Source organism: Electrona antarctica (genome assembly GCF_951216825.1).
Source record: "Electrona antarctica genome assembly, chromosome: 20".
NCBI lineage: Eukaryota > Metazoa > Chordata > Actinopteri > Myctophiformes > Myctophidae > Electrona > Electrona antarctica.
Genome location: NC_136801.1, coordinates 33,253,429 through 33,397,607, shown reverse-complemented (window position 1 = coordinate 33,397,607; position 144,179 = coordinate 33,253,429). Strand labels below are relative to the sequence as shown.

At 42.8% G+C, this 144,179-nt stretch overlaps 10 protein-coding genes across 10 annotated transcripts in view; 3 read left to right on the top strand and 7 right to left on the bottom strand.

Annotated features, from left to right (window-relative positions):
• The window catches only part of LOC306913266 (extracellular calcium-sensing receptor-like), a gene marked incomplete at both ends in the record, with an annotated part of 16,757 nt that extends 13,831 nt beyond the window's left edge, over window positions 1–2,926 (bottom strand). Inside the window, one exon of the mRNA XM_079489857.1 lies at window positions 2,819–2,926. Within this exon, the coding sequence (XP_079345983.1) occupies window positions 2,819–2,926 (108 nt within the window). The remainder of the gene's footprint in view (window positions 1–2,818) is intronic.
• A 4,941-nt stretch (window positions 2,927–7,867) lies between these two features.
• LOC306913265 (extracellular calcium-sensing receptor-like) lies at window positions 7,868–24,748 on the bottom strand (the record flags this gene model as incomplete). Its single annotated transcript, XM_079489856.1, has 10 exons — window positions 7,868–8,781; window positions 8,867–8,990; window positions 9,080–9,307; window positions 9,719–9,994; window positions 10,278–10,484; window positions 11,566–11,835; window positions 12,084–12,170; window positions 13,091–13,385; window positions 17,681–17,751; window positions 24,500–24,748. The coding sequence occupies 10 exons, from the start codon at window positions 24,746–24,748 to the stop codon at window positions 7,868–7,870; spliced, it is 2,721 nt and encodes a 906-aa protein (XP_079345982.1).
• A 3,315-nt stretch (window positions 24,749–28,063) lies between these two features.
• Window positions 28,064–37,985, bottom strand: LOC306913264 (extracellular calcium-sensing receptor-like; the record flags this gene model as incomplete). Its single annotated transcript, XM_079489855.1, has 11 exons — window positions 28,064–28,977; window positions 29,063–29,186; window positions 29,276–29,503; window positions 29,910–30,185; window positions 30,478–30,684; window positions 31,599–31,868; window positions 32,109–32,195; window positions 33,619–33,913; window positions 34,041–34,171; window positions 36,692–36,757; window positions 37,977–37,985. 11 exons carry the CDS (start codon window positions 37,983–37,985, stop codon window positions 28,064–28,066), a joined length of 2,607 nt encoding a protein of 868 aa, XP_079345981.1.
• Window positions 37,986–39,158: 1,173 nt separating this feature from the next.
• On the bottom strand, window positions 39,159–45,879 carry LOC306913263 (extracellular calcium-sensing receptor-like; the record flags this gene model as incomplete). The annotated part of the gene is made up of 9 exons (XM_079489854.1): window positions 39,159–40,072; window positions 40,158–40,281; window positions 40,371–40,598; window positions 41,015–41,290; window positions 41,571–41,777; window positions 42,902–43,171; window positions 43,412–43,498; window positions 45,265–45,559; window positions 45,689–45,879. The coding sequence occupies 9 exons, from the start codon at window positions 45,877–45,879 to the stop codon at window positions 39,159–39,161; spliced, it is 2,592 nt and encodes an 863-aa protein (XP_079345980.1).
• A 14,316-nt stretch (window positions 45,880–60,195) lies between these two features.
• On the bottom strand, window positions 60,196–86,750 carry LOC306913262 (extracellular calcium-sensing receptor-like; the record flags this gene model as incomplete). Its single annotated transcript, XM_079489853.1, has 11 exons — window positions 60,196–61,109; window positions 61,195–61,318; window positions 61,408–61,635; window positions 62,046–62,321; window positions 62,613–62,819; window positions 66,011–66,280; window positions 66,524–66,610; window positions 81,400–81,694; window positions 81,824–81,954; window positions 85,649–85,714; window positions 86,742–86,750. The coding sequence occupies 11 exons, from the start codon at window positions 86,748–86,750 to the stop codon at window positions 60,196–60,198; spliced, it is 2,607 nt and encodes an 868-aa protein (XP_079345979.1).
• A 1,148-nt stretch (window positions 86,751–87,898) lies between these two features.
• LOC306913261 (extracellular calcium-sensing receptor-like) lies at window positions 87,899–96,674 on the bottom strand (the record flags this gene model as incomplete). The annotated part of the gene is made up of 9 exons (XM_079489852.1): window positions 87,899–88,812; window positions 88,898–89,021; window positions 89,111–89,338; window positions 89,754–90,029; window positions 90,322–90,528; window positions 91,029–91,298; window positions 91,542–91,628; window positions 93,016–93,310; window positions 96,520–96,674. 9 exons carry the CDS (start codon window positions 96,672–96,674, stop codon window positions 87,899–87,901), a joined length of 2,556 nt encoding a protein of 851 aa, XP_079345978.1.
• Window positions 96,675–98,636: 1,962 nt separating this feature from the next.
• Window positions 98,637–105,195, bottom strand: LOC306913260 (extracellular calcium-sensing receptor-like; the record flags this gene model as incomplete). Its single annotated transcript, XM_079489851.1, has 10 exons — window positions 98,637–99,550; window positions 99,641–99,764; window positions 99,861–100,088; window positions 100,621–100,896; window positions 101,316–101,522; window positions 102,040–102,309; window positions 102,824–102,910; window positions 103,240–103,534; window positions 103,662–103,792; window positions 105,190–105,195. The coding sequence occupies 10 exons, from the start codon at window positions 105,193–105,195 to the stop codon at window positions 98,637–98,639; spliced, it is 2,538 nt and encodes an 845-aa protein (XP_079345977.1).
• Window positions 105,196–111,469: 6,274 nt separating this feature from the next.
• On the top strand, window positions 111,470–117,209 carry LOC306913259 (extracellular calcium-sensing receptor-like; the record flags this gene model as incomplete). Its single annotated transcript, XM_079489850.1, has 9 exons — window positions 111,470–111,660; window positions 111,790–112,084; window positions 113,135–113,221; window positions 113,462–113,731; window positions 114,577–114,783; window positions 115,046–115,321; window positions 115,770–115,997; window positions 116,087–116,210; window positions 116,296–117,209. The coding sequence occupies 9 exons, from the start codon at window positions 111,470–111,472 to the stop codon at window positions 117,207–117,209; spliced, it is 2,592 nt and encodes an 863-aa protein (XP_079345976.1).
• A 3,885-nt stretch (window positions 117,210–121,094) lies between these two features.
• Window positions 121,095–128,945, top strand: LOC306913258 (extracellular calcium-sensing receptor-like; the record flags this gene model as incomplete). Its single annotated transcript, XM_079489849.1, has 9 exons — window positions 121,095–121,099; window positions 122,324–122,618; window positions 124,423–124,509; window positions 124,714–124,983; window positions 126,335–126,541; window positions 126,833–127,108; window positions 127,506–127,733; window positions 127,823–127,946; window positions 128,032–128,945. 9 exons carry the CDS (start codon window positions 121,095–121,097, stop codon window positions 128,943–128,945), a joined length of 2,406 nt encoding a protein of 801 aa, XP_079345975.1.
• Window positions 128,946–131,130: 2,185 nt separating this feature from the next.
• On the top strand, window positions 131,131–138,027 carry LOC306913257 (extracellular calcium-sensing receptor-like; the record flags this gene model as incomplete). Its single annotated transcript, XM_079489848.1, has 9 exons — window positions 131,131–131,168; window positions 131,548–131,842; window positions 134,299–134,385; window positions 134,629–134,898; window positions 135,719–135,925; window positions 136,185–136,460; window positions 136,588–136,815; window positions 136,905–137,028; window positions 137,114–138,027. 9 exons carry the CDS (start codon window positions 131,131–131,133, stop codon window positions 138,025–138,027), a joined length of 2,439 nt encoding a protein of 812 aa, XP_079345974.1.
• Window positions 138,028–144,179: the final 6,152 nt, after the last annotated feature.

Below are 144,179 nucleotides of genomic sequence, written 5' to 3'. Positions count from 1 at the left end.
ATCTTGCCAGTTGAGGCTAGGAGGCAATGGGTGCCTGTTGTTTGAGGCAAAAAGTTAGCTGGATGAGCCAAGCTCAGGCTATGGCTCCACCTCTTTTCCTGCCCGGTCTGGTGTAGACAGGTCTGTACAGATGGATTTTTGGAAGTTTACTGTGAGGACTACTTACGAGTATTGGACCCTATTCATCCACTGCACTTTGCAATTCAGAGAGCTGGCGCTGAGTCGTCCCTCTCGGGGTTCGATCGTGGCTCGTTCGTAGTTAAAACTACCAAATCCCTTGGGATCAGAGCAGACAGTCCATTCAAACACCACACGAGTGTATGGCTGCCGTGGCAGCCAGCTTCCGCGTTCAGGTTTAGTAGCGCACTATACGGCGTCTGGCTGACTGTGTCAGACGACGCGACCGTGGTGTAGTTCCGTCCGACACAGACAGGACGTGCTGAGTCTGCCAGGAGCAAGCCCTGAAATCACAGCCCTTTGCACACTACTGTATATACGGCGTATCGCTGACTGTGTCAGCTCACGCGTCCGTGATGTAGTTTCACCAATTTCGGTAACTCAGCGGAGTGTGCCGCGGCTGTCGGGTGGAGTACACTGTACGGTGTTTCACGGCAAGGCCGTTCACGCACCTATAGGTGTAAACTTGCATGGTATAATCCGGTTACCGGTTCGAAACCACAAAGTAAGCTCCTTCTCATCCCGAGAATGCACTATGGCTATCTAGGCGCAGCCAGTCAACACAGGCCTATCTTGTCACTGCTTCAGCACCGGCTTATATGAGGCGCTTATGTGACCATAAGGGCCCGGACCTTTAGGAGCTGCAGCTACTGGCTTCCAGGCTCCCCAGGCAGCAGCAGCGGGCAATGCTATTGATGCCCTTTGATGAGGCGCCATCTGTGGCGGCCCCAATCCAAACACAGAGATCGCATTTGTTAGCCAATGAATGTCACGTTGGGTCTGTCCTGCTCACAACACTAGTCAAGGAAGCAGCCTTACCTGCTATCGAGTTGCTCTGCTTCTCCTCCGTTCTTCACATGTAAATCCAGGCCAATGTTTTATAATCATTCAGACAGCGGTCACGTTTAGTGCGCAGTCTTGTCTTGACTGCGTAGTAGTAGGCCTACTAGTCATGTGGACGTAATATGGATTAAAAGTATACACTAGTCTGCGACTAGTTTGTCCAGAGGTAAACTAGGAGGAGAGTGGCGACACGCTTTGATCTCCAGTTCCAACATCGTTCCTATGGCTGGAACTATCCCGTTGAGATAGAATGAGCACTTCCGCATTCCATTGTTGCCACGGAAGTCGCCACTATTACTAGATTACTCTGAGTATTTCCGCATCGCGTCTGTCAGGCATGTTGCCACGTCTGGTCATTATAAGCGTCTTGGGCTTGTTTTATTTAAGTCACTTGCCGGGTAAACGTCGTTGTTAAACCCACGGTGCATTTGAAGCACCCTCAGTTTAATATGTTGTTAAAATTATTGACGTTGTTTGGACTGTTTTCATAAGGATTCAAGATTGTTTTTGTGGCTTGTTTTCGCGGACCTGGCTGCTTGTCTCTTCCAATATGGCAACACAAGTTCTCTGATCAGAATGAAATGTCCAATGCAGCGTCAGTCAGAAGTAAATGGAGTTGACCAGAGCAACTGAGGGAGTAGAGGTTGCTAGTTTGCATAGGCCCAAACTATTACCAGTTGTCAAAGCGCAGTTCAATATAAGTGGTCCGCAGCTAGAGGATTTTAAAAATGCCCAGAAAAGCACTTTGGCTTGGTTACGTTGGGGTCCTTCTTTTCAATTAATCAGATGCAGAAGTGCTCACGGATGGTTAAAAAATATATATATGCTCATGCTCATAATTGGAGAAACAAGTCTATGGTACGGACGCACGGGATATAGGCCTATGCGGGCGCTAAAGTTCTTATAACGACAGTGGGTGCCCCCCCCCCCCCCCCCTGCCCTGCCCCCAGTGCGGGAGCGCACTCGGCCATTTGTTTGCATTGCACAGTGCGCTCAGTGCGCTATTTCTGAACGCGTCCATTGTGTCAGTGGGTGCTTCAGCCCTCAAGCACCCCCGGACTTAACGCGCTGGGCCGCCTATGCAAGTATGCTTGGAGAAATTGGTGGCATAGGTTACAGCAGAGCCATCTAATAGAAGAGTTACGGTGAGGGGGTAGAAACCGAGCGCTGTTCATGCAGTCTGAAAGGCGGACAAGCAGAGTTTGAATACATTGTTTTCAACGAGGTTCAGCGGCGCAAATAAGAGCTATTTTTAGGCACGTGTGCAACATGACAACTGTTTTTAAAAGTATTATTCAGTGATGACTAAAGTCTCTAATGTGTTTGTCGTATGGTTACTACAAACAATCTAACATATAGGGATTTAAGATCACTAAAGCTGGGCTGTTGCATGGGTCCATGCATTTCTGCCTACTTCGGTCCTTCTACCCATTTGTAGAAGAGCCGCGCCATTCTTACCGTCTTACTCTATGGCTCTGTTTTTCAGGTAAGTGCATATGGCGCGCCAGGGAAGTGTTTAACATTAAAATAAACGTCTTTAAAGACAGGAATTGGCTCATTGCTAACATTTCTGCTATGCTTAGCCCAGAAACAGGTGTGGTGTTTCTCCTATGCTCAGCCCAGGAAAAGAGGTATGGTGTTACCGCGTTGCTAACACTGCTGCTAAATGATGATGATTTTAATTCTATTAGCGTTACGGCTTAGATGATACTACACTATGACTGAAGCTAACTTGCTTTTAACGTCAACTTTAGCTATATCCATGTCATTTTAAAGTGATATTCATTCATAGCCTGACCTCATACTGCTTCTGTTTTCCATTTCCTGAGCGACAGGCCTTTATGGTGATCATACTGATGGGATGAACCTTGGGTGCTGGGAAGGTCCTTCCTGTGGGTTGCCGCATACAGTCTTCATCGCAGCTGCGGCCATTACCGGATAGGCTCACATTGGCGGTATTCGTGGATTTGCTGCTACCGAAACCATGAGGCAGGTCATCAGTTAATCAATCTGCATCTTCACCTAGGCTGCATTTGTTCTCTTAGGTCTCAATTCCATATTCACACACAGTCGCTCAGCCACTTAAGTAATGTTTCGGCCGAAACATCTGTAACATTAGTTGTTGACATGGACGCAGCTCCTTTTACGGTTGGGGGAAGAGTACGAAGGGAGATGGGTTGCAGATAAATGGCTGAATTCAATATTTGCCGGCAGATGTAAGTCTTCTGTGCTATTGGAGCTACCTTATAAGCAGCGGTGGCTTGCTTTTGGTCGGATAAAACCTGGAATGGGAAACGGATCAGTCATAATGAATGAATCTGCAATCACCCATCAATAAGGACGCTCCTCTGTTCCATCTATCAACAGGCTACTCGGTGGTATAACGTGGACCTGTGTTATGGATTATTTCATTCTAAGACCTGTTTTTAATTCCAGGTTTGTCAACGTAGAGATGCTTGTCCTGTTTAATTTCATGTTCTAGCCCAGAGGCCATGCTGATGGGTTCGAAGTAGCCTGGTAACTTTCAATCAAACCATGCTAAACTATTCCTGCCTTCTCTTAAACAGCTGCAAGCTTCAGCCAAATCGGCTTAAAACCTATGACTCTGCAGGGTCCTATTCATCTTTCCAAGTTGCTTTCTGTGTATCCTATTTTGTAGTGCTTTAGTTAACTGTTTTAATCTCAAAGGCATTATAGCTAACGTTCAGCTTTACTCCAGATCATTCAGTGAGTAATCTACTGGCAATCCTATTACTCTTTCAATACTTTTCAACTGGTTCTCAAACTCCAAGGGTTTCAGTCTTACCTTACATAGATCTCATACAATCAGATGTCTCACTTCCTTCTATGGGTTTCTAAGATGTGGTGAATCCTATGCATGATATTTCCACTTCTGACTTTGCTTGGATGCCCACCATAAAATCACTCAAAACAACTAATTTCATTAAGGTATATCTGTGACAGCAACTAACACTGGTCTTTGTCCTTTCTCTTCCATGCCTCGTTTTCTGCCATGCTGTCCATCCGCAAATGTCATGAGCCCCTGTTCATGATGGATTCCGGGAAGCCATATCCGGTCCTTGGTTCTGCAAAAGCTGCATCTTCCGTGTCAAGGCCGTGGGCTGCCTCCTGATCGCTACACGTCACACTCTTCAGGATCGGCGCAGCTACCACAGAAGCACCAAAAGTTCCAAATGCTACACACATGCTACATATATTCATTATTTAGCTCCCTATGCTGCAGGGTATTATAAATACTCTTAAACTGCTTCTGCATGCTTGCTACATGCGCTGTGCCAGGTAGCATAGTTTACTTGCTGCCGCTTTTATGATCATGCCATATGCACTGTGCCAGGCGGCATAGTTACTGCTGCCGCTTTATGATCATGCTTATATGCACTATGCCAGGCGGCATAGTTACTGCTGCCGCTTTATGATCATGCTTATATGCACTATGCCAGGCGGCATAGTTACCGCTGCCGCTTTATGATCATGCTTATATGCACTGTGCCAGGCGGCATAGTTACTGCTGCCGCTTTATGATCATACTATATGCACTGTGCCAGGCGGCATAGTTACTGCTGCCGCTTTATGATCATGCTATATGCACTATGCCAGGCGGCATAGTTACTGCTGCCGCTTTATGATCATGCTTATATGCACTGTGCCAGGCGGCATAGTTTACTGCTGCCGCTTTATGATCATACTATATGCACTGTGCCAGGCGGCATAGTTACTGCTGCCGCTTTATGATCATGCTATATGCACTATGCCAGGCGGCATAGTTACTGCTGCCGCTTTATGATCATGCTTATATGCACTATGCCAGGCGGCATAGTTTACTGCTGCGCTTTATGATCATGCTTATATGCACTATGCCAGGCGGCATAGTTACTGCTGCCGCTTTATGATCATGCTTATATGCACTATGCCAGGCGGCATAGTTTACTGCTGCGCTTTATGATCATGCTTATATGCACTGTGCCAGGCGGCATAGTTTACTGCTGCGCTTTATGATCATGCTTATATGCACTGTGCCAGGCGGCATAGTTTACTGCTGCGCTTTATGATCATGCTTATATGCACTGTGCCAGGCGGCATAGTTTACTGCTGCGCTTTATGATCATGCTTATATGCACTGTGCCAGGCGGCATAGTTTACTGCTGCGCTTTATGATCATGCTTATATGCACTGTGCCAGGCGGCATAGTTTACTGCTGCGCTTTATGATCATGCTTATATGCACTATGCCAGGCGGCATAGTTTACTGCTGCTGCTTTATGATCATGCTTATATGCGCTGCGCTTTCTGCAAGGCTCGCTAACTCGCAGCTCCAGGTGGTAGGCTACTGGGTACTGATTTCAGATATTAATTATAATGATAGAATGTCCCTTTCGTTCCTGGTTGTCTGTGCAGTGGCAACCAGGACACCTGTTGATCCCTGAATTTCAGGGATCAACAGGCGCTCTGTTGAACACATTGACCTAGTCATCACATAATGTTAGCATGACCTATGTCTGATCCAAGCCCACACTTTTTCTGTCTGCGTGGAATGGATATCGGTATGGTCTTCCGGTTTCAGGAAACAACAGGTGCTCTGTTGTACACATGTATAGCTTAAGGTTGGTGTTGAATGATCTGCTTTTTGGGGGATTCGGATGTTTTGTGCTGTGTTTGGGGGATTCAGAGTCCCTATGGTCGGGACTGATGCGCTTGATCTAAGTACCTAAAAAGCAGATCCAATACATCGCCAAACCATAATAAATATACTGTATTGCTCATCTATATTCAATAAATATATATTACATCCTTCTTGAGTTGTCTGACTGAAATGAGCATTTGCGCCTGTCTTAGACATGCGCAGAGCAAGTTCAGTCAGGGAACCTCAGTACCGCCTCAGCATCACGCTCCCATTCACATGATTCACTCAGCCAATCACACACTCACTCCATCTTCATACCGGCTACTTTAACCGGAGGTTTGCATTCCTCCTTCTGCTTGCTTGCTCGCTGCTGCTACCGTATACCTGCGCGCTGCAGTATACAACTTGCTTGCTGCTACTGTATCAGCGTGCCGCTGTATACAAACCTTCTGCGCACCCACCTCCACCCCAGCTACCACCTGTCGTTTTGGATCTACTGTTTAGGTACGGGGGATTCAGAGTCCCTATGGTCGGACTGATGCGCTTGATCTAAGTACCTAAAAAGCAGATCCAATACATCACCAAACCATAATAAATATACTGTATTGCTCATCTATATTCAATAAATATATATTACATCCTTCTTGAGTTGTCTGACTGAACCGGCAGGGTATGGCTAAAATGTGCTCGGCGGGCTAAGCCCATCCCTCAGTTTTTTTTTATTTATTTAACCTTTATTTAACCAGTAAAATCACATTGAGACCAAAGTCTCTTTTACAAGTGCGCACTGGCCAAGAGAAGAGGCAAATAAATGTTACACAGCTCTGCCAGTAACAACAAATACAGGACATGACAAGACAAACATATGACATCCGTAATACCAAAAACCTACTACCAGGGAGACTCAGAGAGAGTCTAAATAGCTAACCACTAAACCAAGTACAGACTAAAAGAGACTAATAAGAACAATACATCAAGAAACTACTAAGCTAATATAAAACTAAGAAAACTGCAAATTGCTACTCATCAAGGCAGGAGCAATGGCTGGAGAGTATGCCAGAGGCAAGCCTCTTAAAAGTCACTAGGGGGATCAAGGAAGCCAATTTTAATCTGGTCTGTAGATCGTTCCAAGCCCAGGGCCCAAAAAACGCAATGTTTTTTTTCCCTTCCTCAGATTTTGTGTCCTGACAGTGGCCCCAGACCCCACCCGCTGTCTCTCGGGACAGAGGCTGTCCTGGAAGACAATTCAGGTGGACCCCTGGGTGGGTTCCACTATGTCTTCGGGGGGTTGTGTGCTGCTTACAGCACTCTCCTGACAGACACATTTTTGATGGTTCTGTTTTGACTGAGCGTCCTTATTTAGTTGTTTGCTGTTATAGGTTAGGCATCTTCAATTCATATATTTTTGTAACCTTTTTATTTGTTTTTTGTGTAAATAAATGGATATACAGTTTTAAGTCCTTTGTCCTGTTTGTTTATGTTGCGACCTTTACACCCCTAGAAATAAGGGTCGTGGCCCGGGCGGCTAGTGTAGCGGTCCGGGCACCTATAGGCTGCTAAGCCAGCCTGAAGGTGTGCCACGGGTTCGACTCCCAATCTCGACGACCTTTGCCGCGTGTCACCCCACCATCTCTCTCCCCATTTCCTATCACCATACTGTACACTATCCAATAAAGGCAGAAAAAGTCCAAAAATATATCTTTAAAAAAAAGAAATAAGGGTCGTAACAGTGGGGGGAAATACATATCGATGTAAACGTGCACATATTGGTCGGTAATTTCATGAAACCTTCATACAAATGAAATAATGAATGAAAGCATAGATTTTCAGGCATTTTGACCATGAATGAAATGTCACAAAGGGAAAGGGGCTTAGCAGTGCATGTTCGCCAACCTTAATGCATGTTCGGACTAACGGGACTTCGGATCTATGGGCAGTTCCCTTCACTAATTGAAACCATGCTTTCGTTAATAATGTTAGTGTGCGTTCGCTGATTTGAAATCTATATAGCTAATTTGCCTCTTACATACCTATAATACTTTGACCAACAGGTAATATTTCTAAGGTATATATTATACATAGGTCTAACATCAACAAACATATAGCCTTTGAGATAGATATAACTTTAGATAGATAATAGATGTGTTACTGGATTGCTTTTAGTTTAATCTGGTAGAAAAAGTGAAAATTCATTGAATTTGTGCTTCTACGTCTTGGTGTCACGTCGACCCATGATGGACTTCTTAGTGTTTCTCTCAGGTTTCAAAAGCATTATATAACACTTTGGTCCAAACAGTGACACCAAAATTCCAAAGCTAGATGCTAAAATAGCAAAAACCTCCACTACATCTGCATATTTGCCTGGAGAGCTGATATATGCTGGGATGAAGGCTATCCACACGGCACAGAAGATCAACATGCTGAAGGTGATTAATTTGGCTTCATTGAAGTTGTCTGGAAGATTCCTTGCCATGAATGCTAGGAGGAAGCTCAGGAGTGCAAGTAAACCAATATAACCTAATAGCACTGCAAATCCAACTGTTGATCCCACATCACACTCATAGACTATCTTATCACTGTGGTATTGTGTGTTTTTATGAGGAGCTGGTGAGGCAGACACAAGCCAGGCTATGCAGATTGCTGCCTGGATGGAAGTAAGAGCCAGAACTGTTCCTCTCTGCTGCATAGCACCAAACCACTTCATAATGTCTGTAGCCCCAGGCTTGGAGGCCTTGAATACAGCTAAAACCACCATAGTCTTTACCAGGATACACGAGACACACAGCACAAAGCTGATCCCAAATGCTGCATGCCTCAGCTGACAAGTCCAGAGACTGGGGCGGCCAATGAACAGAAGTGAGCACAAAAAACAAAGTATGAGTGAAAACAAGAGAAGGAAGCTAAGTTCAGAGTTATTGGCGCGCACCATGGGTGTGCTTCGATGATAGATGAAGATTCCCAGTACAATGGCACAGATAAGTGTTCCCAGCAATGAGATGATTGTCAAGGAGATACCAAGAGCCTCATGGTAGGAGAGGAACTCCAGGCTCTTAGGAACACAGTGGTCACGCTGGGGACTGGACCAGAAGTCCTCTGGACAACTGGTACACTCTGTAGAGTCTAACAAAGATGACAAGGTTAAAGGGACAGACAAGTACAGTATTGTCCTAAAGATACTGTACATTACTACATGGTGTAAACCAACCAGTCTCATTGCTGATCTCTCCCTCAGAACAAGCAATGCAGTCAAAGCAGCAGATAGGTTCCCCTTTAATTCTGGCCACACGGGTTCCGGGGGAACAGCTCTCACTGCACACTGACCGAGGTGGCTACAGAGGAAATTAAGAATGATATATTTTTGTACAAACTGAATTACATTCACACTAGCTCAGCATTAGCTATAGAAAGCTGAAGTGACCTTTTTAGATTCAAAGTTCCAGAAGATTCTGTCTTCATCCAGGATGAGTTCTTCACCTGCAGAGACTAACTTCTTGACCACGCCTACATTGTGAACTTTTGTACTTCCGTCAGGGAGCCACACCCAGTTCATGACATCATAGATTGGTAAAGCATCACCATTCTCATCAAACGATACATGATCACCAAATGGTGTAGAGAAGTTTATCATCTCCAGGTAATATACAAGCTAGACATGGTGATGAGCAGAATTATGAAGAGCAAGTGACTATAAAAGTGTGTTTTGAGCAGCTGCTCAAAATATTACTTGCACAATGTACATAGACAAGGGAAATAGATTTTGATGTACAATTTGTACTTGAAATTATTCAGACACCACTGCATATCAGGTTTAAGGGTAATAATAACAACTGTCCACTGTGTGGAATAAACAACTAAAACTAACAATTTAATGGCTACTGCATGCTCATAATTATTCCACCCCATCATGACAAGTGTCTTTAGTAATCTTTTGTGTACACCCTTTGGCCTTTTTGCTGTTATGAACTGATCCAAATTGTATAGTCAGATTGGCCCAGACACCAGCCAATTTGAACCCAACTAGAAACATATGTAACATGTGAAATGAGTGACATTACACCTGCCATGGCTGTATTGTCCGCAAACCGGCACAGCTGTGCCCAATAAAAGGCCCTTTTCCTGGCACACAATGCAACATGTCATGGATGGCATGGGCCAGAGCATACACAGCCTTGTACACATTGTACTCTGGCCTGAGGTCAGATACATCCAAAAGTGCAGTTTCTGCTGTTGCTAGGCCCTCTTGTCCTGTACACACCCTTCCACCAGCATCCACCCACTCTGACGGAAGGGGGGGGAAATTACACTGAAATGTGCGCTCCCAAAACCGCCTCATCTGAAGAAATACAGTGAAAAACTAAAGCATAAATTCTCTAAAGCACAAAGCTTGTGAATGAACACAAAATTGCAACTTAACCCATTTAGGACTGAGGCCGATTCTAAAAAGGCCTTCTAAATCCTGAGCTACGTTTTCATCAAATATTAATTAAAAATGACAAAAAATATATATGTTGCTATATACTGTACATAGCAACAACTAACCCAAAGGGGTTTCCCTGTACAGTTACAAAAGGGGATCCCGTACATAATGGGTTTAAAAAATGAAACAAAAGACTCACTATGTTATTTTCATGGCTGTTGTCAAGGTCAGTGTCAGGATGTATTTTTAACAAGAAGTCCTTTAGACCTGGTATCTCTCCACGACGGATGGCAATGCCCAGGGTGCCTCCCAGGTACGGCATGAAGTCTAGAGTCAGGAGCTTAGGATATGTTGTCCAGCCCTCACTGGCCATCCATTGCAGACCTGTCACATTCTGCTTTACCACCTATACGGTATATAAATCAATGCTATTGAACACCCTTCATGTCTGTGTGTTGATTCACAAAATATTGAACAAATTAAAATGAAAAGTATTAAAAAGTGCCTCTGACAAAACCAGCTAACTCCATTGGACCCTCAAACTGTCTGTCTGTCTGTCTGTCTGTCTGTCTGTCTGTCTCCACCACCACCACCTCTCATGTAAGTATCTGACAATATACAGTATAAATTCACAGTACCAACTTTGATGAGGCAGTATTGCTTTGTTTTAAAAAATATAATGTTTTCTTAATTTATTGAAAAATTATATATAATACACATATTTATTTATATATATATATATATATATATATATATATATATTATTAGTGTGGTTGCCCAAAGAGCAACCAGATTATTGTTATTGTGACACTTTTTTTTCCCTCCGGAGTAATCGAATAATCGAACTTCCGCTGTGATTGGCCGGGTTTTGCATACCGTTAATTGGCTGTTGTTGGTTACGTAACCAATCTATGTTTTACAATTGTTTATAACTATAGTCTGGTTGCCCTTTGGGCCCTTTGGGCAAACAGACTATTCCGGAGTAATCTAACTTCCGCTGTGATTGGCCGAGCTTTGCATAACGTTTTTAGTAGCTAATTGGCTGTTGTTGGTTACGTAACCAATCTATGTTTTACCATTGTTTATAAAGACATGAATTCCCTTGAGGGGCAGAAGACTTAGCACATAACTTACCCTGTAGGATTAATAAAGGTCTACATTACGTGGTAAATGCGTCGGCTTGGAGTTGTTATTGGTGACTCCTGTAGGACTACACCGTACAATGCAATCAGTGGCTTAGAATCAATAACCTTGTATGAAAAGGTATTAAATACACCTGTCCAAAATGTAATTTTAATGGCCCTTTTGTCCATAACAAAACGTGACATTGTAATTGGCTGACAATATTAGTGGGAGGGGCCTATGTAAGCGACTGCGGCAACCACACTTTTTCAATTTCAATTTTTAAAAATCTGCGACCTTAGTTATTATTATTATTATTATTATTTTAATTTATTTAGAAAGTGGTTAAATTGCTTTCCCACAACCTCCTCCATGAGATGAACCATATTGACCCCATGTTCAAATGCAATGACCACACGAGCTGTGGATGTCTTCATCACAGTGACAATCCTCTGAAGTTCAGCTGGGTCGTGGTCCCAGGGCAGAACCTCCACGTACGCCAGACAACCAAAACCAGACTGGGCCAGGTCAGACTGGAATGACTGGGCAGCATTTCGGCCATAGGCATCATTACTAAATAGCAGTCCTGCCCAGGTCCACCCAAAACGCTTCATAATTTGGAGCATAGCTTGGACCTGATGGATGAAGAATGGTGGGATAAGACCTGCTTAGTTTGATTATGCACATACTGTAGTGTAAAATCAGTGAATCTCCTGCGTATAACCCACATTCATTTTCTTTTGATGCTGACCCTAAACCTAACCCTTCAGCTCCAGCAGTACTGTATTATACACAAAGAAATGAGAGGCGATATGCAATATCAATAAAGGGAAGTGATGTGTACTACTTGATACCAACAGATGTTTTGTCTGTAGAAGTTCACCTGGAAGTCATCACTTGGGATTGTTCTAAAGAAAGATGGGAACTTATTCCGGTCACTCAGACAGGAGCACGTGGAATAGTAACTTACCTGAAAATACACAAAATATATATTCTGTAATATACCTATACGGTACTATAATTATTTATTACTCGGATAATGTCATGTTTGCATGATTGGATTTATAACAGAAATGAAATGATATACTTTATCAGTATTCCAATATTAGGGCCACATTAAGTGAAGATGGGGGCCGCATGTGGCCCCCGGGCCGCCAGTTGCCCATGTATGCCTTACATAATTTCCCCCTAACAAGCAGAGCACGTTAGTGGACCAGAGCAGGGTGAAACTCTACACTCACTTTCCCTGCTCAATCCCACGCTAAAATGCTCAACATCGCGCACCACCACTCAGCTTGATTTCCCTCCGCTCGGTTCACATTTTCAATCACAAAAAAAAAAGGGAAAAAGAAGGGACTGCATTGTGTGCATTGTGCCTTTGCAATGCATATTGCCACGCAGTGATATCACCATCGCTACACAAGGCTAAAACACACACACCATGCAAGGTTTGTTAAAACTTGCATGGTGTGTTGTTAACCCCTATCAATCACTAGGTTATACTCTGTTACGAAAAAACAAAAACATTATCCTTTTTCATAAGACAACGCAATAACATAATAATAATAATAATATATGATTTATATAGCGCTTCAAGGTATCCAAAGTCGCTTTACAGAACAGAAGTAAAAACAAATGTATTAGAAAACTAGTTAAAAGGTTAAAAGGTTACATTGTATAACAATATACAATGTGGCAATCTACTGCCCCTCATGCTCCATTCAAAGTCTGCCAGCTCCACTTACATGCTCTGTAACAAGTAAATATTGTTTTCTTTATCAGGCTGTAGAAAGGCTACACTGTTTATCATTATATTAGATTTGTAAATAAACTAAAATAGCCAAAAAGAATAGCCAATTAAAATGGTGATGGTGAAAGAAGAAAACTTACCAAGGACACTCTGTACAAACCTAATACACTAGAGATGGCAATTGAATGTGTTGAGGAAGAGCCACCCACTATTCCAAGCACTGGAGGGGAGCCAACACAGCTCTCATTCAGTTGAAATTGTTCTTCTCTCCCACTGATCAATGACAAAGCTGAACGGAATGCTACTCCAAGTGTGAAACAATTATCATAGAGACTGTATCCCAGAGTCACGTTGGGTAGCAGGCTGGGGTTTCTGTTGATCTCAGTAATGGCAAAAGCCATGGTCTGGGCCATTCTGAACCCGGGAATGTTTAATCTAACAGACAAAGTTCCACAGTAACCTTGACAATTTGTCTTTGTAAAACTACATCAAATAATCCTATGATGCTATAGGCCTATATTAAAACAATGTTCTCTTGCTTGCTTTTTTATGTGTGATACTCACCCATAGCAAATGGGATCCTGTTGCTTGGAGGTGAAAGACAGCTCAGGGAAGGCAGAGGAGGAATGGATTTTAAACAAGCCACCCAGAATAAAGTCCCCAGCCTTGTAAATTCTGTTGAATTTAAACTGTTCCTGTAACTCACAAGAAGAGGAAGGAGAGGAAGACAAAGGAGAGAATGAAGAGAACAACATCAAGCACAAGTACACATATGGAATCAGTTGTATAACTACAGAAGCGTTCATGACTGCACCTCCTCTCCTCCTCTGCACACTTTGTCCTGTTGCTCATTTTTATACACAGTGTTAGGCCATCCCCTGAGCCAACATATGCCATAACATAATCGATCACACCTTCAACACACATCAACACCCTAGCAAGGCAGAGGCCGAAGAAGAGGCAGGGCTTAACATACGTCAACAATGCTTTCATATCAAAGTCCTGTTATGTCAAATCAAATCAAATCAAATCAAAGCAGATCAAATGAATTCATATAGCACATTTAAAAACAATTCTCATTGTACCAAGTGCTTCAACATATCAAAAAGAGCAATAGGCTACAGTACAATACAACACAGTAAAATACAATGCAGAAATATAATATAAGACAGTCAATGAAACAACAGGCAATTAAAGCAAAAGAATATAAAATATAAAAGTGCAGGATCATGAGGGGGATTCAAAGGCTTGTGAATATAAAAAGGTTTTAAGTCGTGATTTAAAAGACTCAACGGAGGGAGCAGTCCTAACAGTAAGAGGAACAGATAAAGCAGACGTTAAGAAATGAAATTAAATGAAATTAAATGAAAAATTAAATGATTACTATATTTACCCAGGGTATCTGGGCTAAGCTCAGACCAGGGACATTAAAAAACTGTGCAGAAAGGCCGAACGTAAATGGAACAAAGATAAACTGGTGTCGTCCCATAATAACCTCAGAGAGCTGATGCAGAAATATAAATCAGCCGTTAAGACTGCGAGAAGTGAGCATTTCTCTAAACTAATTGCCTCTCACTCACATAACACCCGGATAATGTTGCAAGCCATTCAATCAGTCATTAACCCACCCCCCAGTCAATCCCTCCTCAGAAATGTGTAAAGCGTTCCTCCAACATTTTGTTGCCAAAATAGAGGGAATTAGACAGCAGTTGCCTGTGATACTGTCGGCCCCGTGCGCCTGTCCAGTACCACCCTCCCAACACACCTCTTTCAACCCTATCACTTTAGAAACTCTCACTAAAATTGTCTCTCACATGAAATCATCATCATGCACCCTAGATAAAATTCCCACCACCTTCTTGAAGGAGAACTTGCTGACGGTTGCCCCTAATATTATCTCCATTATCAACTGTTCTCTGTCCACCGGCATATTTCCATCCAACTTTAAAAAGGCCTTAGTCCAACCTCTTTTAAAGAAAACATCATTGGACCCCCTAGTTTTAAGCAATTTTAGGCCCATCTCTAAATTACCATTTTTATCGAAAATTTTAGAAAAAACTGTGTCCAATCAACTGATTACTTTTATGAATCTTAACTCCACCTTTGAGACATTCCAGTCTGGTTTTAGGGCTTTACACAGCACAGAAACTGCACTTTTAAAAGTCAATAATGATCTCCTTGTAAACGCAGATTCTGGTGACTGCTCAATTTTATTTCTTTTAGACCTCAGCTGTGCGTTTGACACAGTTGACCACAATATTTTAATTTAACGTCTCAGAAACCTGGTCGGCATAAACAACACTGCACTTGAGTGGTTCCGATCTTACTTAACAGATAGGAGTTTCTCCGTAGCAATTGGAGAGGCCTCCTCTTCTCAGGCCCTGTTTAAATGTGGCGTCCCACAGGGATCGATTCTGGGTCCTATACTTTTTACTATTTATATGTTGCCAATTGGCAACATCATTAGGAGTCATGGCATCCAATTCCATAGTTATGCCGACGATACGCAATTGTACATCCCACTAAAACCTGGTTGCGAACGCAGTGAGCATTTACTATGAGACCCAGCAGATCACGTCTGTGTGTCTGTGTGTCTGTGTGTACACACACAAAACTTAACTTAAAAAAAACTTAACTTAAAAAAAAAATTAACTTAAAAAAAAAAATTAAAAAGGAAAAACACGCACGCACACACACAAAACTTAACTTAAAAAAAACTTAACTTAAACAAAAACTTAACTTAAAAAAAAAAACTTAAAAAGGAAAAACACGCACGCACACACACAAAACTTAACTTAAAAAAAACTTCTTAAAAAGGAAAAACACGCACGCACACACACACACACAAAACTTAACTTAAAAAAACTTAACTTAAAAAAATAACTTTAAAAGGAAAAACTTTAAAAAAAACTTAACTTAAAAAAAACCTAACTTAAAAAAAATCTTAAACACAAAAAAAGAGAACTTAAAAAAAACCTTAAAAAAATTACGTAATTGATTCTAATTGTTGTTTTTGCAATTTACGAGCTGCGTTCGCTTCCCGCGTTCGCGCGTCTTACTTGTATTACCGGAAATGTACACCGGCTACTTACATGTCTCTCTGACATAAAAAATTGGATGTCGCAAAATTTCCTTATACTGAATGACTCTAAATCAGAAGTTATCATTTTCGGTCCTCCACACTCCACCCTCCCATTCCACTCTGAACTCGGCACTTTATCTGCAAACATTACACAATCAGCCCGCAACCTGGGTGTTTTCTTTGACCCTGACATCTCCTTTAACACCCAAGTTACCAAAGTTGTCCAGTCCTGCTACTACCAGATTAGGAACATTGCTAAAATTAAATCATTTTTGTCACATGCAGACCTAGAAACAGTTATACACTCCTTAATTTCTTCACGGCTAGATTATTGTAACTCTGTTTATTCCGGCATGAGCAAAAAAAACATAGCACGTCTCCAGATGGTGCAAAACTCTGCGGCACGCCAACTCACCAACACACGTAAACGTGAGCATATCACGCCAATCCTGGCTACCCTACATTGGCTCCCTGTGAGCTACAGAATCGATTTTAAGGTTTTATTGATCACTTTCAAAGCCCTACATGGAATAGCCCCCAGCTACATCACAGACTTGCTAAGACCCCACAGGCCGGTGCGCAGCCTCAGATCTGCAGATAGGGCCCTTCTAGTTCCACCTATAACCCATCTTGTCACCTGAGGTGACCGGTCTTTTGCGGCCCGTGCTCCATCGCTCTGGAATGCCCTCCCCTTGGCCCTTAGGCAAGCGGAGACAGTGCCCGCTTTTAAACAGCTTTTAAAAACACACCTGTATGTCAAGTGTTTTTCCTAATTTCAGTCTTATATGTATGTGTGTAGGTGTATGTAGACCTGTGCGTGTGTATGGGTGTATGTATGTAAGTATGTACATGTGTATATAGATGTACTGTAGGTGTGTATGTATGTATATGTATATGTGGAGATATGCATATATGGAGGTGTGTATGTATATTTTTCATTTATTTACCTTTCTTTCTTTCTGTGATTTGTTTTGATCTGATGTTATGCTTTATTAATTCTGATGTTCTTGATTGTTCTTTATGATTGTTGTTTTTTAATCCTGTCTGTAAAGCACTTTGTAACTTTTTGTTTGGAAAGGTGCTATATAAATAAAATGCATTCATTCATTCATTCATATGCCCTTTATGCTAATTGCAGCCACATCCTTTCAGATGCGGTGGGTGTGTCTTGCTTGATTTCCCTCATTGCAATAGAGCTTGCCCATATGCTGTTGTATATAATACGCTTACTTGATGTTTTGTACTCATACCTGACAAAGACCCGTAAGGGTCGAAACGTTGTACTAAATAAAAAAATCACACCCGTGTGAACTGAGTGGTGTAAGGTCTTAGCCTGTCTGACGTAATGAAATCATGTCTGACGTAATGAAATCACACCCGGGTGAACAGGGTGAACATAGCAACCATGCTCATTTTTTCTGCACAAACAAAGCCAGTTGTATGAAATCACACCCGGGTGAACAGGGTGAACATAGCAACCATGCTAATTTTTTCTGCACAACAAAGCCAGTTGTAGGAGTGGTTTACACCACTCAAAAATCCTGGGAGCAGAGACACAGTGTGCGGACAACCCTTCCTTTTCTAATCAGAAACCAGCCAATCAGAATCAAGTATTGGGACTAACCGCTTTAGAGAATGTATTCTATACCGGACCGGCAGCCAGTGCAGAGAGGACAGGTCTCCTCCTCCTGGTGCCGTCAGGGGACTGGCCGCCGCATTCTGCACCAGTTGGAGACGGGACAAGGATGACTGGCTAATCCCAGTGTAAAGGGCATTGCAATAATGTAACCGGGATGATTTTATACGTGAGGTGGGGGGCTCAGAGTGCGTCCACTAAGGAAAGTAGGCTTTCTAATAACACAACCCGCCTTTGTATTGGTTAGTAGGTAAAACGTTCTTTATATTTCCGCAACAGAGGAGAGGCTGGTCTGCATTTCATGCGAAGAAGGAAGACAACAGTCCCATAGCATTAATGCAATGGAAGCAAAGTGCATTAGGGCTATGGACCAGAGCTAGATGGTTGTCACAGTGTGTTGTCTGCCCTGTTGTATAACTGTTTACTGTTTTTGAGTGTTGCTCAAAAAAGCCTATGCGTTGCCCTTGGTGTCTGTGAGTTTGAGACCTCTGTGACAGAATAAACCCCTACTCAGGAGGAATTCTGCAGTGTCAATCAGTCAATCAATCAATCAATCAATCAATCAATCAAGCAATCAATCAATCAGATACACATGACTTCAAAGATTAATAAACATATTTGATCCAGACAGTTGATCAACTGTCCTCTGTTCTCTATCGTATCGAGACTATCTCTCCACCCAACATATTTCATATGTATGGGGAATGACCCCACCTCACTCGTGACGTGGATATCTCTTTAAGACACACCAGTTGTACTGGCACGCACGGGTATATAAGGCCCAGGTGTGCGTGATTACACTGATTTTTTTATCTCTACCGAGCAGTCCAAGACGTGGTCTCCTCGACAGAAGTGCAGAGCAAGTTATCAACAGTAACTGCATTTTTTAGACATTTTGAAAAGCAACTACTCACGAGTTCTGGCAGCCGGATTAAATCTACTGCAGGATGCAGGTTAGAGAGCTGGCGTGGTTCGCCCCTCTCGGGATTGCTGTCACACAGCTCGTTTGTAGGTATGTAGAACAAACAAATGAAGGAATCCGACGGCCATATAACACACTATACAGGGGTATTGCTGGCGGGGCGCCAGTTTACGCTCCTGTGGTGTAGCCTGTCTGTCGACCTGTGTGCAGGGACACAGACAGGACCAGTGGCCCGGTAACCCTTAAAGGCAGCGGAATAATAGCACTATACGGTTGTATCACTGGCGTGGCGTCAGTTAACGCATCCGTGCTGCATATTCCGTGGGCTGGAGTGGACCTGCGATTGGCGCAGCGAAACAACAGCCCTGCCAGGCTTAGCATTTAACACAGCACTCTATACACTGTATCCTATATTACAATTGAAAACATGTCCCCAAAAGCACGCACAGGAACAAAAGGCACCAGCTACTACGTCACTGACACGCTGCAACACGCTGCAACACACACTGCAACAACACACTAACACGACACAGTCTTACCCTCCGCGTCGATCCACGGCTATCTCCTCATGTCGCGCCGCACGCCCACAATCAACAACACCCGCGTAAAAACTGTCATTGCACTGCCACTACAGCCGCCTCCCGTCCACACTCACAAACAACATCAATATCAATAATAAACACAAACACGCCACAAGCACCGACACCCCCGCCTAATTTGTTGCCAGGTCTATGAAAACAAGCCCAGAAAAAATGCCATTCAACACGCTACTTACAACTCGCTTACAATTCGCGGACCTGGCAACACTGCTTCCTGTTTTCCCATTGGCTACGGTTGCTACAACACGCATTTGCACTGCATCTTGGGAGCAACACAGCTTAATGTAGGGGTCACCGATTGCTGTGCTACATCCCCCTCATGTTCTCACCACCCAGTTCGGCTACACCACACACACTCACCTACACAATTCTCCACATGCAACACAGGGCCCTTATTGGCTAGCCCCCTCACATGGCGATCCCCACGCAACAAAACACAGCCAGCCACACACACACACACCCACCCACACACACACACAACGCCCACGTTCGGAAATATCGCACTGAGCGCACTGTGCAAACCTGGCGTGGTACAAGCGGGACAAACCGACGCGCAAATATCGACACGAACAACAACAACAACACTACACGCACACGCGCGCGCTGCAACAACACACAGCTACGTACAGTGTGTGTGTGTGTGTGTGTGTGCGTGCGTGCGTGCGCGGGGGGGAATTTGGATCGCCTCGCGATGCAGCGAAAATGCCACTACACTACACAGGGCTCGACAGTGCGACTAGGTACTCGCATTTGCGCCTTACAACATCACCGTGCGAGTTGTAACATTCACTTTGTACCACCGGTGCGACTACACAATCCGAACTTTAAAGCTACAACTTGCGCAGTTTACATCCACAAGAATGTGTCACTCTCTCGGTTCTGCACCGCTGCTGGAGAAGTATAGCACTGTCGCAGGCAGCGCAACTAATCCCCCCCCCCCCCACACACACCCCAGAGACGGAGGAGAGAGAAGAGAGCGAGAGAGACAGAGAGCACACACGTGAGTCCTGCAAATTATATTGACCCAATATTAATTTGTACAACCTAGCAAAGCATAAGATATCATGCTTTGGAGAATAGGCTGGTCTCTCTTTTTACAAGACATAAGCCATTGCATACAGCTTCTCAACCTTTTACATTTCAAGGACCCCCATAACTCTGAGAGTAAAACCAAATGGACCCATAAGAGTCCCATTTGATTCCATTTGTACAGTATCACAGTTAAACGTTATAACAGAGTCCATTTGGTTCCATTTGTACACTCTCAGAGTTACAGACCTGTAGGGTCCACTTGGTTCCATTTGTACACTCTCAGAGTTACATACCTATAATGGGTCCATTTGGAACCCCCTCACGGAACCATGAGGGTCCCTGGATCACACCTTTGACAGCCACTGCTTTAAATCTATACATAACTAATATGGAGCATATTTGATCCATTTATTGTTATGGATAAGAACAACAACACTACACGCGCGCGCGCGCGCACGCGCTGCAACACAAAACAGCTGCACAAAACGCGTGTCACTGTGGACTTCTGTATCTGTGGACTTCTGTATCGCAACGCGGGGCAACGCTACTCTGGGATGAGCGGGCCGAAGGCCCGCGAAATTCTAGTAGTATACATAGGCGTATTGTCGCTGGGGCTACTTCCGCGTCTGTAGGGCTGTGTTTTTTGCTTCGCCTCGTGAGAGTGAGCTCCCTGGGGTGTATTGCGGCAAAAACCGTTCACGCACTCCGGTGTAGACTGCGTGGTAGAACCCGTGCGGACGGGGAAGCCACGGAGCAAGCTTACCCTCCGAATTGAGCAAAATAAAAAAGTCCACACTAACAGTGTGGATGACTGACACGCAGGGAATCCCGTGTGATGTCACGGAGCAAGCTGTCAGCGCACCGTACTGTCGTATTGCTGACGGGCGTCAGCTCACGCGACGGTGGTGGTTCTGTCATAGACAGGACGAGCTGAATGCCAACTAACGCATGCAGCGGAGTGCGCCGCGGCTGTCTCGCTGACACAGCGGGGCAGCCGCATACATTCATTCCACAACAAACAAAGTCTGGTCTCCAGTGCTGTGCAGGTAATCCAGTGGGTGACATCCCTGTGACATCACGGTGATATATCGTAGGCCGTAGGGTAATTGTTGCCTGGAAAGTGGACTCATAAATCCCCGTTCTAAGCATGGGCCAAACAGTGGAAATCTGCATACGTATATACACTATATAATGCAAAAAGTTTGGAGCAGAGTGTTGTCTCCAACTCAAACACTCTGTGCCTCAGCGCAGCTGTGGAGTTCAGGTGCGACCTCCTCCAGAGAAAGAGATAGAGAGAGATTATAGAAGCTCTGCTGGCTGTTGTTTATTTATTTGGTTATTCGGAAAGATCCCCATTAGCTGATGCCATGGCAGTCAGCTAGTCTTTTGGGATCCACACGAAACATGTTACAAATTGCAACAAAACAAAACAAAACAACAACACATGAATATCAATATGTGACTGAGAGACAGCAGTGTAAACTGTGACCCTCACTTCTCAAGCACATTACTATACTCCCCGTTTTTGAGCATGTCCAAACAGTTGAATGTGTATTTATTTAATATAATATATTAAAATAATAGTGTATATAGGTATTAAATGAAATGGAAACAGCAGGGGTTTCTCTTGGGCTGCGTGGGGCACATATGCCCACAGAGGTTGGCCATGACCAGTGGGTGACCTGTGGGGCCCCGGTCATGCCATAGCAGCTCACGAAGATCCCGCCTCCTGTATGAATTCTTCATCTTGCCAGTTGAGGCTAGGAGGCAATGGGTGCCTGTTGTTTGAGGCAAAAAGTTAGCTGTTTACACTTCAGGCCAACAGACTAAACGTCCCAGGGGGGCAGAGCTGGATGAGCCAAGCTCAGGCTATGGCTCCACCTCTTTTCCTGCCCGGTCTGGTGTAGACAGGTCTGTACAGATGGATTTTTGGAAGTTTACTGTGAGGACTACTTACGAGTATTGGACCCTATTCATCCACTGCACTTTTGCAGTTCAGAGAGCTGGCGCTGAGTCGTCCCTCTCGGGGTTCGATCGTGGCTCGTTCGTAGTTAAAACCAAATCCCTTGGGATCAGAGCAGACAGTCCATTCAAACACCACACGAGCGTATGGCTGCCGTGGCAGCCAGCTTCCGCGTTCAGGTTTAGTAGCGCACTATACGGCGTCTGGCTGACTGTGTCAGTCGACGCGACCGTGGTGTAGTTCTGTCTGTGGAACTTGGTTCAGTGACACAGACAGGACGTGCTGAGTCTGCCAGGAGCAAGCCCTGAAATCACAGCCCTTTGCACACTACTGTATATACGGCGTATCGCTGACTGTGTCAGCTCACGCGTCCGTGATGTAGTTTCGCCAATTTCGGTAACTCAGCGGAGTGTGCCGCGGCTGTCGGGTGGAGTACACTGTACGGTGTTTCACGGCAAGGCCGTTCACGCACCTATAGGTGTAAACTTGCATGGTATAATCCGGTTACCGGTTCGAAACCACAAAGTAAGCTCCTTCTCATCCCGAGAATGCACTATGGCTATCTAGGCGCAGCCAGTCAACACAGGCCTATCTTGTCACTGCTTCAGCACCGGCTTATATGCGGCGCTTATGTGACCATAAGGGCCCGGACCTTTAGGAGCTGCAGCTACTGGCTTCCAGGCTCCCCAGGCAGCAGCAGCGGGCAATGCTATTGCCCTTTGATGAGGCACCATCTGTGGCGGCCCCAATCCAAGCTGCGATAGGAGGACCAAGCTCCCCTAATGACGCTGCCTATTGAGCCGTCGGCCATGTTTGGCCAAAAGGCCAGTGCTTTGCTACAGCATCCTAAGGAGGCTGTGGAGGTGTACAGGATGTGCACCTCCACAAGCAGCCGTGAGCAGCTTGCCTCGGTTGCCCTCAGGCTGTGCAACCCCAGTCAGGTTTGGCAGTTCCAGGGACCTACGTGACCGGTTACAGGCCAACCGGTGGGGTATGGCTAAAATGTGCTCGGCGGGCTAAGCCCATCCCTCAGTTTTTTATTTTTATTTAACCTTTATTTAACCAGTAAAATCACATTGAGACCAAAGTCTCTTTTACAAGTACGCACTGGCCAAGAGAAGAGGCAAATAAATGTTACACAGCTCTGCCAGTAACAACAAATACAGGACATGACAAGACAAACATATGACATCCGTAATACCAAAAACCTAGAGAGAGTCTAAATAGCTAACCACTAAACCAAGTACAGACTAAAAGAGACTAATAAGAACAATACATCAAGAAACTACTAAGCTAATATAAAACTAAGAACACCGCAAATTGCTACTCATCAAAGCAGGAGCAATGGCTGGAGAGTATGCCAAAGGCAAGCCTCTTAAAAGTCACTAGGGGGATCAAGGAAGCCAATTTTAATCGGGTCTGTAGATCGTTCCAAGCCCAGGGCCCAAAACGCCTCAGATTTTGTGTCCTGACAGTTAAGGCACCAGACCCCACCCGCTGTCTCTCGGGACAGCGGCTGTCCTGAAAGACAATTCAGGTGGACCCCTGGGTGGGTTCCACTATGTCTTCGGGGGGTCGTGTGCTGCTTACAGCACTCTCCTGGCAAGGAAGGGCTGAGGGTCTGGCAAGCCATCCTCCAAGACGACTGGCTTGCCATGCTCGACCGGGGATGTTTATACTCAGATCCCGGGTCTGACACACTGACGCACTGACCGGCTTGTCTTAGACGACGGAACCTTTGAGTCCCGTATCCTCCCATTCGGCATATGTCTAGCCCCCCGATTGGACGCAGTCCTTGGCGGGAGGGCCTTTGCATCCTAAATTGGATAACTGAATGGTGTGTGCTCGCTCAGAGGTGCAGTGCCACAACAATGTGGCCAGGCACCTGCAGCACTTTGGGCACCTAGGCCGGCACCTCGACAAGAGGCCTTGCAGGCGTCAACTCTCACAGTCCGCAGTGCTCCTCGGCATGTGTTAGAGGGCAAAGCAGGGACTCGGTCCCTTGCTCTAGTGAGTCGGGCCACCCTCAGGCTGTGCCTCCGCCCCTTAGGGCCGAGGGCAGTCACGGTGCACTTTGTGTCTCCGGCTCTTCTGAACATGCGGCCAGTGCATTATCTGTCATTCACAGTCATGCACTACGCGGGCGTATCGTTGACAGCGTCAGTTTACACGTTCCACGTTGTTCCAGCGAATAATTCTGTCTGTTCACACAGCAGAATGTGACTGTCAGGGGTGAGCAGAACCACCATAAGGTTGTATTACGGCATGGCCGTTTAAACACCTGGGTGTAATTATGTGTGTTGGAGACTGGTTACCGAAGCCACGGAGTGAGCTCCCTCCTCATCCAGAGGTATTCGTGTGGCTAGGCCAGGGATCTGGAAACAGGGCGGGCCACCGTCCCACACAAGGGCGACAAAATAGTCACCCAGTCGGTCCTCATACCGTTCATCCCTCACACAATAGGCCAGCAGTCCCTCCTCGGGGGGTGGTACTGTCTGCCTTACGGCATGAGCCAATTCAGCCCGTGGAGACTTGGGCTGCAATGGCTTCTCACAGGACAGCATTCTTGCCGTTAGCGGCCACAAGAATGTCCCTGTCAGTGAGGGGTGCTGCCGCTTCCTACATGGCAATGCTTAGGTGTCGTCGGCACCAATCCCTGCATTTTGCCCTAGGGCCTGATCGGAGTGTGAGCCATCCAGTCTGATTGATTTTCACCCTTCCCACCCTCCTAAGCAGGGTGGTGAAGCAGGGCCTTCCTCAGTGTTCTTCTCAGGGCCTTAAATGGGCCTAACTGTCTTAGGCAGATAGTCTCCAAGACTGGACTTCACTCATTGGCTTGTGAAACAATCCAGCAGGCATATAGGTGGGCAGGCAGGCCAGCACCAACAGGAACAACATTCTCACTGTGTGTGTGCTTAGCTCCGCAGCATAAACGCGATGGGAACTATGCACAAAAACGAAGGCCATCCACTTTTTACTTGTAAAACTGTGATGCGACAATAAGGATCATTCTGGTTCTGAGAACAGGGCTTCAACAGTCAGCTGACCGAGTGTTCGGAAGGCTGACTTGAGCGGGAGTGCAGGCCCTGCAGACTGCAGTAACCTCGTTACAAAGAAAAGAAGAGCATTTCCTGAAGGGTGCCCTGAGGCTCAGAGGGGCTCAGGTTAGGGACCCAATCAGGCCCATCTGGGGTTAGCCCTGGAGGCTCTACGACCTTTAGTCAGTGAACCTGACATGCTCAAGACAGCAGCCTTGTCGGCGTCACATCTGCAAGGAGAAATGGGGGAGATGCGAGCTCTGTCAATCCATATTGAGCTCTGCAGGCCTATGCCGGATGATGGTATAGTCTTATGCCCCAAACCGGCCTTTCTCCCCAATGTTTTCAAAAGGGCACGTCTCAATCAGGTGGTTGAGCTCTGCCCTACCGTCGTCATACAGACAGTCGACGTACAGAGATGGAGTCGGTCCCCACTCTGCCCTATTGGAGCACTAGAGTCGGACGTCAGGGCCACACAAGGCCCACAGAATAACGGACCAGCTCTTTGAGTGCTTCAAGTGAGAGTGCATGGATCACAGAGGTTATCCAGCACCCAAACAGGCAGGAGTACCAGTGCCGCCTGGAGGGCAGGCACACTCCACCTGGGGACGCTGCGGAAAGGTGCGTCTCTGACAGAGATCTGCACAGCGGCGACATAGTCTACTCCGTCTACATTCACCCGGTTATACCGGCTGAACATGCAGCATTCGCTCCCTTCGGGGAGTTGGTCTCGCATGCTACTCAGCGGTGGTTGTCATTGTCACCTTCACCAGTCAAGCCAGCCTTGCGTCTGGTGGGCTGGCTTGGGCGGCCCTTCACCCCTGTGGTCTCTGGCCTTAGTGTCTTGCGGGGCCGGGCTCTGGGTGGCGTCTAGCGCCTGAGCATTTGGCGGCAGATGGCGTCTGGCTGTCCGGCCGTTCCAGGGGTTGTAAATACATTACATTGAACATACATGATAAATAATTCAAAATTCAGTATGTGCTGGGTCGGAGCCCACTGGTGTTGTCTTCGGGGTTCTGGGACTGCTTCACTTCCTCACGAGGTGTCTTACAGAGTTCCCCATACATATGAAATATGTTGGGTGGAGAGATAGTCTCGATACGATAGAGAACGTTTGGTTACGATGTAACCTTTGTTCTCTGATTGAAGAGACTATCTCTCCACCTTGATGTCGCTCAGAAGCGGTGTCGATCAAGTAAACCAGTGTAATCACGCACACCTGGGCCTTATATACCTGTGCGTGCCAGTACAACTGGTGTGTCTTAAAGAGATATCCACGTCATGAGTGAGGTGGGGTCATTCCCCATACATATGAAATATGTTGGGTGGAGAGATAGTCTCTTCACTTAGAGAACAAAGGTTACATCGTAACCAAACGTTCCTCATTTATCTGTACGTATTTGCAAGTCATTCAATTCAACTTAATGAAAATGGAGGACCCTTATTTAAACAAGTCTTGTGCTTTTTCTGGTTCTATCTTCAACTTAGCGGTTTTTGTATTGAACTGTACTTTCATATGAAATGTACCCATTCTTCATACTGTGAAATACAAATTTCAATCAGTCAATCTTCCTCTAGTTATTTTTGAGGGGCTGCCCAGCTTTGAGTGTTTGTGTAAACACAAGCATTGTGTAAACACAAACACAATGTTGGTGCGTTTGACGTTGTTTAATACAATCTGATAGGACTTTTCTGTTTGGATGTATGGGCTGTCAATGACAAATTTCACCTAGTTACCACCTTGCTGACAAAAAGGCTGCGGTGTGCAATTGCTGTGCAGCAGAAAGCAGCTATAATGACATTTATTTCCCCAAATGAAATAATTGAATAAAAAACATCATACTGTACGTTGGACATCACAGTTTTATTTAAATATAAATAAAATAATGATTGATTTATGATTGAAGGAAACTGTTTACAAAATAAATGTAATGACACCTGACTTAAAACAGCAAGTTCATTAGTTCAAAAATCATAAAGTTCAGACAGTATGTCTAGAAATGGCCTGCTCAGTCTTTCGGAACGTACAGCAATCATCAGCAAACATTAGTCTTAAGGGTTATTTAATTTAAAACACTTTTGTTTAACAGCAGCAGAGACTCATTTCCTCTGTCCTCCCACCCAAACCAAGGCTTTCGAGACAAATTTTTGATGGTTCTGTTTTGACTGAGCGTCCTTATTTAGTTGTTTGCTGTTATAGGTTAGGCATCTTCAATTCATATATTTTTGTAACCTTTTTGTTTTTTGTGTAAATAAATGGATATACAGTTTGAAGTCCTTTGTCCTGTTTGTTTATGTTGCGACCTTTACACCCCTAGAAATAAGGGTTGTGGCCCGGGCGGCTAGTGTAGCGGTCCGGGCACCTATAGGCATATCGATGTAAACGTGCACATATTGGTCGGTAATTTCATGAAACCTTCATACAAATTAAATAATGAATGAAAGCATAGATTTTCAGGTCTTTTGACCATGAATGAAATGTCACAAAGGGAAAGGGGCTTAGCAGTGCATGTTCGCCAACCTTAATGCATGTTCGGACTAACGGGACTTCGGATCTATGGGCAGTTCCCTTCACTAATTGAAACCATGCTTTCGTAAATAATGTTAGTGTGCGTTCGCTGATTTGAAATCTATATAGCTAATTTGCCTCTTACATACCTATAATACTTTGACCAACAGGTAATATTTCTAAGGTATATAGTATACATATATGATATGTCTAACATCAAGAAACGTATAGCCTTTGAGATAGATATAACTTTAGATAGATAATAGATGTGTTACTGGATTGCTTTTAGTTTAATCTGGTAGAAAAAGTGAAAATTCATTGAATTTGTGCTTCTACGTCTTGGTGTCACGTCGACCCATGATGGACTTCTTAGTGTTTCTCTCAGGTTTCAAAAGCATTATATAACACTTTGGTCCAAACAGTGACACCAAAATTCCAAAGCTAGATGCTAAAATAGCAAAAACCTCCACTACATCTGCATATTTGCCTGGAGAGCTGATATATGCTGGGATGAAGGCTATCCACACGGCACAGAAGATCAACATGCTGAAGGTGATTAACTTGGCTTCATTGAAGTTGTCTGGAAGATTCCTTGCCATGAATGCTAGGAGGAAGCTCAGGAGTGCAAGTAAACCAATATAACCTAATAACACTGCAAATCCAACTGTTGATCCCACATCACACTCATAGACTATCTTATCACTGTGGTATTGTGTGTTTTTATGAGGAGCTGGTGAGGCAGACACAAGCCAGGCTATGCAGATTGCTGCCTGGATGGAAGTAAGAGCCAGAACTGTTCCTCTCTGCTGCATAGCACCAAACCACTTCATAATGTCTGTAGCCCCAGGCTTGGAGGCCTTGAATACAGCTAAAACCACCATAGTCTTTACCAGGATACACGAGACACACAGCACAAAGCTGATCCCAAATGCTGCATGCCTCAGCTGACAAGTCCAGAGACTGGGACGGCCAATGAACAGAAGTGAGCACAAAAAACAAAGTATGAGTGAAAACAAGAGAAGGAAGCTAAGTTCAGAGTTATTGGCGCGCACCATGGGTGTGCTTCGATGATAGATGAAGATTCCCAGTACAATGGCACAGATAAGTGTGCCCAGCAATGAGATGATTGTCAAGGAGATACCAAGAGCCTCATGGTAGGAGAGGAACTCCAGGCTCTTAGGAACACAGTGGTCACGCTGGGGACTGGACCAGAAGTCCTCTGGACAACTGGTACACTCTGTAGAGTCTAACAAAGATGACAAGGTTAAAGGGACAGACAAGTACAGTATTGTCCTAAAGATACTGTACATTACTACATGGTGTAAACCAACCAGTCTCATTGCTGATCTCTCCCTCAGAACAAGCAATGCAGTCAAAGCAGCAGACAGGTTCCCCTTTCCTTCTGGCCACACGGGTTCCGGGGGAACAGCTCTCACTGCACACTGACCGAGGTGGCTACAGAGGAAATTAAGAATGATATATTTTTGTACAAACTGAATTACATTCACACTAGCTCAGCATTAGCTATAGAAAGCTGAAGTGACCTTTTTAGATTCAAAGTTCCAGAAGATTCTGTCTTCATCCAGGATGAGTTCTTCACCTGCAGAGACTAACTTCTTGACCACGCCTACATTGTGAACTTTTGTACTTCCGTCAGGGAGCCACACCCAGTTCATGACATCATAGATTGGTAAAGCATCACCATTCTCATCAAATGATACATGATCACCAAATGGTGTAGAGAAGTTGATCCTCTCCAGGTAATATACAAGCTATAGACATGGTGATGAGCAGAATTATGAAGAGCAAGTGACTATAAAAGTGTGTTTTGAGCAGCTGCTCAAAATATTACTTGCATAATGTACATAGACAAGGGAAATAGATTTTGATGTACAATGTGTACTTGAAATTATTCAGACACCACTGCATATCAGGTTTAAGGGTAATAATCACAACTGTCCACTGTGTGGAATAAACAACTAAAACTAACAATTGAATGACTACTGCATGCTCATAATTATTCCACCCCATCATGACAAGTGTCTAGTAATCTTTTGTGTACACCCTTTGGCCTTTTGCTGTTATGAACTGATCCAAATTGTATATATAGTCAGATTGGCCCAGACACCAGCCAATTCGAACCCAACTATGTAACCTGTGAAATGAGTGACATTACACCTGCCATGGCTGTATTGTCCGCAAACCGGCACAGCTGTGCCCAATAAAAGGCCCTTTTCCTGGCACACAATGCAACATGTCATGGATGGCATGGGCCAGAGCATACACAGCCTTGTACACATTGTACTCTGGCCTGAGGTCAGATACATCCAAAAGTGCAGTTTCTGCTGTTGCTAGGTCCTCTTGTCCTGTACACACCCTTCCACCAGCATCCACCCACTCTGACGGAAGGGGGGGGAAATTACACTGAAATGTGCGCTCCCAAAACCGCCTCATCTGAAGAAACACAGTGAAAACTTCAAGCATAAATTCTCTAAAGCACAAAGCTTGTGAATGAACACAAAATTGCAACTTAACCCATTTAGGACTGAGGCCGATTCTAAAAAGGCCTTCTAAATCCTGAGCTACGTTTTCATCAAATATTCATTCAAAATGACAACAAATATATATGTTGCTATATACTGTACATAGCAACAACTAACCCAAAGGGGTTTCCCGTCCTGAAAGGTATAGTTACAAAAGGGGATCCCGTACATAATGGGTTTAAAAAATTAAACAAAAGACTCACTATGTTATTTTCATGGCTGTTGTCAGGGTCAGTGTCAGGATGTATTTTTAACAAGAAGTCCTTTAGACCTGGTATCTCTCCACGACGGATGGCAATGCCCAGGGTGCCTCCCAGGTACGGCATGAAGTCTAGAGTCAGGAGCTTAGGATATGTTGTCCAGCCCTCACTGGCCATCCATTGCAGACCTGTCACATTCTGCTTTACCACCTATATGGTATATAAATCAATGCTATTGAACACCCTTCATGTCTGTGTGTTGATTCACAAAATATTGAACAAATTAAAATGAAAAGTATTAAAAAGTGCCTCTGACAAAACCAGCTAACTCCATTGGACCCTCAAACTGTCTGTCTGTCTGTCTGTCTGTCTGTCTGTCTGTCTGTCTGTCTGTCTGTCTGTCTGTCTGTCTGTCTGTCTGTCTGTCTGTCTGTCTCCACCACCTCTCCCCCTCTCATGTAAGTATCTGACAATATACAGTATAAATTCACAGTACCAACTTTGATGAGGCAGTATTGCTTTGTTTTAAAAATATAATGTTTTCTTCATTTCTTGAAAGATTATGTACATAATAATATACATATTTAGGCTATATATATATATATATATATATATATATATATATATATAATTATAATTATTCTTATTAGTGTACTATTTTCCTCCGGAGTAATCGAATAATCAAACTTCCGCTGTGATTGGCCGAGCTTTGCATAACGTTTGTAGTAGCTAATTGGCTGTTGTTGGTTACGTAAACAATCTATGTTTTACCATCTTTTATAAAGACATGAATTCCCTTGAGGGGCAGAAGACTTAGCACAGAACTTACCCTGTGGGATTAATAAAGGTCTACATTACGTAGTAAATGCGTCGGCTTGCAATCAGTGGCTTAGAATCAATAACATTGTATGAAAAGGTATTAAATACACCTGTCCAAAATGTAATGTTAATGGCCCTTTTGTCCATAACAAAACGTGACATTGTAATTTGCTGACAATATTAGTGGGAGGGGCCTATGTAAGCGACTGCGGCAACCACACTTTGCAGTGTAGTTATTATTATTATTATTATTATTATTATTATTATTATTAATTTAGAAAGTGGTTAAATTGCTTTCCCACAACCTCCTCCATGAGATGAACCATATTGCTCCCATGTTCAAATACAATGACCACACGAGCTGTGGATGTCTTCATCACAGTGACAATCCTCTGAAGTTCAGCTGGGTCATTGTCCCAGGGCAGAACCTCCATGTACGCCAGACAACCAAAACCAGACTGGGCCAGGTCAGACTGGAATGACTGGGCAGCATTTTGGCCATAGGCATCATCACGAAATAGCAGTCCTGCCCAGGTCCACCCAAAACGCTTCATAATTTGGAGCATAGCTTGGACCTGATGGATGAAGAATGGTGGGATAAGACCTGCTTAGTTTGATTATGCACATACTGTAGTGTAAAATCAGTGAATCTCCTGCGTATAACACACATTAATTTTCTTTTGATGCTGACCCTAAACCTAGCCCTTCAGCTCCAGCAGTATTATACACAAAGAAATGAGAGGCGATATGCAATATCAATAAAAAGTGATGTGTACTACTTGATACCAACAGATATTTTGTCTGTAGAAGTTCACCTGGAAGGCATCACTTGGGATTGTTCTAAAGAAAGATGGGAACTTATTCCGGTCACTCAGACAGGAGCATGTGGAAAAGTAACTTACCTGAAAATACACAAAAGATATATTCTGTAATATACCTATACAGTACTATAATTCTTTATTACACGGCTTGGTTGACATGACAGCCATGATGTAAACACACAAACAGTGGCCTTTACAGCAAAACATTGCTCTCAAAAAGGTTTTTGAAAACATTTCAGCAAGAAATAGACGGTGCAGTACCCGAAAATGGATTCTATTTGATCAATTCACTTCCTTGTTTTCCGACTGTGCTGCAGCTGGGCAGACGCCGGCCAGCGCGACACTTATGGGAATACTTTCATTACCGTAAGCAAGGAAATATGAGTCGTTTTGTTTTGTTTTGGGTCAATTTATTAATGTATGTATTAAGTAGCCGTGTAATAAGCGGGATAATGTATGGCTGAGTGGTCATTGTTTATAGATAAATCACCTTCAGGCTGATTAACCACTGACGCGACAGCTGAGGTGGTTAATCAGCCTGAAGTTGATTTATCAAAACAGCCGATCTACAAGCTCAAAACGCGTCGCAGTGCTAGACTAAAGTAATTAAAGCCGGTCATGTTTGCATGATTGGAATTATAACAGAAATGAAATGATATACTTTATCAGTATTCCAATATTAGGGCCACATTAAGTGAAGATGGGGGCCGCATATGGCCCCCGGGCCTCCAGTTGCCCATGTATGCCTTACATAATTTCCCCCTAACAAGCAGGGCACGTTAGTGGAACAGAGCAGGGTGAAACTCTACACTCACTTTCCCTGCTCAATCCCACGCTAAAATGCTCAACATCGCTCATCACCACTCAGCTTGATTTCCCTCCGCTCGGTTCACATTTTCAGTCACAAAAAAAAAAAAAAAAAGGGAAAAAGAAGGTACTGCATTGTGTGCTGCGGACACACAGAGGCAGCTTTAGCCATCAGGAGGCAGCTGGTTCAGAAACACAATGCCATATTTTGACAAACACGTATACGAACCCTTCAGCACTCACAACAAAACACACCAGCCTTCATCTGCCTTTGCAATGCATATTGCCACGCAGTGATATCACCATCGCTACACAAGGCACACACAACATTATCCTTTTTCATAAGACAACGCAATAACATAATAATAATAATAATAATATATATACGATTTATATAGCGCTTCAAGGTATCCAAAGTCGCTTTACGGAACAGAAGTAAAAACAAATGTATTAGAAAACTAGTTAAAAGGTTAAAAGGTTACATTGTATAACAATATACAATGTGGCAATCTACTGCCCCCCATGCTCCATTCAAAGTCTGCCAGCTCCACTTACATGCTCTGTAAGTAAATATTGTTTTCTTTATCAGGCTGTAGAAAGACTACACTGTTTATCATTATATTAGATTTGTAAATAAACTAAAATAGCCAAAAAGAATAGCCAATTAAAATGGTGATGGTGAAAGAAGAAAACTTACCAAGGACACTCTGTACAAACCTAATACACTAGAGATGGCAATTGAATGTGTTGAGGGAGAGTCACCCACTATTCCAAGCACTGGAGGGGAGCCAACACATCTCTCATTCAGTTGAAATTGTTCTTCTCTCCCACTGACCAATGACAAAGCTGAACGGAATGCTACTCCAAGTGTGAAACAATTATCATAGAGACTGTATCCCAGAGTCACGTTGGGTAGCAGGCTGGGGTTTCTGTTGATCTCAGTAATGGCAAAAGCCATGGTCTGGGCCATTCTGAACCCTAGAATGTGAAAGCTAACAGACACAGTTCCACAGTAACCTTGACAATTTATCTTTGTAGAACTACATCAAAATCCTATGATGCTATAGGCCTATATTAAAACAATGTTCTCTTGCTTGCTTTTTTATGTGTGATACTCACCCATAGCAAATGAGATCCTGTTGCTTGGAGGTGAAAGACAGCTCAGGAAAGGCAGAGGAGGAATGGATTTCAAACAAGCCACCCAGAATAAAGTCCCCAGCCTTGTAAATTCTGTTGAATTTAAACTGTGCCTGTAACTCACAAGAAGAGGAAGGTGAGGAAGACAAAGGAGAGAATGAAGAGAACAACATCAAGCACAAGTACACATATGGAATCAGTTGTATAACTACAGAAGCGTTCATGACTGCACCTCCTCTCCTCCTCTGCACACTTTGTCCTGTTGCTCATTTTTATACACAGTGTTAGGCCATCCCCTGAGCCAACGTATGCCATAACATCATCGATCACACCTTCAACACACATCAACACCCTAGCAAGGCAGAGGCCGAAGAAGAGGCAGGGCTTAACATACGTCAACAATGCTTTCATATCAAAGTCCTGTTATGTCAAATCAAATCAAATCAAATCAGATCAAATTAATTTATATAGCACATTTAAAAACAACTCTCATTGTACCAAAGTGCTTCAACATATCAAAAAGAGCAATACAGTACAATACAATACAGAAATATATATAATATAAGACAGTCAATGAAACAACAGGCAATTAAAGCAAAATAATATAAAATATAAAAGTGCAGGATCATGAGGGGGATTCAAAGGCTTGGGAATATAAAAAGGTTTTAAGTCGTGATTTAAAAGACTCAACGGAGGGAGCAGTCCTAACATCAAGGGGAATGATGTTCCAACGTGTAGGGGCTGCGACAGCCGCGGTCGCCCCTGAGCCTCTTTTTTGGTTTTTGGAATGTGTAAGAGACTGCATTATTCTGACCTGATAGGTCCTGATGGAGGGGGGATAGGATAGGAGGTCAGTGATGGAGGAGGGGGCCAGCCCGTTTAGGGCTTTGTAGACAAAAATGACGACGCAAAGCGGGAGTCTCCGACCCGCACGGCCTGGGTTTGTAAGGCAATCAAGTGGGGGAGCACTTGATTGCCTTACAAACCCCATCTCAGCTACAGAGCTGCGGAATCAATGTAACGCAGCTGGGAATGATATAAAGTTATCAGTAGGGGAGCCTATCAATCAGATTCTGATGCCTGTGATTTTGGAATGTTATTTTTTGGAGACAGGTATATCTTGATTCTTGGGGTTACCAGAATGCCAAAAAAACATGTCTAAAAATGTTTCTGTTGGGTTTAGCATGTTTAATTAGCATAATTAGCTAATAAATTGTCAAAAACGGAAATGGCAATAACTCTGCTTCTAGGTAACTTATAAAGGTGATCTAAGAGTCTGAGTCCATGTTTGTGATGTCCAAAAATGCATCTGTTACCATTGTGAAGTCATACAACCTTTCCTAATTAGCATAATTGCCATAAATTATGCAAAAACGAGATGAAAATCAGCAAATTGCTGCATGTTTTACTTTTAGTCAACTTTGAAAGCTTTTTACAAACTGTATGTTTACAACTCCAGGAATATTTATCATCCTATGAATAAATCATGCAACCTTTTGTCTATGTAATAATTATGTAATAATCACACCAAAACCAGAAATATATTGTTATATTATATTTCTTTGCTTTAAGTTAATTAATACTCATGATCTTTACAGACAGTGTAAGTCTGTTTGCATGTCTAGAAAATATTAGAAGCGACCTCGCACTAAAGGGCTGTATGAGCGCTGGTGCTTTGGAATGGGGGGTCAGATCAACATATCCGCCTGGGTCATGACAGACTGCTGGGCGAGTGCTGGTGCTTTGATAGGAGGTCAGTGATGTAGGAGGGGGCCAGCCCGTTTAGGGCTTTGTAGACAAAAATTACGACGCAAAGCGGGAGTCTCCGACCCGCACGGCCTGGGTTTGTAAGGCAATCAAGTGGGGGAGCACTTGATTGCCTTACAAACCCCATCTCAGCTACAGAGCTGCGGAATCAATGTAACGCAGCTGGGAATGATATAAAGTTATTGAAGGTGTGGTGTGGATTATCGTGAGATTTACTACATGGTCTAATCAGAAACCAGTATACACTCAACACTATGGCTCCTCAAGGGCTGAATGAGGATTTTGATGTCAAACCATTTCTGGGATAATTCTTTCTTTTTCTTTTTCATTCTTTTAACTTTGTGTACACAGTTCTTCTTGCCATTTTTGTTGTCGCTGTGTCCTCATTATTTTGTACTGTAATTGCAGTACCTTACTATTTTGTTGCTATTGTGTTATGGTCTCCTCTTGTAGGCAGTATTTGTATTATTTGCAATGTTTTTACTGGTTTGCAGCTTATCATTCATTTTGTCTGCACCTCTATACTTTCCTATTCTACTTGGGTTCTAAAGAGTTAGCCCTAGTGCCACTATATGCCCTTTATGCTAATTGCAGCCACATCCTTTCAGATGCGGTGGGTGTGTCTTGCTTGATTTCCCTCATTGCAATAGAGCTTGCCCATATGCTGTTGTATATAATACGCTTACTTGATGTTTTGTACTCATACCTGACAAAGACCCGTAAGGGTCGAAACGTTGTACTAAATACAAAAATCCTGGAAGCAGAGACACAGTGTGCGGACAACCCTTCCTTTTCTAATCAGAAACCAGCCAATCAGAATCAAGTATTGGGACTAACCGCGTTAGAGAATGTATTCTATACCGGACCGGCAGCCAGTGCAGAGAGGACAGGTCTCCTCCTCCTGGTGCCGTCAGGGGTCTGGCCGCCGCATTCTGCACCAGTTGGAGACGGGACAAGGATGACTGGCTAATCCCAGTGTAGAGGGCATTGCAATAATGTAACCGGGATGATTTTATACGTGAGGTGGGGGGCTCAGAGTGCGTCCACTAAGGAAAGTAGGCTTTCTAATAACACAAGCTGCCTTTGTATTGGTTAGTAGGTTGTTGTAATCTAAGTACGGGACCCTCGTCTGGGTTGACATTGACAGACAGGTAGTGTGTGCAGGCTGGGTGGTGTGTGACAATCCTGTTGAAGTATTACTTTGGTACGGCGACTGCGGCGGCGGCCGGCGGGTACCCGGGAGAACAAATTAACGAGACACGAGACAGTATCACGCTAAGGTTCACAAAGTTTATTACACAAACATGAAACATATATAGTGCTGGATCATAATGACGTAACAATAAGATATGAGACAGAAGAACGTGCCTACTGCAGCAAGGCTGACCTTGCTGTCGCCTAGATGTCTCTCGTAGCCTATCTATAAAGAATGCTACAGTACCGGCAGTACACAATACATATCAAGTACACTGTATCTCAAGTTCAAGTACATAGACTAAGATGTACTGTGCATGGGCTAATATCACAACAAGTAGGTAAAACGTTCTTTATATTTACGCAACAGAGGAGAGGCTGGTCTGCATTTCAATCGAAGAAGGAAGACAACAGTCCCATAGCATTAATGCAATGGCAGCAAAGTGCATTAGGGCTATGGACCAGAGCTAATGGTTGTCACAGTGTGTTGTCTGCCCTGTTGTATAACTGTTTACTGTTTTTGAGTGTTGCTCAAAAAAGCCTATGCCTTGCCCTTGGTGTCTGTGAGTTTGAGACCTCTGTGAGTCTTGTGCTTTTTCTGGTTCTATCTTCAACTTAGCGGTTTTTGTATTGAACTATACTTTCATTTGAAATGTACCCATTCTTCATACTGTCAATCTTCCTCTAGTTATTTTTGAGGGGCTGCCCAGCTTTGAGTGTTTGTGTAAACACAAGCATTGTGTAAACACAAACACAATGTTGGTGCGTTTGATGTTGTTTAATACAATCAGATAGGACTTTTCTGTTTGGATGTATGGGCTGTCAATGGCAAATTTCACCTAGTTACCACCTTGCTGACAAAAAGGCTGCGGTGTGCAATTGCTGTGCAGCAGAAAGCAGCTATAATTACATTTATTTCCCCAAATGAAATATTGAATAAAAAACATCATACTGTACGTTGGACATCACAGTTTTATTTAAATATAAATAAAATAATGATTGATTTATGATTGAAGGAAACTGTTTACAAAATAAATGTAATGACACCTGACTTAAACCCGCAAGTTCATTAGTTCAAAAATCATAAAGTTCAGACAGTATGTCTAGAAATGGCCCGCTCAGTCTTTCGGAACGTACAGCAATCATCAGCAAACATTAGTCTTAAGGGTTATTTAATTTAAAACACTTTTGTGTTTTAAATTACAGCAGCAGAGACTCATTTCCTCTGTCCTCCCACCCAAACCAAGCCTTTAGAGACACATTTTTGATGATTCTGTTTTGACTGAACGTCCTTATTTAGTTGTTTGCTGTTATAGGTTAGGCATCTTCAATTCATATATTTTTGTAACCTTTTTATTTGTTTTTTTGTGTAAATAAATGGATATACAGTTTTAAGACCTTTGTCCTGTTTGTTTATGTTGCGACCTTTACACCCCTAGAAATAAGGGTCGTGGCCCGGGCGGCTAGTGTAGCGGTCCGGGCACCTATAGGCTGCTAAGCCAGCCTGAAGGTGTGCCACGGGTTCGACTCCCGATCTCGACGACCTTTGCCGAGTCACCCCACCATCTCTCTCCCCATTTCCTATCACCATACTGTACACTATCCAATAAAGGCAGAAAAAAAGCCCAAAAATATATCTTAAAAAAAAGAAATAAGGGTCGTAACAGTGGGGGGAAAGGTATATCGATGTAAACGTGCACATATTGGTCGGTAATTTCATGAAACCTTCATACAAATTAAATAATGAATGAAAGCATAGATTTTCAGGCATTTTGACCATGAATGAAATGTCACAAAGGGAAAGGGGCTTAGCAGTGCATGTTCGCCAACCTTAATGCATGTTCGGACTAACGGGACTTCGGATCTATGGGCAGTTCCCTTCACTAATTGAAACCATGCTTTCGTAAATAATGTTAGTGTGCGTTCGCTGATTTGAAATCTATATAGCTAATTTGCCTCTTACATACCTATAATACTTTGACAGGTAATATTTCTAAGGTATATAGTATACATAGGTCTAACATCAACAGACGTATAGCCTTTGAGATAGATATAACTTTAGATAGATAATAGATGTGTTACTGGATTGCTTTTAGTTTAATCTGGTAGAAAAAGTGAAAATTCATTGAATTCGTGCTTCTACGTCTTGGTGTCACGTCGACCCATGATGGACTTCTTAGTGTTTCTCTCAGGTTTCAAAAGCATTATATAACACTTTGGTCCAAACAGTGACACCAAAATTCCAAAGCTAGATGCTAAAATAGCAAAAACCTCCACTACATCTGCATATTTGCCTGGAGAGCTGATATATGCTGGGATGAAGGCTATCCACACGGCACAGAAGATCAACATGCTGAAGGTGATTAACTTGGCTTCATTGAAGTTGTCTGGAAGATTCCTTGCCATGAATGCTAGGAGGAAGCTCAGGAGTGCAAGTAAACCAATATAACCTAATAACACTGCAAATCCAACTGTTGATCCCACATCACACTCATAGACTATCTTATCACTGTGGTATTGTGTGTTTTTATGAGGAGCTGGTGAGGCAGACACAAGCCAGGCTATGCAGATTGCTGCCTGGATGGAAGTAAGAGCCAGAACTGTTCCTCTCTGCTGCATAGCACCAAACCACTTCATAATGTCTGTAGCCCCAGGCTTGGAGGCCTTGAATACAGCTAAAACCACCATAGTCTTTACCAGGATACACGAGACACACAGCACAAAGCTGATCCCAAATGCTGCATGCCTCAGCTGGCAAGTCCAGAGACTGGGACGGCCAATGAACAGAAGTGAGCACAAAAAACAAAGTATGAGTGAAAACAAGAGAAGGAAGCTAAGTTCAGAGTTATTGGCGCGCACCATGGGTGTGATTCGATGATAGATGAAGATTCCCAGTACAATGGCACAGATAAGTGTGCCCAGCAATGAGATGATTGTCAAGGAGATACCAAGAGCCTCATGGTAGGAGAGGAACTCCAGGCTCTTAGGAACACAGTGGTCACGCTGGGGACTGGACCAGAAGTCCTCTGGACAACTGGTACACTCTGTAGAGTCTAACAAAGATGACAAGGTTAAAGGGACAGACAAGTACAGTATTGTCCTAAAGATACTGTACATTACTACATGGTGTAAACCAACCAGTCTCATTGCTGATCTCTCCCTCAGAACAAGCAATGCAGTCAAAGCAGCAGACAGGTTCCCCTTTCCTTCTGGCCACACGGGTTCCGGGGGAACAGCTCTCACTGCACACTGACCGAGGTGGCTACAGAGGAAATTAAGAATGATATATTTTTGTACAAACTGAATTACATTCACACTAGCTCAGCATTAGCTATAGAAAGCTGAAGTGACCTTTTTAGATTCAAAGTTCCAGAATATTCTGTCTTCATCCAGGATGAGTTCTTCACCTGCAGAGACTAACTTCTTGACCACGCCTACATTGTGAACTTTTGTACTTCCGTCAGGGAGCCACACCCAGTTCATGACATCATAGATTGGTAAAGCATCACCATTCTCATCAAATGATACATGATCACCAAATGGTGTAGAGAAGTTGATCCTTTCCAGGTAATAGACAAGCTAGACATGGTGATGAGCAGAATTATGAAGAGCAAGTGACTATAAAAGTGTGTTTTGAGCAGCTGCTCAAAATATTACTTGCACAATGTACATAGACAAGGGAAATAGATTTTGATGTACAATTTGTACTTGAAATTATTCAGACACCACTGCATATCAGGTTTAAGGGTAATAATCACAACTGTCCACTGTGTGGAATAAACAACTAAAACTAACAATTGAATGACTACTGCATGCTCATAATTATTCCGCCCCATCATGACAAGTGTCTTTAGTAATCTTTTGTGTACACCCTTTGGCCTTTTGCTGTTATGAACTGATCCAAATTGTGTATATATAGTCAGATTGGCCCAGACACCAGCCAATTTGAACCCAACTAGAAACATATGTAACCTGTGAAATGAGTGACAGTACACCTGCCATGGCTGTATTGTCCGCAAACCGGCACAGCTGTGCCCAATAAAAGGCCCTTTTCCTGGCACACATTGCAACATGTCATGGATGGCATGGGCCAGAGCATACACAGCCTTGTAAACATTGTACTCTGGCCTGAGGTCAGATACATCCAAAAGTGCAGTTTCTGCTGTTGCTAGGTCCTCTTGTCCTGTACACACCCTTCCACCAGCATCCACCCACTCTGACGGAAGGGGGGGGAAATTACACTGAAATGTGCGCTCCCAAAACCGCCTCATCTGAAGAAACACAGTGAAAACTTAAAGCATAAATTCTCTAAAGCACAAAGCTTGTGAATGAACACAAAATTGCAACTTAACCCATTTAGGACTGAGGCCGATTCTAAAAAGGCCTTCTAAATCCTGAGCTACGTTTTCATCAAAATGACAACAAATATATATGTTTCTATATACTGTACATAGCAACAACTAACCCAAAGGGGTTTCCCGTCCTGAAAGGTATAGTTACAAAAGGGGATCCCGTACATAATGGGTTTAAAAAATGAAACAAAAGACTCACTATGATATTTTCATGGCTGTTGTCAGGGTCAGTGTCAGGATGTATTTTTAACAAGAAGTCCTTTAGACCTGGTATCTCTCCACGACGGATGGCAATGCCCAGGGTGCCTCCCAGGTACGGCATGAAGTCTAGAGTCAGGAGCTTAGTATATGTTGTCCAGCCCTCACTGGCCATCCATTGCAGACCTGTCACATTCTGCTTTACCACCTATATGGTATATAAATCAATGCTATTGGACACCCTTCATGTCTGTGTGTTGATTCACAAAATAAGTATTAAAAAGTGCCTCTGACAAAACCAGCTAACTCCATTGGACCCTCAAACTGTCTGTCTGTCTGTCTGTCTGTCTGTCTGTCTGTCTGTCTGTCTGTCTGTCTGTCTGTCTGTCTGTCTGTCTGTCTGTCTGTCTCCACCACCTCTCCCCCTCTCATGTAAGTATCTGACAATATACAGTATAAATTCACAGTACCAACTTTGATGAGGCAGTATTGCTTTGTTTTAAAAATATAATGTTTTCTTAATTTCTTGAAAGATTATATACATAATAATATACATATTTAGGCTATATATATATATATATATATATATATATATATATATATATATATATATATATATAATAATAATAATTATTATTATTATTATTAGTGTGGTTGCCCAAAGAGCAACCAGACTATTTTTTCCTCCGGAGTAATCGAATAATCAAACTTCCGCTGTGATTGGCCGAGATTTGAATACCGTTGTAGCAGCTAATTGGCTGTTGTTGGTTACGTAACCAATCTATGTTTTACAATTGTTTATAACTATAGTCTGGTTGCCCTTTGGGCAAACAGACTATTCCGGAGTAATCTAACTTCCGCTGTGATTGGCCGAGCTTTGCATAACGTTTGTAGTAGCTAATTGGCTGTTGTTGGTTACGTAACCAATCTATGTTTTACCATCGTTTATAAAGACATGAATTCCCTTGAGGGGCAGAAGACTTAGCACAGAACTTACCCTGTGGAATTAATAAAGGTCTACATTACGTAGTAAATGCGTCGGCTTGGAGTTGTTATTGGTGACTCCTGTAGGACTACACCGTACAATGCAATCAGTGGCTTAGAATCAATAACCTTGTATGAAAAGGTATTAAATACACCTGTCCAAAATGTAATTTTTAATGGCCCTTTTGTCCATAACAAAACGTGACATTGTAATTGGCTGACAATATTAGTGGGAGGGGCCTATGTAACCACACTTTGCAATTTTTCAAAAGACCTTTCTAGTTATTATTATTATTATTATTATTATTTTAATTTATTTAGAAAGTGGTTAAATTGCTTTCCCACAACCTCCTCCATGAGATGAACCATATTGCTCCCATATTCAAATACAATGACCACACGAGCTGTGGATGTCTTCATCACAGTGACAATCCTCTGAAGTTCAGCTGGGTCGTTGTCCCTGGGCAGAACCTCCACGTACGCCAGACAACCAAAACCAGACTGGGCCAGGTCAGACTGGAATGACTGGGCAGCATTTCGGCCATAGGCATCATCACGAAATAGCAGTCCTGCCCAGGTCCACCCAAAACGCTTCATAATTTGGAGCATAGCTTGGACCTGATGGATGAAGAATGGTGGGATAAGACCTGCTTAGTTTGATTATGCACATACTGTAGTGTAAAATCAGTGAATCTCCTGCGTATAACCCACATTAATTTTCTTTTGATGCTGACCCTAAACCTAACCCTTCAGCTCCAGCAGTATTATACACAAAGAAATGAGAGGTGATATGCAATATCAATAAAAAGTGATGTGTACTACTTGATACCAACAGATATTTTGTCTGTAGAAGTTCACCTGGAAGGCATCACTTGGGATTGTTCTAAAGAAAGATGGGAACTTATTCCGGTCACTCAGACAGGAGCATGTGGAAAAGTAACTTACCTGAAAATACACAAAAGATATATTCTGTAATATACCTATACGGTACTATAATTCTTTATTACACGGCTTGGTTGAATGCTTGATTCTGATTGGTCAATCGCCAAATTCATCGGTCTGTTATTTCTGGATAATGACTGCTCCGCTCTATAACACACCGATGCCAAAACAAACCCTCGGAGTACCTGCTGTGCTCCGCTGATTTACTGCTGTTTCCAACATGACAGCCATGATGTAAACACACACACAGTGGCCTTTACAGCAAAACATTGCTCTCAAAAAGGTTTTTGAAAACATTTCAGCGAGAAATAGACGGTAAATGGATTCTATTTGATCAATTCACTTCCTTGTTTTCCGACTGTGCTGCAGCTGGGCAGACGCCGGCCAGCGCGACACTTATGGGAATACTTTCATTGCCGTAAGCAAGGAAATATGAGTCGTTTTGTTTTGTTTTGGGTCAATTTATTAATTTATGTATTAAGTAGCCGTGTAATAAGCGGGGTAATGTATGGCTGAGTGGTCATTGTTTATAGATAAATCACCTTCAGGCTGATTAACCACTGACGCGACAGCGGAGGTGGTTAATCAGCCTGAAGGTGATTTATCAAAACAGCCGATCTACAAGCTCAAAACGCGTCGCAGTGCGACGTGTTTTGAGCTTGTAGATCAGCTATTTTTGCTATAGTTTCATTTAAATCCTGAATATTGTTTTTGCTATTTTGGAATTGGAATCCTGAAAGATATGTTAGACTAAAGTAATTAAAGCCGGTCATGTTTGCATGATTGGAATTATAACAGAAATTAAATGATATACTTTATCAGTATTCCAATATTAGGGCCACATTAAGTGAAGATGGGGGCCGCATATGGCCCCCGGGCCGCCAGTTGCCCATGTATGCCTTACATAATTTCCCCCTAACAAGCAGAGCACGTTAGTGGAACAGAGCAGGGTGAAACTCTACACTCACTTTCCCTGCTCAATCCCACGCTAAAATGCTCGACATCGCTCACCACCACTCAGCTTGATTTCCCTCCGCTCGGTTCACATTTTCAATCACAAAAAAAAAAAAAAAAAGGGAAAAAGAAGGGACTGCATTGTGTGCTGCGAACACACAGAGGCAGCTTTAGCCATCAGGAGGCAGCTGGTTCAGAAACACAATGCCATCTTTTGACAAACACGTATACGAACCCTTCAGCACTCACAACAAAATAGCACTATAGCCTTGCGTAGCCAGCCTTCATCTGCCTTTGCAATGCATATTGCCACGCAGTGATATCACCATCGCTACACAAGGCTAAAAACACACACCATGCAAGGTTTGTTAAAACTTGCATGGTGTGTTGTTAACCCCTAATCAATCATTAGGTTATACTTTGTTACGAAAAACATTATCACAAACACAAACATTATCCTTTTTCATAAGACAACGCAATAACATAATAATAATAATATATATACGATTTATATAGCGCTTCAAGGTATCCAAAGTCGCTTTACAGAACAGAAGTAAAAACAAATGTATTAGAAAACTAGTTAAAAGGTTAAAAGGTTACATTGTATAACAATATACAATGTGGCAATCTACTGCCCCCCATGCTCCATTCAAAGTCTGCCAGCTCCACTTACATGCTCTGTAAGTAAATATTGTTTTCTTTATCAGGCTGTAGAAAGACTACACTGTTTATCATTATATTAGATTTGTAAATAAACTAAAATAGCCAAAAATAATAGCCAATTAAAATGGTGATGGTGAAAGAAGAAAACTTACCAAGGACACTCTGTACAAACCTAATACACTAGAGATGGCAATAGAATGTGTTGAGGACTCTTCACCCACTATTCCAAGCACTGGAGGGGAGCCAACACAGCTCTCATTCAGTTGAAATTGTTCTTCTCTCCCACTGACCAATGACAAACCTGAACGGAATGCTACTCCAAGTGTGAGACAGTTATCATAGAGACTGTATCCCAGAGTCACGTTGGGTAGCAGGCTGGGGTTTCTGTTGATCTCAGTAATGGCAAAAGCCATGGTCTGGGCCCTTCTGAACCCGGGAATGTCAAATCTAACAGACAAAGTTCCACAGTAACCTTGACAATTTATCTTTGTAGAACTACAACAAATAATACTATGATGCTATAGGCCTATATTAAAACAATGTTCTCTTGCTTGCTTTTTTATGTGTGATACTCACCCATAGCAAATGGGATCCTGTTGCTTGGAGGTGAAAGACAGCTCAGGGAAGGCAGAGTAGGAATGGATTGCAAACAAGCCACCCAGAATAAAGTCCCCAGCCTTGTAAATTCTGTTGAATTTAAACTGTGCCTGTAACTCACAAGAAGAGGAAGGGGAGGAAGACAAAGGAGAGAATGAAGAGAACAACATCAAGCACAAGTACACATATGGAATCAGTTGTATAACTACAGAAGCGTTCATGACTGCACCTCCTCTCCTCCTCTGCACACTTTGTCCTGTTGCTAATTTTTATACACAGTGTTAGGCCATCCCCTGAGCCAACGTATGCCATAACATCATCGATCACACCTTCAACACACATCAACACCCTAGCAAGGCAGAGGCCGAAGAAGAGGCAGGGCTTAACATACGTCAACAATGCTTTCATATCAAAGTCCTGTTATGTCAAATCAAATCAAATCAAATCAAATCAGATCAAATTAATTTATATAGCACATTTAAAAACAACTCTCATTGTACCAAAGTGCTTCAACATATCAAAAAGAGCAATACAGTACAATACAATACAGTAAAATACAATGCAGAAATATATATAATATAAGACAGTCAATGAAACAACAGGCAAATTAAGCAAAATAATATAAATAAAATATAAAAGTGCAGGATCATGAGGGGGATTCAAAGGCTTGTGAATATAAAAAGGTTTTAAGTCGTGATTTAAAAGACTCAACGGAGGGAGCAGTCCTAACAGCAAGGGGAATGATGTTCCAAAGTGTAGGGGCTGCGACAGCCGCGGTCGCCCTGAGCCTCTTTTTTGGTTTTTGGAATGTGTAAGAGACTGCATTCTTCCGGTCCTGATGGAGGGGGGATAGGATAGGAGGTCAGTGATGTAGGAGGGGGCCAGCCCGTTTAGGGCTTTGTAGACAAAAATTAGGGTTTTGATGAAGCAATAGGAGGCTCTCTCTTACCCGGTATTTTATAATGGCTGAGAGGCGTAGTGAGACACGACGCAAATCGGGAGTCTCCGGCCCGACGGCCTGGGTTTGTAAGGCAATCAAGTGGGGGAGCACTTGATTGCCTTACAAACCCCATCTCAGCTACAGAGCTGTGGAATCAATGTAACGCAGCTGGGAATGATATGAAGTTATTAGTAGGGGAGCCTATCAATCAGATTCTGATGCCTGTGATTTTGGAATGTTATTTTTTGGAGACAGGTATATCTTGATTCTTGGGGTTACCAGAATGCCAAAAAAACATGTCTAAAAATGTTTCTGTTGGGTTTAGCATGTTTAATTAGCATAATTAGCTAATACATTGTCAAAAACGGAAATGGCAATAACTTTGATTCTAGGTAACTTATAAAGGTGATCTAAGAGTCTGAGTCCATGTTTGTGATGTCCAGACATTCATCTGTTACCATTGTGAAGTCATACAACCTTTCCTAATTAGCATAATTGCCATAAATTATGCAAAAACGAGGTGAACATCAGCAAATTGCTGCATGTTTTACTTTTGTCCGGAATGTCAGAACAGGTCAGCTCCATACAGTATATGGAGATCTAAGGGTTTGAGGTACAGTTGCTTGCCAATATTGATGACATCAGGGATCTCCAATTCTCCATCCCTGATGTCACGTGATGTCATGAGGCATGACCAACCAAACAACTGACTGACGAGAAATACATAATTTCATAGCCTAGTAAAGGCCACCTGCAGTCGCAATAAAGAACAATATGGGAAATGGTAGGCCTGGGCCGTGGCTCAGCGGTCCATGCACCTTGGCTGGTAATCCAGTCTGGCAGTGTGCCGCGGGTTCGACTCCTGATCCCGACGGCCCTTACTGCATGTCTTCCCCCCATCTCTCTCCCCTATTTCCTGTCAGCCTACTGTCTGTCCCTCCATACATAAAAAATAAATAAATATATAAAATAAAGGCGAATATGGGAAATGGTCACAGAATTATCAGATTGTTTATTCTAATATTTACAGAAAGTTTTGAAAATTGAAGGGTCTCCATCTTCGTCATCGTCAATCCCCAACAGATGTGCCTTGCTTACATTACCACACACCTCTAATCATCTGCGGTGCAACATTTGAACTGCATGCACATCTCAGAGCAGTTCAAATTTTGAGATCGATAAGAACAATGTGATATGCACTCGGATTTCTTGCAGACACATTTGATCAGTTGGGTAATGGTGGCTGGGGCATGGGTATCCCACCAGTTTATCTCCCTCAGCCTCCCATCCATATTCAGTTGCTGGTGGCATCTGTGGGTTAGGTACGTGCTGCGTCAGAACTGAGCCTTTTTGTAGCTCATAGAGTATATAGCAACTGCAGATACCACCTCCACAGGACACCTGTTTAGACCTGGCCAACAGGTTAAATTCCCTTGCCAGCAAAATGGCCTGTCTGGTCAGCTGCAGAGACGGCATGGAACCCTGGTAAGGCTGAAGTCCTCGTTTTACCCAGTGCCTGCACTACTGGCTCCAGCGATGATACGTTTTTTGTTCCACACACCGGTGATGAAATAGGTGTCCTTGCACAGCTGATGGTACCGTCGTATTGTAAGAACAAATACATCAGTGTCAGGGGACTCACTGTAGAGCTGTGTTGCCCCTCTTCGGACAGCATCCAGGCTGTGCAGGATTATCCTTGTATCAGCCTCTTCCTGTACACTGTGGAGATGTTTTACATCGATAGAGTTTGAGTGGACAGCCTGCCTTGACGTGATTATTAAAACATTGGGTTTCACCTGGAAGTGTTGGAGGGCTTTCTTAGCAAGATAAGACAGTCAGCTCATCTTTGGTGCTGATACCAGAAAGAACTGTTTTTCTGACACCTCCCCTATCGGTGTGTTGTCTTCCACATGATAAGTGGTATGGGCTTGCCACCCTGGCGTCGGTCAAATACTACATGGATCTCACTATGTTCTTTGGTCTTCCTGTCCAGTGTGGCTATGAAGTGGTCAGCTTACTGGGAACAAGTATTGATCCATGGTGGCTTTCCCATTGCCTGTACCAATGCCATTCCATCTATGACAGTTACACTCTTAGCTGGAAGGGGGCAACTGTCAAAAAAGATTGAAGCATTTGTTTGCCAGCTGTACGAGCCCGGTACAAATCCTGTGGATGTTGGTGAGCTCAGGTGGAGGTTATTCACAAATAAACAATTAGAAGCCGAGAAGCTGCCACCTACACAAGCAGCATTAAATCAAGCCATTACCCATGCATATTATCAGGCAATGGTATGGGATCAGGACCACGTACCTAACCCACAGATGCCACCAGCAACTGAACATGGATGGGAGGCTGAGGGAGATCAATTGGTGCCAGTCACAACATGGGATACCCACGCCCCAGCCACCATTACCCAACTGATCAAATGTGTCTGCAAGAAATCCCAGTGCATATCACATTGTACTTGTCGATCTCAAAATTTGAACTGCTCTGAGATGTGCATGTGTGGGGCAGATGATTAGAGGTGTGTGGTAATGTAAACAAGGCACATCTGTTGGGGATTGACGATGACGACGACACAGATGGAGACCCTTCAATTAAATGTGTTTTCAAAACTTTCTGTAAATATTAGAATAAACAATGTGATAATTCTGTAGTTTTGCAGTTTAGTTTAGTTTATTTGATCATCCTTCAGTTTCAAATACAATATTTAAAGGCAATGAATGGAAGCTGTTACAAAAACAAAACAAAACATGAAGATGATCAAAAGGAATAGGCTATCCTACCTGCCTATCCTACTTACAGCAGAACATGATTCGTAATACTCATTACATTAACGATAACAAAACAAAAGTCAGATACGAGAATTCCACCCTACACCAAACCCACCCCCGTGTCACCGTTGTTATTATCCTCATTTACATTACCCTCATTACAAATGATCATTATCATTTATGTTGTTGCTGAGTAATGTCATTTTTGTTCACATTTTTAATGTTAACATAATTACAATAATATAAATTAATTAATTATTAATAATGACAGCGCTAATGACTATCAATACTACCATCACTATCAATACCTGTACAAAATGTATCAGTTGATCATACAATAACGTCATCATCCACAATATACGTAATTTCACTATGGTATGCTGTATTTGGCCAAAAGGATTCGCTTGAGCAATTGTTTAAATTTTGAAAAGTTACTACTGTGTCTGACTTCCTCTGGTAGGCCATTCCAGATCTTAACCCCTCGGACAGAGATAAACATACTCTTCCGAGTGGTCTTGGCACTGGGTTGTTGGAAATGTAAGTCTCCTCTCAACTCATACCCCCCTTCCTTATCCTTGAAATACGACAAGATAGTCTTGGGAATTAGTCATTTTTTTACTTTATAAATGATAAGAGCTGTTTTAAGTTCAACTAAATCAATAAACTTCAATGTATTTGACCTTAAAAACAGTTTGTTAGTATGATCATAATACCCTACCTTATGCACTATTCAAATGGCTCTCTTTTGTATTATGACAAGTGGCTGGAGGTTTCCTTTGTAAGTATTTCCCCAGACCTCCACACAATAAGATAGATATGGTAATATCAGCGTATTGTATAATGTGAGCAGTGACTTATAATTTAATAAATACCTTGTTTTGCCTAGAACACCAACACTTCTTGCTATTTTGGACCGGATATAATTTATATGGGGTTTCCAGGTGAATTTGTGGTCAATTATTACACTCCTAAAAAGGTGTGACCAAGCTGTGACCATTTCTCATATTGTTCTTCATTATATATATATATATATATATATATATATATATATATATATATATATATATATATATAAAGCTAATAAGGAAAGGTTGCATATCCTAGTTATGGAAAGAGAATATTTTCTAGACATGCAAACAAACTTACACTGTCTGTAAGATCACATTTATTAATTAACTTAAAGCAACGAAATATAGCTATTTCTGGTTTTGGTGTGATTATTACATAATTATGCTAATTAGGAAAGGTTGTAGGACTTCACAATGGTAACAGATGAATTTCTGGACATCACAAACATGGACTTAGACTCTTAGATCACCTTTATAAGTTACTTAGAAGCAAAGTTATTGCCATTTCCTGGGCAATTAATTAGCTAATTATGCTAATTAAACATGCTAAACCTGACATAAAAAAATGGAGACATGTTTTTTTGGCATTCTGGTAACCCCAAGAATCAAGATATACCTGTCTCCAAAAATTAACATTCCAAAATCACGGAAAGTGATAGGCTCCCCTACTATATTGAAGGTGTGGATTATCGTGAGATTTACTACATGGTCTAATCAGAAACCAGTATACACTCAACACTATGGCTCCTCAAGGGCTGAATGAGGAATTTGATGTCAAACCATTTCTGGGATAATTATTTATTTTTCTTTTTCATTCTTTTAACTTTGTGTACACTGTTGTTCTTGCCATTTTTGTTGTCCTTATGCTGTGTCCTCATTATTTTGTACTGTAATTGCAGTACCTTACTATTTTGTTTCTATTGTGTTTCAGATGCGGTGGGTGTGCCTGATTTCCCTCATTGCAATAGAGCTTGTTCCTTGTTGACCTGCCCATATGCTGTTGTATATAATACGCCTACTTGATGTTTTGTACTCATACCTGCGAAGACCCGTAAGGGTCGAAACGTTGTACTAAATAAAAAAATCCTGGGAGCAGAGACACAGTGTGCGGACAACCCTTCCTTTTTCTAATCAGAAACCAGCCAATCAGAATCAAGTATTGGGACTAACTGCTGTAGCCAGTGCAGAGAGGACAGGTCTCCTCCTCCTGGTGCCGTCAGGGGTCTGGCCGCCGCATTCTGCACCAGTTGGAGACGGGACAAGGATGACTGGCTAATCCCAGTGTAGAGGGCATTGCAATAATGTAACCGGGATGATTTTATACGTGAGGTGGGGGGCTCAGAGTGCGTCCACTAAGGAAAGTAGGCTTTCTAATAACACAAGCCGCCTTTGTATTGGTTAGTAGGTAAAACGTTCTTTATATTTCCGCAACAGAGGAGAGGCTGGTCTGCATTTCATGCGAAGAAGCATGAAATGCCATAGCATTAATGCAATGGCAGCAAAGTGCATTAGGGCTATGGATCAGAGCTAGATGGTTGTCACAGTGTGTTGTCTGCCCTGCTGTATAACTGTTTACTGTTTTTGAGTGTTGCTCAAAAAAGCCTATGCCTTGCCCTTGGTGTCTGTGAGTTTGAGACCTCTGTGACAGAATAAACCCCTACTCAGGAGGAATTATGCAGTGTCAATCAATCAATCAATCAATCAATCAATCAATCAATCAATCAATCAGATACACATGACTTCAAAGATTAATAAACATATTTGATCCAGACAGTTGATCAACTGTCCTCTGTTCTCTATCGTATCGAGACTATCTCTCCACCCAACATATTTCATATGTATGGGGAATGACCCCACCTCACTCGTGACGTGGATATCTCTTTAAGACACACCAGTTGTACTGGCACGCACGGGTATATAAGGCCCAGGTGTGCGTGATTACACTGATTTTTTGATCTCCACCGAGCAGTCCAAGACGTGGTCTCCTCGACAGAAGTGCAGAGCAAGTTATCAACAGTAACTGCATTTTTTAGACATTTTGAAAAGCAACTACTCACGAGTTCTGGCAGCCGGATTAAATGTACTGCAGGATGCAGGTTAGAGAGCTGGCGTGGTTCGCCCCTCTCGGGATTGCTGTCACACAGCTCGTTTGTAGGTATGTAGAACAAACAAATGAAGGAATCCGACGGCCATATAACACACTATACAGGGGTATTGCTGGCGGGGCGCCAGTTTACGCTCCTGTGGTGTAGCCTGTCTGTCGACCTGTGTACAGGGACACAGACAGGACCAGTGGCCCGGTAACCCTTAAAGGCAGCGGAATAATAGCACTATACGGTTGTATCACTGGCGTGGCGTCAGTTAACGCATCCGTGCTGCATATTCCGTGGGCTGGAGTGGACCTGCGATTGGCGCAGCAAAACAACAGCCCTGCCAGGCTTAGCATTTAACACAGCACTCTATACACTGTATAGTATACATAGGCGTATTGTCGCTGGGGCTACTTCCGCGTCTGTAGGGCTGTGTTTTTTGCTTCGCCTCGTGAGAGAGAGCTCCCTGGGTTGTATTGCGGCAAAAAACGTTCACGCACTCCGGTGTAGACTGCGTGGTAGAACCCGTGCGGACGGGGGAAGCCACGTAGCAAGCTTACCCTCCGAATTGAGCAAAAGAAAAAAGTCCACACTAACAGTGTGGATGACTGACACGCAGGGAATCCCGTGTGACGTCACGGAGCAAGCTATCAGCGCTGACGGGCGTCAGCTCACGCGACGGTGGTGGTTCTGTCATAGACAGGACGAGCTGAATGCCAACTAACGCATGCAGCGGAGTGCGCCGCGGCTGTCTCGCTGACACAGCGGGGCAGCCGCATACATTAATTCCACAACAAACAAAGTCTGGTCTCCAGTGCTGTGCAGGGAATCCCGTGGGTGACATCCCCGTGACATCACGGTGATATATCGTAGGGTAATTGTTGCCTGGAAAGTGGACTCATAAATCCCCGTTCTAAGCATGGGCCAAACAGTGGAAATCTGCATACGTATATGCACTATATAATGCAAAAAGTTTGGAGCAGAGTGTTGTCTCCAACTCAAACACTCTGTGCCTCAGCGCAGCTGTGGAGTTCAGGTGCGACCTCCTCCAGAGAAAGAGATAGAGAGAGATTATAGAAGCTCTGCTGGCTGTTTATTTATTTGGTTATTCGGAAAGATCCCCATTAGCTGATGCCATGGCAGTCATCTAGTCTTTTGGGATCCACACGAAACATGTTACAAATTGCAACAAAACAAAACAAAATAAAAACAAAACAACAACACATGAATATCAATATGTGACTGAGAGACAGCAGTGTAAACTGTGACCCTCACTTCTCAAGCACATTACTATACTCCCCGTTTTTGAGCATGTCCAAACAGTTGAATGTGTATTTATTTAATATAATATATTAAAATAATAGTGCATATAGGTATTAAATGAAATGGAAACAGCAGGGGTTTCTCTTGGGCTGCGTGGGGCACATATGCCCACAGAGGTTGGCCATGACCAGTGGGTGACCTGTGGGGCCCCGGTCATGCCATAGCAGCTCACGAAGATCCCGCTTCCTGTATGAATTCTTCATCTTGCCAGTTGAGGCTAGGAGGCAATGGGTGCCTGTTGTTTGAGGCAAAAAGTTAGCTGTTTACACTTCAGCCCAACAGACTAAACGTCCCAGGGGGGCAGAGCTGGATGAGCCAAGCTCAGGCTATGGCTCCACCTCTTTTCCTGCCCGGTCTGGTGTAGACAGGTCTGTACAGATGGATTTTTGGAAGTTTACTGTGAGGACTACTTACGAGTATTGGACCCTATTCATCCACTGCACTTTGCAGTTCAGAGAGCTGGCGCTGAGTCGTCCCTCTCGGGGTTCGATCGTGGCTCGTTCGTAGTTAAAACTACCAAATCCCTTGGGATCAGAGCAGACAGTCCATTCAAACACCACACGAGCGTAAGGCTGCCGTGGCAGCCAGCTTCCGCGTTCAGGTTTAGTAGCGCACTATACGGCGTCTGGCTGACTGTGTCAGTCGACGCGACCGTGGTGTAGTTCCGTCTGTGGAACTTGGTTCAGTGACACAGACAGGACGTGCTGAGTCTGCCAGGAGCAAGCCCTGAAATCACAGCCCTTTGCACACTACTGTAAATACGGCGTATCGCTGACTGTGTCAGCTCACGCGTCCGTGATGTAGTTTCGCCAATTTCGGTAACTCAGCGGAGTGTGCCGCGGCTGTCGGGTGGAGTACACTGTACGGTGTATCACGGCAAGGCCGTTCACGCACCTATAGGTGTAAACTTGCATGGTATAATCCGGTTACCGGTTCGAAACCACAAAGTAAGCTCCTTCTCATCCCGAGAATGCACTATGGCTATCTAGGCGCAGCCAGTCAACACAGGCCTATCTTGTCACTGCTTCAGCACCGGCTTATATGAGGCGCTTATGTGACCATAAGGGCCCGGACCTTTAGGAGCTGCAGATACTGGCTTCCAGGCTCCCCAGGCAGCAGCAGTGGGCAATGCTATTGATGCCCTTTGATGAGGCGCCATCTGTGGCGGCCCCAATCCAAGCTGCGATAGGAGGACCAAGCTCCCCCAATGACGCTGCCTATTGAGCCGTCGGCCATGTTTGGCCAAAAGGCCAGTGCTTTGCTACAGCATCCTAAGGAGGCTGTGGAGGTGTACAGGATGTGCACCTCCACAAGCAGCCGTGAGCAGCTTGCCTCGGTTGCCCTCAGGCTGTGCAACCCCAGTCAGGTTTGGCAGTTCCAGGGACCTACGTGTCCGGTTACAGGCCAGCCGGCGGGGTATGGCTAAAATGTGCTCGGCGGGCTAAGCCCATCCCTCAGTTTTTTTAATTTATTTAACCTTTATTTAACCAGTAAAATCACATTGAGACCAAAGTCTCTTTTACAAGTGCGCACTGGCCAAGAGAAGAGGCAAATAAATGTTACACAGCTCTGCCAGTAACAACAAATACAGGACATGACAAGACAAACATATGACATCCGTAATACCAAAAACCTACTACCAGGGAGACTCAGAGAGAGTCTAAATAGCTAACCACTAAACCAAGTACAGACTAAAAGAGACTAATAAGAACAATACATCAAGAAACTACTAAGCTAATATAAAACTAAGAACACCGCAAATTGCTACTCATCAAGGCAGGAGCAATGGCTGGAGAGTATGCCAGAGGCAAGCCTCTTAAAAGTCACTAGGGGGATCAAGGAAGCCAATTTTAATCTGGTCTGTAGATCGTTCCAAGCCCAGGGCCCAAAAAACGCAAGGTTTTTTTTCCCTGCCTCAGATTTGGTGTCCTGACAGTTAAGGCCCCAGACCCCACCCGCTGTCTCTCGGGACAGCGGCTGTCCTGGAAGACAATTCAGGTGGACCCCTGGGTGGGTTCCACTATGTCTTCAGGGGGTTGTGTGCTGCTTACAGCACTCTCCTGGCAAGGAAGGGCTGAGGGTCTGGCAAGCCATCCTCCAAGACGACTGGCTTGCCATGCTCGACCGGGGATGTTTATACTCAGATCCCGGGTCTGACACACTGACGCACTGACCGGCTTGTCTTAGACGACGGAACCTTTGAGTCCCGTATCCTCCCATTCGGCCATGTGGCCAGGCACCTGCAGCACTTTGGGCACCTAGGCCGGCACCTCGACAAGAGGCCTAGCAGGCGTCAACTCTCACAGTCCGCAGCGCTCCTCGGCATGTGTTAGAGGGCAAAGCAGGGACTCGGTCCCTTGCTCTAGTGAGTCGGGCCACCCTCAGGCTGTGCCTCCGCCCCTTTGGGCCGAGGGCAGTCACGGTGCACTTTGTGTCTCCGGCTCTTCTGAACATGCGGCCAGTGCATTATCTGTCATTCACAGTCATGCACTACGCGGGCGTATCGTTGACAGCATCAGTTTACACGCTCGACGTTGTTCCAGCGAATAATTCTGTCTGTTCACACAGCAGAATGTGACTGTCAGGGGTGAGCAGAACCACCATAAGGTTGTATTACGGCATGGCCGTTTAAACACCTGGGTGTAATTATGTGTGTTGGAGACCGGTTACCGAAGCCACGGAGTGAGCTCCCTCCTCATCCAGAGGTATTCGTGTGGCTAGGCCAGGGATCTGGAAACAGGGCGGGCCACCGTCCCACACAAGGGCGACACAATAGTCACCAGTCGGTCCTCATACCGTTCATCCCTCACACAATAGGCCAGCAGTCCCTACTCGGGGGGTGGTACTGTCTGCCTTACGGCATGAGCCAATTAAGCCCGTGGAGACTTGGGCTGCAATGGCTTCTCACAGGACAGCATTCTTGCCGTTAGCGGCCACAAGAATGTCCCTGTCAGTGAGGGGTGCTGCCGCTTCCTACATGGCAATGCTTAGGTGTCGTCGGCACCAATTCCTGCATTTTGCCCTACGGCCTGATCGGAGTGTGAGCCATCCAGTCTATTGATTTTCACCCTTCCCACCCTCCTAAGCAGGGTGGTGAAGCAGGGCCTTCCTCAGTGTTCTTCTCAGGGCCTTAAATGGGCCTAACTGTCTTAGGCAGATAGTCTCCAAGACTGGACTTCACTCATTGGCTTGTGAAACAATCCAGCAGGCATATAGGTGGGCAGGCAGGCCAGCCCCAACAGGAACTTGTGCACATTCCACACAGGGCTTCGCTGCCACATGGGCTTTGAGGTGCCCTCCAATCTGAGATCTGTGGGACAGCCTCTTGATCGACGCTGTCAGCATTTATCAGGTTCTACCATATGTGGTATCAGTGTGGCGGCCAGCACCCTTCTCACTGTGTGTGTGCTTAGCTCCGCAGCATAAACGCGATGGGAACTATGCACAAAAACGAAGGCCATCCACTTTTTACTTGTAAAACTGTGATGCGACAATAAGGATCATTCTGGTTCTGAGAACAGAGCTTCAACAGTCAGCTGACCGAGTGTTCGGCAGGCTGACTTGAGCGGGAGCGCAGGCCCTGCAGACTGCAGTAACCTCGTTACAAAGAAAAGAAGAGCATTTCCTGAAGGGTGCCCTGAGGCTCAGAGGGGCTCAGGTTAGGGACCCAATCAGGCCCATCTGGGGTTAGCCCTGGAGGCTCTACGGCCTTTAGTCAGTGAGCCTGACATGCTCAAGACAGCAGCCTTGTCGGCGTCACATCTGCAAGGAGAAATGGGGGAGTTGTGAGCTCTGTCAATCCATATTGAGCTCAGCAGGCCTATGCCGGATGATGGTATAGTCTTATGCCCCAAACCGGCCTTTCTCCCCAATGTTTTCAAAAGGACACATCTCAATCAGGTGGTTGAGCTCTGCCCTACCGTCGTCATACAGACAGTCGACGTACAGAGATGGAGTCGGTCCCCACTCTGCCCTATTGGAGCACTAGAGTCGGACGTCAGGGCCACACAAGGCCCACAGAATAACGGACCAGCTTTTTGAGTGCTTCAAGTGAGAGTGCATGGATCACAGAGGTTATCCAGCACACAAACAGGCAAGAGTACCAGTGCCGCCTGGAGGGCAGGCACACTCCACCTGGGGACGCTGCGGAAAGGTGCGTCTCTGACAGAGATCTTCACAGCGGCGTCATAGTCTACTCCGTCTACATTCACCCGGTTATACCGGCTGAACATGCAGCATTCGCTCCCTTCGGGGAGTTGGTCTCGCATGCTACTCAGCAGTGGGTGTCATTGTCACCTTCACCAGTCAAGCCAGCCTTGCGTCTGGTGGGCTGGCTTGGGCGGCCCTTCACCCCTGTGGTCTCTGGCCTTAGTGTCTTGCGGGGCCGGGCTCTGGGTGGCGTCTAGCGCCTGAGCATTTGGCGGCGGATGGCGTCTGGCTGTCCGGCCGTTCCAGGGGTTGTAAATACATTACATTGAACATACATGATAAATAATTCAAAATTCAGTATGTGCTGGGTCGGAGCCCACTGGTGTTGTCTTCGGGGTTCTGGGACTGCTTCGCTTCCTCACGAGGTGTCTTACAGAGTTCCCCATACATATGAAATATGTTGGGTGGAGAGATAGTCTCGATACGATAGAGAACGTTTGGTTACGATGTAACCTTTGTTCTCTGAGTGAAGAGACTATCTCTCCACCTTGATGTCGCTCAGAAGCGGTGTCGATCAAGTAAACCAGTGTAATCACGCACACCTGGGCCTTATATACCTGTGCGTGCCAGTACAACTGGTGTGTCTTAAAGAGATATCCACGTCACGAGTGAGGTGGGGTCATTCCCCATACATATGAAATATGTTGGGTGGAGAGATAGTCTCTTCACTCAGAGAACAAAGGTTACATCGTAACCAAACGTTCCTCATTTATCTGTACGTATTTGCAAGTCATTCAATTTGCAAGTCATTCAATTCAACTTAATGAAAATGGAGGACCCTTAGTCTTGTGCTTTTTCTGGTTCTATCTTCAACTTAACGGTTTTTGTATTGAACTGTACTTTCATTTGAAATGTACCCCTTCTTCATACTGTGAAATACAAATTTCAATCAGTCAATCTTCCTCTAGTTATTTTTGAGGGGCTGCCCAGCTTTGTGTAAACACAAACACAATGTTGGTGCGTTTGACGTTGTTTAATACAATCAGATAGGACTTTTCTGTTTGGCTGTATGGGCTGTCAATGACAAATTTCACCTAGTTACCACCTTGCTGACAAAAAGGCTGCGGTGTGCAATTGCTGTGCAGCAGAAAGCAGCTATAATGACATTTATTTCCCCAAATGAAATAATTGAATAAAAAACATCATACTGTACGTTGGACATCACAGTTTTATTTAAATATAAATAAAATAATGATTGATTTATGATTGAAGGAAACTGTTTACAAAATAAATGTAATGACACCTGACTTAAAACAGCAAGTTCATTAGTTCAAAAATCATAAAGTTCAAACAGTATGTCTAGAAATGGCCTGCTCAGTCTTTCGGAACGTATACAGCAATCATCAGCAAACATTAGTCTTAAGGGTTATTTAAAACACTTTTGTTTAACAGCAGCAGAGACTCATTTCCTCTGTCCTCCCACCCAAACCAAGCCTTTAGAGACATTTTTGATGATTCTGTTTTGACTGAGCGTCCTTATTTAGTTGTTTGCTGTTATAGGTTAGGCATCTTCAATTCATATATTTTTGTAACATTTTTATTTGTTTTTTGTGTAAATAAATGGATATACAGTTTTAAGTCCTTTGTCCTGTTTGTTTATGTTGCGACCTTTACACCCCTAGAAATAACGGTCGTGGCCCGGGCGGCTAGTGTAGCGGTCCGGGCACCTATAGGCTGCTAAGCCACGGGTTCGACTCCCGATCTCGACGACCTTTGCCGAGTCACCCCACCATCTCTCTCCCCATTTCCTATCACCATACTGTACACTATCCAATAAAGGCAGAAAAAGCCCAAAAAATATATCATAAAAAAAAGAAATAAGGGTCGTAACAGTGGGGGGAAAGGCATGTAAACGTGCACATATTGGTCGGTAATTTCATGAAACCTTCATACAAATTAAATAATGAATGAAAGCATAGATTTTCAGGCATTTTGACCATGAATGAAATGTCACAAAGGGAAAGGGGCTTAGCAGTGCATGTTCGCCAACCTTAATGCATGTTCGGACTAACGGGACTTCGGATCTATGGGCAGTTCCCTTCACTAATTGAAACCATGCTTTCGTAAATAATGTTGTGTGCGTTCGCTGATTTTAAATCTATATAGCTAATTTGCTTCTTACATACCTATAATACTTTGACCAACAGCTAATATTTCTAAGGTATATAGTATACATAGGTCTAACATCAACATACGTATAGCCTTTGAGATAGATATAACTTTAGATAGATAATAGATGTGTTACTGGATTGCTTTTAGTTTAATCTGGTAGAAAAAGTGAAAATTCATTGAATTTGTGCTTCTACGTCTTGGTGTCACGTCGACCCATGATGGACTTCTTAGTGTTTCTCTCAGGTTTCAAAAGCATTATATAACACTTTGGTCCAAACAGTGACACCAAAATTCCAAAGCTAGATGCTAAAATAGCAAAAACCTCCACTACATCTGCATATTTGCCTGGAGAGCTGATATATGCTGGGATGAAGGCTATCCACACGGCACAGAAGATCAACATGCTGAAGGTGATTAACTTGGCTTCATTGAAGTTGTCTGGAAGATTCCTTGCCATGAATGCTAGGAGGAAGCTCAGGAGTGCAAGTAAACCAATATAACCTAATAACACTGCAAATCCAACTGTTGATCCCACATCACACTCATAGACTATCTTATCACTGTGGTATTGTGTGTTTTTATGAGGAGCTGGTGAGGCAGACACAAGCCAGGCTATGCAGATTGCTGCCTGGATGGAAGTAAGAGCCAGAACTGTTCCTCTCTGCTGCATAGCACCAAACCACTTCATAATGTCTATAGCCCCAGGCTTGGAGGCCTTGAATACAGCTAAAACCACCATAGTCTTTACCAGGATACACGAGACACACAGCACAAAGCTGATCCCAAATGCTGCATGCCTCAGCTGACAAGTCCAGAGACTGGGACGGCCAATGAACAGAAGTGAGCACAAAAAACAAAGTATGAGTGAAAACAAGAGAAGGAAGCTAAGTTCAGAGTTATTGGCGCGCACCATGGGTGTGCTTCGATGATAGATGAAGATTCCCAGTACAATGGCACAGATAAGTGTGCCCAGCAATGAGATGATCGTCAAGGTGATACCAAGAGCCTCATGGTAGGAGAGGAACTCCAGGCTCTTAGGAACACAGTGGTCACGCTGGGGACTGGACCAGAAGTCCTCTGGACAACTGGTACACTCTGTAGAGTCTAACAAAGATGACAAGGTTAAAGGGACAGACAAGTACAGTATTGTCCTAAAGATACTGTACATTACTACATGGTGTAAACCAACCAGTCTCATTGCTGATCTCTCCCTCAGAACAAGCAATGCAGTCAAAGCAGCAGAGAGGTTCCCCTTTCCTTCTGGCCACACGGGTTCCGGGGGAACAGCTCTCACTGCACACTGACCGAGGTGGCTACAGAGAAAATTAAGAATGATATATTTTTGTACAAACTGAATTACATTCACACTAGCTCAGCATTAGGTATAGAAAGCTGAAGTGACCTTTTTAGATTCAAAGTTCCAGAAGATTCTGTCTTCATCCAGGATGAGTTCTTCACCTGCAGAGACTAACTTCTTGACCACGCCTACATTGTGAACTTTTGTACTTCCGTCAGGGAGCCACACCCAGTTCATGACATCATAGATTGGTAAAGCATCACCATTCTCATCAAACGATACATGATCACCAAATGGTGTAGAGAAGTTTATCCTTTCCAGGTAATATACAAGCTAGACATGGTGATGAGCAGAATTATGAAGAGCAAGTGACTATAAAAGTGTGTTTTGAGCAGCTGCTCAAAATATTACTTGTACAATGTACATAGACAAGGGAAATAGATTTTGATGTACAATTTGTACTTGAAATGATTCAGACACCACTGCATATCAGGTTTAAGGGTAATAATCACAACTGTCCACTGTGTGGAATAAACAACTAAAACTAACAATTTAATGACTACTGCATGCTCATAATTATTCCACCCCATCATGACAAGTGTCTTTAGTAATCTTTTGTGTACACCCTTTGGCCTTTTGCTGTTATGAACTGATCCAAATTGTATAGTCAGATTGGCCCAGACACCAGCCAATTTGAACCCAACTAGAAACATATGTAACCTGTGAAATGAGTGACAGTACACCTGCCATGGCTGTATTGTCCGCAAACCGGCACAGCTGTGCCCAATAAAAGGCCCTTTTCCTGGCACACAATGCAACATGTCATGGATGGCATGGGCCAGAGCATACACAGCCTTGTACACATTGTACTCTGGCCTGAGGTCAGATACATCCAAAAGTGCAGTTTCTGCTGTTGCTAGGTCCTCTTGTCCTGTACACACCCTTCCACCAGCATCCACCCACTCTGACGGAAGGGGGGGGAAATTACACTGAAATGTGCGCTCCCAAAACCGCCTCATCTGAAGAAACACAGTGAAAACATAAAAAGCATAATTATCTAAAGCACAAAGCTTGTGAATGAACACAAAATTGCAACTTAACCCATTTAGGAATGAGGCCGATTCTAAAAAGGCCTTCTAAATCCTGAACTACGTTTTCATCAAATATTAATTCAAAATGACAACAAATATATGTTGCTATATACTGTACATAGCAACAACTAACCCAAAGGGGTTTTCCGTCCTGAAAGGTATAGTTACAAAAGGGGATCACGTACATAATGGGTTTAAAAAATGAAATGAAAGACTCACTATGGTATTGCCAAGGCTGTTGTCATGGCCATTGTTGGGATGGATTTTTAACAAGAAGTCCTTTAGACCTGGTATCTCTCCACGACGGATGGCAATGCCCAGGGTGCCTCCCAGGTACGGCATGAAGTCTAGAGTCAGGAGCTTAGGATATATTGTCCAGGCCTCACTGGCCATCCATTGCAGACCTGTCACATTCTGCTTTACCACCTATACGGTATATAAATCAATGCTATTGAACACCCTTCATGTCTGTGTTGATTCACAAAATATTGAACGAATTAAAATGAAAAGTATTAAAAAGTGCCTCTGACAAAACCAGCTAACTCCATTGGACCCTCAAACTGTCTGTCTGTCTGTCTGTCTGTCTGTCTGTCTGTCTGTCTGTCTGTCTGTCTGTCTGTCTGTCTGTCTGTCTGTCTGTCTGTCTGTCTGTCTGTCTCCACCACCTCTCCCCCTCTCATGTAAGTATCTGACAATATACAGTATAAATTCACAGTACCAACTTTGATGAGGCAGTATACGGATATACGGAAGCTGACCGTGTGGGTATGTTTTCCGTGAATCGTGATGAAGATTATGTACCAATGCCAGGGTATAATTGGTTGACGATGGTGACGTAATGATGATACGTTTCAGTGTCAAGTACATACGCATCAAACCACGGAGCCGATCACATTATACCACCAACCACTCAGAAAACTACATATACATACATATAGACATGTACACATATATGGACATGTGAGCATATGACGTGATATATGTACCAATGCCAGGGTATAGTTGACGGTGACGTAACGATGACGTGTTCCAGTGTGACGTCGAACAAACTAATAAGTAATTACTATCATTATTTCTCAACATAAGTAATAAGTTAATGGTATTTCAAGAAGGTACTTGGATAGATATAGCTGCAAAGAGATCAGTTTGGACAGTTTGGCTAAACGAAACGACGAAGACCGGGAAGACCTGAGAAATTGTATAGACTATAGAGATATATTCCATAAAACCAAAGTTGACGGAGAAGTGAGAATCCTAACACAATATTACTGAGAGAACCCTAGTCTTCCATCAAACCAAAGGTTCATACGTTAAAAAGGATATGAGACAACTTAGAAATATCCAAAAAGAAGAAATGGATGAAAGACGGAAGGAACAATTGGTTATACGTAACAATCAACTTAACAATATACGGATAAAGAAATTAAAGGTTAAGAGAAACAGACGACTTCGAAATATCCGCAGAAAAGAAACAGATGAAAGACGAAAGGAACGGTTGGTTATGCGTAACAAAAATCCCAAGAATATAGAAAAACAAAAACTTGGTGATATCAATGAAAATGAAACTCATAAACTAGAACTGTGTGATCGAAGAGTGGGTAGCAAGAAAAACCAAAACCATAAGGACAACCAAATACCTAAGGAAAAACTAAGAAATGAAACCAATGTACAAGGAAAGCCACGACTTAAAAATATTAGAAAAGTAAAATCAGATGAAAGACGAAAGGAAGGATTAGCTTTACGTAACAATCAACTCAAGGATATGGTAATAAAAAAGAGAGGATAGAAAGAAAGAGCAAAACGAATAAATGAAACCGATGGACGACGACAGGAACGGCTTTCAAAAAGACGGAATTCATACCTTAAAAGGAAAAAGATTATAATTCCACTTGAAATTCCAAAAAAGGTTAATAGAAACACACAACTTCAAAATATCCGAAAAAAATAAACAGCTGAAAGACGAAAAGAACGATTGGTTATGCGTAACAACAAACTCCAGGACATGCGAAGAGAAAAACTAGAAGAGATCAACGGAAATGAAAGACATAATTTCGAACTGCAAGATTCAAATTTTTTAAACTATTGAAAGATTCCAAAATACAGTACAACAAGGACCTATTTACATTTGTACATGTTGTCACAGACTTCTATATAGACAGTGTGCTGATATTTAATGAGATGAAATACTCTGAATCAGTTAAAGAGAGGAACGACCTAACAAGATTGGTATTTGATCGGAAATACAGAAGAAAAAGAACAGAGGAGAATTAATGGATTTGTAAAATCCATTAATCCATTAAACAGGTAAATTACCCTGTAAATTATCCCTAGTAATCTTACTCCAATTTGTACATTACTTCCACCATTACCTTGTAACACATATACTTTCTTTGAAATTGAAAAGAAAATTAATCTACAAGGGACGTTACATGTATCAATATATCAGACCCGAACGAATTCTAACTGCATTGACTTGGTTGAAAAAGAATAATCCACTGTATGAAAATGTTACATTCAAGGATAATTGGGAAAAGGAATGGAAGACCTCGGATTCGGATATGTGGGAAGCCTTTATAACTAACCCTCAAGAGGATATACTTTACAAAAGTAAACCTGCAGATGTAACTGAAACACCATCATTAGGATCAACATCAAATAATCCTTGGGAAAATGAAACCAAATGTCAAATTGATAAAACAAGGTACGTATTTGTTACGAAGGTACGTAACAAATAGCTAAATCTAATAATTCAATATGTGAGACTAAGATTTGAAAGTTTGTAGCGGTCTACAGCACTTGCACACTCTGCTTGCGCACTGGCCTACTTGTGTGCAACAAGCAAGTAGGCACTCGACAGAGTGCAGTTCTAGTTATTATTATTATTATTATTATTATTATTATTATTAGTGTGGTTGCCCAAAGAGCAACCAGACTATTGTTATTGTGACACTTATTTTTACCTCCGGAGTAATCGAATAATCAAACTTCCGCTGTGATTGGCCGAGATTTGCATACCGTTGTAGCAGCTAATTGGCTGTTGTTGGTTACGTAACCATTCTATGTTTTACAATTGTTTATAACTATAGTCTGGTTGCCCTTTGGGCAAACAGACTATTCCGGAGTAATCTAACTTCCGCTGTGATTGGCCGAGCTTTGCATAACGTTTGTAGTAGCTAATTGGCTGTTGTTGGTTACGTAACCAATCTATGTTTTGCCATCGTTTATAAAGACATGAATTCCCTTGAGGGGCAGAAGACTTAGCACAGAATTTACCCTGTGGGATTAATAAAGGTCTACATTACGTGGTAAATGCGTCGGCTTGGAGTTGTTATTGGTGACTCCTGTAGGACTACACCGTACAATGCAATCAGTGGCTTAGAATCAATAACATTGTATGAAAAGGTATTAAATACACCTGTCCAAAATATAATTTTAATGGCCCTTTTGTCCATAACAAAACGTAACGTTGTAATTGGCTGACAATATTAGTGGGAGGGGCCTATGTAAACGACTGCGGCAACCACACTTTTCAATTTTTCAAAATTTGCGACCTTTCTAGTTATTATTATTATTATTTTAATTTATTTAGAAAGTGGTTAAATTGCTTTCCCCACAACCTCCTTCATGAGATGAACCATATTGCTCCCATGTTCAAATGCAATGACCACACGAGCTGTGGATGTCTTCATCACAGTGACAATCCTCTGAAGTTCAGCTGGGTCGTGGTCCCAGGGCAGAACCTCCACGTACGCCAGACAACCAAAACCAGACTGGGCCAGGTCAGACTGGAATGACTGGGCAGCATTTCGGCCATAGGCATCATTACGAAATAGCAGTCCTGCCCAGGTCCACCCAAAACGCTTCATAATTTGGAGCATAGCTTGGACCTGATGGATGAAGAATGGTGGGATAAGACCTGCTTAGTTTGATTATGCACATACTGTAGTGTAAAATCAGTGAATCTCCTGCGTATAACCCACATTCATTTTCTTTTGATGCTGACCCTAAACCTAACCCTTCAGCTCCAGCAGTATTATAAACAAAGAAATGAGAGGCGATATGCAATATCAATAAAGGGAAGTGATGTGTACTACTTGATACCAACAGATGTTTTGTCTGTAGAAGTTCACCTGGAAGGCATCACTTGGGATTGTTCTAAAGAAAGATGGGAACTTATTCCGGTCACTCAGACAGGAGCACGTGGAATAGTAACTTACCTGAAAATACACAAAAGATATATTCTGTAATATACCTATACGGTACTATAATTCTTTATTACACGGCTTGGTTGAATGCTTGATTCTGATTGGTCAATCACCAAATTCATCGGTCTGTTATTTCTGGATAATGACTGCTCCGCTCTATAACACACCGATGCCAAAACAAACCCTCGGAGCACCTGCTGTGTTCCGCTGATTTACTGCTGTTTCCAACATGACAGCCATGATGTAAACACACACACAGTGTCCTTTACAGCAAAACATTGCTCTCAAAAAGGTTTTTGAAAACAAATAGACGGTGCAGTACCCGAAAATGGATTATATTTGATCAATTCACTTCCTTGTTTTCCGACTGCAGCTGGGCAGACGCCTGCCAGCGCGACACTTATGGGAATACTTTCATTACCGTAAGCAAGGAAATATGAGTCGTTTTGTTTTGTTTTGGGTCAATTTATTAATGTATGTATTAAGTAGCCGTGTAATAAGCGGGATAATGTATGGTTGAGTGGTCATTGTTTATAGATAAATCACCTTCCTTCAGGCTGATTAACCACCTGTCGCGTCAGTGGTTAATCAGCCTGAAGGTGATTTATCTATAAACAATGACCACTCAGCCATACATTATCCCTTACATCAGAGGTGGGCAACTTTGAAGATGGAGAGGGCCACTATATTTATACAGTCACTCCAGAGGGTCACATTACATATTACGGTCGTAGCAAAAACAGCCGATCTGCAAGCTCAAAACGAGTCGCAGTGCAACGTGTTTTGAGCTTGTAGATCAGCTATTTTTGCTATAGTTTAATTTAAATCCTGAATATTTTTTTTGCTATTTTGGAATTGGAATCCTGAAATATATGTTAGACTAAAGTAATTAAAGCCGGTCATGTTTGCATGATTGGAATTATAACAGTACACTTTATCAGTATTCCAATATTAGGGCCACATTAAGTGAAGATGGGGGCCGCATGTGGCCCCCGGGCCGCCAGTTGCCCATGTATGCCTTACATAATTTCCCCCTAACAAGCAGAGCACGTTAGTGGAACAGAGCAGGGTGAAACTCTACACTCACTTTCCCTGCTCAATCCCACGCTAAAATGCTCAACATCGCTCACCACCACTCAGCTTGATTTCCCTCCGCTCGGTTCACATTTTCAATCACAAAAAAAAAAAGAAAAAAGGGAAAAAGAAGGGACTGCATTGTGTGCTGCGAACACACAGAGGCAGCTTTAGCCATCAGGAGGCAGCTGGTTCAGAAACACAATGCCATCTTTTGACAAACACGTATACGAACCCTTCAGCACTCACAACAAAACACACTATAGCCTTGCGTAGCCAGCCTTCATCTGCCTTTGCAATGCATATTGCCACGCAGTGATATCACCATCGCTACACAAGGCTAAAAACACACACCATGCAAGGTTTGTTAAAACTTGCATGGTGTGTTGTTAACCCCTAATCAATCACTAGGTTATACTTTGTTACGAAAAAACACAAACATTATCCTTTTTCATAAGACAACGCAATAACATAACAATAATAATAATAATATATACGATTTATATAGCGCTTCAAGGTATCCTAAGTCGCTTTACAGAACAGAAGTAAAAACAAATGTATTAGAAAACTAGTTAAAAGGTTAAAAGTTTACATTGTATAACAATATACAATGTGGCAATCTACTGCCCCCCATGCATTCAAAGTCTGCCAGCTCCACTTACTGTACATGCTCTGTAACAAGTAAATATTGTTTTCTTTATCAGGCTGTAGAAAGACTACACTGTTTATCATTATATTAGATTTGTAAATGAACTAAAATAGCCAAAAAGTATAGCCAATTAAAATGGTGATGGTGAAAGAAGAAAACTTACCAAGGACACTCTGTACAAACCTAATACACTAGAGATGGCAATTGAATGTGTTGAGGAAGAGTCACCCACTATTCCAATCACTGGAGGGGAGCCAACACAGCTCTCATTCAGTTGAAATTGTTCTTCTCTCCCACTGACCAATGACAAAGCTGAACGGAATGATACTCCAAGTGTGAGACAGTGATCATAGAGACTGTATCCCAGAGTCACGTTGGGTATCAGGCTGGGGTTTCTGTTGATCTCAGTAATGGCAAAAGCCATGGTCTGGGCCATTCTGAACCCGGGAATGTCAAATCTAACAGACAAAGTTCCACAGTAACCTTGACAATTTATCTTTGTAGAACTACATCAAATAATCCTATGATGCTATAGGCCTATATTAAAACAATGTTCTCTTGCTTGCTTTTTTATGTGTGATACTCACCCATAGCAAATGAGATCCTGTTGCTTGGAGGTGAAAGACAGCTCAGGGAAGGCAGAGGAGGAATGGATTTCAAACAAGCCACCCAGAATAAAGTCCCCAGCCTTGTCAATTCTGTTGAATTTAAACTGTGCCTGTAACTCACAAGAAGAGGAAGGTGAGGAAGACAAAGGAGAGAATGAAGAGAACAACATCAAGCACAAGTACACATGAATCAGTTGTAAAACTACAGAAGCGTTCATGACTGCACCTCCTCTCCTCCTCTGCACACTTTGTCCTGTTGCTAATTTTTATACACAGTGTTAGGCCATCCCCTGAGCCAACTTATGCCATAACATAATCGATCACACCTTCAACACACATCAACACCCTAGCAAGGCAGAGGATGAAGAAGAGGCAGGGCTTAACATACGTCAACAATGCTTTCATATCAAAGTCCTGTTATGTCAAATCAAATCAAATCAAATCAAATCAGATCAAATTAATTTATATAGCACATTTAAAAACAACTCTCATTGTACCAAAGTGCTTCAACATATCAAAAAGAGCAATACAGTACAGTACAATACAATACAGTAAAATACAATGCAGAAATATAATATAAGACAGTCAATGAAACAACAGGCAATTAAAGCAAAATAATATAAAATATAAAAGTGCGGGGGATTCAAAGGCTTGTGAATATAAAAAGGTTTTAAGTTGTGATTTAAAAGACTCAACGGAGGGAGCAGTCCTAACATCAAGGGGAATGATGTTCCAAATTGTAGGGGCTGCGACAGCCGCGGTCGCCCCTGAGCCTCTTTTTTGGTTTTTGGAATGTGTAAGAGACTGCATTCTTCTGACCTGATAGGTCCTGATGGAGGGGGGATAGGATAGGAGGTCAGTGATGTAGGAGGGGGCCAGCCCGTTTAGGGCTTTGTAGACAAAAATGAGGGTTTTGATGAAGCAATAAGCCACAAGAGGTCACAAGAGGCTCTCTCTTACCGGGTATTTTATAATGGCTGAGAGGCGTAGTGAGACACTACGCAAAGCGGGAGTCTCCGACCCGCACGGCCTGGGTTTGTAAGGCAATCAAGTGGGGGAGCACTTGATTGCCTTACAAACCCCATCTCAGCTACAGAGCTGCGGAATCAATGTAACGCAGCTGGGAATGATATCAAGTTATTAGTAGGGGAGCCTATCAATCAGATTCTGATACCTGTGATTTTGGAATGTTATTTTTGGGAGACAGGTATATCTTGATTCTTGGGGTTACCAGAATGCCAAAAAAACATGTCTAAAAATGTTTCTGTTGGGTTTAGCATGTTTAATTATATAGCATAATTAGCTAATAAATTGTCAAAAACGGAAATGGCAATAACTCTGCTTCTAGTTAACTTATAAAGGTGATCTAAGAGTCTGAGTCCATGTTTGTGATGTCCAGAAATTCATCTGTTACCATTGTGAAGTCATACAACCTTTCCTAATTAGCATAATTGCCATCAATTATGCAAAAACGAGATGAAAATCAGCAAATTAATGCATGTTTTACTTTTAGTCAACTTTGAAAGCTTCTCACAAACTGTATGTTTACAACTCCAGGAATAATTATCATCCTATGAATAAATCATGCAACCTTTTGTCTATGTAATAATTATGTAATAATCGCACCAAAACCAGAAATATATTATTATATTATATTTCTTTGCTTTAAGTTAATTAATACTCATGATCTTTACAGACAGTGTAAGTCTGTTTGCATGTCTAGAAAATATTAGAAGCGACCTCGCACTAAAGGGCTGGATGAGCGCTGGTGCTTTGGAATGGGGGGTCAGATCAACATATCCGCCTGGGTCATGACAGACTGCTGGGCGAGTGCTGGTGCTTTGATAGGAGGTCAGTGATGTAGGAGGGGGCCAGCCCGTTTAGGGCTTTGTAGACAAAAATGACGACGCAAAGCGGGAGTCTCCGACCCGCACGGCCTGGGTTTGTAAGGCAATCAAGTGGGGGAGCACTTGATTGCCTTACAAACCCCATCTCAGCTACAGAGCTGTGGAATCAATGTAACGCAGCTGGGAATGATATAAAGTTATTGAAGGTGTGGTGTGGATTATTGTGAGATTTACTACATGGTCTAATCAGAAACCAGTATACAATGAGGAATTTGATGTCAAACCATTTCTGGGATAATTCTTTCTTTTTCTTTTTCATTCTTTTAACTTTGTGTACACAGTTCTTCTTGCCATTTTTGTTGTCGCTGTGTCCTCATTATTTTGTACTGTAATTGCATTACCTTACTATTTTGTTGCTATTGTGTTATGGTCTCCTCTTGTAGGCAGTATTTGTATTATTTGCAATGTTTTTACTGGTTTGCAGCTTATCATTCATTTTGTCTGCACCTCTATACTTTCCTATTCTACTTGGGTTCTAAAGAGTTAGCCCTAGTGCCACTATATGCCCTTTATGCTAATTGCAGCCACATCCTTTCAGATGCGGTGGGTGTGTCTTGCTTGATTTCCCTCATTGCAATAGAGCTTGTTCCTTGTTGACCTGCCCATATGCTGTTGTATATAATACGCTTACTTGATGTTTTGTACTCATACCTGACAAAGACCCGTAAGGGTCGAAACGTTGTACTAAATAAAAAAATCCTGGAAGCAGAGACACAGTGTGCGGACAACCCTTCCTTTTCTAATCAGAAACCAGCCAATCAGAATCAAGTATTGGGACTAACCGCTTTAGCGAATGTATTCTATACCGGACCGGCAGCCAGTGCAGAGAGGACAGGTCTCCTCCTCCTGGTGCTGTCAGGGGTCTGGCCGCCGCATTCTGCACCAGTTGGAGACGGGACAAGGATGACTGGCTAATCCCAGTGTAGAGGGCATTGCAATAATGTAACCGGGATGATTTTATACGTGAGGTGGGGGGCTCAGAGTGCGTCCACTAAGGAAAGTAGGCTTTCTAATAACACAAGCCGCCTTTGTATTGGTTAGTAGGTAAAACGTTCTTTATATTTCCGCAACAGAGGAGAGGCTGGTCTGCATTTCATGCGAAGAAGGAAGACAACAGTCCCATAGCATTAATGCAATGGCAGCAAAGTGCATTAGGGCTATGGACCAGAGCTAGATGGTTGTCACAGTGTGTTGTCTGCCCTGTTGTATAACTGTTTACTGTTTTTGAGTGTTGCTCAAAAACTCCTATGCCTTGCCCTTGGTGTCTGTGAGTTTGAGACCTCTGTGACAGAATAAACCCCTACTCACTCAGGAGGAATTCTGCAGTGTCAATCAATCAATCAATCAATCAATCAATCAATCAGATACACATGACTTCAAAGATTAATAAACATATTTGATCCAGACAGTTGATCAACTGTCCTCTGTTCTCTATCGTATCGAGACTATCTCTCCACCCAACATATTTCATATGTATGGGGAATGACCCCACCTCACTCGTGACGTGGATATCTCTTTAAGACACACCAGTTGTACTGGCACGCACGCGTATATAAGGCCCAGGTGTGCGTGATTACACTGATTTTTTGATCTCCACCGAGCAGTCCAAGACGTGGTCTCCTCGACAGAAGTGCAGAGCAAGTTATCAACAGTAACTGCATTTTTTAGACATTTTGAAAAGCAACTACTGGTTCTGGCAGCCGGATTAAATCTACTGCAGGATGCAGGTTAGAGAGCTGGCGTGGTTCGCCCCTCTCGGGATTGCTTTCACACAGCTCGTTTGTAGGTATGTAGAACAAACAAATGAAGGAATCCGACGGCCATATAACACACTATACAGGGGTATTGCTGGCGGGGCGCCAGTTTACGCTCCTGTGGTGTAGCCTGTCTGTCGACCTGTGTGCAGGGACACAGACAGGACCAGTGGCCCGGTAACCCTTAAAGGCAGCGGAATAATAGCACTATACGGTTGTATCACTGGCGTGGCGTCAGTTAACGCATCCGTGCTGCATATTCCGTGGGCTGGAGTGGACCTGCGATTGGCGCAGCAAAACAACAGCCCTGCCAGGCTTAGCATTTAACACAGCACTCTATACACTGTATAGTATACATAGGCGTATTGTCGCTGGGGCTACTTCCGCGCCTGTAGGGCTGTGTTTTTTGCTTCGCCTCGTGAGAGAGAGCTCCCTGGGTTGTATTGCGGCAAAAAACGTTCACGCACTCCGGTGTAGACTGCGTGGTAGAACCCGTGCGGACGGGGGAAGCCACGTAGCAAGCTTACCCTCCGAATTGAGCAAAAGAAAAAAGTCCACACTAACAGTGTGGATGACTGACACGCAGGGAATCCCGTGTGACGTCACGGAGCAAGCTATCAGCGCTGACGGGCGTCAGCTCACGCGACGGTGGTGGTTCTGTCATAGACAGGACAAGCTGAATGCCAACTAACGCATTCAGCGGAGTGCGCCGCGGCTGTCTCGCTGACACAGCGGGGCAGCCGCATACATTAATTCCACAACAAACAAAGTCTGGTCTCCAGTGCTGTGCAGGGAATCCCGTGGGTGACATCCCCGTGACATCACGGTGATATATCGTAGGGTAATTGTTGCCTGGAAAGTGGACTCATAAATCCCCGTTCTAAGCATGGGCCAAACAGTGGAAATCTGCATAGGCCTACGTATATGCACTATATAATGCAAAAAGTTTGGAGCAGAGTGTTGTCTCCAACTCAAACACTCTGTGCCTCAGCGCAGCTGTGGAGTTCAGGTGCGACCTCCTCCAGAGAAAGAGATAGAGAGAGATTATAGAAGCTCTGCTGGCTGTTGTTTATTTATTTGGTTATTCGGAAAGATCCCCATTAGCTGATGCCATGGCAGTCATCTAGTCTTTTGGGATCCACACGAAACATGTTACAAATTGCAACAAAACAAAACAAAACAAAAACAAAACAACAACACATGAATATCAATATGTGACTGAGAGACAGCAGTGTAAACTGTGACCCTCACTTCTCAAGCACATTACTATACTCCCCGTTTTTGAGCATGTCCAAACAGTTGAATGTGTATTTATTTAATATAATATATTAAATAATAGTGTATATAGGTATTAAATGAAATGGAAACAGCAGGGGTTTCTCTTGGGCTGCGTGGGGCACATATGCCCACAGAGGTTGGCCATGACCAGTGGGTGACCTGTGGGGCCCCGGTCATGCCATAGCAGCTCACGAAGATCCCGCTTCCTGTATGAATTCTTCATCTTGCCAGTTGAGGCTAGGAGGCAATGGGTGCCTGTTGTTTGAGGCAAAAAGTTAGCTGTTTACACTTCAGCCCAACAGACTAAACGTCCCAGGGGGGCAGAGCTGGATGAGCCAAGCTCAGGCTATGGCTCCACCTCTTTTCCTGCCCGGTCTGGTGTAGACAGGTCTGTACAGATGGATTTTTGGAAGTTTACTGTGAGGACTACTTACGAGTATTGGACCCTATTCATCCACTGCACTTTGCAGTTCAGAGAGCTGGCGCTGAGTCGTCCCTCTCGGGGTTCGATCGTGGCTCGTTCGTAGTTAAAACTACCAAATCCCTTGGGATCAGAGCAGACAGTCCATTCAAACACCACACAAGCGTATGGCTGCCGTGGCAGCCAGCTTCCGCGTTCAGGTTTAGTAGCGCACTATACGGCGTCTGGCTGACTGTGTCAGTCGACGCGACCGTGGTGTAGTTCCGTCTGTGGAACTTGGTTCAGTGACACAGACAGGACGTGCTGAGTCTGCCAGGAGCAAGCCCTGAAATCACAGCCCTTTGCACACTACTGTAAATACGGCGTATCGCTGACTGTGTCAGCTCACGCGTCCGTGATGTAGTTTCGCCAATTTCGGTAACTCAGCGGAGTGTGCCGCGGCTGTCGGGTGGAGTACACTGTACGGTGTATCACGGCAAGGCCGTTCACGCACCTATAGGTGTAAACTTGCATGGTATAATCCGGTTACCGGTTCGAAACCACAAAGTAAGCTCCTTCTCATCCCGAGAATGCACTATGGCTATCTAGGCGCAGCCAGTCAACACAGGCCTATCTTGTCACTGCTTCAGCACCGGCTTATATGAGGCGCTTATGTGACCATAAGGGCCCGGACCTTTAGGAGCTGCAGATACTGGCTTCCAGGCTCCCCAGGCAGCAGCAGTGGGCAATGCTATTGATGCCCTTTGATGAGGCGCCATCTGTGGCGGCCCCAATCCAAGCTGCGATAGGAGGACCAAGCTCCCCCAATGACGCTGCCTATTGAGCCGTCGGCCATGTTTGGCCAAAAGGCCAGTGCTTTGCTACAGCATCCTAAGGAGGCTGTGGAGGTGTACAGGATGTGCACCTCCACAAGCAGCCGTGAGCAGCTTGCCTCGGTTGCCCTCAGGCTGTGCAACCCCAGTCAGGTTTGGCAGTTCCAGGGACCTACGTGTCCGGTTACAGGCCAACCGGCGGGGTATGGCTAAAATGTGCTCGGCGGGGTAAGCCCATCCCTCATTTTTATTTATTTATTTAACCTTTATTTAACCAGTAAAATCACATTGAGACCAAAGTCTCTTTTACAAGTGCGCACTGGCCAAGAGAAGAGGCAAATAAATGTTACACAGCTCTGCCAGTAACAACAAATACAGGACATGACAAGACAAACATATGACATCCGTAATACCAAAAACCTACTACCAGGGAGACTCAGAGAGAGTCTAAATAGCTAACCACTAAACCAAGTACAGACTAAAAGAGACTAATAAGAACAATACATCAAGAAACTACTAAGCTAATATAAAACTAAGAACACCGCAAATTGCTACTCATCAAGGCAGGAGCAATGGCTGGAGAGTATGCCAGAGGCAAGCCTCTTAAAAGTCACTAGGGGGATCAAGGAAGCCAATTTTAATCTGGTCTGTAGATCGTTCCAAGCCCAGGGCCCAAAAAACGCAAGGTTTTTTTTCCCTGCCTCAGATTTGGTGTCCTGACAGTTAAGGCCCCAGACCCCACCCGCTGTCTCTCGGGACAGCGGCTGTCCTGGAAGACAATTCAGGTGGACCCCTGGGTGGGTTCCACTATGTCTTCGGGGGGTTGTGTGCTGCTTACAGCACTCTCCTGGCAAGGAAGGGCTGAGGGTCTGGCAAGCCATCCTCCAAGACGACTGGCTTGCCATGCTCGACCGGGGATGTTTATACTCAGATCCCGGGTCTGACACACTGACGCACTGACCGGCTTGTCTTAGACGACGGAACCTTTGAGTCCCGTATCCTCCCATTCGGCCATGTGGCCAGGCACCTGCAGCACTTTGGGCACCTAGGCCGGCACCTCGACAAGAGGCCTAGCAGGCGTCAACTCTCACAGTCCGCAGCGCTCCTCGGCATGTGTTAGAGGGCAAAGCAGGGACTCGGTCCCTTGCTCTAGTGAGTCGGGCCACCCTCAGGCTGTGCCTCCGCCCCTTTGGGCCGAGGGCAGTCACGGTGCACTTTGTGTCTCCGGCTCTTCTGAACATGCGGCCAGTGCATTATCTGTCATTCACAGTCATGCACTACGCGGGCGTATCGTTGACAGCGTCAGTTTACACGCTCGACGTTGTTCCAGCGAATAATTCTGTCTGTTCACACAGCAGAATGTGACTGTCAGGGGTGAGCAGAACCACCATAAGGTTGTATTACGGCATGGCCGTTTAAACACCTGGGTGTAATTATGTGTGTTGGAGACCGGTTACCGAAGCCACGGAGTGAGCTCCCTCCTCATCCAGAGGTATTCGTGTGGCTAGGCCAGGGATCTGGAAACAGGGCGGGCCACCGTCCCACACAAGGGCGACACAATAGTCACCAGTCGGTCCTCATACCGTTCATCCCTCACACAATAGGCCAGCAGTCCCTACTCGGGGGGTGGTACTGTCTGCCTTACGGCATGAGCCAATTAAGCCCGTGGAGACTTGGGCTGCAATGGCTTCTCACAGGACAGCATTCTTGCCGTTAGCGGCCACAAGAATGTCCCTGTCAGTGAGGGGTGCTGCCGCTTCCTACATGGCAATGCTTAGGTGTCGTCGGCACCAATTCCTGCATTTTGCCCTACGGCCTGATCGGAGTGTGAGCCATCCAGTCTATTGATTTTCACCCTTCCCACCCTCCTAAGCAGGGTGGTGAAGCAGGGCCTTCCTCAGTGTTCTTCTCAGGGCCTTAAATGGGCCTAACTGTCTTAGGCAGATAGTCTCCAAGACTGGACTTCACTCATTGGCTTGTGAAACAATCCAGCAGGCATATAGGTGGGCAGGCAGGCCAGCCCCAACAGGAACATGTGCACATTCCACACAGGGCTTCGCTGCCACATGGGCTTTGAGGTGCCCTCCAATCTGAGATCTGTGGGACAGACTCTTGATCGACGCTGTCAGCATTTATCAGGTTCTACCATATGTGGTATCAGTGTGGCGGCCAGCACCCTTCTCACTGTGTGTGTGCTTAGCTCCGCAGCATAAACGCGATAGGAACTATGCACAAAAACGAAGGCCATCCACTTTTTACTTGTAAAACTGTGATGCGACAATAAGGATCATTCTGGTTCTGAGAACAGAGCTTCAACAGTCAGCTGACCGAGTGTTCGGCAGGCTGACTTGAGCGGGAGCGCAGGCCCTGCAGACTGCAGTAACCTCGTTACAAAGAAAAGAAGAGCATTTCCTGAAGGGTGCCCTGAGGCTCAGAGGGGCTCAGGTTAGGGACCCAATCAGGCCCATCTGGGGTTAGCCCTGGAGGCTCTACGGCCTTTAGTCAGTGAGCCTGACATGCTCAAGACAGCAGCCTTGTCGGCGTCACATCTGCAAGGAGAAATGGGGGAGTTGTGAGCTCTGTCAATCCATATTGAGGTCTGCAGGCCTATGCCGGATGATGGTATAGTCTTATGCCCCAAACCGGCCTTTCTCCAATGTTTTCAAAAGGACACTTGACTGCATCCACCCACTCTGACGGAAGGGGGGGGAAATTACACTGAAATGTGCTCTCCCAAAACCGCCTCATCTGAAGAAACACAGTGAAAACTTAAAGCATAAATTCTCTAAAGCACAAAGCTTGTGAATGAACACAAAATTGCAACTTAACCCATTTAGGACTGAGGCCGATTCTAAAAAGGCCTTCTGAATCCTGAGCTACGTTTTCATCAAATATTAATTCAAAATGACAACAAATATATATGTTGCTATATACTGTACATAGCAACAACTAACCCAAAGGGGTTTCCCGTCCTGAAAGGTATAGTTACAAAAGGGGATCCCGTACATAATGGGTTTAAAAAATGAAACAAAAGACTCACTATGTTATTTTCATGGCTGTTGTCAGGGTCAGTGTCAGGATGGATTTTTAACAAGAAGTCCTTTAGACCTGGTATCTCTCCACGACGGATGGCAATGCCCAGGGTGCCTCCCAGGTACGGCATGAAGTCTAGAGTCAGGAGCTTAGGATATGTTGTCCAGGCATCACTGGCCATCCATTGCAGACCTGTCACATTCTGCTTTACCACCTATATGGTATATAAATCAATGCTATTGAACACCCTTCATGTCCGTGTGTTGATTCACAAAATATTGAACAAATTAAAATGAAAAGTATTAAAAAGTGCCTCTGACAAAACAAACTCCATTGGACCCTCAAACTGTCTGTCTGTCTGTCTGTCTGTCTGTCTGTCTGTCTGTCTGTCTGTCTGTCTGTCTGTCTGTCTGTCTGTCTGTCTGTCTGTCTGTCTGTCTCCACCACCTCTCCCCCTCTCATGTAAGTATCTGACAATATACAGTATAAATTCACAGTACCAACTTTGATGAGGCAGTATTGCTTTGTTTTAAAAATATAATGTTTTCTTAATTTCTTGAAAGATTATATACATAATAATATACATATTTAGGCTATATATATATATATATATATATATATATATATATATATATATATATATATAATTATTATTATTATTATTATTATTATTATTATAGTGTGGTTGCCCAAAGAGCAACCAGACTATTTTTTCCTCCGGAGTAATCGAATAATCAAACTTCCGCTGTGATTGGCCGAGATTTGCATACCGTTGTAGCAGCTAATTGGCTGTTGTTGGTTACGTAACCAATCTATGTTTTACAATTGTTTATAACTATAGTCTGGTTGCCCTTTGGGCAAACAGACTATTCCGGAGTAATCTAACTTCCGCTGTGATTGGCTGAGCTTTGCATAACGTTTGTAGTAGCTAATTGGCTGTTGTTGGTTACGTAACCAATCTATGTTTTACCAAGGTTTATAAAGACATGAATTCCCTTGAGGGGAAGAAGACTTAGCACAGAACTTACCCTGATTAATAAAGGTCTACATTACGTAGTAAATGCGTCGGCTTGCAATCAGTGGCTTAGAATCAATAACATTGTATGAAAAGGTATTAAATACACCTGTCCAAAATGTAATGTTAATGGCCCTTTTGTCCATAACAAAACGTGACATTGTAATTGGCTGACAATATTAGTGGGAGGGGCCTGTGTAAGCGACTGCGGCAACCACACTTTGCAGTGTAGTTATTATTATTATTATTATAATTTATTTAGAAAGTGGTTAAATTGCTTTCCCACAACCTCCTCCATGAGATGAACCATATTGCTCCCATGTTCAAATACAATGACCACACGAGCTGTGGATGTCTTCATCACAGTGACAATCCTCTGAAGTTCAGCTGGGTCGTGGTCCCAGGGCAGAACCTCCACGTACGCCAGACAACCAAAACCAGACTGGGCCAGGTCAGACTGGAATGAATGGGCAGCATTTCGGCCATAGGCATCATCACTAAATAGCAGTCCTGCCCAGGTCCACCCAAACCGCTTCATAATTTGGTGCATAGCTTGGACCTGATGGATGAAGAATGGTGGGATAAGACCTGCTTAGTTTGATTATGCACATACTGTAGTGTAAAATCAGTGAATCTCCTGCCTATAACCCACATTAATTTTCTTTTGATGCTGACCTAACCCTTCAGCTCCAGCAGTATTATACACAAAGAAATGAGAGGCGATATGCAATATCAATAAAAAGTGATGTGTACTACTTGATACCAACAGATATTTTGTCTGTAGAAGTTCACCTGGAAGGCATCACTTGGGATTGTTCTAAAGAAAGATGGGAACTTATTCCGGTCACTCAGACAGGAACACGTGGCATAGTAACTTACCTGAAAACACACAAAAGTTATATTTTGTAATATACCTATACGGTACTATAATTCTTTATTACACGGCTTGGTTGAATGCTTGATTCTGATTGGTCAATCGCCAAATTCATCGGTCTGTTATTTCTGGATAATGACTGCTCCGCTCTATAACACACCGATGCCAAAACAAACCCTCGGAGCACCTGCTGTGCTCCGCTGATTTACTGCTGTTTCCAACATGACAGCCATGATGTAAACACACACACAGTGGCCTTTACAGCAAAACATTGCTCTCAAAAAGGTTTTTGAAAACATTTCAGCGAGAAATAGACGGTGCAGTACCCGAAAATGGATTCTATTTGATCAATTCACTTCCTTGTTTTCCGACTGTGCTGCAGCTGGGCAGACGCCGGCCAGAGCGACACTTATGGGAATACTTTCATTACCGTAAGCAAGGAAATATGAGTCGTTTTGTTTTGTGTCAATTTATTAATTTATGTATTAAGTAGCCGTGTAATAAGCGGGATAATGTATGGCTGAGTGGTCATTGTTTATAGATAAATCAACTTCAGGCTGATTAACCACTGATGCGACAGCGGAGGTGGTTAATCAGCCTGAAGGTGAACAATGACCACTCAGCCATACATTATCCCGCTTATTACACGGATAATAACAGCCGATCTACAAGCTCAAAACGCGTCGCAGTGCAACGCGTTTTGAGCAATTGATGCATTGTGTGCTGCGAACACACAGAGGCAGCTTTAGCCATCAGGAGGCAGCTGGTTCAGAAACACAATGCCATCTTTTGACAAACACGTATACGAACCCTTCAGCACTCACAACAAAACACACTATAGCCTTGCGTAGCCAGCCTTCATCTGCCTTTGCAATGCATATTGCCACGCAGTGATATCACCATCGCTACACAAGGCTAAAAACACACACCATGCAAGGTTTGTTAAAACTTGCATGGTGTGTTGTTAACCCCTAATCAATCATTAGGTTATACTTTGTTACGAAAAAACACAAACATTATCCTTTTTCATAAGACAACGCAATAACATAATAATAATATATATAATATATATACGATTTATATAGCGCTTCAAGGTATCCAAAGTCGCTTTACAGAACAGAAGTAAAAACAAATGTATTAGAAAACTAGTTAAAAGGTTACATTGTATAACAATATACAATGTGGCAATCTACTGCCCCCCATGCTCCATTCAAAGTCTGCCAGCTCCACTTACATGCTCTGTAAGTAAATATTGTTTTCTTTATCAGGCTGTAGAAAGACTACACTGTTTATCATTATATTAGATTTGTAAATAAACTAAAATAGCCAAAAAGAATAGCCAATTAAAATGGTGATGGTGAAAGAAGAAAACTTACCAAGGACACTCTGTACAAACCTATTACACTAGAGATGGCAATTGAATGTGTTGAGGAATAGTCACCCACTATTCCAAGCACTGGAGGGGAGCCAACACAGCTCTCATTCATCTGAAATTGTTCTTCTCTCCCACTGACCAATGACAAAGCTGAACGGAATGCTACTCCAAGTGTGAGACAGTTATCATAGAGACTGTATCCCAGAGTCACGTTGGGTAGCAGGCTGGGGTTTCTGTTGATCTCAGTAATGGCAAAAGCCATGGTCTGGGCCATTCTGAACCCGGGAATGTATAAGCTAACAGACACAGTTCCACAGTAATGTTGACAATTTATCTTTGTAGAACTACATCAAATAATCCTATGATGCTATAGGCCTATATTAAAACAATGTTATCTTGCTTGCTTTTTTATGTGTGATACTCACCCATAGCAAATGAGATCCTGTTGCTTGGAGGTGAAAGACAGCTCAGGGAAGGCAGAGGAGGAATGGATTTCAAACAAGCCACCCAGAATAAAGTCCCCAGCCTTGTAAATTCTGTTGAATTTAAACTGTGCCTGTAACTCACAAGAAGAGGAAGGTGAGGAAGACAAAGGAGAGAATGAAGAGAACAACATCAAGCACAAGTACACATATGGAATCAGTTGTATAACTACAGAAGCGTTCATGACTGCACCTCCTCTCCTCCTCTGCACACTTTGTCCTGTTGCTCATTTTTATACACAGTGTTAGGCCATCCCCTGAGCCAACATATGCCATAACATAATCGATCACACCTTCAACACACATCAACACCCTAGCAAGGCAGAGGCCGAAGAAGAGGCAGGGATTAACATACGTCAACAATGCTTTCATATCAAAGTCCTGTTATGTCAAATCAAATCAAATCAGATCAAATTAATTTATATAGCACATTTAAAAACAACTCTCATTGTACCAAAGTGCTTCAACATATCAAAAAGAGCAAAACAGTACAGTACAATACAATACAGTAAAATACAATGCAGAAATATAATATAAGACAGTCAATGAAACAACAGGCAATTAAAGCAAAATAATATAAAATATAAAAGTGCGGGGGATTCAAAGGCTTGTGAATATAAAAAGGTTTTAAGTTGTGATTTAAAAGACTCAACGGAGGGAGCAGTCCTAACATCAAGGGGAATGATGTTCCAAATTGTAGGGGCTGCGACAGCCGCGGTCGCCCCTGAGCCTCTTTTTTGGTTTTTGGAATGTGTAAGAGACTGCATTCTTCTGACCTGATAGGTCCTGATGGAGGGGGGATAGGATAGGAGGTCAGTGATGTAGGAGGGGGCCAGCCCGTTTAGGGCTTTGTAGACAAAAATGAGGGTTTTGATGAAGCAATAAGCCACAAGAGGTCACAAGAGGCTCTCTCTTACCGGGTATTTTATAATGGCTGAGAGGCGTAGTGAGACACTACGCAAAGCGGGAGTCTCCGACCCGCACGGCCTGGGTTTGTAAGGCAATCAAGTGGGGGAGCACTTGATTGCCTTACAAACCCCATCTCAGCTACAGAGCTGCGGAATCAATGTAACGCAGCTGGGAATGATATCAAGTTATTAGTAGGGGAGCCTATCAATCAGATTCTGATGCCTGTGATTTTGGAATGTTATTTTTTGGAGACAGGTATATCTTGATTCTTGGGGTTACCAGAATGCCAAAAAAACATGTCTAAAAATGTTTCTGTTGGGTTTAGCATGTTTAATTAGCATAATTAGCTAATAAATTGTCAAAAACGGAAATGGCAATAACTCTGCTTCTAGGTAACTTATAAAGGTGATCTAAGAGTCTGAGTCCATGTTTGTGATGTCCAGACATTCATCTGTTACCATTGTGAAGTCATACAACCTTTCCTAATTAGCATAATTGCCATAAATTATGCAAAAACGAGATGAAAATCAGCAAATTGCTGCATGTTTTACTTTTAGTCAACTTTGAAAGCTTCTCACAAACTGTATGTTTACAACTCCAGGAATAATTATCATCCTATGAATAAATCATGCAACCTTTTGTCTATGTAATAATTATGTAATAATCGCACCAAAACCAGAAATATATTATTATATTATATTTCTTTGCTTTAAGTTAATTAATACTCATGATCTTTACAGACAGTGTAAGTCTGTTTGCATGTCTAGAAAATATTAGAAGCGACCTCGCACTAAAGGGCTGGATGAGCGCTGGTGCTTTGGAATGGGGGGTCAGATCAACATATCCGCCTGGGTCATGACAGACTGCTGGGCGAGTGCTGGTGCTTTGATAGGAGGTCAGTGATGTAGGAGGGGGCCAGCCCGTTTAGGGCTTTGTAGACAAAAATGACGACGCAAAGCGGGAGTCTCCGACCCGCACGGCCTGGGTTTGTAAGGCAATCAAGTGGGGGAGCACTTGATTGCCTTACAAACCCCATCTCAGCTACAGAGCTGCGGAATCAATGTAACGCAGCTGGGAATGATATAAAGTTATTGAAGGTGTGGTGTGGATTATCGTGAGATTTACTACATGGTCTAATCAGAAACCAGTATACACTCAACACTATGGCTCCTCAAGGGCTGAATGAGGAATTTGATGTCAAACCATTTCTGGGATAATTCTTTCTTTTTCTTTTTCATTCTTTTAACTTTGTGTACACAGTTCTTCTTGCCATTTTTGTTGTTGCTGTGTCCTCATTATTTTGTACTGTAATTGCAGTACCTTACTATTTTGTTGCTATTGTGTTATGGTCTCCTCTTGTAGGCAGTATTTGTATTATTGTTGTCTCCACCAGGCCGAAGACATGGGGAGAGAGTATGTTTTGCACTCCGTCCGTCCGTCCGTGTGTCCGTGTGTCCGTCCGTCCGTGTGTCCGTGTGTCCGTCCGTCCGTGTGTCCGTCCGTCTGTGAACAGCTAATCTCTGGCACCGTTGGCTTGATCGCAGCCATACTCTGCACACACACTCCCTGGATGCCAGAGCTGAACCTCTGCTCCAAAGTTTTCACATTGGCCTGTTATAGCGCCACCAGGAGGTCACTTTGTGCAAAACAAATGTTTTGACAGTACACCTACAGATTTTGTCCAAACATTACGCAAATTGGTACCCAGTCTCTCTAGAGCCAGTCAACGAAACGGGTCTTTCAGATTTTTCAGACTCCATCCTGATTGGCTACGATTGGCTTCCAAAGTTCGCAGGAGTGCTCCGTTTCAAACAAAATGCTGCAAATCATGAACACATCGTGTGATTTCCGTGAAATGTTGCACGCACATTCCCACTAGGCCGAGGAAGAAATGCCACTTGAATATTTTCAACTCAGCCTCATGGTGGCGCTATAACTGGCCGATTTGTGTTTTTACCTATAACTGCACCGATCTGTGTAAAACCATGTATGCACACTCCCTAGAGGTCAAGGAAAAACCTTTGCCTGGAATTTTTCACATCTGCTCTTTATAGCGCCACCAGGAGACCGACATATGTAAAACACATTTTCTAATATTACTCCTTCAGATTTTATAAAATTTCATGCAAATCGGTACACATGCTCTCCATAGTCATGTGATCATGTGATTTGTTTGATTTCTCACAATTATCCATCCTGATTGGCTACGATTGGCTTCTAAATTTTTCAGGAGTAGCCCGTTTTGTACAAATCGCCACAACTCCTCAACGCAGCATCCGATTGCGGTGAAACTGTGCATGCCTATTCCCACTACTAGGCTGAGGAAGAAATGCCACTTGACAGTTTTCAAATCAGCCTCATGGTGGCGCTACAACAGGCCACACACACACTCACACACTTTCCTATCCTCCTGGTGGAGACCTGTGCCCAGAAGGGCACTTTTTCTAGTTTGCAATGTTTTTACTGGTTTGCAGCTTATCATTAATTTTGTCTGCACCTCTATACTTTCCTATTCTACTTGGGTTCTAAAGAGTTAGCCCTAGTGCCACTATATGCCCTTTATGCTAATTGCAGCCACATCCTTTCAGATGCGGTGGGTGTCTTGCTTGATTTCCCTCATTGCAATAGAGCTTGTTCCTTGTTGACCCGCCCATATGCTGTTGTATATAATACGCTTACTTGATGTTTTGTACTCATACCTGACAAAGACCCGTAAGGGTTGAAACGTTGTACTAAATAAAAAAATCCTGGAAGCAGAGACACAGTGTGCGGACAACCCTTCCTTTTCAAATCAGAAACCAGCCAATCAGAATCAAGTATTGGGACTAACCGCTTTAGAGAATGTATTCTATACCGGACCGGCAGCCAGTGCAGAGAGGACAGGTCTCCTCCTCCTGGTGCCGTCAGGGGTCTGGCCGCCGCATTCTGCACCAGTTGGAGACGGGACAAGGATGACTGGCTAATCCCAGTGTAGAGGGCATTGCAATAATGTAACCGGGATGATTTTATACGTGAGGTGGGGGGCTCAGAGTGCGTCCACTAAGGAAATTAGGCTTTCTAATAACACAAGCCGCCTTTGTATTGGTTAGTAGGTAAAACGTTATTTATATTTACGCAACAGAGGAGAGGCTGGTCTGCATTTCAATCGAAGAAGGAAGACAACAGTCCCATAGCATTAATGCAATGGCAGCAAAGTGCATTAGGGCTATGGACCAGAGCTAGATGGTTGTCACAGTGTGTTGTCTGCCCTGTTGTATAACTGTTTACTGTTTTTGAGTGTTGCTCAAAAAAGCCTATGCCTTGCCCTTGGTGTCTGTGAGTTTGAGACCTCTGTGACAGAATAAACCCCTACTCAGGAGGAATTCTGCAGTGTCAATCAATCAATCAATCAATCAAGCAATCAATCAATCAATCAGATACACATGACTTCAAAGATTAATAAACATATTTGATCCAGACAGTTGATCAACTGTCCTCTGTTCCTCATTTATCTGTATGTATTTGCAAGTCATTAAATGTTCTGATGAATTGAAAATGGAGGACCCTTATTTAAACAAGTCTTGTGCTTTTTCTGGTTCTATCTTCAACTTAGCGGTTTTTGTATTGAACTGTACTTTCATTTGAAATGTACCCATTCTTCATACTGTGAAATACAAATTTCAATCAGTCAATCTTCCTCTAGTTATTTTTGAGGGGCTGCCCAGCTTTGAGTGTTTGTGTAAACACAAGCATTGTGTAAACACAAACACAATGTTGGTGCGTTTGATGTTGTTTAATACAATCAGATAGGACTTTTCTGTTTGGATGTATGGGCTGTCAATGGCAAATTTCACCTAGTTACCACCTTGCTGACAAAAAGGCTGCGGTGTGCAATTGCTGTGCAGCAGAAAGCAGCTATAATTACATTTATTTCCCCAAATTAAATAATTGAATAAAAAACATCATACTGTACGTTGGACATCACAGTTTTATTTAAATATAAATAAAATAATGATTGATTTATGATTGAAGGAAACTTCAAATAAATGTAATGACACCTGACTTAAAACAGCAAGTTCATTAGTTCAAAAACCATAAAGTTCAGACAGTATGTCTAGAAATGGCTGCTCATTCTTTCGGAATGTACAGCAATCATCAGCAAACATTAGTCTTAAGGGTTATTTAATTTAAAACACTTTTGTTTAACAGCAGCAGAGAATCATTTCCTCTGTCCTCCCACCCAAACCAAGCCTTTAGAGACACATTTTTGATGATTCTGTTTTGACTGAGCGTCCTTATTTAGTTGTTTGCTGTTATAGGTTAGGCATCTTCAATTCATATATTTTAGTAACCTTTTTATTTGTTTTTTGTGTAAATAAATGGATATAAAGTTTTAAGTCCTTTGTCCTGTTTGTTTATGTTGCGACCTTTACACCCCTAGAAATAAGGGTTGTGGCCCGGGCGTCTAGTGTAGCGGTCCGGGCACCTATAGGCTGCTAAGCCAGCCTGAAGGTGTGCCACGGGTTCGACTCCCCATCTCGTCGACCTTTGCCGCGTGTCACCCCACCATCTCTCTCCCCATTTCCTATCACCATACTGTACACTATCCAATAAAGGCAGAAAAAGCCCAAAAAATACATCATAAAAAAAAGAAATAAGGGTCGTAACAGTGGGGGGAAAGGCATATCGATGTAAACGTGCACATATTGGTCGGTAATTTCCTGAAACCTTCATACAAATGAAATAATGAATGAAAGCATAGATTTTCAGGCATTTTGACCATGAATGAAATGTCACAAAGGGAAAAGGGCTTAGCAGTGCATGTTCGCCAACCTTAATGCATGTTCGGACTAACGGGACTTCGGATCTATGGGCAGTTCCCTTCACTAATTGAAACCATGCTTTCGTAAATAATGTTAGTGTGCGTTCGCTGATTTGAAATCTATATAGCTAATTTGCCTCTTACCTATAATACAGGTAATATTTCTAAGGTATATAGTATACATAGGTCTAACATCAACAAACGTATAGCCTTTGAGATAGATATAACTTTAGATAGATAATAGATGTTACTGTATTGCTTTTAGTTTAATCTGGTAGAAAAAGTGAAAATTTATTGAATTTGTGCTTCTACGTCTTGGTGTCACGTCGACCCATGATGGACTTCTTAGTGTTTCTCTCAGGTTTCAAAAGCATTATATAACACTTTGGTCCAAACAGTGACACCAAAATTCCAAAGCTAGATGCTAAAATAGCAAAAACCTCCACTACATCTGCATATTTGCCTGGAGAGCTGATATATGCTGGGATGAAGGCTATCCACACGGCACAGAAGATCAACATGCTGAAGGTGATTAACTTGGCTTCATTAAAGTTGTCTGGAAGATTCCTTGCCATGAATGCTAGGAGGAAGCTCAGGAGTGCAAGTAAACCAATATAACCTAATAACACTGCAAATCCAACTGTTGATCCCACATCACACTCATAGACTATCTTATCACTGTGGTATTGTGTGTTTTTATGAGGAGCTGGTGAGGCAGACACAAGCCAGGCTATGCAGATCGCTGCCTGGATGGAAGTAAGAGCCAGAACTGTTCCTCTCTGCTGCATAGCACCAAACCACTTCATAATGTCTGTAGCCCCAGGCTTGGAGGCCTTGAATACAGCTAAAACCACCATAGTCTTTACCAGGATACACGAGACACACAGCACAAAGCTGATCCCAAAGGCTGCATGCCTCAGCTGACAAGTCCAGAGCCTGGGACGGCCAATGAACAGAAGTGAGCACAAAAAACAAAGTATGAGTGAAAACAAGAGAAGGAAGCTAAGTTCAGAGTTGTTGGCGCGCACCATGGGTGTGCTTCGATGATAGATGAAGATTCCCAGTACAATGGCACAGATAAGTGTGCCCAGCAATGAGATGATTGTCAAGGAGATACCAAGAGCCTCATGGTAGGAGAGGAACTCCAGGCTCTTAGGAACACAGTGGTCACGCTGGGGACTGGGCCAGAAGTCCTCTGGACAACTGGTACACTCTGTAGAGTCTAACAAAGATGACAAGGTTAAAGGGACAGACAAGCACAGTATTGTCCAAAAGATACTGTACATTACTACATGGTGTAAACCAACCAGTCTCATTGCTGATCTCTCCCTCAGAACAAGCAATGCAGTCAAAGCAGCAGACAGGTTCCCCTTTCCTTCTGGCCACACGGGTTCCAGGGGAACAGCTCTCACTGCACACTGACCGAGGTGGCTACAGAGGAAATTAAGAATGATATATTTTTGTACAAACTGAATTACATTCACACTAGCTCAGCATTAGCTATAGAAAGCTGAAGTGACCTTTTTAGATTCAAAGTTCCAGAAGATTCTGTCTTCATCCAGGATGAGTTCTTCACCTGCAGAGACTAACTTCTTGACCACACCTACATTGTGAACTTTTGTGCTTCCGTTAGGGAGCCACACCCAGTTCATGACATCATAGATTGGTAAAGCATCACCATTCTCATCAAACGATACGTGATCACCAAATGGTGTAGAGAAGTTGATCCTTTCCAGGTAATATACAAGCTAGACATGGTGATGAGCAGAATTATTAAGGTCAAGTGACTATAAAAGTGTGTTTTGAGCAGCTGCTCAAAATATTACTTGCACAATATACATAGACAAGGGAAATAGATTTTGATGTACAATTTGTACTTGAAATTATTCAGACACCACTGCATATCAGGTTTAAGTTGTAATAATCACAACTGTCCACTGTGTGGAATAAACAACTAAAACTAACAATTGAATGACTACTGCAGGCTCATAATTATTCCACCCCATCATGACAAGTGTCTTTAGTAATCTTTTGTGTACACCCTTTGGCCTTTTGCTGTTATGAACTGATCCAAATTGTATATATAGTCAGATTGGCCCAGACACCAGCCAATTTGAACCCAACTAGAAACATATGTAACCTGTGAAATGAGTGACAGTACACCTGCCATGGCTGTATTGTCCGCAAACCGGCACAGCTGTGCCCAATAAAAGGCCCTTTTCCTGGCACACAATGCAACATGTCATGGATGGCATGGGCCAGAGCATACACAGCCTTGTACACATTGTACTCTGGCCTGAGATCAGATACATCCAAAAGTGCAGTTTTTGCTGTTGCTAGGTCCTCTTGTCCTGTACACACCCTTCCACCAGCATCCACCCACTCTGACGGAAGGGGGGGGAAATTACACTGAAATGTGCGCTCCCAAAACCGCCTCATCTGAAGAAACACAGTGAAAACTTAAAGCATAAATTCTCTAAAGCACAAAGCTTGTGAATGAACACAAAATTGCAACTTAACCCATTTAGGACTGAGGCCGATTCTAAAAAGGCCTTCTAAATCCTGAGCTACGTTTTCATCAAATATTAATTCAAAATGACAACAAATATATATGTTGCTATATACTGTACATAGCAACAACTAACCCAAAGGGGTTTCCCGTCCTGAAAGGTATAGTTACAAAAGGGGATCCCGTACATAATGCGTTTAAAAAATGAAACAAAAGACTCACTATGTTATTTTCATGGCTGTTGTCAGGGTCAGTGTCAGGATGTATTTTTAACAAGAAGTCCTTTAGACCTGGTATCTCTCCACGACGGATGGCAATGCCCAGGGTGCCTCCCAGGTACGGCATGAAATCTAGAGTCAGGAGCTTAGGATATGTTGTCCAGCCCTCACTGGCCATCCATTGCAGACCTGTCACATTCTGCTTTACCACCTATATGGTATATAAATCAATGCTATTGAACACCTTTCATGTCTGTGTGTTGATTCACAAAATATTGAACAAATTAAAATGAAAAGTATTAAAAAGTGCCTCTGACAAAACCAGCTCCATTGGACCCTCAAACTGTCTGTCTGTCTGTCTGTCTGTCTGTCTGTCTGTCTGTCTGTCTGTCTGTCTGTCTGTCTGTCTGTCTGTCTGTCTGTCTGTCTGTCTGTCTGTCTCCACCAACTCTCCCCCTCTCACGTAAGTATCTGACAATATACAGTATAAATTCACAGTACCAACTTTGAAGTATTGCTTTGTTTTAAATATATAAGGTTAATTTCTTGACAAATTATATACATAATAATATACATATTTAGGCTATATATATATATATATATATATATATATATATATATATATATATATATATAAAATTATTAATATTATTATTATTATTATTATTATTTTAATTTATTTAGAAAGTGGTTCAATTGCTTTCCCACAACCTCCTCCATGAGATCAACCATAAAGCTCCAATGTGCAAATACAATGACCACACGAGCTGTGGATGTCTTCATCACAGTGACAATCCTCTGAAGTTCAGCTGGGTTGTGGTCCCAGGGCAGAACCTCCACGTACGCCAGACAACCAAAACCAGACTGGGCCAGGTCAGACTGGAATGACTGGGCAGCATTTCGGCCATAGGCATCATCACTAAATAGCAGTCCTGCCCAGGTCCACCCAAACCGCTTCATAATTTGGAGCATAGCTTGGACCTGATGGATGAAGAATGGTGGGATAAGACCTGCTTAGTTTGATTATGCACATACTGTAGTGTAAAATCAGTGAATCTCCTGCGTATAACCCACATTAATTTTCTTTTGATGCTGACCCTAAACCTAGCCCTTCAGCTCCAGCAGTATTATACACAAAGAAATGAGAGGCGATATGCAATATCAATAAAGGGAAGTGATGTGTACTACTTGATACCAACAGATGTTTTGTCTGTAGAAGTTCACCTGGAAGGCATCACTTGGGATTGTTCTAAAGAAAGATGGGAACTTTTTCCGGTCACTCAGACAGGAACACGTGGAAAAGTAACTTACCTGAAAATACACAAAAGATATATTCTGTAATATACGGTACTATATTCTTTATTACACGGCTTGGTTGAATGCTTGATTCTGATTGGTCAATCGCCAAATTCATCGGTCTGTTATTTCTGGATAATGACTGCTCCGCTCTATAACACACTGATGCCAAAACAAACCCTCGGAGTACCTGCTGTGCTCCGCTGATTTAATGCTGTTTCCAACATGACAGCCATGATGTAAACACACACACAGTGTCCTTTACAGCAAAACATTGCTCTCAAAAAGGTTTTTGAAAACATTTCAGCGAGAAATAGACGATGCAGTACCCGAAAATGGATTCTATTTGATTATTCACTTCCTTGTTTTCCGACTGTGCTGCAGCTGGGCAGACGCCGGCCAGCGCGACACTTATGGGAATACTTTCATTACCGTAAGCAAGGAAATATGAGTCGTTTTGTTTTGTTTTGGGTCAATTTATAAATTTATGTATTAAGTAGCCGTGTAATAAGCAGGATAATGTATGGCTGAGTGGTCATTGTTTATATATAAATCACCTTCAGGCTGATTAACCACTGACGCGACAGCGGAGGTGGTTAATCAGCCTGAAGGTGATTTATCAAAACAGCCGATCTACAAGCTCAAAACGCGTCGCAGTGCAACGCGTTTTGAGCTTGTAGATCAGCTATTTTTGCTATAGTTTAATTTAAATCCTGAATATTTTTTTTGCTATTTTGGAATTGGAATCCTGAAAGATATGTTAGACTAAAGTAATTAAAGCCGGTCATGTTTGCATGATTGGAATTATAACAGAAATGAAATTATATACTTTATCAGTATTCCAATATTAGGGCAACATTAAGTGAAGATGGGGGCCGCATATGGCCCCCGGGCAAGCAGAGCACGTTAGTGGAACAGAGCAAGGTGAAACTCTACACTCACTTTCCCTGCTCAATCCAACGCTAAAATGCTCAACATCGCTCACCACCACTCAGCTTGATTTCCCTCCGCTCGGTTCACATTTTCAATCACAAAAAAAAAAAAAAAAGGGAAAAAGAAGGGACTGCATTGTGTGTGTATAATAATATTTACGATTTATATAGCGCTTCAAGGTATCCAAAGTCGCTTTACAGAACAGAAGTAAAAACAAATGTATTAGAAAACTAGTTAAAAGGTTTAAAGGTTACATTGTATAACAATATACAATGTGGCAATCTACTGCCCCCCATGCTCCATTCAAAGTCTGCCAGCTCCACTTACATGCTCTGTAAGTAAATATTGTTTTCTTTATCAGGCTGTAGAAAGACTACACTGTTTATCATTATATTAGATTTGTAAATAAACTAAAATTGCCAAAAAGAATAGCCAATTAAAATGGTGATGGTGAAAGAAGAAAACTTACCAAGGACACTCTGTACAAACCTAATACACTAGAGATGGCAATTGAATGTGTTGAGGGTGAGTCACCCACTATTCCAAGCACTGGAGGGGAGCCAACACAGCTCTCATTCAGTTGAAATTGTTCTTCTCTCCCACTGACCAATGACAAAGCTGAACGGAATGCTTCTCCAAGTGTGAAACAATTATCATAGAGACTGTATCCCAGAGTCACGTTGGGTAGCAGGCTGGGGTTTCTGTTGATCTCAGTAATGGCAAAAGCCATGGTCTGGGCCATTCTGAACCCGGGAATGTGAAAGCTAACAGACACAGTTCCACAGTAACCTTGACAATTTATCTTTGTAGAACTACATCAAATAATCCTATGATGCTATAGGCCTATATTAAAACAATGTTCTCTTGCTTGCTTTTTTTATGTGTGATACTCACCCATAGCAAATGAGGTCCTGTTGCTTGGAGGTGAAAGACAGCTCACGGAAGGCAGAGGAGGAATGGATTGAAAACAAGCCACCCAGAATAAAGTCCCCAGCCTTGTAAATTCTGTTGAATTTAAACTGTGCCTGTAACTCACAAGAAGAGGAAGGTGAGGAAGACAAAGGAGAGAATGAAGAGAACAACATCAAGCACAAGTACACATATGGAATCAGTTGTATAACTACAGAAGCGTTCATGACTGCACCTCCTCTCCTCCTCTGCACACTTTGTCCTGTTGCTAATTTTTATACACAGTGTTAGGCCATCCCCTGAGCCAACGTATGCCATAAAATAATCGATCACACCTTCAACACACATCAACACCCTAGCAAGGCATATCAAAGTCCTGTTATGTCAAATCAAATCAAATCAAATCAGATCAAATTAATTTATATAGCACATTTAAAAACAACTCTCATTGTACCAAAGTGCTTCAACATATCAAAAATCACACCCGTGTGAACTGAGTGGTGTAAGGTCTTATATAGACTGATCAGCTGTGGTCTGACGCAATGTCTGACGTAATGAAATCACACCCGTGTGAACTGGGTGACCATAGCAACCGTGCTAATTTTTTGGTATGAACAGACAGACAGACAGACACGTAAACTAACAAAGCCAGTTGTAGGAGTGGTTTACACCACTCAAAAAGAGCAATACAGTACAATACAATACAGTAAAATACAATGCAGAAATATAATATAAGACAGTCAATGAAACAACAGGCAATTAAAGCAAAATAATATAAAATATAAAAGTGCAGGATCATGAGGGGGATTCAAAGGCTTGTGAATTTAAAAAGGTTTTAAGTTGTGATTTAAAAGACTCAACGGAGGGAGCAGTCCTAACATCAAGGGGAATGAAATTTTAGGGGCTGCCCCTGAGCCTCTTTTTTGGTTTTTGGAATGTGTAAGAGACTGCATTCTTCTGACCTGATAAGTCCTGATGGAGGGGGGATAGGATAGGAGGTCAGTGATGTAGGAGGGGGCCACCCCGTTTAGGGCTTTGTAGACAATAATGAGGGTTTTGATGAAGCAATAAGCCACAAGAGGTCACAAGAGGCTCTCTCTTACCGGGTATTTTATAATGGCTGAGAGGCGTAGTGAGACACGACGCAAAGCGGGAGTCTCCGACCCGCACGGCCTGGGTTTGTAAGGCAATCAAGTGGGGGAGCACTTGAATGCCTTACAAACCCCATCTCAGCTACAGAGCTGCGGAATCAATGTAACGCAGCTGGGAATGATGTAAAGTTATTAGTAGGGGAGCCTATCAATCAAATTCTGATGCCTGTGATTTTGGAATGTTATTTTTTGGAGACAGGTATATCTTGATTCTTGGGGTTACCAGAATGCCAAAAAAACATGTCTAAAAATGTTTCTGTTGGGTTTAGCATGTTTAATTAGCATAATTAGCTAATAAATTGTCAACAACGGAAATGGCAATAACTCTGCTTCTAGGTAACTTATAAAGGTGATCTAAGAGTCTGAGTCCATGTTTGTGATGTCCAGAAATTCATCTGTTACCATTGTGAAGTCATACAACCTTTCCTAATTAGCATAATTGCCATAAATTATGCAAAAATGAGATGAGAATCAGCAAATTGCTGCATGTTTTACTTTTAGTCAACTTTGAAAGCTTCTCACAAACTGTTTACAACTCCAGGAATAATTATCATCCTATGAATAAATCATGCAACCTTTTGTCTATGTAATAATTATGTAATAATCGCACCAAAACCAGAAATATATTATTATATTATATTTCTTTGCTTTAAGTTAATTAATACTCATGATCTTTACAGACAGTGTAAGTCTGTTTGCATGTCTAGAAAATATTAGAAGCGACCTCGCACTAAAGGGCTGGATGAGCGCTGGTGCTTTGGAATGGGGGGTCAGATCAACATATCCGCCTGGGTCATGACAGACTGCTGGGCGAGTGCTGGTGCTTTGATAGGAGGTCAGTGATGTGAAATGAAATGAAATGAAATCTATATTTACCCAGGGTATCTGGGCTAAGCTCAAGAACTTGTTTCCAGCCAGGCCCTGCTCATAGAACACATTTCATCGTAGGGGTTGATGCCTTGTTCAAGGGCATTTCAGCGGTGGTAATTTTAACGTGTCGGACGGCTGGTTCGAACTGGGAACCTTCCGGTATCTAGACCGCGCCGCTATCCGTTCGGCCACCGCTGCCACACGCATGTAGGAGGGGGCCAGCCCGTTTAGGGCTTTGTAGACAAAAATGACGACGCAAAGCGGGAGACTCCGACCCGCACGGCCTGGGTTTGTAAGGCAATCAAGTGGGGGAGCACTTGATTGCCTTACAAACCCCATCTCAGCTACAGAGCTGCGGAATCAATGTAACGCAGCTGGGAATGATATAAAGTTATTGAAGGTGTGGTGTGGATTACCGTGAGATTTACTACATGGTCTAATCAGAAACCAGTATACTCAACACTATGGCTCCTCAAGGGCTGAATGAGGAATTTGATGTCAAACCATTTCTGGGATAATTCTTTCTTTTTCTTTTTCATTATTTTAACTTTGTGTACACAGTACACAGTTTTTTTGTACTGTAATTGCAGTACCTTACTATTTTGTTGCTATTGTGTTATGGTCTCCTCTTGTAGGCAGTATTTGTATTATTTGCAATGTTTTTACTGGTTTGCAGCTTATCATTCATTTTGTCTGCACCTCTATACTTTCCTATTCTACTTGGGTTCTAAAGAGTTAGCTGTAGTGCCACTATATGCCCTTTATGCTAATTGCAGCCACATCCTTTCAGATGCGGTGGGTGTGTCTTGCTTGATTTCCCTCATTGCAATAGAGCTTGCCCATATGCTGTTGTATATAATACGCTTACTTGATGTTTTGTACTCATACCTGACAAAGACCCGTAAGGGTCGAAACGTTGTACTAAATACAAAAATCCTGGAAGCAGAGACACAGTGTGCGGACAACCCTTCCTTTTCTAATCAGAAACCAGCCAATCAGAATCAAGTATTGGTACTAACCGCTTTAGAGAATGTATTCTATACCGGACCGGCAGCCAGTGCAGAGAGGACAGGTCTCCTCCTCCTGGTGCCGTCAGGGGTCTGGCCGCCGCATTCTGCACCAGTTGGAGACGGGACAATGATGACTGGCTAATCCCAGTGTAGAGGGCATTGCAATAATGTAACCGGGATGATTTCATACGTGAGGTGGGGGGCTCAGAGTGCGTCCACTAAGGAAAGTAGGCTTTCTAATAACACAAGCCTCCTTTGTATTGGTTAGTAGGTAAAACGTTCTTTATATTTCCACAACAGAGGAGAAGCTGGTCTGCATTTCATGCGAAGAAGGAAGAAGGAAGACAACAGTCCCATAGCATTAATGCAATGGCAGCAAAGTGCATTAGGGCTATGGACAAGAGCTAGATGGTTGTCACAGTGTGTTGTCTGCCCTGCTGTATAACTGTTTACTGTTTTTGAGTGTTGCTCAAAAAAGCCTATGCCTTGCCCTTGGTGTCTGTGAGTTTGAGGCCTCTGTGACAGAATAAACCCCTACTCAGGAGGAATTCTGCAGTGTCAATCAATCAATCAATCAATCAATCAATCAATCAATCAATCAAGCAATACACATGACTTCAAAGATTAATAAACATATTTGATCCAGACAGTTGATCAACTGTCCTCTGTTCCAAATTTATCTGTACGTATTTGCAAGTCATTCAATTTGCAAGTCATTCAATTCAACTCAAAATGGAGGACCCTTTTTAAACAAGTCTTGTGCTTTTTCTGGTTCTATCTTCAACTTAGCTGTTTTTGTATTGAACTGTACTTTCATTTGAAATGTACCCATTCTGCATACTGTGAAATACAAATTGCAATCAGTCAATCTTCCTCTAGTTATTTTTGAGGGGCTGCCCAGCTTTGAGTGTTTGTGTAAACACAAGCATTGTGTAAACACAAACACAATGTTGGTGCTTTTGACGTTGTTTAATACAATCAGATGTTTGGATGTATGGGCTGTCAATGGTAAATTTCACCTAGTTACCACCTTACTGACAAAAAGGCTGCGGTGTGCAATTGCTGTGCAGCAGAAAGCAGCTATAATGACATTTATTTCCCCAAATGAAATAATTGAATAAAAAACATCATACTGGACATCACAGTTTTATTTAAATATAAATAAAATAATGATTGATTTATGATTGAAGGAAACTGTTTACATCAGTTCACAATATAAATTTAACTGACTTAAAACAGCAAGTTCATTAGTTCAAAAATCATAAAGTTCAGACAGTATGTCTAGAAATGGCCTGCTCAGTCTTTCGGAATGTACAGCAATCATCAGCAAACATTAGTCTTAAGGGTTATTTAATTTAAAACACTTTTGTTTAACAGCAGCAGAGACTCATTTCCTCTGTCCTCCCACCGAAACCAAGCCTTTAGAGACACATTTTTGATGATTCTGTTTTGACTGAGCATCCTTATTTAGTTGTTTGCTGCTATAGGTTAGGCATCTTCAATTCATATATTTTTGTAACCTTTTTATTTGCTTTTTTGTGTAAATAAATGGATATACAGTTTTTTAAGTCCTTTGTCCTGTTTGTTTATGTTGCGACCTTTACACCCCTAGAAATAAGGGTCGTGGCCCGGGCGGCTAGTGTAGCGGTCCGGGCACCTATAGGCTGCTAAGCCAGCCTGAAGGTGTGCCACGGGTTCGACTCCCGATCTCGACGACCTTTGCCGCGTGTCTCCCCACCATCTCTCTCCCCATTTCCTATCACCATACTGTACACTATCCAATAAAGGCTATCCCAAAAATATATCTTAAAAAAAAAAAATAAGGGTCGTAACAGTGGGGCATTTTCAGGCATTTTGACCATGAATGAAATGTCAAAAAGGGAAAGGGGCTTTCACTAATTGAAACCATGCTTTCGTAAATAATGTTAGTGTGCGTTCGCTGATTTGAAACCTATATAATTTGCCTCTTACATACCTATAATACTTTGACCAACAGGTAATATTTCTAAGGTATATAGTATACATAGGTCTAACATCACCAAACGTATAGCCTTTGAGATAGATATAACTTTAGATAGATAATAGATGTTACTGGATTGCTTTTAGTTTAATCTGGTAGAAAAAAGTGAAAATTCATTGAATTTGTGCTTCTACGTATTGGTGTCACGTCGACCCATGATGGACTTCTTAGTGTTTTTCTCAGGTTTCAAAAGGATTATATAACACTTTGGTCCAAACAGTGCCACCAACAGGCCAAAACTAGATGCTAAAATAGCAAAAACCTCCACTACATCTGCATATTTGCCTGGAGAGCTGATATATGCTGGGATAAAGGCTATCCACACGGCACAGAAGATCAACATGCTGAAGGTGATTAACTTGGCTTCATTGAAGTTGTCTGGAAGATTCCTTGCCATGAATGCTAGGAGGAAGCTCAGGAGTGCAAGTAAACCAATATAACCTAATAACACTGCAAATCCAACTGTTGATCCCACATCACACTCATAGACTATCTTATCACTGTGATAGTGTGTGTTTTTATGAGGAGCTGGTGAGGCAGACACAAGCCAGGCTATGCAGATTGCTGCCTGGATGGAAGTAAGAGCCAGAACTGTTCCTCTCTGCTGCATAGCACCAAACCACTTCATAATGTCTGTAGCCCCAGGCTTGGAGGCCTTGAATACAGCTAAAACCACCATAGTCTTTACCAAGATACACGAGACACACAGCACAAAGCTGATCCCAAATGCTGCATGCCTCAGCTGACAAGTCCAGATCCTGGGACGGCCAATGAACAGAAGTGAACACAAGAAACATAGTTTGAGTGACAGCAAAAGAAGGAAGCTGAGTTCTGAGTTGTTGGCACGCACCATGGGTGTGCTGCGATGATAGATGAAGATTCCCAGGACAATGGCAGAGATAAATGTGCCCAGCAATGAGATGGTTGTCAAGGAGATACCAAGAGCCTCATGGTAGGAGAGGAACTCCAGGCTCTTAGGGACACAGTGGTCACGCTGGAGACTGGACCAGAAGTCCTCTGGACAACTGGTGCACTCTGTAGAGTCTATAAGACAGCAAGGTTAATGGTATAGAGCCAATTACAGTATTGTCCTAAAGATATCCTACTGTACATTTCTACATGGTGTAAACCAACCAGTCTCATTGCTGATCTCTCCCTCAGAACAAGCAATGCAGTCAAAGCAGCAGACAGGTTCCCCTTTCCTTCTGGCCACACGGGTTCCAGGGGAGCAGCTCTCACTGCACACTGACCGAGGTGGCTATAGAGGAAACAATGATACATTTTACTCCAAACTAAATTGCATTCGCATCATGAGCTCGACATTACAGTAGCTATTTTAGAAAGCTGTAGTGACCTTTTTAGATTCAAAGTTCCAGAAGATTCTGTTTTCATCTAGGATTAGTTCTTCGCCGATGGAGGCTGACTTCTTGACAACACCTACATTGAGAATCTTTGTGCCTCCATCAGGGAGCCACACCCAGTTCATGACATCATAGATTGGTAAAGCATCACCATTCTCATCAAATGATACATGATCACCAAATGGTGTAGTGAAGTTGATCTTTTCCAGGTAATACACAAGCTAGAAATTGTGGTGAGCAGAATTATGAAAAGCAAGAGACTTTATGAAACAATATACATACAAGTTGCATTGACAGAACTGTTATTGTATTAACTACACCCTTTAGTATTTACAACATAATATAAACAGGAACTGTATTTTCTCCTGCCCTTCTGTCACTATAGACGCACATGGCACATCCCATAATATTTGTTCTTTTTTTAAGATTCATGAAGAAGGGATCTTTTGAAAATGTATGTCACACCAGAACAATGCGGATGGGGGAAACTTTACTGACTGACACATGTCTCGTTCTAAGTCTATGAATGATGAATGGACTGCTCCTGTATTTTGGCTCACTGACTCAAATTGGGACCAGTGTTGTTTGTGTAGGTTGGATGGCAGGGGAATTCACTTTCTGGCTGTATTATAAGTGGTGTATTATAGTGTCTGGCCATTAGAAGAAATGAGACATAAACATTTTTTTCATTATTATTCAAAAATGTAATCCAACTAGAAACGTTAACAGGTAAACTGTGAATTAGTATTACACCTGCCATGGCTGTACTGTCTGCAAACTGGCACAGCCATGCCCAATGAAAGGCCCTCTTCCTGGCACACATTGCAACATGTCGTGGAGGGCATGGGCCAGAGCATACACAGCCTTGTACACAGTATACTCTCCCCTGAGGTCAGATACATCCAAAAGTGCAGTTTCTGCTGTTCCAAGGTCCTCTAGTCCAGTACAAACCCTTCCGCCAGCATCCACCCACTCCGACGGAAGTGGAGCAAATTTACATCGAAATGTGTGCTCCCAAAACCGCCTCACCTGAAGAAACCCAATGCAGACTTAACCATCAATATAATACCTTGTGAATATTTGAAAATCATTATAGAGCATGTGAAAACAATTTGTGTAGTCGCATAGTCGCAGTGTGCTCATGAAATTGTGTGTTGATTATGCCAGCGGTTTGCGAAGATTAGCTCTGAACAGTCACGCACGCACGCACGCACACACACACACACACACACACATACACACACACATTATTTTCTGCTCCTACGGTTATATTTTAGAAAATAGAGGTTTTGGATCTCAGTGTTATTTTGTCAGAGTTTATACGCGGATCATTTTTATATTAATCTTTTGACTCTTCATTCACTGTGCAGGGATGTTCAATCAAAAAAAACCTGTGATGGTGAAATTGGTGAACTACTCCTTTATACTAAATGAAACAAAAGACTCACTATGTTATTTTCATGGCTGTTGTCAGGGTCAGTGTCAGGATGTATTTTTAACAAGAAGTCCTTTAGACCTGGTATCTCTCCACGGCGCATGGCAATGCCCAGGGTGCCTCCCAGGTACGGCATGAATTTAGGGGTGTGGAGTCCAGTGTATGTCGACCAGGCCTCGCTGGCCATCCATTGCAGACCTGTCACATTCTGCCTCATAACCTGTAATTAATTTCAACAAAACATTAGTCCATCTAAAGGCAAATGAGCACATCATGTGTTCTATGAACTATGAAATAGAATTGGTTGTTATAGCCAGTGAGTGAGTGAGACACGTAGATGATGTGATTTGTTTGCTCATTGTGCAGATAAGTATTCATTGCCTCTGATTATGTATTTCTTTCAATGAAAGTATTCTTTCAAAGGTAAAAGAAGGCATTAAAAAGCTTTTTATTTGATGAACCTAAGAAAGTGAATAAATTGCACTGCAATAAAGAAACAAAACAGTGTATTTTTGCCTTTGAAATAATTTCTTTCAATGAAAGTATTCCTTCAAAGGTAAAAGTAGGCATAACAATTCTGAGCATTTAAATTGATGAACCTAAGAAAGTGATTAAATTGCACTGCAAGAAAGAAAAAGCAGTGTATGTTCATATAAAGGATGAAGGACTTCAATATTACTCATTTCAGATTCCTTACCATTTTGAATCCCCATAAATTGAGACACAACAACACAAACCTCTTCCATGAGATTAACCACATGGCCCTCGTGTGCAAATGCAATGACCACGCGAGCTGTGGATTTCTTCATCACAGTGACGATTCTCTCGTGTTCGGCTCGTTCGTTTTCCCAAGGCAGGGCCTCAAAATATGCCACACAACCCAAACCAGACTGAGCCAGCTCAGACCGGAATGACAGGGCAGCATTGCGTCCATAGTCATTGTCAGTAAACAGCAGTCCGGCCCAGGTCCATCCATACCGCCTCATAATCTGGAGCATAGCTCGCACCTGGATAAAGAATGGAGGAACGCTGTTCAGTGCTTAGGTTAGATACTGTAAGTGGTTCTCAGCCTTTTTATACCGAATTACCACCTCAGAAAATATTTGGCTCCACCATAATACATTTCTAATGTGATGAATCCGTTCTCAAATCTTCTATTAACGGCTAGGTGTGCTGCTGTCATGCCAATTTCAGCACGGCCGGAGAGCCTATTTCAATGAATTGCTTGGTCAGAAGAACTACTATACTATATTACTTAGTAATATAAATATTTCATTCCACTTTTGTTTTTTTCTCCTTTTTTGGGCGACTCCTCTGTGTACCGACAGCACACACACACACACGCACGCACGCACGCACGCACGCACGCACACACACACACACACACACACACACACACACACACACACACACACACACACATAAGAGAAGTGATAGGTTTTGTCAAGTGTGTGCAGCATGTATACTACTACTATGTAATACTACTTGAAATCAATACATGTTTTGTCTGTAGAAGTTCACCTGGAAAGCGTCACTTGGGATCGTTCTAAAGAAAGATGGGAACTTATTGCGGTCACTCAGACAGGAGCAGGTAGCATAGTAACTCACCTGAAAAATACACACAGAGTGTTCTGCGATACAACATTGTCGTGTGGTAAATGTCCCTTAAGGTTACAATGTTAAAACACATTTACCATTACTCCAAATAGATTGTTGCCCACCTCGATTATATAAAGATACATTTTACTGAATGTGACCATGAGACGCGCCAAACTCAGGGCTGTTAGGATTCTTTCTCTCAGGTCTGGGCAGAGAATCCGAATACTGTACACATTGTCATAGATTTGTAAAAAAATAATAATAATAACCAACACTATGCATACTCTATAATCATATTGGTGCATGTGGTTAAAGGGGGTTCACGTGGGGAAACTTACCAAGGGAACTCTGTACAAACTTAATACACTTGAGATGGCAATAGTACGTGTTGAGGAAGATTCACCCACAATTCCGAGCACTGGAGGGGAGCCGCCACATCTCTCATCAAATTGGAACTGCTTCTCTCTCCCGCCGATCAATGACAACGCTGCATGGAACCCGATACTGAGCGTGAAACAGTTATCATAGAGACTGTATCCCAGAGTCACGTTGGGTAGCAGGCTGGGGTTTCTGTTGATCTCAGTAATGGCAAAAGCCATGGTCTGGGCCATTCTGAACCCTAGAATGTGAAAGCTAACACACAATGCTCACTGTAGCCTTGAATGTGTATATGTGTTGAAATATTCAACACCAAACAATCATATATCAAAACAAGTTCCCCCTTTTCTCTTTCTTGCTATGGTATATGTGTGACACTCACCCATAGCAACTGGGGTCCTGTTGCTTGGAGGTGAAAGACAGCTCAGGGAAGGCAGAGGAGAAATGGATTGTAAACAAGCCACCCAGAATGATGTCGCCAGCCTTGTAAAATCTGTTGAGATTTAACTGTGCCTGTAACTCACACGAAGAGGCAGGTGAGGAAGACAAAGGAGAGAATGAAGTGAACAATATCAAGTACAAGTACACATATGAAAGCAGGTGTATGTCTAGAGAAGCCCTCATGACTTTTCTCCTCTGTCTAACCCCTCCTTCTCCAAATCCTTTGTGCAGTTGATACATTTTATGCACATGTACCAACGTATGGAACTATACGTCAGTGCTATAGGCCATCCCCTGTGCAAAACTTATGTCACTATATATGGGCAGATAAGGCAGAAGTAGAGGGCTTAACATAATTAGAAATCTTTTCACATCAAAATATTATGTCCTGGAATGTCTCAGTGACACTATCTCCCCAGGGCTACGTTGGTAATTCACCCATCACTCATAAAATGCATTATGTATTTAACTAGCCGATTCGACCAGAAATCAACCGATAATTCCCAGTAGGTTACTTATTAAGCCGATCTTATCTAGCCGATCGGCTCGTCTGGAGCCTACTGGCTGCGATTGGCGTTGATGACACGTTAACTGGTCTTATCGGTCTATTCAGGTCTACTGAGCCTACTGAAAATGACAAGCCTCCTCATACCCTCCCCTAAACTTAACCGCAAGCATGTCGCAGCGCGGTCCTAATATTAACGCATGTTCGCCAACCTTAATCCTGTCGTTTTGGTCTACTGCCTACTAAAAACGACAAGCCTCCTCATACCCTCCCCTAAACTTAACCGCAAGCATGTCACAGCGCGGTCCTAATATTGACGCATGTTCGCCAACCTTAATCCTGTCGGGTTTTTTTTCTCAGTCGGCAGGCATGCCCATACTCGTCCGAAAAAGTTGTGCTGATCCTAACTGATAACTGTGGTCTTGTCCATTGATACCAGTCGAAACGGGTGATTTAACCCTCGGTGAGGCCTTTAGGAGGGCCACTCAAGCCGCAAGCGGAGCCTGCAGCACCACCGTTTCTCAGGTGGAGCCTGCGGAACCATTGCGGCTCAAGAATCCACCACTCCTGAATGAAGTGTCTGGTGCTGGGAGTCTGGTGCAACGCACAGGTCCCAGTCCTGGCAGAGTAGTTCCGGAGTAGTTCCAACGGATTGTGTGGCCCTGATCTTGCCCTAATGGGACTGATCGAGGGTAGCTACTGGGACGTAAGTCAGGACTTGATCACCCCGGCTGGGTCACTTGAGTGAGGGGTATGATGATATGAGATCCGAAACCCCCGTTGACCTTGGGAAAAATCACTGAGGATACATTCCAGGTGATTTCACTCTTTTTGCCCCTACAGTAGGTGGTAGAATAGGTGGTATTATAGTGATCTACGCTTACGAATAGCAATTTGATATGAGAAATGGTTCCCCGGGTCTGCGGAGGACGGTGGGCTTCCCTGACTGCCTGACCAAACTGACCTGCATGGGGCCTATTTCATGAAACCTGGATGAACAAATCCAGAATTTAAAACAAAACCAGGCTTGTTAAATCCTGGTCTGTACAGCCTGGTTTATTACGTTCCACTAAAGACAAGCAAGGCTGAGAATGGGCAGATTTGTCGAGCCAGCATCAGGCTTCTCGCATCCCACCCCCACCCCCTTCACCTCCATAGTAGCTCCTTCCCCAGCTCCCCTCAAAGGAGCTTATCGGCACTAGGAATACTGCATTCACTTCTCCAAAGTGGAACAAATGATTAAAACAAAACTCTCTCTCCTCCTCAGGTTCCTGCTGGGGGTTATCGTCCATGTGCACCGTAAGACGAACGCCTTACGACGAACGCCATACGATGAGCGCCATACGACCTCCTCCCCAAAGACTCCAGGGTCGGCGACCCCCCCCTGGAACCTACACACCCGAACTCCTTCATTCATCCCTCCATTTCCTTACTGTCAATAAATCCCTAAACCTCCCCAATGGTGTGTTTTCTCCAACTAGTGAATCCCAGGTTTCGTGAAAAAGAGCTTTGTGTCATGATTGTACCGATTCGTCAATATTAGTGGCGGTGTGAAAGCCTTAAAGGTCAAACCTGATGTTCGACTACATCAGGTAAATGAGTATTGCACAACGGGTGGGTATGTATTCTTGATTTGCATGGCTCCCGACTTGAGTTGCACCTGCAGAACGGTGCCCGAAGGGCCACACAAATGATACTATCATTGAATATGATTGAATCAACAATATTAACTGAAACGTACATGATTGTTTTAAATTGACTGAATTTCGATAATTGTTTCTTTAAATGCTATATACCCAGAAGTCGTATGCACCCCACGGGCAAGTGGGAGACTGATTACACCTCAAAATACATACATCAATAATAGGATCTATTCACTGTACCCACACTGTACATAATTTGGTGTCATTTGAACGGGTAAGGACTAGTTACTACTAAATGACATAACTGTGTTTACGGTACATTAGGCTACTGTGTGTTTACTGATTAACGGAGAGGCTATTCACTGTGAATTAACAATGAATAATTTCACATCATTTTGAAGGGGAAAAGTGTGAACCTAACCTACACTTTTAATAATTTCATAAAAATAAATAATGAATGAGGCATAAATAATTCATGATTTGCTGCATTTTGTTCAAAACAGGCCACTCCTGCAAACTTTAGATGTGGATTTTCAGGATGGAATCCGAATATGACACATCTGAAAGACCTGTTTCGTTTAATTAGGCTATAGACTAGAGATACTGTGTACAGAGTTGCGTGATGTTTGGAGAAAATCTGTAGTAGGCTATACTGTCAAAACATGTATTTTGCAAATTTAGCCTCCTGGTGACCCCAGACCCATGTGAATGATTTAGAGAAAAGGTTCTGCTCTGGTGTCAGTGTGTGTGTGCACAGTTTTGCTGCGATCAAACCAACTGTGTCCTTAGCTGTCCACAGATGGACACATCGGACAAAAGGACATGCGGACAGACGGACGGACAGACAGGGTGCCAAACGTGCCTTCGGCCTGGCAGAGACAATTATGTTATTGGAATGTTACGCCCTTGTGTCTTTGAAACAGCCTGTCGATGTGTCTCTTAGGCATGGGTTGATTCAAAATAACATTTATAATTAATTTAATTATTATTATTTAATTATTAATTTTATAATAATAAAACAACATGTTTGTGGAACTGCTTGTAAGATGACATCAGTCAGCTAAAGGGACTGTCAGGTGGGATTAGAGCTCACTACAGGAACACCTCTAGTGAGTTGAAGATGCCTTAGGCTTGGACCTTATTTCCCTCACGCCTCCTCCACTTTAACTATAGCTACTGTAACAACAGCCCCATAATCCTACCACTCTTCCATCCCAGTTCCCACTGGAACGTGTCTTTCAGGTGTGTTGCATCATGGGCCTCATAAGACACTCACTGTTTCCGTGGGTCGGGACCCATTTATGGACACATTTTTATGGGTCCCTCAATTTTGTCTTTCCTATATTTTGTTTTTAAATTATTATAATTTCAATACATTTTCAAAAAGAAAACTTTTGTTACGAGTTACTTTGTAGATTTGGAATATTATTACAAAACATCAGTAACCACTTCAGCCCTATATACATTTTTGCCATTTGAAAATAGCCAAATATTTGTATACCTTTGAAAAAAATCTGCACAATGAGTACTTTTACTTTTGGTATTTTAATGTAAGTACATTGTGATGCCAATACTCTTGTACTTTTACTCACGTACATTTTGAATTCAGGACATGTACTTGTAATGGAGTAGTTCTACATGATTGATTGATTGATTGATTGATTGATTGATTGATTGATTCTTTATTTAAGTGTCATGCTTCCGAAGAAGCCCAGCCATATGGACTTTATGGAAACTTTTTACAACACAAAATAAAATACCATAAAATAAAATACGACATTGGGCCTGCAGGAGACTGGACATCGACCTACTGTACTTGAAGAGCTGAGATCTACATTGCAGTATTGATACTTTTACTTAAGTAAAACAATTGATTACTTTCCCACCTATACCATATTCACCTCCTCCTCTCCTTTCTCCTCCTGTCTCTCCTCCCTGACTCCTCCTTCGTAGTTCGTACCCCACCCTCTTTTGCACTCACACTCCCTGGATGCCAACGATGAACCTCTGCCCCAAAAATTCCAGAACGGCCTGTTATAGCCCCACCAGGAGGCCACTTTGTGCAAAACAAGTTTTTGGACAGTACACCTACAGATTTTGTCCAAACATCACGTAAATTGGTACACAGTCTCTCTAGAGCCATTCAACGAAACGGGTCTTTCAGATTTCTCAGACTCCATCCTGATTGGCTAAGATTGGCTTCCAAAGTTCGCAGGAGTGCTCAGTTTCAAACAAAATGCTGCAAATCATGAACACATCGTGTTATTTCCGTGAAATTGTGCACGCACATTCCCACTAGGCCGAGGAAGAAATGCCAAATGAACATTTTCAACTCAGCCTCATGGTGGCGCTATAACTGGCCGAAAAGTGTTTTTACCTCTAACTGCACGGATCTGTGGATAACTTTGTATGCCAACTCCCTAGAGGCCAAGGAAAAACCTTTGAATTTTTCACATCTGCTCTTTATAGCGCCACCAGGAGGCCGACATATGTAAAACACATTTTCTAATATTACTCCTTCAGATTTTATCCAAATGTCACGCAAATCGGTACACATGCTCTTCATAGTCATGTGATCAAGACGGGTTTGTTTGATTTCTCATAATCCACCCTCATTGGCTACGATTGGCTTCTAAACTTTTCAGGAGTAGCCCGCTTTGTACTCGTTTTGTACAAATCGCCACAACTACTCAACGCAGTGTCCGATTGTGGTGAAACTGTGCATGCATATTCCCCCTAGGCTTTGGAAGAAATGCCACTTGACAGTTTTCAAATCAGCCTCATGGTGGCGCTACAACAGGCCAAGCAGCGACACACACACACACACACACACACACACACACACACACACACACACACACACACACACACACACACACACACACACACACACACACACACACACACACACACACACACACGTTTATATTGCTCCTAAACATTTTGCCAAACATCACACACACACTCCTGGTGGAGACCTGTGCCCAGAAGGGCACTTTATCTAGTTTGATTTGATTTGATTTGATTTGATTTGATTTGATTTGATTTGATTTGATTTGATTTGATTTGATTTGATTTGATTTGTACATGGATGTCAGACCTAGTCCTGGGTATGACCTTAAACTGCATCCAACTTGGAGAGGGATGGGCGCCGCCAGGTTTAATTGCCCAAGACACACCACATGATGACAACTACTGCTTTACCCATACCAAGCCCATATGGAAAGACAAAAACATCAGTCTGACATCAAAGGTGAGACTACTGCGTTCACTTGTCATGTCAATCCTTCTCTATGCTTGTGAAACTTGGACTCTTACAGCTGAGCTACAGAAGAGAATACAGAGTATGGAAATGAGATGCTAAAGAAGACTCATGGGTATCTCCTACACCCAACATGTCACAAACGAGGAAGTACGGCAAAAGATCAGCCAAGCCATCGGCCCACATGATGACCTTCTGACCACTGTCATAAAGCGTAAACTGAGGTGGTACGGACACATCACCAGATCCTCAGGCCTTGCAAAGACCATCCTGCAAGGCACCATACGAGGTGGCAGGAGAAGAGGGAGACAAAAGAAAAGATGGGAAGATAACATCGGAGAATGGACACACTTGAAACTCAACGAGGCAATGAAATAAACAACCCGAAAAATGCCCCATTCAAAGTCAATGGGGAAACGCGGGGAAAAACTGAAAACGACACGTTACTTTGGAGCCACATTACTCTGGCATACCGTTACGTAGAAACACGTCAAACAGCACACGACGCCATCGACTTTGTCGTGGTTCAGACGGAATTTGAATACGTCTTTGTCCACTATCGCAGTTCAAAGTGTGTGTGGTCTGAGCAATAATCTCGGTTTACAATGTCGCATGCCTGGAGAGAGGCCAGGTCAGAGTGAGGAGCCACTGTGAAGACTATACTGAAATTCTCCGAACAAATCGTCCTCACGGCCAAAATATTCACTTTACACGCATGGGTTTCGGTACTTTTGTAGCCACACTCGTCCTCTTTCACCCAATGTCACTATTAAAGCACAAATACATACAGTACGTGAACTACAGCCCTAAAAGCGACAGGTGTACCATAAAACTCTGCTATCAAAGTCCATGTTAAATGGAATGATGATTCCGTGATTTTTTCATCACAAACACAATTCTTAACTCGCTCTTATAACCACGTTTTGTTTCGTACCAATACCACGATAGCACAAGGCGTACTTATATGTCTCGGGTCACTCACAGCGAAAACAAAAATCGCATTCGACTTTTACTTTTTGCGAGAGAGCAATTTGTTCGGACATACGTTCTCTCATTGAGACACATAGTCAGTGTGCTTTTAACTTTCAATAGTGGTTGCATTTGCAGTTTGAGTAGGACAGGTGAAAATGATACTTTGTTAATGATTCAAGGTCAAGTTGACCACCTCTCACATGCGCGCGCACACGAACGCACATGCACGCACATGCACACACATGCACGCACTCTGTCTTCCTATTGGCCGGCCTTTACAGAGCTATATCTTTTTGTCAGCAAGGTGGTAACTAGGTGAAATTTGCCATTGACAGCCCATACATCCAAACAGAAAAGTCCTATCTGATTGTATTAAACAACGTCAAACGCACCAACATTGTTTGTGTTTACACAATGCTTGTGTTTACACAAAAACTCAAATTTCAATCAGTCAATCTTCCTCTAGTTATTTTTGAGGGGCCTCAAAAATAACTAGGAGACAAGAGGATAACACAGAGGATAACACAATAGCAACAAAGTAGTAAGTCTCACTACGCCTCTCAGCCATTATAAAATACCCGGTAAGAGAGAGCCTCTTGTGACCTCTTGTGGCTTATTGCTTCATCAAAACCCTCATTTTTGTCTACAAAGCCCTAAACGGGCTGGCACCCTCCTACATCACTGACCTCCTATCCTATCCCCCCTCCATCAGGACCTATCAGGTCAGAAGAATGCGGTCTCTTACACATTCCACCACCAAAAAAGAGGCTCAGGGTCGACCGTGGCTGTCGCAGCCCCTAGGGCTGCGACAGCCACTCCGTTGAGTCTCCGTTGAGTCTTTTAAATCACAACTTAAAACCTTTTTATATTCACAAGCCTTTGAATCCCCCTCATGAGCCTGCAATTTTATATTTTATATTATTTTGCTTTAATTGCCTGTTGTTTCATTGACTGTCTTATATTATATTTCTGCATTGTATTTTACTGTATTGTATTGTACTGTACTGTATTGCTCTTTTTGATATGTTGAAGCACTTTGGTACAATGAGAGTTGTTTTTAAATGTGATATATAAATTAATTTGATCTGATTTGATTTGATTTGACATAACAGGACTTTGATATGAAAGCATTGTTGACGTATGATAAGCCCTGCCTCTTCTTCGGCCTCTGCCTTGCTAGGGTGTTGATGTGTGTTGAAGGTGTGATCGATTATGTTATGGCCTACGTTGGCTCAGGGGATGGCCTAACACTGTGTATAAAAATTAGCAACGGGACAAAGTGTTTGGAAAATGGGTTAAACAGAGGAGGTGCAGTCATGAACGCTTCTGTAGTTATACAACTGATTCCATATGTGTACTTGTGCTTGATGTTGTTCTCTTCATTCTCTCCTTTGTCTTCCTCACCTTCCTCTTCTTGTGAGTTACAGGCACAGTTTAAATTCAACAGAATTTACAAGGCTGGGGACTTTATTCTGGGTGGCTTGTTTGAAATCCATTTCTCCTCTGCCTTCCCTGAGCTGTCTTTCACCTCCAAGCAACAGGATCTCATTTGCTATGGGTGAGTATCACACATAAAAAAGCAAGCAAGATAATATTGTTTTAATATAGGCCTATAGCATCATAGGATTATTGGATGTAGTTCTACAAAGATAAATTGTCAAGGTTACTGTGGAACTTTGTCTGTTAGATTTGACATTCCCGGGTTCAGAATGGCCCAGACCATGGCTTTTGCCATTACTGAGATCAACAGAAACCCCAGCCTGCTACCCAACGTGACTCTGGGATACAGTCTCTATGATAACTGTCTCACACTTGGAGTAGCATTCCGTTCAGCTTTGTCATTGGTCAGTGGGAGAGAAGAACAATTTCAGATGAATGAGAGCTGTGTTGGCTCCCCCCCAGTGCTTGGAATAGTGGGTGACTCTGCCTCAACACATTCAATTGCCATCTCTAGTGTATTAGGTTTGTACAGAGTGTCCTTGGTAAGTTTTCTTCTTTCACCATCACCATTTTAATTGGCTATTATTTTTGGCTATTTTAGTTTATTTACAAATCTAATATAATGATAAACTGTGTAGTCTTTCTGCAGCCTGATAAAGAAAACAATATTTACTTGTTACAGAGCATGTAAGTGGAGCTGGCAGACTTTGAATGGAGCATGGGGGGCAGTAGATTGCCACATTGTATATTGTTATACAATGTAACCTTTTAACCTTTTAACTAGTTTTCTAATAAATTTGTTTTTATTTCTGTTCTGTAAAGCGACTTTGGATACCTTGAAGTGCTATATAAATCGTATATATTATTATTATTATGTTATTGCGTTGTCTTAAGGATAATGTTTGTGTTTTTTCGTAACAAAGTATAACCTAGTGATTGATTAGGGGTTAACAACACACCATGCAAGTTTTAACAAACCTTGCATGGTGTGTGTTTTTAGCCTTGTGTAGCGATGGTGATATCACTGCGTGGCAATATGCATTGCAAAGGCAGATGAAGGCTGGCTACGCGAGGCTATAGTGTGTTTTGTTGTGAGTGCTGAAGGGTTCGTATACGTGTTGGTCAAAAGACGGCATTGTGTTTCTGAACCAGGCCTCCTGATGGCTAAAGCTGCCTCTGTGTGTTCGCAGCACACAATGCAGTCCCTTCTTTTTCCCTTTTTTCTTTTTTGTGATTGAAAATGTGAACCGAGCGGAGGGAAATCAAGCTGAGTGGTGGTGAGCGATGTTGAGCATTTTAGCGTGGGATTGAGCAGGGAAAGTGAGTGTAGCGTTTCACCCTGCTCTGTTCCACTAACGTGCTCTGCTTGTTAGGGGGAAATTATGTAAGGCATACATGGGCAACTGGCGGCCCGGGGGCCACATGCAGCCCCCATCTTCACTTAATGTGGCCCTAATATTGGAATACTGATAAAGTAAATTATTTAATTTCTGTTATAATTCCAATCATGCAAACATGACATTAGCCGTGTAATAAAGAATTATAGTACCGTATAGGTATATTACAGAATATATCTTTTGTGTATTTTTCAGGTAAGTTACTATTCCACGTGCTCCTGTCTGAGTGACCGGAATAAGTTCCCATCTTTCTTTAGAACAATCCCAAGTGATGCCTTCCAGGTGAACTTCTACAGACAAAACATCTGTTGGTATCAAGTAGTACACATCACTTCCCTTTATTGTTATTGCATATCGCCTCTCATTTCTTTGTGTATAATACTGCTGGAGCTGAAGGGTTAGGTTTAGGGTCAGCATCAAAAGAAAATTAATGCGGGTTATACGCAGGAGATTCACTGATTTTACACAGTATGTGCATAATCAAACTAAGCAGGTCTTATCCCACCATTCTTCATCCATCAGGTCCAAGCTATGCTCCAAATTATAAAGCGGTTTGGGTGGACCTGGGCAGGACTGCTATTTAGTAATGATGCCTATGGCCGAAATGCTGCCCAGTCATTCCAGTCTGACCTGGCCCAGTCTGGTTTTGGTTGTCTGGCGTACGTGGAGGTTCTGCCCTGGGACCACGACCCAGCTGAACTTCAGAGGATTGTCACTGTGATGAAGACATCCACAGCTCGTGTGGTCATTGCATTTGAACATGGGAGCAATATGGTTCATCTCATGGAGGAGGTTGTGGGAAAGCAATTTAACCACTTTCTAAATAAATTAAAATAATAATAACTAGAAAGGTCGCACATTTTGAAAAATTGCAAAGTGTGGTTGCCGCAGTCGCTTACATAGGCCCTTCCCACTAATATTGTCAGCCAATTACAATGTCACGTTTTGTTATGGACAAAAGGGCCATGTGTATTTAATACCTTTTCATACAAGGTTATTGATTCTAATCCACTGATTGCATTGTACGGTGTAGTCCTACAGGAGTCACCAATAACAACTCTAAGCTGAAGCCTATTAGCTGCTACAACGGTATGCAAAACCCGGCCAATCACAGCGGAAGTTTGATTATTTGATTACTCCGGATGGAAAAAAAAGTGTCACAATAACAATAATCTAGTTGCTCTTTGGGCAACCACACTAATAATATATATATATATATATATATATATATATATAGCCTATATATATTTAGGCTATATATATATATATAGCCTAAATATGTATATTATATATAATCTTTCAATAAATTAAGAAAACATTATATTTTTTAAAACAAAGCAATACTGCCTCATCAAAGTTGGTACTGTGAATTTATACTGTATATTGTCAGATACTTACATGAGAGGGGGAGAGGTGGTGGTGGACAGACAGACAGACAGACAGACAGACAGACAGACAGACAGACAGACAGACAGACAGACAGACAGACAGACAGACAGACAGACAGACAGTTTGAGGGTCCAATGGAGTTAGCTGGTTTTGTCAGAAGCACTTTTCATTTTAATTCGTTCAATATTTTGTGAATCAACACACAGACATGAAGGGTGTTCACTAGCATTGATTTATATACCGTATAGGTGGTAAAGCAGAATGTGACAGGTCTGCAATGGATGGCCAGTGAGGCCTGGACAACATATCCTAAGCTCCTGACTCTAGACTTCATGCCGTACCTGGGAGGCACCCTGGGCATTGCCATCCGTCGTGGAGAGATACCAGGTCTAAAGGACTTCTTGTTAAAAATCCATCCCGACAATGACCATGAAAACAGCCTTGGCAATACCATAGTGAGTCTTTCATTTCATTTTTTAAACCCATTATGTACGGGGATCCCCTTTTGTAACTATACCTTTCAGGACGGGAAACCCCTTTGGGTTAGTTGTTGCTATGTACATATTTTTGTCATGTTTAATTAATATTTGATGACATTTTTAGAGGCCTTTTTAGAATCGGCCTCAGTCCTAAATGGGTTAAGTTGCAATTTTGTGTTCATTCACAAGCTTTGTGCTTTAGAGAATTATGCTTTAAGTTTTCACTGTGTTTCTTCAGATGAGGCGGTTTTGGGAGCGCACCTTTCAGTGTAATTTCCCCCCCCTTCCGTCAGAGTGGGTGGATGCTGGTGGAAGGGTGTGTACAGGACAAGAGGACCTAGCAACAGCAGAAACTGCACTTTTGGATGTATCTGACCTCAGGCCAGAGTACAATGTGTACAAGGCTGTGTATGCTCTGGCCCATGCCATCCATGACATGTTGCATTGTGTGCCAGGAAAAGGGCCTTTTATTGGGCACAGCTGTGCCGGTTTGCGGACAATACAGCCATGGCAGGTGTAATGTCATTTCACAGGTTACATATGTTTCTAGTTTCAATTTTTAAAATTTAGACTAATAATGATTTAGGTTTGGCTGGTGTCTGGGCCAATCTGAGTATAGGCCTACTGTATATAAAATGTGGATCAGGTCATAACAGCAAAAGGCCAAAGGGTGTACACAAAAGATTACTAAAGACACTTGTCATGATGGGGTGGAATAATTATGAGCCTGTAGTAGTTATTAAATTGTTAGTTTTAGTTGTTTATTTCACACAGTGGACAGTTGTGATTATTACCCATAAACCTGATATGCAGTGGTGTCTGAATAATTTCAAGTACAAATTGTACATCAAAATCTATTTCCCTTGTCTATGTACATGGTGCAAGTAATATTTTGAGCAGCTTCTCAAAACACACTTTTATAGTCACTTGATCTTAATAATTCTGCTCATCACCATGTCTAGCTTGTATATTACCTGGAAAGGATCAACTTCTCTACACCATTTGGTGATCACGTATCGTTTGATGAGAATGGTGATGCTTTACCAATCTATGATGTCATGAACTGGGTGTGGCTCCCTAACGGAAGCACAAAAGTTCACAATGTAGGTGTGGTCAAGAAGTTAGTCTCTGCAGTTGAAGAACTCATCCTGGATGAAGACAGAATCTTCTGGAACTTTGAATCTAAAAAGGTCACTTCAGCTTTCTATAGCTAATGCTGAGCTAGTGTGAATGTAATTCAGTTTGTACAAAAATATATATTTCTTAATTTCCTCTGTAGCCACCTCGGTCAGTGTGCAGTGAGAGCTGTTCCCCCGGAACCCGTGTGGCCAGAAGGAAAGGGGAACCTGTCTGCTGCTTTGACTGCATTGCTTGTTCTGAGGGAGAGATCAGCAATGAGACTGGTTGGTTTACACCATGTAGTAATGTACAGTATCTTTAGGACAATACTGTACTTGTCTGTCCCTTTAACCTTGTCATCTTTGTTAGACTCTACAGAGTGTACCAGTTGTCCAGAGGACTTCTGGCCCAGTCCCCAGCGTGACCACTGTGTTCCTAAGAGCCTGGAGTTCCTCTCCTACCATGAGGCTCTTGGTATCTCCTTGACAATCGTCTCATTGCTGGGCACACTTATCTGTGCCATTGTACTGGGAATCTTCATCTATCATCGAAGCACACCCATGGTGCGCGCCAATAACTCTGAACTTAGCTTCCTTCTCTTGTTTTCACTCATACTTTGTTTTTTGTGCTCACTTCTGTTCATTGGCCGTCCCAGGCTCTGGACTTGTCAGCTGAGGCATGCAGCATTTGGAATCAGCTTTGTGCTGTGTGTCTCGTGTATCCTGGTAAAGACTATGGTGGTTTTAGCTGTATTCAAGGCCTCCAAGCCTGGGGCTACAGACATTATGAAGTGGTTTGGTGCTATGCAGCAGAGAGGAACAGTTCTGGCTCTTACTTCCATCCAGGCAGCAATCTGCATAGCCTGGCTTGTGTCTGCCTCACCAGCTCCTCATAAAAACACACAATACCACAGTGATAAGATAGTCTATGAGTGTGATGTGGGATCAACAGTTGGATTTGCAGTGTTATTAGGTTATATTGGTTTACTTGCACTCCTGAGCTTCCTCCTAGCATTCATGGCAAGGAATCTTCCAGACAACTTCAATGAAGCCAAGTTAATCACCTTCAGCATGTTGATCTTCTGTGCCGTGTGGATAGCCTTCATCCCAGCATATATCAGCTCTCCAGGCAAATATGCAGATGTAGTGGAGGTTTTTGCTATTTTAGCATCTAGCTTTGGAATTTTGGTGTCACTGTTTGGACCAAAGTGTTATATAATGCTTTTGAAACCTGAGAGAAACACTAAGAAGTCCATCATGGGTCGACGTGACACCAAGACGTAGAAGCACAAATTCAATGAATTTTCACTTTTTCTACCAGATTAAACTAAAAGCAATCCAGTAACAGTAATCTATTATCTATCTAAAGTTATATCTATCTCAAAGGCTATACGTTTGTTGATGTTAGACCTATGTATACTATATACCTTAGAAATATTACCTGTTGGTCAAAGTAGTATAGGTATGTAAGAGGCAAATTAGCTATATAGATTTCAAATCAGCGAACGCACACTAACATTATTTACGAAAGCATGGTTTCAATTAGTGAAGGGAACTGCCCATAGATCCGAAGTCCCGTTAGTCCGAACATGCATTAAGGTTGGCGAACATGCACTGCTAAGCCCCTTTCCCTTTGTGACATTTCATTCATGGTCAAAATGCCTGCAAATCTATGCTGTCATTCATTATTTCATTTGTATGAAGGTTTCATGAAATTACCGACCAATATGTGCACGTTTACATCGATATGCATTTCCCCCCCACTGTTACGACCCTTATTTCTTTTTTTTAAGATATATTTTTGGGCTTTTTCTGCCTTTATTGGATAGTGTACAGTATGGTGATAGGAAATGGGGAGAGAGATGGTGGGGTGACACGCAGCAAAGGTCGTCGAGATCGGGAGTCGAACCCGTGGCACACCTTCAGGCTGGCTTAGCAGCCTATAGGTGCCCGGACCGCTACACTAGCCGCCCGGGCCACGACCCTTATTTCTAGGGGTGTAAAGGTCGCAACATAAACAAACAGGACAAAGGACTTAAAACTGTATATCCATTTATTTACACAAAAAATAAAAAGGTTACAAAAATATATGAATTGAAGGTGCCTAACCTATAACAGCAAACAACTAAATAAGGACGCTCAGTCAAAACAGAATCATCAAAAATGAGTCTCTGCTGCTGTTAAACAAAAGTGTTTTAAAACTTTATGATTTTTGAACTAATGAACTTGCCGTTTTAAGTCAGGTGTCATTACATTTATTTTGTGAACTGATGTAAACAGTTTCCTTCAATCATAAATCAATCATTATTGTATTTATATTTAAATAAAACTGTGATGTCCAAGGTACAGTATGATGTTTTTTATTCAATTATTTAATTTGGGGAAATAAATGTCATTATAGCTGCTTTCTGCTGCACAGCAATTGCACACCGCAGCCTTTTTGTCAGCAAGGTGGTAACTAGGTGAAATTTGCCATTGACAGCCCATACATCCAAACAGAAAAGTCCTATCTGATTGTATTAAACAACGTCAAACGCACCAACATTGTGTTTGTGTTTACACAATGCTTGTGTTTACACAAACACTCAAAGCTGGGCAGCCCCTCAAAAATAACTAGAGGAAGATTGACTGATTGAAATTTGTATTTCACAGTATGCAGAATGGGTACATTTCAAATGAAAGTACAGTTCAATACAAAAACCGCTAAGTTGAAGATAGAACCAGAAAAAGCACAAGACTTGTTTAAATAAGGGTCCTCCATTTTCAATTCACCAGAACATTTAATGAAATACGTACAGATAAATGAGGAACAGAGGACAGTTGATCAACTGTCTGGATCAACGTTTATTTATCTTTGAAGTCATGTGTATCTGCTTGATTGATTGATTGATTGATTGATTGATTGATTGATTTATTGATTGATTGATTGATTGATTGATTGATTGATTGACACTGCAGAATTCCTCCTGAGTAGGGGTTTATTCTGTCACAGAGGTCTCAAACTCACAGACACCAAGGGTAAGGCATAGGCTCAAAAACAGTAAACAGTTATACAGCAGTACAAAATAATGAGGACGCAGCATAAGGACAACAAAAATGGCAAGAACAACAGTGTACACAAAGTTAAAAGAAAGGTCAAGCTTGGTGTCCAAATGTTTATGTTTTTGGGGTCAAGGAATTCAATAAAGCAATTTGGAATATCAATAAGTAGCCTAACTATTTCTGCCAAGATTTGAACATTTGGTTAATTCTGGCAATATATCTACAACTTTGTATGCCTCGGCTTGATTATGCACAACATATTGGTATGATCTTCATTAAACATGACAGATCTGACTCTTATTTCCTATTCATTTTCATATGAATTACTGAATTACATCAGGAAGCAAATGTTGAACCCCTTCCAATTGTAGCCTTCACTTGGTTTGCTCCAGCAGGCTGTACTGCATGTAACTACTGCAGAACTTTCACAGAGTAGCATACGTGGAGACTGTGATAAGAAAGGCTGCAGCACATACTCCTACGGCCTGAGGTCGGCAGTGTTGGGTGGAAATAGTAGGACGAAGGCCCAACGTCCTCCCGGTGGGGGCTCCTCACTGGCAGGTGAGTCAGTAGAATACAACAGTACATCCTCCCAGTGGGGGCTCCTCACTGGCAGGTGAGTCGGTATAGGATACAACAGCAGTGACAACACAAAAATGTGTATGGGGAGGAATGAATTGGCATAACAATTTAATTGGGGAGAAAGGGGGGTCAAATAATTGGCTATTCTAAATGTATTAAAACAATAAAAAATAAGATAGGCTGCAGCAGAATAGTGATCTGGTGAAGGGTTCTCGAGGTGCAGTGGAACGGAATCCCTCAACATTCCATAATTGGATGGACCGCACAAGGACAACTCCTATAGAGCGTCGCAGTCCCGCCCCCTACCAGGGCCCAGGAAATGATTCTCCGTTCATTTTCCTCATAGACATTTCAAAAAGTATTTATTTAAACACGTTTACGCCGCGGACAAAGCCAACTCGAGTCGTGACAACTCATGACAACAAACACAATTTTTTGGGCCGAACAAATAATTAGAAAGAAGAAAAAAACGGCAGGTTACAACACTTTTTTTCTTGTTTTTCTTCTTTGTAATTATTTGTTTGGTCCAAAAAATTGTGTTTGTTGTCATGAGTTGTCACGAGTCGAGTTGGCTTTGTCCGCGGCGTAACCGTCTTTAAATAAATACTTTCTGAAATGTCTATGGGAAAAATGCATTGGGATTCATTTCCTGGGCCTGGCGTCGTCATGAAAGGGGGCGGGACTGCAACGCTCTATACAGTTTGAGCAGGAGACCTAATAATAACAATCAATTGCATATTCATAGTGCTTTTCTATGCATATTTGAGTGCTTACAATGGTCCACTCATTCATACATTGGGAGGTGAAGCAGCGAGCAGTCAACGCCAGCGTCATCATTTCCAAGTTCCCACACCAATGGTGGCAAACTAGCACTGACTATTGGAGGAAATGTAGGGTTCAGTGTCTTGCCCAAAGACACTTCAACATGTAGACAGGAGGAGCCGGGATTCGAACCGCCTACCCATGGATCATATAGACAACTTGCTCTACCACCAAGTTCCATGCCCACGTATCTAGCTACAGACATCTGGGTTGCTTTTGGCACATGGCATATGAATACTATCTTCCATGCTATGAGCAAAGTCCACATAACTTCCCATATTTCACTTTTATACAGGCTGCCTGTGACACATCAGCATTCTGCAGGATTCTGCTCAGTCAGTAGAGCTCTTGCCTTTCGACCACAAGGTCATGTGTTTGATCAACTCAACATTTGAGTACCGGAGCAAATGTTCAAATCTTGGCAGAAATAGTCACTTATTGATATTCCCGGTGGCTTCATTGAATTCCTTGACCCCAAAAACATATATTTTGACACCAAGCTTGACCTTCTAAGTGGCTTGGAAGCCGAGATATTGGCACTTATAGATATTACATGGCGGCCATCTTTGAACGCCAAGATGGCCGCCTTCTGCCATCTTGATGACGTGGCTCCCCTTCCAAAATGAAACATATGGTTATGGAGAGCATGTGGAAAAAAACACCTTCAATAACTTTATATCATTCCCAGCTGCGTTACATTGATTCCGCAGTTCTGTAGCTGAGATGGGGTTTGTAAGGCAATCAAGTGCTCCCCCACTTGATTGCCTTACAAACCCAGGCCGTGCAGGTCGGAGACTCCCGCTTTGCGTCGTGTCTCACTACGCCTCTCAGCCATTATACAATACCTGGTAAGAGAGAGCCTCTTGTGACCTCTTGTGGATTATTGCTTCATCAAAACCCTCATTTTTGTCTACAAAGCCCTAAACGGGCTGGCCCCCTCCTACATCACTGACCTCCTATCCTATCCCCCCTCCATCAGGACCTATCAGGTCAGAAGAATGCGGTCTCTTACACATTCCACCACCAAAAAAGAGGCTCAGGGGCGACCGTGGCTGTCGCAGCCCCTACACTTTGGAAGTGTAGGGGCTGCTGTTAGGACTGCTCCCTCCGTTGAGTCTTTTAAATCACGACTTAAAACCTTTTTATATTCACAAGCCTTTGAATCCTCCTCATGATCCTGCACTTTTATATTTTATATTATTTTGCTTTAATTGCCTGTTGTTTCATTGACTGTCTTATATTATATTTCTGCATTGTATTTTACTGTATTTGTATTGTACTGTATTGCTCTTTTTGATATGTTGAAGCACTTTGGTACAATGAGAGTTGTTTTTAAATGTGCTATATAAATTCATTTGATCTGATTTGATTTGATTTGACATAACAGGTCTTTGATATGAAAGCATTGTTGACGTATGTTAAGCCCTGCCTCTTCTTCGGCCTCTGCCTTGCTAGGGTGTTGATGTGTGTTGAAGGTGTGATCGATTATTATGGAATACGTTGGCTCAGGGGATGGCCTAACACTGTGTATAAAAATAAGCAACAGGACAAAGTGTGCAGAGGAGGAGAGGAGGTGCAGTCATGAACGCTTCTGTAGTTATACAACTGATTCCATATGTGTACTTGTGCTTGATATTGTTCTCTTCATTCTCTCCTTTGTCTTCCTCGCCTTCCTCTTCTTGTGAGTTACAGGCACCGTTTAAATTCAACAGAATTGACAAGGCTGGGGACTTTATTCTGGGTGGCTTGTTTTTAATCCATTCCTCCTCTGCCTTCCCTGAGCTGTCTTTCACCTCCAAGCAACAGGATCTCATTTGCTATGGGTGAGTATCACACATAAAAAAGCAAGCAAGAGAACATTGTTTTAATATAGGCATATAGCATCATAGTATTATTTGATGTAGTTCTACAAAGATAAATTGTCAAGGTTACTGTGGAACTTTGTCTGTTAGATTTGACATTCCCGGGTTCAGAAGGGCCCAGACCATGGCTTTTGCCATTACTGAGATCAACAGAAACCCCAGCCTGCTACCCAACGTGACTCTGGGATACAGTCTCTATGATCACTGTTTCACACTTGGAGTATCATTCCGTTCAGCTTTGTCATTGGTCAGTGGGAGAGAAGAACAATTTCAACTGAATGAGAGCTGTGTTGGTTCCCCTCCAGTGCTTGGAATAGTGGGTGACTCTTCCTCAACACATTCAATTGCAGTCTCTAGTGTATTAGGTTTGTACAGAGTGTCCTTGGTAAGTTTTCTTCTTTAACCATGACCATTTTAATTGGCTATTATTTTTGGCTATTTTAGTTTATTTACAAATCTAATATAATGATAAACAGTGTAGTCTTTCTACAGCCTGATAAAGAAAACAATATTTACTTGTTACAGAGCATGTAAGTGGAGCTGGCAGACTTTGAATGGAGCATGGGGGGCAGTAGATTGCCACATTGTATATTGTTATACAATGTAACCTTTTAACTAGTTTTCTAATACATTTGTTTTTACTTCTGTTCTGTAAAGCGACTTTGGATACCTTGAAGCGCTATATAAATCGTATATATTATAATTATTATTATGTTATTGCATTGTCTTATGAAAAAGGATAATGTTTGTGTTTTTTTGTAACAAAGTATAACCTAGTGATTGATTAGGTGTTAACAACACACCATGCAAGTTTTAACAAACCTTGCATGGTGTGTGTTTTTAGCCTTGTGTAGCGATGGTGATATCACTGCGTGGCAATATGCATTGCAAAGGCAGATATGCGAGGCTATAGTGTGTTTTGTTGTGAGTGTTGAAGGGTTCGTATACGTGTTTGTCAAAAGACGGCATTGTGTTTCTGAACCAGGCCTCCTGATGGCTAAAGCTGCCTGTGTGTTCGCAGCACACAATGCAGTCCCTTCTTTTTACCTTTTCTTTTTTTTTGTGATTGAAAATGTGAACCGAGCGGAGGGAAATCAAGCTGAGTGGTGGTGAGCGATGTTGAGCATTTTAGCGTGGGATTGAGCAGGGAAAGTGAGTGTAGAGTTTCACCCTGCTCTGTTCCACTAACGTGCTCTGCTTGTTAGGGGGAAATGATGTAAGGCATACATGGGCAACTGGCGGCCCGGGGGCCACATGCGGCCCCCATCTTCACTTAATGTGGCCCTAATATCGGAATACTGATAAAGTATATTATTTCATTTCTGTTATAATTCCAATCATGCAAACATGACCGGCTTTAATTACTTTAGTCTAAAATATCTTTCAGGATTCCAATTCCAAAATAACAAAAAAAATATTCAGGATTTAAATTAAACTATAGCTAAAATAGCTGCTCTACAAGCTCAAAACGCGTCAAAACGCGTCGCGTCGCGCCTGAAGGTGATTTATCTATAAACAATGACCACTCAGCCAGACATTATCCCGCTTATTACACGGCTACTTAATACATAAATTAATAAATTGACCCAAAACACAACAAAACGACTCATATTTCCTTGCTTACGGTAATTAAAGTATTCCCATAAGTGTCGCGCTGGCCGGCGTCTGCCCAGCTGCAGCACAGTCGGAAAACAAGGAAGTGAATTGATCAAATAGAATCCATTTTTGGGTACTGCACCGTCTATTTCTCGCTGAAATGTTTTCAAAAACCTTTTTGAGAGCAATGTTTTGCTGTAAAGGACACTGTGTGTGTGTTTACATCATGGCTGTCATGTTGGAAAAAGCAGTAAATCAGCGGAGCACAGCAGGTGCTCCGAGGGTTTGTTTTGGCATCGGTGTGTTATAACAGACCGATGAATTCGGCGATAGACCAATCAGAATCAAGCATTCAACCAAGCCGTGTAATAAAGAATTATAGTACAATTTTACAATTTACAATTTAGGCATTTAGCAGACGCTCTTAATCCAGAGCGACTTACATTAAGCAATAACAAAAGCATGGCATACATCACATATATAAAAAGTAGTTATCATGAATCATAAACTAGTAGTACTAGTACTAGTACTAGTACTAGTACTAGTAGTACCGTATAGATATATTACAGAATATATATTTTGTGTATTTTCAGGTAAGTTACTATTCCACGTGCTCCTGTCTGAGTGACCGGAATAAGTTCCCATCTTTCTTTAGAACAATCCCAAGTGATGCCTTCCAGGTGAACTTCTACAGACAAAACATCTGTTGGTATCAAGTAGTACACATCACTTCCCTTTATTGATATTGCATATCGCCTCTCATTTCTTTGTGTATAATACTGCTGGAGCTGAAGGGTTAGGTTAGGTTACTGTAGTGATTTTACACTACAGTATGTGCATAATCAAACTAAGCAGGTCTTATCCCACCATTCTTCATCCATCAGGTCCAAGCTCTGCTCCAAATTTTGAAGCGTTTTGGGTGGACCTGGGCAGGACTGCTATTTACTAATGATGCCTATGGCCGAAATGCTGCCCAGTCATTCCAGTCTGACCTGGCCCAGTCTGGTTTTGGTTGTCTGGCGTACGTGGAGGTTCTGCCCTGGGACCACGACCCAGCTGAACTTCAGAGGATTGTCACTGTGATGAAGACATCCACAGCTCGTGTGGTCATTGCATTTGAACATGGGAGCAATATGGTTCATCTCATGGAGGAGGTTGTGGGAAAGCAATTTAACCACTTTCTAAATAAATTAAAATAATAATAATAATAATAATAATAATAACTAGAAAGGTCGCAATTTTTTTTAAATGTGGTTTTAAGTGTGGTTGCCGCAGTCACTTACATAGGCCCCTTCCACTAATATTGTCAGCCAATTACAATGTCACGTTTTGTTATGGACAAAAGGGCCATTAAAATTACATTTTGGTTGGAATAACGTGTTCCTTCCACGCGCTACGTCCAACCAGGGAAACTCCCCCCTGTCAGGTGTAAAGGAGCAACTTGGACACTCAGGCATGAAGGAAGGATGAGTTCAAGTCTGTTGCTCTCCCCATGTCCCCCAAATATGGGGACTAGGTTGGCGGAGGGTGTGTAGAGCCCAGGATCACATTAGATAATTGAAACAGGGGTGAAAAATGTGTTACAAAATTGTGGGATAAAAAAAAAAAAAGAAATTACATTTTGGACAGGTGTATTTAATACCTTTGCATACAAGGTTATTGATTCTAAGCCACTGATTGCATTGTACGGTGTAGTCCTACAGGAGTCACCAAAAACAATTCCAAGCCGACGCATTTAGTACGTAATGTAGACCTTTATTAATCCCACAGGGTAAGTTCTGTGCTAAATCTTCTGCCCCTCAAGGGAATTCATGTCTTTATAAACGATTGTAAAACATAGATTGGTTACGTAACCAACAACAGCCAATTAGCTACTACAAACGTTATGCAAAGCTCGGCCAATCACAGCGGAAGTTAGATTACTCCGGAATAGTCTGTTTGCCCAAAGGGCATCCAGACTATAGTTATAAACAATTGTAAAACATAGATTGGTTACGTAACCAACAACAGCCAATTAGCTGCTACAACGGTATGCAAATCTCGGCCAATCACAGCGGAAGTTCGATTATTCGATTACTCCGGAGGAAAAAAAAGTGTCACAATAACTGCTCTTTGGGCAACCACACTAATAATAATAATAATAATATTATAATGTTTTCTTAATTTCTTGAAAAATTATATACATAATAATATACATATAAAGCAATACTGCCTCATCAAAGTTGGTACTGTGAATTTATACTGTATATTGTCAGATACTTACATGAGAGGGGAGAGGTGGTGGTGGAGACAGACAGACAGACAGACAGACAGACAGACAGACAGACAGACAGACAGACAGACAGACAGACAGACAGACAGACAGACAGTTTGAGGGTCCAATGGAGTTAGCTGGTTTTGTCAGAGGCACTTTTTAATACTTTTCATTTTAATTCGTTCAATATTTTGTGAATCAACACACAGACATGAAGGGTGTTCAATAGCATTGATTTATATACCGTATAGGTGGTAAAGCAGAATGTGACAGGTCTGCAATGGATGGCCAGTGAGGCCTGGACAACATATCCTAAGCTCCTGACTCTAGACTTCATGCCGTACCTGGGAGGCACCCTGGGCATTGCCATCCGTCGTGGAGAGATACCAGGTCTAAAGGACTTCTTGTTAAAAATCCATCCCGACAATGGCCATGACAACAGCCTTGGCAATACCATAGTGAGTCTTTCGTTTCATTTTTTAAACCCATTATGTACGGGATCCCCTTTTGTAACTATACCTTTCAGGACGGGAAACCCCTTTGGGTTAGTTGTTGCTATGTACAGTATATAGCAAAATATATTTTTCTTTTCATTTTGAATTAATATTTGATAAAAACGTAGGTCAGGATTTAGAAGGCCTTTTTAGAATCGGCCTCAGTCCTCAATGGGTTAAGTTGCAATTTTGTGTTCATTCACAAGCTTTGTGCTTTAGAGAATTATGCTTTAAGTTTTCACTGTGTTTCTTCAGATGAGGCGGTTTTGGGAGCACACATTTCAGTGTAATTTCCCCCCCCTTCCGTCAGAGTGGGTGGATGCTGGTGGAAGGGTGTGTACAGGACAAGAGGACCTAGCAACAGCAGAAACTGCACTTTTGGATGTATCTGACCTCAGGCCAGAGTACAATGTGTACAAGGCTGTGTATGCTCTGGCCCATGCCATCCATGACATGTTGCATTGTGTGCCAGGAAAAGGGCCTTTTATTGGGCACAGCTGTGCCGGTTTGCGGACAATACAGCCATGGCAGGTGTAATGTCATTTCACAGGTTACATATGTTTCTAGTTGGGTTCAAATTATTAATAATGATTTAGGTTTGGCTGGTGTCTGGGCCAATCTGACTATATATAAAATTTGGATCAGTTCATAACAGCAAAAGGCCAAAGGGTGTACACAAAATATTACTAAAGACACAAAGCGGAATAATTATGAGCGTGCAGTAGTTATTACATTGTTAGTTTTAGTTGTTTATTATCACACAGTGGACAGTTGTGATTATTACCCTTAAACCTGATATGCAGTGGTGTCTGAATAATTTCAAGTACAAATACAAATCTATTTCCCTTGTCTATGTACATTGTGCAAGTAATATTTTGAGCAGCTGCTCAAAACACACTTTTATAATTCTGCTCATCACCATGTCTAGCTTTTATATTACCTGGAAAGGATCAACTTCTCTACACCATTTGGTGATCACGTATCGTTTGATGAGAATGGTGATGCTTTACCAATCTATGATGTCATGAACTGGGTGTGGCTCCCTGATGGAAGCACAAAAGTTCACAATGTAGGTGTGGTCAAGAAGTTAGTCTCTGCAGGTGAAGAACTCATCCTGGATGAAGACAGAATCTTCTGGAACTTTGAATCTAAAAAGGTCACTTCAGCTTTCTATAGCTAATGCTGAGCTGGTGTGAATGTAATTCAGTTTGTACAAAAATATATCATTCTTAATTTCCTCTGTAGCCACCTCGGTCAGTGTGCAGTGAGAGCTGTTCCCCCGGAACCCGTGTGGCCAGAATTAAAGGGGAACCTATCTGCTGCTTTGACTGCATTGCTTGTTCTGAGGGAGAGATCAGCAATGAGACTGGTTGGTTTACACCATGTAGTAATGTACAGTATCTTTAGGACAATACTGTACTTGTCTGTCCCTTTAACCTTGTCATCTTTGTTAGACTCTACAGAGTGTACCAGTTGTCCAGAGGACTTCTGGTCCAGTCCCCAGCGTGACCACTGTGTTCCTAAGAGCCTGGAGTTCCTCTCCTACCATGAGGCTCTTGGTATCTCCTTGACAATGATCTCATTGCTGGGCACACTTATCTGTGCCATTGTACTGGGAATCTTCATCTATCATCGAAGCACACCCATGGTGCGCGCCAATAACTCTGAACTTAGCTTCCTTCTCTTGTTTTCACTCATACTTTGTTTTTTGTGCTCACTTCTGTTCATTGGCCGTCCCAGGCTCTGGACTTGTCAGCTGAGGCATGCAGCATTTGGGATCAGCTTTGTGCTGTGTGTCTCGTGTATCCTGGTAAAGACTATGGTGGTTTTGGCTGTATTCAAGGCCTCCAAGCCTGGGGGTACAGACATTATGAAGTGGTTTGGTGCTATACAGCAGAGAGGAACAGTTCTGGCTCTTACTTCCATCCAGGCAGCAATCTGCATAGCCTGGCTTGTGTCTGCCTCACCAGCTCCTCATAAAAACACACACTATCACAGTGATACGATAGTCTATGAGTGTGTGGTGGGATCAACAGTTGGATTTGCAGTGCTATTAGGTTATATTGGTTTACTGGCACTCCTCAGCTTCCTCCTAGCATTCATGGCAAGAAATCTTCCAGACAACTTCAATGAAGCCAAGTTAATCACCTTCAGCATGTTGATCTTCTGTGCCGTGTGGATAGCCTTCATCCCAGCATATATAAGCTCTCCAGGCAAATATGCAGATGTAGTGGAGGTTTTTGCTATTTTAGCATCTAGCTTTGGAATTTTGGTGTCACTGTTTGGACCAAAGTGTTATATAATGCTTTTGAAACCTGAGAGAAACACTAAGAAGTCCATCATGGGTCGAGGTGACACCAAGACATAGAACCATGAATCCAATACAACATTTCTTTGTATTTTATTGTATTTTATTTTTATTTTATTTTATTAGTAAACCTCTCCATCAAACAGGGACAGGTCCCCCAAGATTTCAAACTGGCCAAAGTAACCCCCTTGCACAAGAAAGGGAGTAAATTAGACCCCGGCAACTACTGCCCTATTTCTAATCTAAGCTCCATCTCGAAAGTGATGGAAAAAATAGTCTATGAACAGGTTGAAAAGTATCTTGCCACAAATAAATTAATGTACGAGTTCCAATCTGGCTTCAGAACATCCCACTCCACTGACACATGCCTTCTCTATTTGAGCGACCACATCAAACATGAGGTGGATGCTGGCAAATATTGCGGCATGGTCATGCTGGACCACTCCATACTGGTTAACAAGCTAAAAGCAATTGGTTTCGATAGCACATCAGTGAGCTGGATGCAATCCTACCTGGAGGGGAGAGAACAGATGGTGGAGGTGAATGGAACACTCCCCCCCCCCCCCCCCTCCCAGTGAGCTGTGGCGTTCCACAAGGAAGCATACTATAGGGCCTTTACTGTTCCTAATATATGTAAATGTCATGACATCAGCTTGTGACTGCAACTTGTTCCTGTTCGCAGATGACTCGGCACTGCTAGTCTCGGACAGGAACAAACTGCAGGTTGAAAAGGCCCTCAGCTCTGAACTCGGTAGAATCTGCACTTGGGTCGCTGATAACAAACTATCTTTACACCTGGGAAAAACTGAATCCATTCTCTTTGGATCTAATAGTAATCTCAGCAAGGCAAATGGCTTCTTGGTTAGAGTGAGTGACAATGTTATCACACGTAAAGATGAAATGACCTACATAGGTTCCATCCTGGAGGCTAATCTTTCCGGTGATAAAATGGCCACCAACGTAATCAAAAAAGTCAACCAAAGAACAAGATTCCTTTACAGGATCTCCTCACTGGTCAACAAAAACACTTAACAGGAGCCCTCGTACAAGGTTTCTTTGACTATGTATGCACCTCCTGTTACCACACCCCCTAAAAAGGCCCTTAAAACTAGGCTCCAGACTTCCCAAAACAAACTGGTCAGGCTCCTACTTGGCCTCACCCCCCAAACCCACCTGCCCACTTTGACAGGCTGGAATGGCTTAGGGTTGACCACAGAGTACAGCATCTTGCAATGGGTCTGGTCCACAAGATTCGATACACCACCAAGATACCCATGTACCTGTCTAGATTCTTCCTTAATGTTAACAAAGTCCACACCCACAACACCAGAGGAAGTGCAACGAACAATGTACAACCCAGATTCGGCACAAACAAGGGAGAAGGGACTCAATTATTTTCGCTCCAATGCCACCAAAATGTGGAACGCCCTACCAACAGTCATTAAGACATGCAAATCCCTTGACTCCTTCAAAACCGCTCTCAAAGGGCACCTACGGACGGCTGCAATTCGAAACTGGCCCATTGTAAAATCTGAATCCCCCCCCCCCCACCGCCCCCCCCCCCCTTTTTCCCCTCACTGTATATGTTTCTTTTCCCTTTTTACCTCCCTTATGATGAATTCCTGTTCTGTTCTTTGACTATATAGAAGTGTCTATTTGTACGTCTCTAAATGTTTTGATGAATTGAACAAGGTGGACCCTCTTGTAAACAAGTGTAATGCTTAATTGTTTCGTCCACTCACATTTAACAGTCTTTGTATGGAGTTTGTGCTTGAAATGTACTGTAATTCTGCAAACTGTTAATAAATATTTCAATCAATAAATCAAACCTCCTATCCTATCCCCCCTCCAGGACCTATCAGGTCAGAAGACCGCAGGACTGCTCCCTCCGTTGAGTCTTTTAAATCACGACTTAAAACCTTTTTATATTCACAAGCCTTTGAATTATATTATATTTCTGCATTGTATTTTACTGTATTGTATTGTACTGTATTGCTCTTTTTGATATGTTGAAGCACTTTGGTACAATTAGAGTTGTTTTTAAATGTGCTATATAAATTAATTTGATCTGATTTGATTTGATTTGACATAACAGGACTTTGATATGAAAGCATTGTTGACGTATGTTAAGCCCTGCCTCTTCTTCTGCCTCTGCCTTGCTAGGGTGTTGATGTGTGTTGAAGGTGTGATCGATGATGTTATGGCCTACGTTGGCTCAGGGGATGGCCTAACACTGTGTATAAAAATGAGCAACAGGACAAAGTGTGCAGAGGAGGAGAGGAGGTGCAGTCATGAACGCTTCTGTAGTTATACAACTGATTCCATATGTGTACTTGTGCTTGATGTTGTTCTCTTCATTCTCTCCTTTGTCTTCCTCACCTTCCTCTTCTTGTGAGTTACAGGCACAGTTTAAATTCAACAGAATTGACAAGGCTGGGGACTTTATTCTGGGTGGCTTGTTTTCAATCCAATTCTCCTCTGCCTTCCCTGAGCTGTCTTTCACCTCCAAGCAACAGGATCTCATTTGCTATGGGTGAGTATCACACATAAAAAAGCAAGCAAGAGAACATTGTTTTAATATAGGCCTATAGCATCATAGGATTATTTGATGTAGTTCTACAAAGATAAATTGTCAAGGTTACTGTGGAACTGTGTCTGTTAGATTAAACATTCCCGAGTTCAGAATGGCCCAGACCATGGCTTTTGCCATTACTGAGATCAACAGAAACCCCAGCCTGCTACCCAACGTGACTCTGGGATACAGTCTCTATGATCACTGTTTCACACTTGGAGTAGCATTCCGTTCAGCTTTGTCATTGGTCAGTGGGAGAGAAGAACAATTTCAACTGAATGAGAGCTGTGTTGGCTCCCCTCCAGTGCTTGGAATAGTGGGTGACTCTTCCTCAACACATTCAATTGCCATCTCTAGTGTATTAGGTTTGTACAGAGTGTCCTTGGTAAGTTTTCTTCTTTCACCATCCCCATTTGAATTGGCTATTCTTTTTGGCTATTTTAGTTTATTTACAGATGTAATATAATGATAAACAGTGTAGTCTTTCTACAGCCTGATAAAGAAAACAATATTTACTTGTTACAGAGCATGTAAGTGGAGCTGGCAGACTTTGAATGGAGCATGGGGGGCAGTAGATTGCCACATTGTATATTGTTATACAATGTAACCTTTTAACCTTTTAACTAGTTTTCTAATACATTTGTTTTTACTTCTGTTCTGTAAAGCGACTTTCGATACCTTGAAGCGCTATATAAATCGTATTATTATTATTATTATTATGTTATTGCGTTGTCTTATGAAAAAGGATAATGTTTGTGTTTTTTCGTAACAAAGTATAACCTAGTGATTGATTAGAGGTTAACAACACACCATGCAAGTTTTAACAAACCTTGCATGGTGTGTGTTTTTAGCCTTGTGTAGCGATGGTGATATCCATTGCAAAGGCAGATGAAGGCTGGCTATGCAAGGCTATAGTGTGTGTTGTTGTGACTGTTGAAGGGTTCGTAATCGTATACGTGTTTGTCAAAAGACGGTATTGTGTTTCTGAACCAGGCCTTCTGATGGCTAAAGCTGCCTCTGTGTTCGCAGCACACAATGCAGTCCCTTCTTTTGTGGTGTGAGTGGTGGTGAGTGATGTTGAGCATTTTAGCATGGGATTGAGCAGGGAAAGTGAGTGTAGAGTTTCACCCTGCTCTGTTCCACTAACGTGCTCCGCTTGTTAGGGGGAAATTATGTAAGGCATACATGGGCAACTGGCGGCCCGGGGGCCACATGCGGCCCCCATCTTCACTTAATCTGGCCCTAATATTGGAATACTGATAATATAAGTATATAATTGTCTCCACCAGGCCGAAGGCATGGGGAGAGAGTATGTTTTGCACTCCGTCCGTGTGTGTGTGTGTCCGTCCGTGTGTGTGTGTGTCCTTCCGTCCGTCCGTTACCAGCTAATCTCCGGCACCGTTAACCCGGTCGATGCCAAACTTTGCACACACACTCCCTGGATGCCAACGATGAACCTCTGCCCCGCATTTTCCAGAACGGCCTGTTATAGCGCCACCAGGAGGCCGACTTTTGTAAAACACATTTTTTTATATTACTCCTCCAGATTCTGTCCAAAAATCTCACAAATCGTTACACAGTATCTCTATGGTCATGTGCTCAAGTCGGATATGTCCGATATTTCATATTCCATCCTAATTGGCTATAACTTTCACAGTTTGCAAGATTGCCCCGTTTTGAACAAAAGCCTCAAATCATGAACACAGCATGCAATTTACGTGAAATCTTTCACACATTTTCTTACTAGGCTGAGGAATATATCCCACCCTTTTCACATTGGCCTGTTATAGCGCCACCAACAGGTTGATTTTTGCAAAACACATTTTTGGAACAAAATGCCTCAAGTCATCCAATTGCCATCAAAGGCAAACATGTTTATATTACTCCTAAACATTTTGCCAAACATCTCACACAGTCCTATCCTCCTGGTGGAGACCTTTTCTAGTTTCTGTTATAATTCCAATCATGCAAACATGACCGGCTTTAATTACTTTAGTCTAAAATATCTTTCAGGATTCCAAAAAAAATATTCAGGATTGAAATTAAACTATAGCAAAAAATAGCTGATCTACAAGCTCAAAACGCGTTTTGAGCTTGTAGATCAGCTGTTTTTGCTACGACCGTAATATGCAATGTGACCCTCTGGAGTGACTGTATACATAATAGTGACCCTCTCCATCTTCAAAGTTGCCCACCTCTGATGTAAGGGATAATGTATGGCTGAGTGGTCATTGTTTATAGATAAATCACCTTCAGGCTGATTAACCACCTCCGCCGTCGCGTCAGTGATTAATCAACCTGAAGGTGATTAACAATGACCACTCAGCCATACATTATCCCGCTTATTACACGGCTACTTAATACATAAATTAATAAATTGACCCAAAACAAAACGACTCATATTTCCTTGCTTACGGTAATGAAAGTATTCCCATAAGTGTCGCGCTGGCCGGCGTCTGCCCAGCTGCAGCACAGTCGGAAAACAAGGAAGTGAATTGATCAAATAGAATCCATTTTCGGGTACTGCACCGTCTATTTCTCGCTGAAATGTTTTCAAAAACCTTTTTGAGAGCAATGTTTTGCTGTAAAGGACACTGTGTGTGTGTTTACATCATGGCTGTCATGTTGGAAACAGCAGTAAATCAGCGGAGCACAGCAGGTGCTCCGAGGGTTTGTTTTGGCATCGGTGTGTTATAGAGCGGAGCAGTCATTATCCAGAAATAACAGACCGAAGAATTCGGCGATTGACCAATCAGAATCAAGCATTCAACCAAGCCGTGTAATAAAGAATTATAGTACCGTATAGGTATATTACAGAATATATCTTTTGTGTATTTTCAGGTAAGTTACTATTCCACGTGCTCCTGTCTGAGTGACCGGAAAAAGTTCCCATCTTTCTTTAGAACAATCCCAAGTGATGCCTTCCAGGTGAACTTCTACAGACAAAACATCTGTTGGTATCAAGTAGTACACATCACTTCCCTTTATTGATATTGCATATCGCCTCTCATTTCTTTGTGTATAATACTGCTGGAGCTGAAGGGTTAGGTTTAGGGTCAGCATCAAAAGAAAATTAATGTGGGTTATACGCAGGAGATTCACTGATTTTACACTACAGTATGTGCATAATCAAACTAAGCAGGTCTTATCCCACCATTCTTCATCCATCAGGTCCAAGCTATGCTCCAAATTATGAAGCGTTTTGGGTGGACCTGGGCAGGACTGCTATTTAGTAATGATGCCTATGGCCGAAATGCTGCCCAGTCATTCAGGTCTGACCTGGCCCAGTCTGGTTTTGGTTGTCTGGCGTACGTGGAGGTTCTGCCCTGGGACCACGACCCAGCTGAACTTCAGAGGATTGTCACTGTGATGAAGACATCCACAGCTCGTGTGGTCATTGTATTTGAACATGGGAGCATTATGGTTCATCTCATGGAGGAGGTTGTGGGAATGCAATTTAACCACTTTCTAAATAAATAATAATAATAATAATAATAATAACTAGAAAGGTCGCAAATTTTGAAAAATTGCAAAGTGTGGTTGCCGCAGTCGCTTACATAGGCCCCTCCCACTAATATTGTCAGCCAATTACAATGTCACGTTTTGTTATGGACAAAGGGGCCATTAAAATTAGATTTTGGACAGGTGTATTTAATACCTTTTCATACAATGTTATTGATTCTAAGCCACTGATTGCATTGTATGGTGTAGTCCTACAGGAGTCACCAATAACAACTCCAAGCCGACGCATTTACTACGTAATGTAGACCTTTATTAATCCCACAGGGTAAGTTCTGTGCTAAGTCTTCTGCCCCTCAAGGAATTCATGTCTTTATAAACGATTGTAAAACATAGATTGGTTACGTAACCAACAACAGCCAATTAATTACTACAAACGTTATGCAAAGCTGGGCCAATCACAGCGGAAGTTAGATTACTCCGGAATAGTCTGTTTGCCCAAAGGGCAACCAGACTATAGTTATAAACAATTGTAAAACATAGATTGGTTACGTAACCAACAACAGCCAATTAGCGGACAGACAGACAGAGAGACAGACAGACAGACAGACAGACAGACAGACAGACAGACAGACAGACAGACAGACAGACAGACAGACAGACAGACAGACAGACAGACAGACAGACAGTTTGAGGGTCCAATGGATTTAGCTGGTTTTGTCAGAGGCACTTTTTAATTCGTTCAATATTTTGTGAATCAACACACAGACATGATCAATAGCATTGATTTTATACCATATAGGTGGTAAAGCAGAATGTGACAGGTCTGCAATGGATGGCCAGTGAGGCCTGGACAACATATGCTAAGCTCCTGACTCTAGACTTCATGCCGTACCTGGGAGGCACCCTGGGCATTGCCATCCGTCGTGGAGAGATACCAGGTCTAAAGGACTTCTTGTTAAAAATCCATCCCGACAATGGCCATGACAAAAGCCTTGGCAATACCATAGTGAGTCTTTTGTTTCATTTTTTAAACCCATTATGTACGGGATCCCCTTTTGTAACTATACCTTTCAGGACGGGAAACCCCTTTGGGTTAGTTGTTGCTATGTACAGTATATAGCATCATATATATTTGTTGTCATTTTGAATTAATATTTGATGAAAACGTAGCTCAGGATTTAGAAGGCCTTTTTAGAATCGACCTCAGTCCTAAATGAGTTAAGTTGCAATTTTGTGTTCATTCACAAGCTTTTGTGTTTCTTCAGATGAGGCGGTTTTGGGAGCACACATTTCAGTGTAATTTCCCACCCCTTCCGTCAGAGTGGGTGGATGTTGGTGGAAGGGTGTGTACAGGACAAGAGGACCTAGCAACAGCAGCAACTGCACTTTTGGATGTATCTGACCTCAGGCCAGAGTACAATGTGTACAAGGCTGTGTATGCTCTGGCCCATGCCATCCATGACATGTTGCAATGTGTGCCAGGAAAAGGGCCTTTTATTGGGCACAGCTGTGCCGGTTTGCGGACAATACAGCCATGGCAGGTGTAATGTCATTTCACAGGTTACGTTTAGTTATGTTTCTAGTTGGGTTCAAATTTAGACTGCAGCTGCTCAAAACACACTTTTATAGTCACTTGATCTTCATAATTCTGCTCATCACCATGTCTAGCTTGTATATTACCTGGAAAGGATCAACTTCTCTACACCATTTGGTGATCACGTATCGTTTGATGAGAATGGTGATGCTTTACCAATCTATGATGTCATGAACTGGGTGTGGCTCCCTGATGGAAGCACAAAAGTTCACAATGTAGGTATGGTCAAGAAGTTAGTCTCTGCAGGTGAAGAACTCATCCTGGATGAAGACAGAATCTTCTGGAACTTTGAATCTAAAAAGGTCACTTCAGCTTTCTATAGCTAATGCTGAGCTGGTGTGAATGTAATTCAGTTTGTACAAAAATATATCATTCTTAATTTCCTCCGTAGCCACCTCGGTCAGTGTGCAGTGAGAGCTGTTCCCCCGGAACCCGTGTGGCCAGAATTAAAGGGGAACCTATCTGCTGCTTTGACTGCATTGCTTGTTCTGAGGGAGAGATCAGCAATGAGACTGGTTGGTTTACACCATGTAGTAATGTACAGTATATTTAGGACAATACTGTACTTGTCTGTCCCTTTAACCTTGTCATCTTTGTTAGACTCTACAGAGTGTACCAGTTGTCCAGAGGACTTCTGGCCCAGTCCCCAGCGTGACCACTGTGTTCCTAAGAGCCTGGAGTTCCTCTCCTACCATGAGGCTCTTGGTATCTCCTTGACAATCACCTCATTGCTGGGCACACTTATCTGTGCCATTGTACTGGGAATCTTCATCTATCATCGAAGCACACCCATGGTGCGCGCCAACAACTCTGAACTTAGCTTCCTTCTCTTGTTTTCACTCATACTTTGTTTTTTGTGCTCACTTCTGTTCATTGGCCATCCCAGGCTCTGGACTTGTCAGCTGAGGCATGCAGCATTTGGGATCAGCTTTGTGCTGTGTGTCTCGTGTATCCTGGTAAAGACGTTGGTGGTTTTGGCTGTATTCAAGGCCTCCAAGCCTGGGGGTACAGACATTATGAAGTGGTTTGGTGCTATGCAGCAGAGAGGAACAGTTCTGGCTCTTACTTCCATGCAGGCAGCAATCTGCATAGCCTGGCTTGTGTCTGCCTCACCAGCTACTCATAAAAACACACACTATCACAGTGATACGATAGTCTATGAGTGTGTGGTGGGATCAACAGTTGGATTTGCAGTGCTATTAGGTTATATTGGTTTACTGGCACTCCTCAGCTTCCTCCTAGCATTCATGGCAAGAAATCTTCCAGACAACTTCAATGAAGCCAAGTTAATCACCTTCAGCATGTTGATCTTCTGTGCCGTGTGGATAGCCTTCATCCCAGCATATATAAGCTCTCCAGGCAAATATGCAGATGTAGTGGAGGTTTTTGCCATTTTAGCATCTAGCTTTGGAATTTTGGTGTCACTGTTTGGACCAAAGTGTTATATAATCCTTTTGAAACCTGAGAGAAACACTAAGAAGTCCATCATGGGTCGAGGTGACACCAAGACATAGAACCATGAATTCAACACAACATTTCTTTGTATTTTCTGTTTAATAAATACATGGAGGAGACTCCTGTTACTGAACAATATCAGAATAGACCTACTTAGTTAGTATTTATTATAACCAAAGAAAATAATACCCTGCCTTTAAAATCTATTCTGTTTAATACTATATTTAAAATCTATATATTGAAATTATGAAAAATTATGAAAAATCACACCTGTGTGAAGTGAGGGGCGCTTTACCAACCCTTATCGTCTTACATCATCGCGATATCAGAACATAATGTCATATGCCGAATTCCTCAGTGACAGACAAAACAAACATTAAACTGTGTTCATTGTTAATGGCATTTATTGTTTGTGTTAGTGACAAAACAAACATTAAACTCTGTTCATTGTTTTTAACCTGTATATAGGAGGGGCTAGAGCCCCTCAACAATGTCATGGTATATGAAGAATATTTGATGAACCACACTGACCATGTTTTCTGTTATTTCACATTTATGGGACAGTTTTAATTAAGTGCAAGCTTCATGCTCTTTATATAGTTGGTTTCAGTTATTGGTTGGTCGAACATTTCACTCAGCTCAACACAAACCGGTGGCGGGAATAAGTGACAGCGCCCAGGCTCGCCTGTGTGTACAGCCGAGATGCACTGCTGGCACTACGACCGGAGCCCAGTGACCAATATACAGCAGACCCAAGCCACGTCTGTCTGTTGGATAACATCCCGGTGGAGTTGATCCGACATAAAAAGAGGACTCCAGGTTGTCTAATGAAGTACTGTCACCTCATAGACACATGGAAAACTGGAAAAATTGTGGCACTCCATCTTTAAAATAATGAAAAATAAAAAGAAAGAATTATCCCAGAAATGGTTTGACATCAAATTCCTCATTCAGCCCTTGAGGAGCCATAGTGTTGAGTGTATACTGGTTTCTGATTAGACCATGCAGTAAATCTCACGATAATCCACACCTTCAATAACTTTATATCATTCCCAGCTGCGTTACATTGATTCCGCAGCTCTGTAGCTGAGATGGGGTTTGTAAGGCAATCAAGTGCTCCCCCACTTGATTGCCTTACAAACCCAGGCCGTGCGGGTCGGAGACTCCCGCTTTGCGTCGTGTCTCACTACACCTCTCAGCCATTATAAAATACCCGGTAAGAGAGAGCCTCTTGTGACCTCTTGTGGCTTATTGCTTCATCAAAACCCTCATTTTTGTCTACAAAGCCCTAAACGGGCTGGCCCCCTCCTACATCACTAACTTTTCTCAACTGCTGACATCAACAACTCAATTCTCAACAGCAAGGGTATTCACTTTTTTCATCTCAATATAAACAGCCTTTATCCAAAACTGGCCGAAATTAGAGAATTATTCCTTAACGGCAAGGCAAACATTTTGTGTTTTTCTGAGACCAAACTAGATTAATCCATCAGGGACGCTGAAATTGAAATTGAGAACTACTCAGTAGTCAGAAATGATAGAAACCGTAATGGGGGTGGTGTTTGCATGTATATCCACAAAGATACTGAATTCATTACCCGTACTGACTTGCAGCATGTTGAAATTGAAACTGTGTGGGTTGAATTCATTTTCAAAAATGCGAAATCAGTACTAGTTGGCACAGTCTACAGACCTCCTGACCAGCAAGGCTTTTATGATATTCTTGAGGGATGCTTAGCTGAGGAGGAGGGTGCAGAGAAAATCCTGATGGGCGGACGTACTTTACGTTGTACGTTCTGACGGACGTACAACGTAAAGAGGCGCCTGTTTTCAAATAATTTAGTAGGTTTTGTGATCTGCATAGTGTCAGTCAGCTAATTACCCAACCCACTAGAGTGTGTGTTTCTACTCAAACTGTCATTGATCTCATATTGATCTCATTTTGACCTCGGACAAATCCAGAATCTCCATGAAAGGTGTTATTGTATGCGGGCTTAGCAATCATTTTATGATATTCTGTACCCGCAAAAAACTAAAACTTAAGACCGGCTGCCACAAAACAGTCATATCAAGGGACCTCAAAACCTACTCTAGTGAGGTCTTTAACCAAGAATAGGAGAGTCTGGATTGGTCCGATGTGCTTAAAAGCACACTTGTCGAAGAAGCTTGGCTTGGCTTCAAAAACAAATTTACATCAGTACTGAACAACATGGCTCCTTTGAGAACCATCAGGGCCAAAACCCGCTCGGAACCATGGATGAATTCGGACATACTGACTGCAATGAAAGCCAGAGACAAAAAATGCTCTGAATTTCGAAAATGCAAGTCAAAGCTTGCCAAGCGATTCGACAGTGATCTCCAAGCTCAGTTGGACAACCTAAAAACCCAACGAAACAAGCTAAGAACTATTGTAACTACCATGTCTAAATCAGCTAAAAGTAACTTTATCAATGATAAAGCAGAGGAAAACAAAAACAATCCTTGTGAGCTCTGGAAGCTATCAACTAGGCTGCGGTGAGAAACTAAAAACCAGGTTTTCAAACATAAACATCAAATCGAACGACACTCTCATCACTGACAAGCTTGATGTGGCCAACTACTTGAATATCTTCTTTACAAACATAGCAACAACTCTGGTTAACAAACTGCCCACCCACTCTGGGCTCTTGGGTGTAGAGCACATTAAAACCTTCTACAGAAACCTAGGTGTTTGTAAAGACGATTTCAAACTAGTTATGGTAACAACTGATGAGGTACTTAAGACATTGAGTGCCCTCCAACCCCACAAGGCCACGGGCCATGACAATATTCCCTCCACATTTATCAGAGACTCAGCCATCTCTATAGCTCCAATCATCACCCACATAGTAAACCTCTCCATCAAACAGGGACAGGTCCCCCAAGATTTCAAACTGGCCAAAGTAACCCCCTTGCACAAGAAAGGGAGTAAATAGACCCCGGCAACTACCGCCCTATTTCTAATCTAAGCTCCATCTCGAAAGTGATGGAAAAAATAGTCTATGAACAGGTTGAAAAGTATATTGCCACAAATAAATGAATGTACTGTCCCCCGCAAACAAATTATCTTTACACCTGGGAAAAACTGAATCCATTCTCTTTGGATCTAATAGTAATCTCAGCAAGGCAAATGGCTTCTTGGTTAGAGTGGGTGACTATAGAGCACCGAAGTCTGACGTCACTTTCAGTAGAGGGCGCCAACACACAGGTTAATGTATTTTTTTATTTGCATTATAATCTCCATAGGGGGATTTTTGGTCGCTTCATATAAGAACTGTGTTTGAAAAATAAACCGACCACCCCGGCCTTTCTGTCAGGGGAGTGGCTGTGCGTCGTTAATGATTTCCATTCATATTTGATACAGCTGTCACGGTACCAAGAACTGGCGGACCCAAATGCAGACACAGACAAAAGTTTGACAGTTCAAGGGTGTTTATTTAAACAAACTGGCAGGCAGGCAGAGCAGGGCAAGATGCAAACAGGCAGGTCAGTGCATGGGCTGGCAGGCAGGCAGGCAGGAGGCAGGCAGGTGTGGTCTGAGGAGGAGGAGAGGAGAGCGGTGAGTACAGGCAGAATGCAAACTAAAGCACTAGAACACACGAGGAAAACTGAAGTTCACTGGGAACAAACACTGTTCTCTATCGTATCAGAGACCATCTCTCCACCCAACATATTTCATATGTAAGGGGAATGTCCCCACTTCACTTGTGACGTGGATATCTCTTTAAGACACACCAGTTGTACTGGCACGCACAGGTATATAAGGCCCAGGTGTGCGTGATTACACTGATTTTTTGATCTCCACTAGTCACCAGACAGACGTGGCGTCTCGACAGCAGAGAAGCTAACAGCTACATACAGCAGATTCTTCTGAATTATTGGTTTCTGTTTTCTTTTCTTTAAAAATACTTAATTTAAATTAATACGGGTTGGAATAGAGACCGGATAGACCCACCGCAGGTTGCGGGTAGAGAGCCGGCGTGACATTCGCCCCTCTCAGGGTTGTCTCATTCAATTCAACTCGTTTGTAATCTGACAGGGTAACCAGCCAAAAAAACACCATTACAGGCGTATTGTTGACGTTGCGTTAGCTCACGCGTCCTGTGGTGTAGAGCCTGTCTGTCGACCTCCGGGGAGGGACACAGCAGGACAAGCGGCTCGGTAACCCTTGCTAAAGGCAGCGGAATAGAGCTCTATACGGGTGTATTGTTGGCGTAGCGTCAATTCACGCATCCGTGGGGCATATTCCGTGGGCTGGAGTTGACCTGCGGTGGCGCAGCGAAACAACAGTCCTGCCAGGCCAGCATAGAGCTCCGAAGTCCTGACGTCACTGCCCTCTACTACCAGTAGAGGGCAGTGAGCTCAAAGGTTCATGTATGGTTTTATAAGCATTGTACTCTCCATAGGGGGATTTTAGATCGCCTCATATAAGAACTGTGTTTGAAAAATAAACCGATCACCCCGGCCTTTTCACTCATATGGATATGAAGCATCGACTGAAGGTGGAAATGTACAAATATACCCAAAGAGTAACAAAATAAGCGTTAGAAACGAGCCAAACAACCCCGAGACTACATTTCCGGGTAGGCTGCTTCTGCCCGCAGCCCGTCGCACAACAGAAACTGAACGTTAATTACGTTTATTTTTATTTTTATTTTATTGATATATAATGTATCGTGGTTAGTACGAGTCGAGTCACCACCAGCTGAGCTTACGTCAACGAGGAATCTCAGGAACGCAATATGTTGACAGCTGGGCGTGACGTATATGCTCAGCGACATTGCATTCATATGTAGTTTCAAGGCTTTTGCGGTCACATTAATTCCATTTTCTCTAGAAACTGGCTGTATCAAATATGAATGGACATCATTAACGACGCACAGCCACTCCCCTGACAGAAACGCCGAGGTGGTCGGTTTATTTTTCAAACACAGTTCTTATATGAAGCGACCTAAAATCGCCGTTTGGGGATCTCAATGCAAATAAACAAATACATGAACCTGGAGATTGACGACCTCTACTGAAAGTGACGTCAGACTTCGGAGCTCTATTGAACACAGCACAACACAGTCGTATTGTCGCCGGGGCGACTTCCGCGTCTGTAGCGCTGTTACTTTGCTCGCCTCGTGAGAGAGAGCTCGCTTGAGTGTATTGCGGCCATAAAACCGTTCACGCACTCCGGCGTAGACTACGTGGTGGAACCCGTGCGGACGGTGGAAGCCACGGAGCAAGCGTATCCTCAGAAATTTCCCAAAACAAACTCCACACAGCAGTGTGGACAGATAGCAGTGACGCGCAGGGAATCCCGGGTGACGTCACGGATCCCAGGGTAGCCGTTCCTACTGCACTGAAGCCCCCCCCCCCCCCCCCTGTGTGTAGACACATATATATATATATATACATATGTGTATATATACGTGTAGATATATATATATAGAGAGAGAGTTGTGTGCATATAAGTAATAGGCACATAGCATATATATATATATATATATACTATACTATAAAAATATATAGTCAATTAATTGATTAATATATTTATATATATATATACACAAAAAAAATAAACTGACAATGGAACCAGTAGGCTCCTGTGTCAAATGTGGGGTGCGTATGCCCCCAGAGGACGGCCATGAGGAGTGTGTGTCCTGTCTAGGCCCTGCTCATGCTATGACAGCACAGGGGGACCCTACCTCCTGTATGAACTGCTTTATTCTGCCAGCCAGAGTCAGAGAGGCTAGGTGCCTCTTGTTTAAAAGACAGAGAGGAAAGAGCACAGCAGTGTCCCTACCTGCCCAACAGGTTAAGCGTCCCAGAGGGGAAGGGCTGGGGGGGCCGAGCTCCGCCCCTTTAAGCTTCACCACTCAGCCAGTTGAAGACTGGCCTGAAGACGACGAAAATAACTACGACGATGACGACCTAGAGGTCGACGTCGAGGAATTTCAGGAGGAGGAGCCCCTGGCCTCCGCTCAGCTACAGGCTGAGCCAGGAGAGGAAGAGAGCAGTGAGCGCCCTGCCATGATCATTATGGGGCTGGTAGAAAGGGCATCGAAGGCCCTGGGGGTCGTTGCCAAACCGGGTGGGACAGCCCCTGTCCCCTCCCTCTTTGATGATGAGGGGGAGACTACAAGGGCCCCCTTCTCAGTACCTATCCTCGATGACTTTGAGAAGTTGGTTCAGGGACAGTGGAAGG